Source organism: Anolis sagrei, chromosome 2 (genome assembly GCF_037176765.1).
Source record: "Anolis sagrei isolate rAnoSag1 chromosome 2, rAnoSag1.mat, whole genome shotgun sequence".
In the NCBI taxonomy this organism is placed as follows: Eukaryota; Metazoa; Chordata; class Lepidosauria; order Squamata; family Dactyloidae; genus Anolis; species Anolis sagrei.
Window position 1 is genome coordinate 119,585,533 of NC_090022.1, and position 139,359 is coordinate 119,724,891.

Below are 139,359 nucleotides of genomic sequence, written 5' to 3' on the forward strand. Positions count from 1 at the left end.
ATAGGAACGCCTTCAAGAGGGATGGAAAGTTGCAAAGATTCTGTCCTACAAAGTTTGCTGTGTTGCAATGACTCATGTTTTGTGTTGTGTTTAGGGAAACCAGAACTTGAGCCCTGGCCTGCATGTGACAGTGTGTTCAGAAGTGAATGAAAAAGCAATGATTAATGCTTGACATCATAGTGACATTGACAGATGGAAAATTCACAGCCTTTAAAAAATTCATATCCTGGTAAGTGTACCATAGGAAAATAAGGGGTTACTTCCAGATGGATAGACTTCCAGCACCATCCATCCATTGCTTTATTTATCTACCCATCACTTTGTTTGAATCTCCCAGGCTGGGGCTCAAGGTAGCTCACAAAGATAGAAAACTATAATAAAAAGACATATAGCTAAAACCTGAGATTAAAACAGCATTGAACTAATGGTACAATTAAAACCTTTATTTATTTATTTATTTATTTATTTATCTATCTATTTATTTATTTAACTTAAAGACAAGTTTAAAAATAGAAGAGCACTGTAAAAAGCCTTTCTCTTGTTATCTACCAATTCCAAAAACTTTCTGGGATAGAAAGGTCGTAACATGGTGCCACACAACAATGGGGGAGCCATCCAAACCTCCCGAATACAGTGTCACTGGGGTTGACTCCATTATATGTCACTAATAGGAGTCTAGCTTTTGTTACCTGTTTACCAAGGCCACATCTACACTAACAAGTCTGTTACAAATCAGTATTGACAAAAATGGTTTCACTGTGTAGATCAGTGGTTCCCAACACGTGGGCTACGGCCCATTGGTGGACCACAAGACCTAAAATCAGATCTGTGAGACATCCAAATAATAACACAGCCCAACCAATTTTTTTTCTTGGTGTCTTCATTTTTTGGCCTGTTCCTGGGTTATTTGGAGTGCTGATTCCGAAAATTGAATTGGATAGATCACATCAGCTCTAGATTATTAAATATGGTTTTCTATGGATGAGCAGATGGTGACTACTGGATAGCATATGTTCTGTATCAGAAACTGGAGCTGATGTGGTCCATCCAATGCAATTGTCTGAATGAGCACCCCACATAACCAAACCAAATCTAAAGTTGACCCAAAACTTATTCGTAACCCTTTTGGTACTGATGTTGTAGAGTGGTCCCTGGTCAAAGTGATCCCTGGTCAAAAAAAGATTGGGAACCACTGGTGTAGATTATTACATAGGCGATCCTGAAACCAGTTAGAAGCTGGGATGGTGAATGCACATACATCAGAGCACTGATGTTCATTAAACGCTTTCTTTCATGCACTTTCACGGGCATCTGTTGTCTAACCATCACAGTTTGACTTTAGCTTTGAATTGCATTAAGTAGTCAGTGTAAACGGGGCCCTTGGTTACCATCCTATATAAATGTACATGGTAATAAATTTTGCATAGAAATGCTTTTGTCCTATACAGTAGCAAGTGCATATACAAAATATATTGGTAGGCAGCTTTATATTTAGGGCAATACTTGCAACAAAGTTTTTAAAATACCAACCTTAATAATTATTAGATTTGCTTGCTAATATGTAATATTGCAAGTGACTGCTTGTGTCTGTTGTTATTTCACGGATCTGTATGTATAGACTTTCAGTGAGCTATAGCTATGCCAAATCCTGTGGAAAAAATTATTTTGGGCATATGTGTACACACAGTAATACCAGTTTCATGTGGCCTTTAGCAAGCTACATGATATCAGCCCAAGAGCAGTTGTATATTGAATAACACTATGTAATAACATTTGAAAAAATTCTGTTCCTGGTTTGAAAGTGTTATTTCCTGTTTAATTGCGCATTATTTACTTTGAAAGTGGCTGTTACACTCCAGAAACTTAGTTTTTCTGGCTGCCACAAACTATGTTGAATTGATTGAGACTCTATGAGATATTTATTGAAAAACTATAGCAAAATATGCTTCAGAGTGTCCTTCAAAAACAAAGTGTTGTAGTTTGATAAACTTCTTCCGTATTTTTATGCTGGAGCCAATTAGGAAATAACCCTGGAACAAAATCTTGTTACATAGTGAAATTCTTGGCGAGCAAATGCTATGATAACATCAACAAATCACATAAATTGCCTGTTGTGGCTCCATCTTAAGGAATCTTGAGACTTGTGGTTTGGTTGTGTACTTAAAGTTTTTGGGTCATGAGATGGGCTTCCTTGATATCCTGATATCGAGATTCCTTGGGATGAAGTCATGAGAATTAAAGTGATATGAAACTGGCTTAGCTTTGAGTACCTACTGTGTTTCATAGTGGATCTTCATAATCTCTTCATTTCCCTTTGTTTTTCAGGTTCACTAGATCACCTTCCTGTTCAGGTCAAAAGCACTGCTGATGCCAAAGCCTTAGTTTGCCTAAAGAATGATTGAACTTCATACTACTTACAGGAGCCATCCAGAAAAAAAATAATGAGGAGAAGGAAGGCAGCTAGTTGTGTTTTAATAATAACTCCTTATGCGGAAGACCACCTTTCCCAACATGGCCTTGGAAAGCAGAAGTGAGGTCAGGGCGCACTCAAGGTGCCAAAAACCTCTTTGCAGTTTTGAAAAGGCAAAGAGGAGAGGAGATGGCAAGCAGCCGGGCAGAGGTCACCTCCAAGATATCAATCAGAAACTGCCTGAAAGCCAATGCGTCCGCAAAGGAGTGAGACGAGGCACCCTGGAAGAGGAATTTTCCATCGAGTGCATTCAGGGAGCAACATGCTGTGTGGGTTTAATTTTCTTACAAAGATGTTAATACTAAATAAATAAATGTTAGTCCTATGAGCCCAGCAATGTGAGAAGGCTATCACTGTTGGGTTCTGATTGGAGCAACAGGACATGAGAGCTAGCTGATCAAACAGAGGATTTGACCAACGTGGGCTGAATTTTCTATTACTCCGCAGACAAATTGTGTGTCCTTGAGACAGTGAAGTGGGTCAGGGTTAACGCCAATGGATAGTTTAGAGTTACACCTTCCCTCTGCCCCCCTCCCTCCTGTTCTGGCACATGTAATCCTTTCATGCCTTTGAAGGCAAAACAGCAGGCTGTGGTTTGCACTAAAACAAAAACGAAAGGCAAGGGGAGAAGAATTGCTCCACAAGACAAGGAGGAGTAGAAAGGGAAGGACGTCTATAAGCCTGAAGCTCAGAGTACATCTATGCTGTAGAATTAATACAGTTCGACAACACTTCTGCCATGGCTCAATGATATGTAATCATACGAGTTGTAGTTTTACAGAGTCTTTGGTGCCTCACCAAACTACAACTCCCAGGATTCCATAGTATGGAGCCATGGTAATTAACATGGTGTCAAGCTGCATTAATTCTACAGTGTAGATGAGCTCTCAGACACTCAATCACTTAAGGCTCAAAGCAAACCATGGTGTTACATCCCATTTGGGGTAAGAAGGATGAGGTACAAATATGACAAATAAATAAATGTCTGAACCCTTCCAGTCACTTCTGTTTGCTCTGAGCCTCGGCTTCCAAACCTATGGGATAAAGTGGTCATGGCTTTAGGACATCATTTGGAAAGTGTAAGTATATATTCTGCTGGTGAAAAACTGCTACCGACAAGTTAAAACATGACTAAGGATGTGAAACAGAGCTGGTGCATTGAAAGAAGTATTCCAGCAACTCACGTGCTGTTTCAGCCATTACTCTTTTTTTTTTCTCTTCCTTTGAGTGAGCTGCCTGCTTTCTTTGATTTAGAAAACGAAAATGATGCATATTCATATGTAGAGTCTTCATTTTATGAAGAAATCCACACTGCCTCCACACACACATTTTAAAACTCACAATGCAATTAAAAGACTGCACTTGGCTTGAATATAGGGATATCAATGATGGTTCAAACTGAATTACATGGAGGGTATTTAAAAAGAGATTGCTCCAAGAGAAAAAGAGATTCACTTGTATGGAACTCAGTGAGGGCGCTGGTCTAAAAACATTACATCTGTCTTCACCCAAGCAGGAGGATAGTCTTGCTAGATAGGTTTCATTAACAGGAAAAGAGTTTCAGAGCCAAGACATCAGGAAGTTAATGGTGCATCCTCTCAGCATTGAAGAAGCAAGATCAGCTCTTTTTCAGGATCATCATCATCATATCAGTATCACAGCCAGAAATATAAAACAAAGGGAGGAACAGAATTTTCAAAAGTTAAGGGTTGAGAAAATGCTCACCATAACCTGCTGCAACTTGCTCTCTGTCCTAACACTGAGGCAATTATTGCTGGTGGTGGAAACCACCACAGAAGAAGAACTGTCACCTGCTATTGCATAATGTGATGCAGTACCCATTGACCTCCCGGCTTATGGTGAATCCAGGCACTTCTGTAGCAGCATCTTCTAGCCTCTCTTCACTGGAAAACTATATTCTGAAGATTGTTCTGAAGTGTCTTGAAAAAGTGGGGTGAGGGGAGAGCAGTGAAACAGTAAACACTGCTTTCAACAACCTAGGCATTGCAGTTGCGTGACGCCAGCAGCTGTGCAACTGGAGTTGGCATTATGCTGGTAAGTAGCCACTATCTTGCATCATGGGAACATGCAAAAGTGTCCTGATCCGCCATCCAGACAATAGAATGCCAATTGTATGCTGTGTGGGCAGAACAAGTGCTGAATCCAGCCTGAGGAAATGAGCCGTTACTGGAGACCGAGAAAGATTGAATTTAAAGTGATAAAGCTCTTCTAGAATTGAAATGTCCAAAGCTGTATTTGAATCTAAACTTGGAAAAGCTGCACCTCCAGTTCTGACACTTCTGGGAATTGTAGTCAAAGGGGTAACTTTTCTAAGCTCTCGCCTGTAGTTTTTTGGCCAGAGCCTAGGGAAAGTTTTAGAGTAGAGCTCCCCAGACAGTAACATTCCCTGAACTATGCTGCTTATATTGGCCCAAATAACGTGTAATGCTCTAACAAGAAAGACAAAGCTAAGGATCTTTGTTGCTTACCCATAATTTCCTATCTGCTGTGTCCTTTCCCATAACTGATGTTACATCGTGTTGCAGCAGCTTTGCCAAGCAGTATTCCCAGCACCTTTCCCTGCTCTCTTTATGATATTATGTTTTGACACAGCAGTTATGCTCTCCTTACCTCTCATTGGAGTGCAACATGGCTATGGCATTTTTCTAACAGGAAAAGTCGTCCCAGGAAATGAAGAATGGGCAAAAGCAACCTTGGCTGTTACTTCATAGCTCAAAATACCTTCTCAGCTTTTTTGTTGAGAAGTCAAATGATGCAGGTATGCAACAGTGACAGCTAGGAACTTCCTTGCAAATGAAAACAGTTCTCTAGCTCAAGGTTGTAATTGAAAATTCAAAGGAATTACCCAGATTGAATCTATTCCCCAAAACAGATTAATCAGAGTACTGCATAAAAACTGGACTGGATTTATTGCCCGCTGACATGAAAGATGCCAATTGCTATGCAAATCCTTCTTCTGACAGAAATACTGTCAAAGTGGGATAGGTGCACGATTTATTGTTTTCTCCTTCCAATCATGCCCTTCCCAAATGTGCTGTACAATGGACTGATTGTCACAAAGACAAGCCAGAAAAATAAGTCCATACATAGCAGAGTCCTTATCAGTTGTCAGCAGAGTATACCTGCACAGCCTGACATTATGCTGCTCACTATTTAAGAAAACTCTTCGATTCCGTTTTCATCCAAACTCACAGTGGAGGCTTTTAATTTTAACATGTTGCTCTATGTACAAATGTACACATCAGGATCCCATGATCTCCTATCAGTCAATGGCGTATACAGAGATATGCTCACGATGTAGGTAACAGATATCAGCAACAGGTGTATGGCGAGGAGCAAGAGAATAATGACAAGAATAAGAACACACACTTCCTACCCTGTTTTATACCCATTGCTTGCTCGTCATCAGACAGTGACAAAAGTGAATGATTCAACCTTCATCATGACTGTCACATGTTCATGACTCAACTTCTTCAGCATATCCCTTCAGTTACATATCACCACCTTCTTAACCCTTCAGCAGGTGTGTGACCATATGTCCATTAGAATGATATTTTCCACCAGTTGTATACAATACTGTAGAGTTAGAGCCAACGCATTACTGGCTAAATATGCATTATCTATCTAAGAAGTACACCTCCCTTTGCAAACATAGGACTTTATCACACCAGCATGTTATCTTATAGCAGTGATGTTATATAAGCAAATGGAAACATTATACTATTGGAATAATCACTTCATACCACACTACAGTGGTTCTTCAGTGATGTGAATACCTAGGATCAATCATTCGCAAGTCTCACTTCCTTTCCATGTTCGCTCTATCCAGTACGTTCATATTGTTGTATCTCTTATTTGGTTGTAACTGGGCAGTGTAGCAATTCTGCATTACTGCAAAACCCCTTTCTGCTTCACAACAAGAAATAATGGTGGAACAACAGTGACAATGAATCCACTTGTGATTCAAGTGTAATGCAACTACCAGACAGAGACAACATTGTGAAATAAGCCCCAGCGATGGGCACTTTTACCTTGCTGTAATTGTGCTTTATCAACCTCATGTGATAAAGTCCTCAGCCAAAGGATGAAAGCAACTGGCAAAGCCTGCAACCTCAAATATACAGTCTCCATAGTTTTCAGGGCACTCCCTATGTGTTTGTGGTCCTTGGCAAGAGTTATCAACGAAAAACTCTTCAGATTTGTACAAAATTGCTTCATTTTCCCAATTTATTCCCATTGCAAATATATAGATTCACTGTATTTCTTCAATTCACTCACTTCCCCACTATATAAACATCTCTTTTATATATATATATATAGAGAGAGAGAGACTTTTTCTGTTTGTGGCAGTGGAATTAGTGTGTATCTTACAATCAATGGCATTTTTAAAAGGAAGAAATACATGACTTATTTTTCTGCAGATCTTAGAGATTTTTCAGGTAGACGCAGGAAAATGCAGGAAGGGTTTGAGGAAGATAGTGGAGGAGCTTCAAAAAATAGTTGATAGAAGCTTGCCTTTGAACAGCTATGGCTTTCTAACTTCTTCCTTAACTGAGGACTTAGATTTGTTTTTCTTTAATGACTACCAAGTTCTTTTAATAAGGTTTTCTTGTTCCTTGCGGAGCATGTAATTAAGTCTTAACAACTCTCGCTCCATAGCCTTAATGATGTTTTTTGGCCTGGAAATAATGTCTCTCTCATTAAGAGAGAGCAAAGCCACTCTCTGTTGGGGCTTTCTTTTCCATTTTTGCAGATGATTACAAGCCAGAAAGAGAAAGAATGAAAGAAAGAGAAAGGAGGAAAAAAAGAATAGGAAGAAAAGGACACAGAAGGTGAACCTAATCATAGATAGACTGGAAAAAAGAAAATAGAAATGAAAAGGCATCATAAACTTTGAGGAAAGGCAGCCCGACGTAGTTGTTTGAGTGTTGGATTAGGAGACCAGCATTCAGTTCCTAGCTTGACCATGGATACCAACATAGGTTTGTGTGTGTATGTGTGTGTGTGTCAGGAATGACTTGAGAAATTGCAGGTAGCTCCTGGTGTGAGAGAATTGGCTGTCTGCAAGGACATTGCCCAGGGGATGCCCAGATGTTTTGATGTTTTAACATCCTTGTGGAGGCTTCTCTCATGTCCCTTCATGGGGAGCTGGAGCTGATAGAGGGAGCTCATCCGCGCTCTCCCCAGATTCGAACTTCCAACCTGTCGGTCTTCAGTCCTGCTGGCACAAGGGTTTAACCTTTATGAAGGTCCACCAACATAGTGATCTTGGGAGAGTCACACACTCTGAGCCCCAGAAAATCCTGCAATAGGTTTGCCATACGTCAGAAACAATTTGAAGTTACAACAACACTGTATACATAGTAGGGGGCTAAGTAGTGAAGACTGGATACTGCAATGAATTCTGGAAAGTCTTGTGGCCTAGTATTTTGTGACATCTCATTCTCATTTGATATTTGCAAGTTCCAATGTAAGTTGTAATTCTGTCACAGTGTTTCACTGATGTCACCTGTAACATTGTATACATTATTTGGACTATTAATATTAAAGAAATTGTGTTATTCTGCAAACTCGAGGCAAATTGAAAATTCAATTGTGGTGGTATATAAAAAAATAGTTAAAGTTACTGTCTTTTCTAGGGAAACATGTCGCCTAATATGTCCAAAGTACTACAGTCTCAGTTTAGTCATCTTGGCTTCTAGTGACAGTCCAGACCCAGTTTGTTCTCAGATCCATTGATGTGGTCTGGTAATCTGTGGAATCCATAGAACTCTCTTCTGGAACCACGTTTCAAATGGGTTGATTTTCTTCCTATTCATTTTCTCTGAAGTCCAGCTTTTAAAACTATGGCAGAGAGATGAGGAACTATGACTCAAGGGCTGAACCATTTTTTTCTGATACCCTCTTGAAGAATCCTGAAGGCTCTTTATTTTTAAAAAAATCAGTGTGATTTTCAGGTGATTTTTCTACCTGAAAGTCATACCAGGCCACTAAAAAGGCCCACAAATATGTTAGCTTTCCTCCCTCTCCTCCCAACCATCTCTAAGTATTTTCCCAATCCTAATTTGGTCAATGGGCCCCCTGGTGGGTTAAACCGCTGAGCTGCTGAACTTGCTGACTGAAAGGTTGGCAGTTTGAATCCAGGGAGTGGGGTGTGCTCCTGCTGTTAGGTCCAGCTTCTGCCAACCTAGCAGTTCAAAAACACGGAAATGTGAGTAGATCAATAGGAATTGCTGCAGTGCGAAGGTAATGGCACGCCATATAGTTATGCTGGCCACATGACCTTGGAGCTGTCTACGGAAAATGTCGGCTCTTCAGCTTTGAAATGAAAATGAGCACCATCCTCTAGAGTCGGATACAACTAGACTTAATGTCAGGGGAAACCTTTACCTTTAATTTGACCAATAAAAACAACTTTAAGTCACATGATGTCACTTCTGGTTTGTCACTATGTGCTAATATAATTCATGGAGTTTGAAGACAAAAATTGAACAGAGGAATATAGTGCATGATATTTGGCATGTGTTTAAAGTTCAGGGGAGGTGAATGCTGAATATCATAGATGAAAAGAATATATATAGGAGCTCCCCACTGCCATTGCCCCATAATAAATTATGCCAAACACTGCCTGTCATGATACTGTAATTCATTTCCCAGACTGCCAGTCCTAAATTGGGTAATGCTCCTTTAGAAATGAACTATCCTTTCAAATCTGGGAAAAGATGGCCCTGTGCTGCTCATAGATTTCCGTGGAAGCGAATCCTCTGGGAATTCCACCCTGAATTTGTTTGACCAGCTGGAGCCAGAGGCTGAGCTAATAGTGGGTGGATTTGCTGTTGAGAAATATGTGAACAAGGATTTCTGGCCCACCCTGGGCTCTTACTGTCTTGACCAAGATTTGTGTTTTACCCACAAGGGTTTTAATGGGTGGGAATGGGAAACGGCTTCAGTGTATTATCTTCTCTTCCACCACTGCTCCTACCCCATAAGCCAAAAATCACAGTTAGTTTAATGAGAGAGAAAAATGGTTGCTAATTATGCTAGGTTTATAGACCTCAGTCAAGGAACTATTGACATTCTTGTGCAGTCTTTTATTTTTATTTTTGTTTTAATCTGCAGACCCTGTATGAAATGTGGAGACATTATGCTATTTCCAAATTTCTAAGCATCCAACTCCTCAGGATAGGAACTCTAGAATGGATAGAGAAAACTAAGTAAAGTACCCCCCCTGCCCCCGCTCACAGGACTAGTATCTACATTAATCCATGCTTGACAAAAATGTCCTCTCTAGGCATTTTCTAGATCCTCCACCATAACTCTATAGTACTCTTGGGCCAAAAGTTCTTCAAAAAAAAAGGCTGCTATCCATGTTTTGATATATCTATGTATAGTTAGGTTATTTATTTATTTATTGTGTCAGGCAACCGAACAGTTGTATTACATTTTTGACAGAACAAACAAACATACATACATACAAAAGATACAGAGTTTGCAAGCTTGGTAGTTGATTAAATGTCCTTTGACCAGTATCTGGCCACTTGGAGTGCTTCTGGTGTTGCCGCAAGAAGGTCCTCCATTGTGCATGTGGCAGGGCTCAGGTTGCATTGCAGCAGGTGTAGTTTGTAGGCCTGGGTAACAACGGAAAAATTTGTTTCTAAAATCGATTTGTATTTGGGGGTTTTTTTTGTTTCGATATTTAAAATAATTACAAAATTTTCCTTTTAAAAAGTTCGATATTTACGAAATTTCGTAAATGGTAAAAAATTAACGAATCGATTTCCGAAACAATAACAAATCGATTCGTTAATGGCGGACGCGACCGCGAAATACGCTAAAAAACCTCCAAAAACTTCTGAAGCTTCCCTCTCCCTCTGTTCTTGACTGTTGGTGTGATATTATAATTTTTTTTCACTAATTAAACCATAAAACTGGCCCAGACATGCGGAAATAATAACGAAACGACCTCAGAACAATAACGAAACGAATACAATAACGAAATACGAAGCATTTACAAAACGTGTTTAAAAATTCGGTTTTTTTTAATAATTGCTCCAGAATGGTTCGTTATCGTTTTGTAATTGGAAAAATTAACGAATTATTAACGAATTACGAATTAATGAAACGAAACCGCCCAGGCCTAGTAGTTTGCTATTCTCCACACTTGCATGTTGTGGATTCCACTTTGTAGCCCCATTTCTTAAGGTTGGCTCTGCATCTCGTAGTGCCAGAGTGTAGTCTGTTCAGTGCCTTCCAAGTCGCCCAGTTTTCTGTGTGCCCAGGGGGGAGTCTCTCATTGAGTATCAGCCATTGATTGAGGCTCTGGGTTTAAGCCTGCCACTTTTGGACTCTCGCTTGCTGAGGTGTTTCAGCGAGTGTCTCTGTAGATCTTAGAAAACTATTTCTTGATTTAAGTCCGCATCACCTGGCTCCATCTGAGACCGATCTCGTGGGAGGAAGCATGGAGCAGTCATGGAACATGTGGCTTCCCTTCATTGATATGGCGACACAGGAAGCCTCCCATATTGCTGTGGTGGCGGTATGCACCGGCTTCGCCCTGCTTCACCCATGGAGCCCCACTGGTGTCATTTGATGTTAGCCGGAGGGCCCCGCGGGTAAAGCAGGGTGGAGCCGAGGCATACCATCAAAAAGTGCCCTTTGTGATGAGGCCACTAGTCAGGCCCAGTTTCTTCCTCCAGTAGTACAAACTGGCAACCACCCCACCATTCTGATGTTCATTCATCAGCAAGCACTGTTACCAATAGCATAAGCTATTATTGCTAATCCTATGATGAAAAACAGGAAGGCTACACGTCTGTGTAATTGAGGAAAAATATATGTGGGAAATACTGTTTAATCTCTTGTTTTGTATTAATATATATGGGAAACCCTTGTAGCTGATTTTAGACTAGGCTGAAATAAACCAACGTAATGAGCTGGTAGAAAAATCTCTGGTCATACTGAAAGCTGACAGAAAGTATTCTCGGATAAACAAAATTTATATGGCTCTCCAAAATGAGAGCGAGAGAGAGAGCTCTACAGTAAAGGCATTACATCTTTGAACTTTATTCTCACATTTAAGATGTTTGGCATAAACTGTCAAGTCTTGTCATATGTAGGGTACACATGCAAGTTCAAAATGTGTTTTCCAAGGATGCTGTTAGCCACTAAGGAGGGAGTATGTCTGAGCTGCCTATAAAACTATGTCCTAGCATTAGTAGAAATCTATGGAAATGTTCATTTGTTTTAAATGCAATACTTCTTGGTCCATACCCTACTTTCCAATCAACCATGTGTTTCACATCCAGTGTTGCTGTATAACAGATAAGTACTACTGATTTCTGAGGAAACACTGTCACTGATAGAGAATATAAGTAAAGAGCAAAACAGCATTTGTGTTTGGCTTTAAAAAAGAAGTTTGTGCAGTTAGGATATTTGTTTTTTGACAAGACTTGAAGCAGATAGATAAACTACACTTGCCCTTTCTATACAGCTACTACCCTCTCATTATAGTTCTCTCACCATGCCATACCCCTCCCTCAACTGTCCCAATGTGACAGAAACAGTCTTGGTAAGTGAGCTGTCATCCCACTTTTTCAGTTGCTTCTAAAATGTCCAGTTTCTCTCTCTTCTCCTACTTTCCTCCTTTGTCCTGGGTGTCCTTCAGCTGTGGGCTGCCTTCAAAGTACAAAAGCAGTTTACACTCAGTTAGCTGGGGGAGGAAGCAAAGAGAAAAGGGTGGAATCGTGCTCTTCCCAGTAGTTTCAGGCAAAAGCAAACTGCTGCAGCCTCTCCTGGCCTGTGTGTCCTTCCTCCTTTTTTCACCTTGACCACCCTGTGAGGTTTCATAGCCACATATGTCCTGGTTTTCATCTGTGAGATTTTGGAGGGTATGCTATCCATCTTTCTTCTGCCTGTTTTGAAGCAGAAAGTTTCCATGCAAAGGAGCTGTGGAAAGACACAGAGACTCAACTGATATCACATCTTCCTGTTTCCTTTTAGACAAGTTCCTCTCCTTCTACCTAAAAGTATCCTTCAGAAACCTTATTTGCTTACCATGCACCATGGCTAGGTACATGATGTAGAAAATAGGATACTCAGTGGAGGATTAAGGGAATTACTTTGCTTTTTGCATTAAATTAATGTATGGGTGGGTGGATGGGGATGAGCCACATCCTTTGGTCTGAGGGGAAGGTGTTAGGGATTTGTGAAGATTTTTAATTAGCCATGAAGTCTGGGTGTGGGTGGGAGGGAACAGAGTCTGGAGATGTTTTCAGCACATGTCTTACTTAATAAAGATATGTGTTTTCAAAAATTTCATGGGGAAACAGGATTATCCCTTTTAGTTCCAGTATGAAAACAGAGCTGCATTTCCACGCTATATTTTATGTCAAAAGAACATTCAACATCTATTCAAGGCACTCTCTGTGCATCTATACTCAGATATTACTTCCAGAAGTGAGTGGAAAACTCCCAGGTCAATGGCTGCATTTACTGCTGTCCAAGCTGCTTCCCTTTCCAAGTGCTGTATTGTTACACACTCCTTCTACTATGGCTTCCTTGTTTGGATTGTGCTGCAAGATCTGCTTTTCTCAAGGTCTTCTTCCTGTTTTCCATCACAACACATCATCATTGTGGAACACGGACACTGAGGGGATGAGAGTAGCATGGAAAGAGCAGCACGCCTCAACAACCAAATTCTGAGGCCTGAGAATATGCATTTGGACTGTGAACCAGACCTTCCTGATTTCTTGGTATAATGTTTTCACTGGGGCTTTCTTTAATCTAGTGTGCATAATCCAGAAGCAGTTAGATTCCAGTTCTCTGACCCAGCTCTGCTGATTTCTATAGCCTATGGTGTAAATGAGAGAGTGAAGAATGAAAGGAGAGATGGTTCATCAGCATGTTGCAATGTTCCCCAGCTCTGCTTCATAATGTATGCTTGAATGTATTCTTCAGACCAACTAGGTTACACATGTCACCTGTATACGAGTAACCTAGGACATCATCAGACAGGCAGGGGGGAAAGTGAGGGAAAGTGCGGGGAGACATCCTCCTTTGTTTCCTAACATCTTTCCTTGTCTTCTAGGATTCATCCCATGTCATTTCTCCATCTTCTGTCCATCTTTCCCCCATTTTAAGCCATTTTGAGTCGAGTAACACCTGGTTCCTTAAGGTAGCTTTAAGGCTCAATTTCCATGCACTTCTGGAGTCACAACGGAAGTACCTTTAGTTCATGAGATGGACACTGTGGGATTCCTGTGGGGCTCAGTTTCCATCGTGCATGTAAATGAAGCCCTAAAGTTGTTTGATGAGGTCCCTGGTTTTGTTAAGTAAATGCTGTGGGCCCTTCTAGGCCAGCCCTCATATTTCTACCATGATGTGCTTGTAAGCTTTCCAGACCAGATTTGGAGAGAGATGGATTACACCATCTCCAAGCATTTTGGGCTATAACTCCCATCCACTTTGGGCAGAATTGCTAATGATAAGGGATGCTTCTCCCTGATTCATCCATATCCCTCAACAAAAATGCAAATTGAAAACGAAATCTTGGAATGTAATGACCCTTTCACACCACATAATTATACCACTATGATTCCCCTTTATCTGTCATGGCTGTATCTAATGGAAAATTTTGTCAAAGGCACAGCGGTGGGAATGCTAAAGATCTTCCCGTGAATAACCTGTCCCAGGGATCAGTAGAATGGAGCTATATCAGTTAAAATGCTACATTTTTTGGTCCAAAGTCTCCTAAAATTATCAGGTGGAAAGTCAATATGATCATTACCATTGTTTCCTTTCTTTTCTTTTAAAATCGCTACTCAGAAGCAAGTGGTCCTCATTTTAAAAGGATGTGTTTAAAGGGAAGACATTTGCCTTTGGATAGTGAACCAGTAAGGTTTGGTGTTTAGCTCCCCTTGAAGATTTGATGCCAGCCAAAACACAAAGTTAGCTTTGAAGCAACCTTTCTGGATGATTTGCTAAGAGAAGTAACTGGCCAGTGGGATTGAGATATGCCTTAGCAACTTTCTCACAGTTACAGACATTGTGCTTGGAAACATCAGGTAGGTAGGATGAGATGCTTTTGCTGTTTCCTAGAAGGTGACTAATCCAGCATGTTTTCATGACAAGAGGTGGTGGCGTTTTTATTTAAATTCTCTCTCTCTCTCTCTCTGACACACACACACACACACACACAAATATAGCTGTGTTATAAAAAGGAACCTTGAGCCGAGCCTTCTTAATCACATCTCTGATCTGCAGGTATATAACTTGTTATGCAAAAGCAATGTGGACATCAGATTACTTTGGATCATTTACTCGGGATGCTAAATTATGAACATTTAAAAAACAAACACACTGAAGCAGGCCTTTGGAAAAAATGCAAGTAACAGAACACTGTTTATCAGGGCTGTGGGAATATTTTGGCCAATTCACAAATCCTCAAGTGAACCAAGCCAATTCAGACAAATTCAGATCAGCTCAAATGTTTAGTGCAGGAGTCCTCAAACTACGACCCGCAGGCAGCATAAGGCTCACCAAGTTTTTCATGGATTTTTGCACTACATATAATTAATAGATGGTGTGCATAGGAAATCATGTTTTTTTCCCCAAACTATAGGCTGGGCCCCCAACAGTCTGAGGGACCATGAATTGGCCCTAGGCTTAAAAGTTTGGGGAACCCTGGTGTAGTAGATTGGTCCAATTTGGATTCCAAGCTGAATATCTCCATCTAAAGTAATTGAATGCCATTTAAATTAATGGCAGGAGTGAAGAGAGGGAGAGAGAGACAGTGTACCTGCACCTGAATCATATGATGAAATACCATGGTTGGGAAATGTAAATGAGAGATGGAAAATTGGACTTCGCAAGTTCCACTTCTAGCTTGCTGGGCAAACAATCTTGCACCCACTCTCCAGTCCCTTCATACAACACAATTACAGTGCTACTTGGAATCTCTAGACAGGGAGTCGCGGTGCTTATGACTAAACTACAAATCCCAGGATCCTATGAGATACAGGTACAGCAGCTCAAATGGAGTCATAGTGCTGTAACTGTGTTTTGTGTGAGAGTCTCTACAGACAACAAAGAAATCTCAACATTCCAGGTTTTGCTCCTGTGCACAACAGTACTATTTTGGAGACCTGCACAATGTTTTTCCCAAGCCAGAATATTCCCAGGGAAGTCCCAGCATTATCAGGGACTTTTTGTTGCTACTCCCCAGGTCAGTTTAAATTAATGGATTTCTCCCATAATTGAATGTGTCTCTCATTGGCTGTCTGTTTGTATGATGCTGGAACAAGCCAAGGTGGTCAGCATCAGGAAACATGGCAATTCTTTTAGAACCCAGTGTGATATTGTTAAAGCACCTTAATGCTTTTATTACAGCACCTTAATGCTTTGATTATTATTAATTACTGAATTATAATTATTATTATAATAATAATTATTATTTTTATTTCTTTCAATATAATGAGAGGGAACAGCCTGGTGAGCTATGCTAACCATAATTAATAACCAAAGTTCCAGATTAAAAACTCACCAGTGAAGCAAAGACTAAGGACAGAGGCATTTTATTGGCCAAGATGTGATGCTTGCGAGCTTCTGCTCCAAAATTACAAGCATAAGAGTGCATGTGCTCTCTACAACACTTTTTAAATAACCAGGCCCATTGTTCCAGATTGAATCATCCCTCTTCTATTTCTGGTTGGCTGAGCTCTGATGATGTGGCTGGAAATCCCCTCCCAACCAGGTGGAGAGAGCACTGTGGGTGTAGAGGAGTCTCCGGGAAGTGCTGCCGTTCCAGGACAGGAGGGGTCCAGGGTGGGGATGATGAGATCATGAAATCCCGGAACAGTGAAGAACAATGGAAGCTGATCTCTGTGGTCTTGGCTTGGGCTAGGTAAAGAAAGATACCTATTGCTTTTTATATTCTTTGACTGAGGCTGAGAAAGCATTCCTGGCTTTGGCTTGAGTCAGGCAGTTTAGTTTCTTATATTTAGTACATATAAGAATAAGGAGAATAAAAGTACAGCTTATACATTTCAGACTTGGGAAATAGATACATTATATAAAAACATAAAAGTTACACAGAAAGGGATAAATATACATTTTGGCTTTGGATGTCTAAGGATGATTATGTCTTTTTCTAGGCCAGCCAGATGAAGGATGTTGCAATGACCCAAAGTCTCCTTTGTCTTGAGCCATGCCTGGGACCATTCCCAATGTGAAACAATAGCTGTATAATTTGCTTTCTGGCCAAGGTCAGGTAGGGGTTAATGTTTTTCTGTCCCAGAAGTAAAATAGAATGTGTTTAATAGATTTATAGGAATATAAGTGGGTTAAAATATAGTTTATAGAGGGGAGGGAGGGAGAGGCCTGGGTGGGGGTGATGGGGAGGCCTAGGAGCTTTATGCAAAAGAGAGGATGCTGCTTTATCTCATTCTGGCTTGTTGCCCCTGGAAAACTATAAATCCATAACTATAAATCCTTTTTATTAGGGGTGGGGGTAGTGGTGTTCGATAACAATTACATGTGTATGCACACAGGCATAGACACCAAAGCAACCAACAAAGTGTAGGAAACAGAAGCAACTGGCAGGATTAATGTATTTCTTTTTCTTTTCTGTCTTTCTTTCTTTTTTACAATAGCAAATTTAAATGTGGCCAATACAAAAACCTTTAGAACTGACTGCAGCCCAGCAGGGATTCACAAAAAACACTTTAATAATGATTTTAGATTGTCTGCACATTTTCTCCCCCTCCAAAACCTCTATCCCAATTACATGTTTCCTGTTCATGCCCAGCATTACTTTGAAAAATTTTAATTATTACATTTGGCCCAGCCATTGGTTTTTTAATGCGTCGTGTTATTGTTATTGGTTTTTTTTTTTGCTTATTTTACTATGAGTTTTTGTATTGTTTTGTATTATTGCTGTTATTGTTATTGTTCTATTGTGGGCTCGGCCTCATGTAAGCCACACCGAGTCACTCAGGAGATGGTAGCGGGTTACAAATGAAGTCGTATTATTATGCTTATTATTATTATTATTATTATTATCATCTTTGCTTTGAAGAGATATTGTGTCTCCATATTCATATATTTGTGTAAAACAGCTGAAACATTATAGCTGTTTGATTTCTGGAAGCAGCTTAGTGGGGGATTCAAAGATCTAGATTACTGAATATTGATCAGGATTCAGCATTGAAAATGGGTTGTCTGTATACCTTCAAGCTGCCTGCAGACTTACGGCAACCCCATGAATTTTATAGGGTTTTCTTAGGCAAAAAATACTCAGGGGTGGTATGCCATTTCCTTGAACAGGGTTCAAAGGAATCTGAATCAGCCCAGATTCACTGACTCAAGTTTGAATCAATGACTCAAGCTTCAAAGTCAACTGGGGAAACCTCTGTACGCCCCTTTTGCTCATAATTGTTGCCATTGGTCTGATAATTTCACCTTGATGAGAATCCTTGTGCTGCTCATTAAGCCACCCAGCTGGCAAGATGTAAAGGACAGAGGCAAACCCTCTGGCCCTTTGCACTTGACTCTTGAGTTAATGACAGCCACAAAGCTCAAAAGTTCATCTTTGTTTTTGCAGTTTTCACCACACATTGGACAAATAAAAGTCATCAATTGACTGGAGGTCTTGCAAATTGTCAGAGCAGATTCATCAGCTGCCTTTTGAACGAAATACAAAGTAAAAAAACAGACTGTAAAAGAACTGCTGCTGTGAAACAAGTCCTGATGTTTAACATCATTGGGGTTTGGGGGCATGGTAGCATGATTTTGATAGGCTATTAATTGCATGCATTAGATTTTTGTTGCTTGGAAATAGCCAGAGTACAGAGTACAAACAGCTTAAACTCATCCCTGATGAAAGTGGGTGAGGGAAAACACCCTGGAATGACAACAGAAACATGATTGGTTTTAAACATTTTAACTATCCCATTTAAAACTATTCATGCTCTAGTGAGAATGAAAAATGTTTATACTAAATGAGATATACTAAATGCTTGGAGACCATAATGGAGTTCAAGGTTTATATGTTATTTCATTTATGGGGATGGCTGGAGAAACATCATCATGGATTCCAGCAGCCATTAACATTTTCCCCTACCATTCTCATAAAAATAAAATGGCCTTGGTAGCATGAGTGGTCAGCAGTCGTCAGGCCCGTAGCCAGGATTTCGTTTCGGGGGGGGGGGGGGGGCTGAATTTTTTTTCAGGGGGGGTTTCGGGGGGGCTGAGTTTCGGGGGGGGGGGGGGCTGAGTCTGAGTGAAAGAGGGTCTAGCCTAGCAAACCTTTTGTATCATTACCCCAATACCCCCATGCATATGGGATATATTGAGTATGGTGATCAGATCATGATATGAATAAACATAACAGTTTAAATAATGCACCAATAAGGCCTTTTCGTGAACCACCATGAGAATTTCGGGGGGGGGGCTGAAGCCCCCCGAGGCCCCCCCCCCCCCCCCCGGCTACATGCCTGGCAGTCGTATTGAGTCCTTAAGGAATAAGTTGCTGACAAGGCCTAGCCAGGAAAGGAAATTGTTTTTGATAGTCAGAGGAAAGGATGCTGGCAGGGACACTTCAGAGATACTTGTAAACTAACAGCAGAAACAGAAAAACAGGACAGAATATGGTTGCAAGTTATGAGCCAGCAGCAAAGCAAAGATATGTATATATAGCCTGAGTTGAGAGAACACAGGTCAGATGGAGGATTGAGGATGAAAGAATACATGTATGTATGCATGCATGCATCATACTATCCAACTGTCCTGATTCAGCAGGGATAGCTTTGACTGATTCCCTGTCATCCCATTTTTCTGGTCTACAGAGATACTCGCACAAATATCTCAGCAAGCGAGAGTGGCTGGATAAAACCCGGAACCTCAAGCCATGGCTGATATTGAATGGGAGACTCCCCCCTGGGCACACAGAAGACTGGGTGACTTGGAAGGCGCTGAACATACTGCGCTCTGGCACCACAAGATAAAGAGCCAACCTTAAGAAACGGGGTCTCAAAGTGAAGTCCATGTCATGTGAGTATGGAGGAGAACAAACCACAGACCACCTATTATAGAATTGGAAAAGACCAAAAGGACCAACCAGTCCAGCCCCATTCTTTCATGCAGGAACACACAGGATTTTGCACCTCAGGCCTAGAGTCACCTATGGCCAAAGCACCATGCAAGAGTCCTGAGTATAAGCAAACCGTTTCTTGTAAAAACACATAAAATATATGGGGGGAAAGGAATAAAGAAGGAAGATGTATAAGCCAAAATGGTTTAGCAATGGGTGATAACCAAACTGGAATCCAAATGTCCCATATAAATCCAAGGGTAACACAGTCTAAGAATAGACAAAACCCACAACAACAGCTTAAGTCCACATACTTAAATCTAAAACTAAGGCTTGACTTGAAACAAGATCCAGAGAACTTTTCACTCACATGTTGCCTGAACTGAATTGGCTACTAATAAATAGACATGAAGTCATGGCATTTTACACAAACTTTCTCTATTGTTTCCCACAGAGACTTGTTAATCTATGGAGCTGACTATCTGCCCTAATCTGCAAATGTAAATCCTTGTTTAGCTTCATATTGACAGGTGTTCTCTCTTGAGAGTTTTCTGTCAATTAATCTTCACTCGACCCTTTATCTAAGGATGTTGTTTCTGACTCCTATGACTAACCTGGGAGCTCAGAAGCAATTTGCATTCTCTTGACCTGCATTACTACCTGAGGCAGTTTCATTTCCTTGGCCTGTATCATTCCCTTGGCTTGTGTTTTGAATCCCAGGAAAGCCCACAATCCTTTCTGAATTGGCATCATCAGTGAACCCAGCAGCCCCTGGATAGTGTGACTGCTGAAACTTCTGAGCTACAACACAGAAACTCTCCTGACAGATGGCTATCCGGCCTCCATTTAAAAACTTCCACCACACTCTGAAGCAGCGTATTCCACTGTCAAATCAATATTGCTATCAGGAAGTTCTTTCTAATGCTTAGGTGGAACCACTTTTCGTGCAATCCAAATTCATTGCTCTGTGTCCTAGTCCCTGCAGAGCAGCAGAAAACCTTGCCTGTCATTGGCATGTGCTCACACCTACAATAGGATTACCTATACAGGTGGATATATATTAGTATATGCAAATTATCTGTTTCCACTTTTTGAAAATGCAGAAGCAATTCTGAGAGTCAATTTGATGTGGTGGTTTGAGTGTTGGACTAGGATTCTGGAGATCAGGATTCAAAGCTCCACTTGGGCAAGTCACACTCTCTCAGCCACAGTAGAAGGCAGAAGCAAAAAAGTCTTCTGAGCAATTCTTGCAAAGAAAACCCTGTGATAGGTTCACCTCAGAGTTGCCCTAAATAAAAAATGACTTGAAAGCACTCAACAAGAACAATAGCAGTAATCCTAGCTGCAGATGAGCAACTCTGCCTGTCCTCTCTTATGCGAGTCAATGACACTAATTTAACTCTCCTAGAAAGCTGCTTTTGAAAAAGAAGGCCTAGATGTTTTTTGGGTCATTCAAAAGATCTTAAATTTTCAGTTGAGAAGTCTGGAACTTTTCACAATTTTACAACATGTTGTTCTCCCTCCTTGTAACCGAATATGAATGAGTGAGCAACCAGGCATTGTTATCACCATTCAAGCCAGAGCCTATCATTTGTCTTCATTAATTTTGAGACACCAAAAGGAACAGCCCATCCTCCTTAGGATTACGCAGAAATGTGGGATCACTGCCCTTGGAGACAATAGTTGTATGTAACTTGGCTCCCAAAGAGCCTAGGCTAAGACACACACCTTGGGTGTCCTGTCTGGCCTCAGTCCTCCCAGCTGTCATCCAGGGGTCATTTCTCTCACTAAAGAATCCTGCTTTTCAGGCCTTTGCCATTTGCAACCCCCCAGATACATTTCTAGGAACGTCTCCAGTTCAGTTCTTATCAAAGGGCATCACTCCCATCGCAGCAAATATCCCCAAGCCTGAGGATTGCTCAATCGGGTTGCTCAAAACTTATTTTCATTCCTCTGAGGTCAGGAACTGCTAGGGCCCTTCTACACAGCCCTATATCCCAGAACATCAAGGCAGAAAACCCCACAATATCTGCTTTAAACTGGGTGATCTGAGTCCAAAGTGACATATATTCCAGTCAATGGGATTTCATTCAACTGTGTGGAAGGGTCCCTAGTCATCCAGAGAGGGGACTCCTGCTGATCGACATAATGAAATGGTCACTGATACCATGGAAGATTTCCATAGCTTCCACCCCCCTGCAGCACTCTGCCCATTAAACCCAGTGCCTGCTGAATGTAAACTCCCATTATTCTCAGCCAACATGGCATAATTTTATATTGAATGCAATGTTTTAAAACATTTTAAATGCTTAATATGTATTAATTTTAATTTAATTTTAATGTTACTTGAATTGTATGTGTTTTAAGGCATTGAATAATTGCCTATATGTAAGCCGCCTTGAGTCCCCTTTGGGGTAGAGAAAGGTGGGGTATAAATAGGGTAAATGAAATAAATTAAGGATGATGGACATTGTAGTCCAGTGCATCTGGGAGCCTGCCTTGCGAAAATCAGCCCTGCAGAAGCACACTGTCCTACCCATTTTTCTGTCTGTGTCTAGTATGTTAGCAAGGTTCACTTTGTTTGTTTGTTTGTTTACCATATTTATATCCTGCCTTTCTCACCCCAGAGGGGACTCAAGGCGGCCTTACAACAGGCAGCAGTTTGATGCCATACACACACCTATCAAATAAACAATTACAATTAAAACCAAATCATAGAATCATAGAATCATAGAATCAAAGAGTTGGAAGAGACCTCATGGGCCATCCAGTCCAACCCCCTGCCAAGAAGCAGGAATATTGCATTCAAATCACCCCTGACAAATGGCCATCCAGCCTCTGCTTAAAAGCTTCCAAAGAAGGAGCCTCCACCACACTCCGGGGCAGAGAGTTCCACTGCTGAACGGCTCTCACAGTCAGGAAGTTCTTCCTAATGTTCAGATGGAATCTCCTCTCTTGTAGTTTGAAGCCATTGTTCCGCGTCCTAGTCTCCAAGGAAGCAGAAAACAAGCTTGCTCCCTCCTCCCTGTGGCTTCCTCTCACATATTTATACATGGCTATCATATCTCCTCTCAGCCTTCTCTTCTTCAGGCTAAACATGCCCAGTTCCCTAAGCCGCTCCTCATAGGGCTTGTTCTCCAGACCCTTGATCATTTTAGTCGCCCTCCTCTGGACACATTCCAGCTTGTCAATATCTCTCTTGAATTGCGGTGCTCAGAATTGGACACAATATTCCAGATGTGGTCTAACCAAAGCAGAATAGAGGGGTAGCATTACTTCCTTAGATCTAGACACTATGCTCCTATTGATGCAGGCCAAAATCCCATTGGCTTTTTTTGCTGCCACATCACATTGTTGGCTCATGTTTAACTTGTTGTCCACGAGGACTCCAAGATCTTTTTCACACGTACTGCTCTCGAGCCAGGCGTCCCCCATTCTGTATCTTTGCATTTCATTTTTTCTGCCAAAGTGGAGTATCTTGCATTTGTCACTGTTGAACTTCATTTTGTTAGTTTTGGCCCATCTCTCTAATCTGTCAAGATCGTTTTGAATTCTGCTCCTGTCCTCTGGACTATTGGCTATCCCTCCCAATTTGGTGTCATCTGCGAACTTGATGATCATGCCTTCTAGCCCTTCATCTAAGTCATTAATAAAGATGTTGAACAGGACCGGGCCCAGGACGGAACCCTGCGGCACTCCGCTCGTCACTTCTTTCCAAGATGAAGAGGAAGCATTAGTGAGCACTCTCTGTGTTCGTCCACTTAACCAATTACAGATCCACCTCACCGTAGTTTTGTCTAGCCCACATTGGACTAGTTTCCTTGCCAGAAGGTCATGGGGGACCTTGTCGAAGGCCTTACTGAAATCCAGGTACGCTACATCCACGGCATTCCCCGCATCTACCCAGCTTGTAGCTCTATCGAAGAAAGAGATCAGATTAGTCTGGCATGACTTGTTTTTGATAAATCCATGTTGACTATTAGCGATGACTGCATTTGTTTCTAAGTGTTTGCAGACCGCTTCCTTAACAATCTTTTCCAGAATCTTGCCCGGTATCGACGTGAGGCTGACCGGACGGTAGTTGTTTGGGTCGTCCTTTTTTCCCTTCTTGAAGATTGGGACCACATTGGCCCTCCTCTAATCTGCTGGAACTTCTCCCGTTCTCCAAGAACTCTCAAAGATGGTTGCCAATGGTTCCGAAATGACTTCCGCTAGTTCCTTCAGTACTCTTGGGTGTAGTTGATCTGGCCCTGGGGACTTGAACTCATTAAGAGCGGCCAGGTATTCCTGGACGACTTCTTTCCCAATTTGGGGTTGGATGTCCTCCAATCCCTCATCCACTCCATCTTGCTGAGGTTGAAGACTCTCTTTTTGTGAGAAGACCGAGGCAAAGAAGGCATTAAGTAGTTCTGCCTTTTCCCTGTCCCCTGTCAGCATTGCCCCATCTTCTCCTCGAAGAGGTCCTATCGCCTCCTTGTTTTTCCTTTTTCTACTGACATAAGAATAGAAGCCCTTTTTATTGTTTTTAATGTCCCTGGCAAGTCTGAGCTCGTTTTTTGCTTTAGCTTTGCGGACCTTTTCCCTACAGGTGTTGGCTATTTGTTTGAATTCTTCTTTGGTGATTTCTCCCTTTTTCCACTTCTTGTGCATGTCTCTTTTGTGTCTTAGCACAGTTAGAAGTTCTTTGGACATCCATTCTGGCTTCTTTGCACTTGTCCTATTTTTTCTCTTTGTTGGCACGGTTTGCAATTGCGCCTTGAGTATTTCACTCTTGAGAAATTCCCATCCATCCGTAGCTCCCTTGTCTTTTAGTATCTGTGTCCACGGAATGCTGCTCAGCGTTTCCTTCATTTTTTGGAAATCAGCTCTCCTAAAGTCCAAAATGCGGGTTTGACTTGTCTTAGTTTCGGCCTTCCTTTGTACCTCAAATTGCAGGAGCACATGGTCACTTGCCCCTAAGGATCCTACCACTTCGACCGCATCGATCAGGTCCTCCGCATTTGTTAGGATGAGATCAAGAGTAGCCAATCCCCTTGTTGCCTCTTCTACCTTCTGGACCATGAAATAATTAAAACCAGAAATATTGAAATCAATGATTAATTATTTCTTAATATACACTTTCTCATTTCTGTAACAGAAGCTACTGCTCACCAGTTTGTTGTTGTTAATTTGTACTACATTGGAAATATAGCTTGGCTTTAAAACAATTTTGCTCGGTTTAAGGAATACCACAAGAAAGCAGTTTGAACATGTTTGCAATGATATATTATGCCACTCTGAAGCCCCTAAGAGACTTTCCCAGTGAAATGATGAGAAATAGCTGTCAAAACTCCATTAATTTGTCCCAATTTCATTCCCTAGCGGAAATTCGGGGAGATTTATGATATATCTTCTGTGGCTCCACACCCTCCATAAGCCATAGCAAATGCTGACTTGTGCTTTTGGATGCAATCTTGAATGCCTCATTGTTTAATGTTGAGTGAAACATTATCATTTGTTCAGCCGTTTCAAATTCCTCGGAGGATTTTCCTGTCCGTTTCCTTTTAAAAAATGAAATAAAATTCCCAGACATTTCAAAGCAAGCTGCTCGTAACTGAAGCTGCCTTTAACTTGCTTCAGATTTTCAATCACTGATTCCTTCTGATGTTTGTGTAACCCTGCAATTAATTCCGTCACTTCTAATCTGCTAAACCTGGCAAAAGAGAGTTGTATAAATCCAGAGAGAGCAGTGGGCAGAAACTGGGAGCCCTAGATGCTGCTCTCCCTCTTTTGATGGATGATTTCCTGTAGGAAATATGACCTCTCGTGGTTGAAATGCGGCTGACTTCAAGAGGTTGCATGAAGGAAGTGGAAAGACCAGGGAGACCTAAACCCATCCTAAAGTGTAGACACTTTTTGTTAGGTACATGGGGGTTTTAGCAGAGGCGGCCCTAGGTAATTTTCAATGGTAAGCAAACAGTACTTTGGTGCCCCCCCCCCCAAACCAATCACTGATATATATTTTGGGAGTTCTGTGTGCCATATTTAGTTCAATTCCATCATTGGTGGAGTTCAGAATGCTCTTTGATTGTAGGTGAACTATACATCCCAGTAACTACAACTCACATATGTCAAGGTCTATTTTCCCCCAAGAGTGCCTCAAGAGCGCCACCGCGCAACATCAACTATACTGCAAATGCTTACTTTGCTTAATGGGTTGAGCCGCCCCTGGGTTTTAGGAAAGCTTTGACGACACAAAGAGATTGACAACACCCAGTTTTATTGTAATTTGTTTGAAAGGCTACTTCTTAGGCAAAATTCATTAGAAACAAAAGAGGTAAACATTCCAAGTCTGAAACATGTCATCTCCAAACCTTCATCAAGTTAGGCCTTGATTGACTACTATGGTGAGATCTCTGAAGGCAGAGGTGGGCAAATTGTGCCCCCAACATTTCACAATTGGATACAACTCCCAACAGACCTATACAGCATAGGCAATAGAAAAGAGGGAAATTTCAGTTCTCCTGGATGTAAAGTTGCCAAATGTTCAGGTGCTGGATGAAGTTTCATAATCCTCATGTTTTTCCTCAGTATTTAAGTGAGGATATTCATTCAAAAAGAAAAATGGGTTCCCCTGAAACTGTAGAGACCAAAATCCACTGATAGTGGTGATATGAAAATAACTAAATTAACTCAATGTATATATTACAAATATACATATCAAAAACTGCCACATACATATAAGTAGAAACAATAGGTTCTTCTCTTGAAGTATAAAGCAAAGTCTTCATTTGAGAAAATGTCCTTTCTTTATTACATGTGAGTAGACTCCAGTAGTCACATGAAATGACTCCAACCTGCTACTGGTTTCAACTCACAAGAGTCTTCGTCAGGCGGTTGGGTCTGCTTTATACTTCAAGAGAAGAACCTATTGTTTCTACTTATATGTATGTGGCAGTTTTTGATATGTATATTTGTAATATATACATTGAGTTAATTTAGTTATTTTCATATCACCACTATCAGTGGATTTTGGTCTCCACAGGATATTCATTCAACCATGTTGGCGAGGAGTTATGGCAATTATGTTCCAAAACATCTGAAACGGGCGAAGTTGCCCACTCCTTTCCTAGATACATGGTGTCTGTATATGTGTGTTGAAAGTGAGATAAAGATAAATTGTTTTCTGTACTTTCCTGACATTTTATGAAACTCTATTTCCCTTTGCTCCATCTGTAATGAAAGCATAACTTTGCTATGAAGTAAAGATGAAAAACCACCCAAGATCTCACCAATGTCTGTTTGTGGAGCAACAGGCCATGGCCTTGCTGGCAGCAGCTCTCTGGGATCCATTTATCACCTCCTCTAATATCCCACATCAATCATAGCGCCCTTCCCACCCTCTTTCCCCTGCTCTGCCTTGTCCTCCGGCCTTTTCCCCTCCGACTGCTGAGCGGCTGGAGTTTGGAATCCTCTGGCTTTCCATTAATAGTCCCGCTTTTCAAATAAACAACAATTGAGAACCATCTCTGCGTGGTAGCCCATAAATCAAAGCTGCCAGTTTTGATTTGGGAACAAGGAACAGATGATGCAAGTGAAAAAGGTTATGAGGGGAAAGCCAATTGAGAGACAAGAAAGCAAAAAAAAAAAAAAAAGGAGGGGCAGATACACATACAAAACAACCAGAGAAATTCATACAAGGATGAGCAGAATCTACAGAAGCAAGTAGGTAGCACCACATGGGTATCTTAATAATTTATTCTTAAGGTTAGTAACAAAGATTGTTGAGCCCTGCGGGGATTTGGCAAAATTACCACATGCTCTGGGATCTGAAACAGGAAGATTACAAAGTCATTTCCTATTTTTACTCCCTATTTATTTCCATTGTATTTTAGTCAACTTTTTTTTTTAAAAAAAAATAGAAGATGGGGCTGAAGAACCTAGGGTATTTTAAGGAATAACTACTCCTCCAAGAAATGGTTTGTGGCTTTTATGTATGTTTTTTTTTATCAGCAAAATATATAAATTCGGGGGGAGTCAGGAGGCCTGGGGACTGAGGGGACACACACATCCCAGGACTGTTTTTACTCATCCCAGTATAGAGTCCACTGAGGCAGAAAATTAATCCACCTTGCTCATTGTTGTCTGTGCTGTAGACAATATTTATTTTATTTATTTACAGTATTTATATATCACCTTTCACACCCCTGCGGGGACTCAGTCAATACTGAATATGTGACACATGGAGACTTTTTCCCAGGCCCTTCACAGCTGCTGGTGCTTATTGAAGCCTCTCCATCAGCTCTAAGGAAAGCCCTCTCCCACATCTTACACCTCTGCTGCCACAGATTGTACAACAAGAAGACTCCCGAGTCTGGGTCCAAATATCAAAATAAAGTAAAATACATGCCTGCTCATCCTTGCAGTTTCTCTTCAACCTCATCACATTGAAAGGGGAAAACCTGGGTGACCATCCTTTTGGCATAGAGAATCGCCCCTCTTATGTTGTCAGCAGTCCCATTTCTCATTCTGCCTTTCCATTACACTCATATGTAGAAACCTAAGAGATGGCAATGCACCCATCTTACATTCATTGCAAGGTCAGTATTACTTTTTTGTTCCTGGGTGCTGAATAGACTGCACTCTGGCACCACAAGATGCAGAGCTAACCTTAAGAAATGGGGCTTCAAAGCAGAGTCCACGACATACGAGTGTGGAGAAGAGCAAACCACAGACCAACTCCTACAATGCAGTTTGAGCCCTGCCACATGCACAATGGAGGAACTCCTTATAGCCACACCAGAGGCACTCCAAGTGGCCAGCTACTGGTCAAAGGACATTTAATATAATGGCAAGTTTTTAAACTTTGTGTTTTTCAAATACATTACAACTGTACTCTTGGTTCGCTCCTGATACAATAAATAAATTTTAAAAATACTTTTTATTTTCAGTCAGGAGAAACAACAACACCCAAAAACCAAGAGCCCATCCAGACAGCCCCTTTAACATGGAAGTTCCCACAATTAAAAGGGGCAGTTTGGATGACGTCCCAGAGAAACATAAATTAATTCACCATAAACCAGAAAAACCTTTGTTTGTGGTGAATTAATTTGTTAGTGGGTTTAATCCACGCCTTCTTGGAAAGCATGGGATAAACCCACTACTTCCACTGTCTGGACTGCTCCCTCAAAAGTGATGGGCATCTGAGGGGGCAGTCCAGATAGTAGTACTTCAGTTTTCTGGGCTAAATTAGCCCAGAAAACCACAAGGGCACCAACCCCCTCCCTCAAATCCCCAAAACCCCCTTTAAAAGTAAAAGAACTTACCTGCCCTGTATTAGAGTGGTGTCAGAACTCTCCTGGCACATATAAATAATGCACCAGGAGAGTGGGGGGAGGGGTGGAGTAATTTCCCCCCCCCCCTTTTTCCCCCCTGGCACATCATTTCAACCATGGCTATGCTTGACTGCCAGAAGTAGTTTAACTCATGTGATAAATTCAGTGCCTCTCAATATTTGAATAGAGGTTGAAGTGTCCTACGACTGGGAAATGTCTCAGTGTGATAAATGTCATGTATCATGTTCCGCAGTTGATGGTGGTTGGTGGTGGCAGGCCTAACAGTTGGTGGTGGAAGGGTTAGTGTAAGTCTTAATTCTAAAGGGCTGAGTAATCTGTAAGTAAGAGTTTAAAGGTGAAAGCAGTTAAGATTGGAAGCATGCAAGAGACAGGTTGCAGCTGAGTTTTACTGGTTATAATGAGGTAGTCTGGAAACCGATCTTTGAGAGAAAAGTATTTGTTCTATTTTGGTGGTGGAAGCTGCTGTTCCCCCCCCCCCCCCCAAGTTTGAGGATTTTCGGTATCCTGACCTGTCTCCTGAACTCTTGGAACCCTGGAACCTTGACTCTCTGGACTGGATATTGACTACGGTTGGACTTTACTCAATGAACTCTCAGTGTTTGACTACTGGGCTGGACCTTTTTGACTATGGTGTTTTCTTGAACCTGCATCAACATTTGCTATCAGTCTTTGTTTTATTATTCTGTGGCTGAGTGCCATTCTTATATTTTATATTTTGGACTATGAAAACAGCCAGACAGTAAGTGCTGCTTTAATTAAACAGTTTGACACAAGCTGGGTGTTTGTTTTTGTTCATCTCTGCTTTCGTACTGGCAGAGCCTTGGCAACGTGACAATAAGGTTTGATGCTATAAGAGATTAACTTCTTTGAAAACTGATTTTAATATTTATACTAGGAAGTTTGTATTGCTTGTCTTGATGTTTAAATATTGTTTATGTGTTATATTTAATGGATTTAATGGTTTAAATTTATAGTTTTATGTTAGAGTTTAGTTATTATGATTTTTTTTCCGTTCTACATATATGTAGGAATTTAATTTTGGCATTAATATGTTGTAAAGTATATATAGTAAATAAATAAATAAATACCTGACCAGACAGTGATGCAATTCAGATTTCAGGAATATGTGCAGGTTGCATAAGAGCAGGACAGGTTGCCTCAGGTTGATGAGTAATTTTAGCTAACCACAAAAGATGGAGCAGAACCTGGTGTGTTCACCTACTGCCATAAGCCAGATTCAAGATGTGAACCAGGTTTGAAGGCAACAGGAACAGAGGTTTATTCAATCTGGCCAGTTTAACTGGAAGGTTGGCAGAGACATGAGATTGTCCTTCTGCTCAGATAACAAAAAGGTCTTGGTTTAGCCTGGGATGCATTAGCTACAATTCTGTGTATTTGCTTCTCAGTGTTCACTCAGCTTGTACTTCTAGGATCCTCTGGCTAAACTATCACTGGTTGGTTAAGTAGCAAAAGAGAGAAACTAGTGCTGTGGGACTGCCATACTCCCTTTCAGAAAAGGTGAAGTCTGCTTTATTTACCAGCAGATGCATATCTTGAGGATAACCACCTGAGCCATCAAACCCAATATCTATTTGTCTGTCTCTCTGGTATTTTTATATCCCACCTTTCTTCTGATGTAAGACTTTGACAAGACAAAGCAAAACAAAAAAGCAAAACAAAAACAAAAAACACCAAAAACTACCACCTGATTACAAAAAAAGACAAAACATAATTTTAAAAGGCACCATAAACACCATTAATTTTATAAAGTACCAATTCATTTAAGAATATAGCATTGAAGATAAAGATACAACCCTGCATCCCTTGCTATATGTCAGGGCACACAACATACATACTGGCCAAAATTATCTTGCCTTTGGAAGTAGAAAACCTAACAGACCTTTCTCCCTCCCCTATGCTAAAAAAACGAAACAGCATTCAATTAAATGGGCAGGAAGTGGCAGCTTTTCCAAACACCCCAATCAGCAACCTGAGGCATTGGGCTCACCCTGACAAATGAGACGTCTCACCCTAGTGAGAAGCTCTTCTCAGTCACGTTCAGCAGAAAAACCAAACAATACAGAAATACAATAACAAGCAACAGAAGAATAACAAAGTATATTCTTTCTCTGGACTGGGAAAGGTTTTTAGATCAAGGTCAGGAGCAAGGGAACGTGATGAGCAATGACAGATTGGGGAAAACAAAAATGAAGGGAACATCCTGACATTGTCAAAAAAAACATGAAAGGCAAGTTCATGGTGGCAGCTCTGGGCTTTTGGCTCTTTCTGTTTATTTTTAATGTTGCTGATAGAAAAGAGAAGGAAGGAGAGAGAGAGAATGGATAGTTGGAGGAATTGTTATTTTAGAGAGAAGTTAATTTTTCAGCTGCTGATTTTTCAATTGTCACTTTGTAATTGAGGAGCATTAAAGAGGAGATAAGGCAAATTTTCCTTACATAGGAACTTCCATAGAAAAAGATGGGTTGTGGAAGGGTTAGATGCTTTAGCAGTCCAGAACCTCAAAAAGAAAACATTGCACCACATAACGGGTTCAGTGTTGAGCTAGACTCCCACAGAGCAAGGTTTGAATCCTTATCTATGAGACCCCACTAGGTAAGCTTTGGCCAGTCACATTTTCTCAGCCCCAGAGGAAGGCAATGTCAAACCCACTCAGAACAAATTTTTTGAAGGAAGCCTCATGAAAAGAGTTAGCTTAGTGTCTCATAGGCTGGGAATTGAAGGCACACAATAGCTGCTTCAAAAGAATTGTTAACAGGAAACTGCCAAAATCACCAAGATAACCCTAATCTAGTGCCACCTGTTGACTGAACTATACAATGATCCCCTTTCATATCCCAACAAATGCAAATAGTGGTTTGAGCCTTGAACTATGACTCTGGATACTAGAGTTTGAATCACCACTTGACTACAGAAACTTACTAGGTGACTTTGGGAAAGTCACACTTTCACAGCCTCAGAAGAAGGCAATGGCAAATCTTGCACACACACAAAAAAAAAACAAACCCTATGATACATTTGCCTTAGAATCACCGTAAGTCAGACGCAACTTGAAGGCATACAACAGTGATCTGGAGCAGGACAGATATTGAGGATCATGAGATAATTCATTTACTTGATACATGGAACTGTATCATATCCTTAGGTCTCAGCTTGTAAAATACATAATATAATGTTTTATTAGACACTTAGTATAATAATCTGGAGGGAATTAAGAACGCGTGGAGAAAAATCCTAACATCGTTATAGATCAAAAAAGTTGGAGCTCTGTATGGAAGAATGATCCCATGAAGTTGGTGTTGGGAAAGTGGGCTTATTAACAAAAGGTCTGCCTCATAAATGTACAGCAGAGTAACATTAGCAGCAGCGTGACCCAGCGCCAAAAGTGATAAAAAGAACAAAAACACACAGACCAATGTTATCTCTTCCATAGGAGGCTTTTCTTTATAGCAAAATATTTACAAAAACAAGATTTCCATGACACAAACAAAGTTCTTTATACTTCCTTCTTTGAACAGCTTCCACGGTGGGTTTCTTTCTCATGCAGATAAACAGCTTCACTCTCACAGAGTCTCCTCTCACACCAAAGTAACACAGGAGTTTCACACAGTAGCTTTATACATGAGACCTTCAACCTGGGCTTGTCTCACACTGAGGCCTTCTCATACCAAGGTCTACTAACACTGAGGCCTGCCTCACACTGAGAACTTTCTCCTACTGAGGACTCTCTTACACTGAGGCGAACTAACACTGAGGCCTACTAACACACTGAGGCCCTTCTTCCACAGAGATCGCTCACAGACTGAAGGCAATATAAGCACAATTTTCAGTGCTTGACTCACATTTTTGTAATTAAAAATACCTAGTTATTTTTTAATATTTCTGATACTTTTTCTATTTTTGATTACAAAAATCCCCAATTTAAATAATCATACATACATACATACATACATAAAGACAGTTTGCCATTACATTCACAGGATTTTACATTTGACTATTTCTTTTAAGTGCTACCTCTTGAACCATAAATCTTTCTGGTGGGACACTTTTATTAGCCCTTTCTGATCTTCTAGGGCAGGGGTCCTCAAACTAAGGCCCAGGGGCCGGATGCAGCCCCCCAAGGTCATTTACCCGGCCCTCGCTCAGGGTCAACCTAAGTCTGAAATGACTTGAAAGTACATAACAACAACAACAACAATCCTATCTCATCAGCCAAAAGCAGGTCCACATTTCCCATTGAAATACTAATAAGTTTATATTTGTTAACATTGTTCCTCATTTTAATTATTTTATTGGTTTAAAGTGTTTTTTACACTACAAATAAGATATGTGCAGCATGCACAGGAATTCATGTTTTATTTTTCAAATTATAATCCGGCCCTCCAAGAGTTTGAGGGACTGTGACCTGGCCCTCTGCTTAAAAAGTTTGTGGACCCCTGTTCTAGGGATTTCAATTATTTCCCTTACTTCCACCAACTCTTCATCTTCACTGTTTTTATCAGTTTCATTCTCTGTTTTTACACTAGGGCTACTTGTACTTGGAATTTCTAGTTTTTCTTCTTTTGTTTCTACTATTTCTGTCTTTGTATCAATTTCTTCATTTCCAGATATTTCTCTTGTAATTTCCCTTTCCTGAGGCTCAATTCTTAGAAATGGTAGAAATACTTCTTTGTTTTGATGCATATTTTTCCAGTTCTAATATTTTGAAAACTAACATGTCTGAATACTCTATGCAAATAATGTACATAATTGTCATGCATTGGAACATTTTCAGTATTGGTAACATTTAACATATTTTCTTTCTTTCCTTTATCCAACATAAAATATAAGTTTTCATGAACTACACCTTTTGTGCATTTAACCATTCAAAAACACTTTACACCCTAGTGCAGGGGTCCTCAAACTTTTTAAACAAAGGGCAGGGTCACAGTCCCTTAAACTGTTGGAGGGCCAGATTTTTTAAAAATGAATTAATTCCTATCATACTGCACATATCTTATTGGCAGTGCAAAAAAAACCCCACTTAAAAACAATACAATAATTAAAATGAAGAACAAATTTAACAAATATAAACTTATTAGTATTTCAATGGAAAGTATGGATCTGCTTTTGGCTGATGAGATAGGATTGTTGTTGTTGTTGTGTGCTTTCAAGTCGTTTGAGACTTGGGTTGACCCTGAGCGAGGGCCGGGTCAATGACCTTGAGGACCCCTGCCCTAGTGCATTTAACTCAATTTTGTACCCATCTTGAGTTAACCTGGCTGTGCTTAATAAACAAAACTTTAACATTGTCCATATTTTTCCCTTACATTTTTCCCTCCATTTCCTGCTGTCTTTTTACAAAGCTTTTGGGAGTTGTACCTTTCTGTGTTTTGGATGATAAGAAGCAAGTTAGCCAGCTAATTGCATTGATAGTTCTCCCATACTGAGCCCTTCGCATACTGAGGCCTACTAACACTGAGGCCTACCTCACACTGAGGTCTTCCTCCCACTGAGGGCTCTCTCATACTGAGGTGAACTAACGCTCACATTTTTGTAATAAAAATACCTAGTTAGTTTTTAATATTTTTAATTGTTGGTATCGGTTAAACAGGAAATTATTTCACAAGTGAGCTCTAACTCTCAATTTGTATTTTTTTAATAGATAATTCTATGAGCCCTTGTTGTTAGAGAGAATGTGGACCATTGGAAACGTATGTGATCTGGCAGTTATGAACAGAGGTTTTTCAAGAGTGGGATACATTACAATTACTCCAGAAACATATTTATTTTCAGATTTCATTTGTAAACAATAGTGGTATCCAATTTTGAACACTGCTTTCCTTTATTCTTCTCATGTTTTGCTTGCTTCTGTTTTGTTTTCCTAATCAAAATTGCATTTCAAATGAACAATGAAAGACATGTTCACCACAAAGTAAAGTGATAAGAAATCTGCAAAGCTACCACACTTGTGAAACAACATAGAATCTCTCTGTCACACTTGGTAAATGACAATGTAGATAGACAGAAATATAAATACAGATATATATTCAGCTTGACCTGGATTCCTATAGAATAATGTAGGATATTTGTGATAATATCTTTTATATGAGGGTCTGTCAACTCTTGTGATTGTTGCTTTTTTCCTAATTGGCATGATTTTTTAAAAACCTTAGCATAGAATGTACTGGTGCATAGTAGCCTTTAAAATAAAATTTACCAACAAAATGCAATGCTGGCTGGGGTTGAAATGGTAGCCATAGTCCAATGCATTTCGTGGGAAGGCTGCTGTAGCCGCTATACCACTAGATGGATTTTCAGGATGCTAAGAACCTCTGACTGGCAACAAAGATTCGCCTAGTCAAAGCCATGGTATTCCCTGTAGTCACCTACGGATGTGAGAGCTGGACCTTAGGGAAGGCTGAGCGAAGGAAGATCGATGCTTTTGAGCTGTGGTGTTGGAGGAAAGTGCTGAGAGTGCCTTGGACTGCGAGAAGATCCAACCAGTCCATTCTCCAGGAAATAAAGCCCGACTGCTCACTGGAGGGAAAGATACTAGAGACAAAGTTGAAGTACTTTGGCCACATCATGAGGAGACAGGAGAGCCTAGAGAAGACAATTATGCTTGGGAAAGTGGAAGGCAAAAGGAAGAGGGGCCGACCAAGGGCAAGATGGATGGATGGCATCCTTGAAGTGACTGGACTGACCTTGAGGGAGCTGGAGGTGGTAACGGCCGACAGGGAGCTCTGGCGTGGGCTGGTCCATGAGGTCACGAAGAGTCGAAGAGTCGGAGACGACTGAACGAATGAACAACAAGAACCTCTGAGGCCCCCAGGCAAGAGCTTTGGAGGATTTGTAATGCCTGTCTTTCACAGATTACCCAGCCCCGTTTTAAAGAATTAGGTACCAACTAGACAGGGAAAGGATTGTAACTGAATCCTCATGAGTGGGTTGTTAGCAGCACTCAGCTTATGTTTATACGGCCCGAAGTGCTTGCCCCTGCTGACCCTTTTATCCTCACTAAGCCTGGTTTCCAGAACACACACTGTGTATTTACAATCTCTCTTCTCCTCCTCCTCCTTCTCACTCCCCTTCCTGCAGGGTGCTCATGCCATGTTGTTGTTAACTGCTGCCAAGTACTGCTATCTTTTCAATCTTGCCTCTAGCTCAGTAGTTTATGATTGTTTTAAAATGGTATGGTATCGGACTGAAATTTCTCTCTGCTTTTTCTCACTTGCACTCCTGCCACATGTAAACATGCCGAATGGTAGGGAAAGATGCTTCCTCACAAAGCTATGGGGAAACCTCTTTGATTTCCCTATTTTAAATTGCCCTTCCTACAAGCAGCTTTCTATAATACAAGGTGCATCTGCAGTATAGACTTAATGCCATTTGACACCAATTTCACTGCCCTGGGTCATTTTATTTTATTTTAAAGAACAGCTTGTCTCCCATCTTTGGTGAAATGACCAACTGTCTGAGTACTGTGATGGATGGTAAAACAATCCTAGTCGAGGGAGTTTATTGGAAACTGATGTAAATAGCTAAATATTATTTAATATTATAGGTATACCTCCATTATCAAAGGTGATGTGTTTCTGGGCATTACTTCTTTAACAAAAAATTTGGTGCCAGAGGCAGAAATAATATGGAATATGGTAAGAAAAGCAGTTTAACATGTTTCAACATTTTTATTCATTCAAAATTAATTAATACAGACTTTTTTCGTGCCAGGAGCGACTTGAGAAACTGCAAGTTGCTTCTGGTGTGAGAGAATTGGCCATCTGCAAGGATGTTGCCCAGGGGACATCCGGATGTTTTGATGTGTTACCATCCTGTTCGTCTTGTGAAGAGATAAACAACATTGACTAAAGGACCACAGCTTTGTCCTGGCCAGAAAAAATGTGCCCGCCACACATTTTATGAAGTTTCTGGTACACAAACAAAAGTTTTTGCCTTCTACTCAAGTGTCACCTTCTTTTTAGGAACCAACCAATCAGGAACAAGCACCTTATACCCAGGAATAAATGTGATTTCCATTTGCAAGAACATAAAGACATTCGAAGATCTGGATATTTGGCTCAAAACCGCAATATTCCTGCACCTGGAAATCTCGCGGTTTTTGCCTTTTGTAGCTATTGCTTTTGGGTTTACAGGGAACCACCCTCCTGCTTGCTGCGGAAGCTCCTGGGATAAAGGTACTGTCTGGCTGGGCCCCTAGTCCAATTCTCACCTCTCCCTTGAGTCTGTAGCTGGGAATGCCCTCACTATCCTTCATGGGATGATTACAGTCCACTTGCAAGTTGTCAGTGCTAAATTTGACCTATCTTTTAGACAGACTATCCATGGAGTAACTAAACTGATCGCCTTAATTTTATTGATAGAGGGCAAACCAGTCAGTTCTTCAAATCTGAACACCAAGCCGGGAGCAGATTTCTTATTCAAATCTTTGAGAGCATTTCTTGTAACAAACAGCATGAATGAGCAGAGTCCTTATCCCAAATAGCTATGCTGAGTGATGGCTGTTAGGGCATTATCTCTGGAGTTGGAAGGGAGAGAGGAAGAGGAGGATATCACTTGTGAGTTGTTCCCCTTTCTTCACCACAAATAAACACAGATGCCAGAAAAGATCAGCCATCTCGAGACAAAGCTCGTCTTTCCCTCCTTCCCACTTGTCTTCGCCAAGCGAGACTGTTTTAGATGACAGCTGTGGAGGGGAAAATGCTTGAAAATGTGGAAGGACAGAAGCAGCTGAAGACATTTAGAACCCCTTAAGCTGCTCCTCCTTGGTGCTTTCTCTCGCTGGATTTGCTTTTGTTTAAAAGACAAGGCAGGGAAAGCACACAGCTGTTGCCAGGGGTGCTTGAAGTCGTGGTGTTTGCTACCATAAAAGCAAAATAAGCTTGGTATCATTTCCTAACCTAACAGCCCGTGGTTTCTGAGCTGTTGCTATTGAAATCACTGTTTGTTTATAGCTTTTTTTTTGCTTACTAGTGATAATGCCAAACATTCCAGTTTTTAAGGCCTATAGTATCTCATCCTTCCATGTTACCTAAATTAATAGCTTTAGTATCTGGTGGGAAAAACTCATTCAACTGACTTGTAATACTGGGAAAAACTCATTCAACTGACTTGTCAATTTCCATTCATCATTGGCATATTATGTCTAATAAGTAGACCAATTTTCAAATGCCAAAAGAAATGTCATTGAAGAAGATCTGAAAAACTAGAGAAATATCTCAAAACACTTAATGCTTTACTACTGTTTTTATTGATTAAAAAGCCTTGTGTGCATTGGTACGTAATTTTTTTATCCAGTACATGGTGTGAGAGTTTCAGCTTCTGAAGCTATATTTTCAAAAGCCCCTGAAGAAGGTCTTTGAGAACATAGGTAAAGTTAAAGGTTCCCCCTGACATTAAATCTAGTCATGTCCAACTCTGAAGGGTGTGCTCATCTCCGTTTCTAAGCCTGAGAGCTGGCATTGTCGGTAGACGCCTCCAAGGTCATGTGACCAGCATGACTGCATGAAGTGCCGTTACCTTCCCGCCAAAGCAGTACCTATTGATCTACTCACATTTGCATGTTTTCGAACTGCTAGATTGGCAGAAGCTAGGCCTAATAGTGTGAGCTCACCCCGCTCCCTGGATTCAAATCGCCAAGCTTGCAACACCACCAGGGGGCCCAAGTGTGTTGTGCCTTTTTTATCAATAAAAACATTGATCACTTGAACACCATGAGACAAATCTTGTTTCTTTGGTGCCTCCTAGGCCCCTTCTCCACAGCCATGTAAGATCCAGATTATCTGCTTTGAACTGGATTATATGGCAGCGTAGACTCATATAATCCAGTTCAAAGCATATCATGTGGATTATTTACTTTGACAGCATGGATTATATGGCAGCGTAGAAAGGGCCCTAGTTTTTGCTTCCATTGATAAAGAAGACACATGGGAGAGTCTGTGACTTTGCTAGCTCTCTGCTGCTATATTTTCCCCACTCTGAATATTATTTCTGACCTATAAATCAGTCTGTGCCACAGTTCTGCAAATCCAGGGCATAAATAAAACACACTTCATGCAGGTTTTGTCTGATTTCTCACCAGAAAATCCTGGGGAATGTATTTCTTTGACAGTGGTCAGATAACTAATGAAGAATTTTCAGTTGCCTCATAAAATTATGCTTCCCATGAATCTTGGATAAGGCATGAAGTGGGTATACAAAATCAACAATCTGTTGATAGTTTATTCAGAGCTCTGTAGTCTTAGGGCCCTTCCACATAGCCCTATATCCCAGAATATCAAGGCAGAAAATCCCACAATATCTGTTTTGAACTGGGTTATCTGAGCCCACAGTCAGATAATGTGTGATTTTCTGCCTTGATATTCTGGGATATAGGGCTGTGTGGAAGGGCCCTTGGTGAAAAATAAAATTATAATTAAATCATGTTGGCTGTGGGAGCTTTTTCCAAGATCTGGTTTTATTTCATGGGTCTTGGTTTTCCTTGCAAAATTTTGACTTCTAATATATTAGCTTTTTTTTTAAAAAAAGTTGTCCTGGAAAGACCTCTTGTATGCCCCTTAAGTTAATCTTACAAAACAAATAGTGTTTAATTAAGACTGAATCCACATCATTTTTTAAAAAGATTGCATGACTACACTAGACAAGATTTTGGATGGTTATATAGTCTTCAAGTCCAAATGGTTGTTTTCATAAACTTGCTAATTCTTTACTGATGAGTTCTGACGTATCCATTCATTCATCCTTCCCTTCCAGAATGCCTTGGGGACCTCTAGCAAATACTTGCTCTGCCTTTATCCACATGGCTAGCTACCCATTGGCAATACTCTGAGGCCTTATTCAGGAAATTCCTATTAGGCAGCATGTCAACACCAGAAGAATATGTTCTTGTAGCTACTCCAGGATAGTAGGAGGAGCGGAGGGGAAAGGGAGCAAAAAAGGCATTGCCACTTAAAGGGGCTCCACTATGCCATCTGTAACTGTTACCTTCTATGAAAATAGTATCATCCATGGTTTGGTTTTCAGTAACTTAACTGGTGCTGAGATCTGAGGTGACCCCCCTCCCCAGGACTCTGTAAAAGATAGTTCAAAATCAGGGAATTCATAGTTTTGCCAAGGACACCAGGCTGGAATGATCCCACAGTCCCTATCTTTCCCCCATGTAGGAACCTACGGCTTTTTCCATGGCCCCAAGACCCTACATGACAACATCCCTGTAACCCAAACTTTATGAACTTTTATGGACTTTGGGGGGCTGACGTGACTTTCCCTTAGACCCTGCATGATTCCCCCTCTCTTCCTATGAATTCCTTGTATGTTCCCTTGCCCCATCCCCCATCCCCTATGTGTATGTATGTTTATATGAAAACATGAAGGAAAAGCCACTGTTTCATAAGACCAGCAACTCTCATGGCTCAGGAAGTCCTTCCACAACCCTTGAGCTGGTAATCCCTTAACAAAAGGTTTCAGCAAGCCCAGTTGCATGGACAATAAATAAATGGCTCTTATCAAAATGAGACCTCAGAGGGCAAGGCCAGACCACCCGGAATGATAGGATCTATGGACATTTTAATCACCCAAAACAAAGGGTGTCTTCCTGTCTGCAAGGAATTAGGATTTCACCACAGCCTTTTTTCCTTGTGCCAACCCCACTGGCCAAAACTAGTCTCCAACTTCATCAATCAACTCCATATCTTAGGACTGTAAAAACAAAGGACATAGCCCCTAGGGGTTAGACCAAGACATAAATCCAAAGAATCAAACAATAACCTTGGCTAGGCTTGAGAGCCTAAAGGTCATTGCTCAGCCATTTAGCAAACACTGGTCATCTTAATCCAGTCAACTAGACACTTCTTGACTGTTTCCCTGTTGCCTGCCTCCCTTCCACCTCACTGACTGAGAGGCCAAAGCAGGGCTCGGACCACCATTGGCTCTCCTGCTGGCTTGCTGACATCACAGTCTATCATAACAAAGCCAGCTCGGAAGCGGGGGAGAGGGGTGGGCATGGAAACATTTTAATCTGAAGGCTATAAATATTGTATCTTTTTGCTCAGTGGGCATGTCAATTTTGTTGTCAGATCACTGCAATCATCATCCTTTCCAGTTGGAATAAAATAAAAAAAACCTTGATGGCTTTCTCTTCAACTTGGTGAGATTTATTCTGTAATATTGACTTCTCTTTCTCACCAGGCAACCCATAATGGCTTATCTGATTTAATAATCTGGAATATATAATCCACAGCCATTCTAAATTGCTCAACAACAGTTCCTGTAAATGTATGCTAGCTTCCAGCAATGGTTTGCAATGGCTATGTGTATAGTTTGGGCCATGTTGAAGTTTGTGGCCATGATCCAACAGAGGGGTTACATTGGGATAAAGTTGCACCATTGTGCTTATGCCTTGAATGTGTGTCTCCACTAATGAATTGTACTGTTGCACAAGTAATCATACACCCTGCATCACATCCCAATGTTTGTGCACAATGCACCATAGTCAGTAGGCCCCAGTCAACATGTGCTAGGGGACACACTTATGACAACAAAAAAGTACAGCTGCTTGGGTAACGGTTACAGTAATGTCTAATTGCACTGCCATAATCAAAATTAGCATGTATATGCCAGTGTAGATTGTGTGCAGGATTCTAGCCTGGATCCGTTCCTGCTGCTTTTCCAGCAGAAAAGATTTTTAGATTAAGGATCAAACTAACCAAATTAAAGGACATTTCAGGCTGGTTGCTAATTATTTATGAGTTGAATGCTTCACCAGTTGAGGGGCAACTTTATCATTGGCAAAGCCAGGGAGCAAACCAAGCTGAATGACCTGCTCCCTTGGGGAGAGCCTTTCAAGGGACTGGTCCAGCCTCCCTTCTGCCCCCCCCCTCCCCCACTTCTTTAAATGGGCAAAATTTCAGGAGGGTCTCTTCAGAAGCTTTTCTAAATCAATCAGGGAGGCCTAGTAGCCAGAAATTTCTCATCTTTGATACAGAAGCTAAAACTAGGAGGTTCACAAGCATACTAAAGCTGGATCTACACTGCCCTATATCCCAGTATCTGATCCCAGATAATCTGCTGTGGGTTATGTGAGTTTACACTGCCAGATAATCTGGAATCAGATCCTGGGATAGAGGGGCAGTGTAGAAAAGGCCTAGGATTAGGCTTGTCAAGCTCCCTGCTCTCTTTCTTCTTCACAGGAATGTTCCAAAATACCTGACACAAAGGGTAAAATGGCAATTCCATAAACAGAAGTGAGCTAGACTGGCAATTCAGTTTCAAAACTAAATATCTAGCTTTGAGGAGGCACACTATTGGGTCCTTCAACAAAAGAAAATGGATGATGGGCTGCCACTGCTGCCTCCCAACATCTGCTGCCTGAAATGCTTGCTTTAGAATGAATCTACACTGCCATATATTCCAGATTATTAAATCAGATAATCCACATTATCTGAGCCTCCGGGGGTGCAGTGGGTTAAACTGCTGAGCTGCTGAACTTGCTGACTGAAAGGTCACAGGTTCGAATCCAGGGAGCAGCGTGAGCGCCCGCTGTAAGCCCCAGCTTCTGCCAATCTAGCAGTTCGAAAACATGCAAATGTGAGTAGATCAATAGGTATTGCTCTGGCAGGAAGGTATTGGCGCTCCATGCCGGCCACATGACCTTGGCGGTGTCTATGGAAACACTGGCTCTTTGGCTTAGAAATGGAGATGAGCACTACCGCACAGAGTCGGACATGACTGGATTTTATGGGGAAAACCTTTACCTAACCTAATCCACATTATCTGCTTTGAGCTGGATTATATGAGTCTATGCTTTCATATAATCCAATTCAAAGCATATAATATTTTATATGAGAGTGTAAATGGGTACAAATTTGGGTTTTCTGATTTGATAGTCTGGGTTATATGTCAGTGTAGATCAAGCCTAACTACCTCATTACAAGGGCAGATTTCAGTGGCATATGCCAGTTCTGCCCTATATCACACACGGAGCCTGCCAGCTCCCATCAAATGATGCTGGCATGGCCCCATGGGTGATGTTGGGCAGAGCCAGAGTATGTCACTACTGCAGCAACACAGAAAGCTTCTTGTGTTGCCATAAGAAGTAATTGGGGGGGGGGGGGGTCGCAAGTCGCATGTCTATCTAAGGTCTATCTAAGGGTAGAATAGAAACCAAGGTCTATGAAGCGAGAACTACAGAGGCATTTATTCAGAATAATCTATTGTGCTGCCTTTTCCTTCTCTCTCTCTTTCTTTTTTGCATCTTACCCCCTTCCTTTCTTTGCATCCAGTCTGAGAAGAGGTCTGAGCAATGGAAGGAAAGGAAAGAGGAGGAGGGGAGTCACAAACATCTCCTCTTTTCACAAAAATAATTTCCTTGTTTTTCTTTGACGTGGCTGCCAAGAAAAACTTATTTCAGAACAAATTATCTAACTGGCTGCATGCACATAGCTATTAGTTTGCTTGTTTGTTTGTTTTGTGTGTTTGAAATATTTCCCAGCACCAGACATAAGAGCATTTCTGCACTGCTGAGATAAACAAGCTCCAGCAGCGGATAGACTTGACTGGGTCCAAGCAGGAATTGAGCCATTTGACATGCCAAAATGGAGCCACATGTTGTGGTTACTTTCAGTGTTCCCACACATGTGCTGTTCAGATTGCTAGCAACACATTTGACATATGTGTTGCTTTGGGGATGCTCACAAATCTCCAATACAGGAGTGGGGTATCTGCGACTAGCCAGAGGTTCTCAGACCCTTGCACCATCAGCCCTGGCTGGCCATGATGGCCAACAGTTGTAGTAACCAAAACATTTGGAGCAACATGGATCCTCTCACCTCCACTTTAATATGGTCTGTCCCACCTTTTCACAGAACTATAATACCCAGGAACCCAGGGGAAATACAGGTCCTGATTAAGCCTCTGAGGGCACATTTGTCCTTAAGCAATATTTATATGGCTTGTTTGTAGAACCCCAAAACCTGGAATCTCATAACATTATAAAATTCACAGAAAGAAAGGACAAGCGAGATTGAATAAGATAAGTAATTGTTCACATGTGTTTGCAGAGGGAAAGCTTTAGAATGCTGGATGAGTGTGACCAAGAAGCACATTTTGTCTAATTTGTTTGCATTTGCTGGACCAAACACCTACACTGCTCAGTTCTAGTGTGACAGTTCAGGTCAAGAAGACATCCCCAGGCCTTGAATGTTGCTGGTAAGCAGATATCACTATTTGGAAACTTCCAGGCTATACAAAAGAAGGATGCTCTGATACTTTGGTTCTTCCAGACCCCAAAATCTATTCTACCCTGTGGATTTCTGCCTGAAGTACAGGACTGCTGAGTTCTTCACAGCCCATTTAGCCCCTGGCCATATGTTTGAAGAAATGAACATCAATGGGGGGTTTAAAAAGAAAGCAGCAGAAGGAGGAGTGGGTGCCTGTTTGGAAACTCTGCTTTGAAGTTCTAGGACTTCAGCCAAGTGTCCTCTTTACTTGTGATATGACTGAAAGGCAGGGCTTCATGAAGGAAAAAGAGTGATATATTCTATCACTCATTGTGAGAAAGTTATTGTTTTGTTTAAGGACTTAGAAGAACTTTGGGTTTACAGACGGAGGGATTTGAGGAGTTATAGTCCAAAATATAACTTGGGTAGGAAGGAATCCATCATGCTGAATATCTGGAGTAATTATTTACATCTATTTCTTGATCAGGATGATGATGATGATGCCATTCTTACTAATGTAGTAAAATGGTTGGCACTACAGTAGTCATATAATAAGTGATGAATTGAGGCTGAAATAAAGTGGTTTATCTAATTCCACCCAGGAAGTTCTTGAGAGAGATAAATACTGAACCAAACACCAGACTGTTTAAAGTGCATCCCTGTTATCCACTGAGGTTTGGTTTCAGGACACCCATGGGTACCAAAATATGTGGACACTCAAGTCCCACTATATACAATGACATAATAAAAAATATGCCTCTGCATTTTGGATTTTCCAGAACATTTTCAACCCATAAATCGCTCAAGCTGGGGAAAGTTGAATCCAAGGATACAGAGGTTATGGTGAGCAAAGATCAGCTCTCAACATGTCACTGAGCTGCAGTCCCCAGCAAATCCCTCACCCCTGGCCGAGCTGGTGAAGACTGATGGGAATTACCATGTCTGGAAAGAAAAAGGTTATGGCCTTCTGAGCTATACAAAAAGGATCCTGGATCCAAAAGCAGATTGCATACTTTCTATACCAGAAAGACCCAGGATTCTGTCTCTTGCACTTCTATTTTAAATGGATCAGGTAGCAATGGTGGGATGCCTATGAGACTGGAGAGGTGCCCTGCAGCTAATCTAGATTGGGGAGTAAGGTACTTTCAATCAAGGGAGGTCCTGTGCAATCCCAGTATTTTAGAAAAGATTGGAACAAGAAAAGTACATATTATATTGGCAAGCTCACCATTGTCCTCACAGCTTCTTGCCTCTTTTCCCTTTCAACAGAAAATTAGTTGCACAGGCCTTTTGCTCCCCATCTAGAAGTATTCATGCAATCTCTTACCTGACATATAGAGTCTCTTGTATTTCACTTTTTAATCCCAGCTCCACTGAACCATCTTTGTCCTGTAACATGTGGTTTCTCTTGTCTGTCATTTTCTTCGTCCTTATACCGCAAACCAATCTGTTGACTTATTCCCCCCACTCCCAAGACTGGTGCCCCTGACCATCTTGCCACAGGTTAGGAACCAACATGTGTAAACCCTTCCAATATGTTGCAAACCTATGTCCAGATGTGAATCGGGCTCATGTGTTTCTCACTTGAGCAATGCACTGTACCGTGGGCCCTTGGTACTCACCATGCAACACAAAATCCATTAAATCCCAAGTCCTAATATATACAATGGAATAGTAAAATGGTGCTCCTCATATACAAAGGTACTCCTTTTATAAAAACCAAGATTTGCTTTTAAGAATTTATTTTGCGGGGAGAGATAGCAAATATTCACTTGAAAAGTTGTATCTATTCTCCTGCCACGGGAATATATTTTGTATTCCCCTTTTGCTTTTACGTTCTGCCCTTGTGTGCTCAATTTATTTCAATCCCTGTGCAAATATAAATTATCAATGACACCTTTAGGATTTATATTTCAGGATATGATGCCATTAACGTGGCAGAATAAATCAACTTTAAGAAGGAGAGGGCCTCTTCATTCTGCAAAAATAGCCTATTGCAGGGACTGAGCATACACAGCAGACATGATATGCAGACTGATGGGAGAGGACAGAAAAGAGAGAGACAGAATGGAGGAAATGAAAGAGGACTTGAAAACTGTAAGCCCTTGGATCCCTTAGCCAGCTGTATTGGATGTAAAGCTTTAGTCCAAAAAAAAAAAAAAAACCTGCTGTGACATCCTCAATTTTCCTCTCATGACTGGAACTGTTGGGTTTCATCCCTGACTGCACAAGTCTCCAGTCCTCAATGAGTAGCTAGACTAGAGAGAGAATTAGAGTGAGGGATTCCTTCCCCAAATTCCTATGCATGCTTATCCCAGAAGAGGCTTTGTCTTACTCTTCTTCCTTGCCACTATCTCCTCTCCCTTTGAGTATTTAGCAATGTGATCTCTGTGAGTGTTAAGGTAACTTTCCCTTTTTGATTGCCCCGGCTTATAGACCATGTGGTCATTCTCCATTTTGGCCCTTTCTCTTCCTGCCTTTGTCTTCCTTTGGGTAAGGAAGCATCTTGCCTTTCTCCAGGCAAGATGTAGCTGCATTGATATTTTCTTATTTTTATCCTTTTACCTTTCTTTGAAGATAGCTTAGTAAACTAGTTAGTTAATTGACTTTGATAAACATATATTTTTGGAACTTAAAGTTGTGGCTCCTGCAAGCCTATGCCATCCTATTGAATGCAAACTAATCCTGGCTCATTACACATATGTTTCTGCAGGTTATGAACTGTGCTTCTGGCACTCTGCTAGATTTTTGTGGAATCACCCCAAATGAGGGTTAATTTGAGTCTAACAGCTCTTATTGCCATCAGGAACCTGCAGCCCTCCTTCGGCATCTCCATCCCCCATCATGATTTGGAAGGCAGCAGGGAGCCTGTTCCATTCCCACTATAATTTTGAATCCCATGGTCCTTTCTAATTACATAGTTCCAGTGCTCCACTTTAATTGCCATAGCAATAACTTAGGGAATCCTGGGTTTTGTAGTTTGGTCAGAGAAACCAGAGGATTCTAGAGGTCCCTCCCTCAACTCAAATTCCAGGATCTCACTGGATGAAACCATAGCAATTAATTATACAGCTTGTTCCAAAGAATCATAGTGTTGGAAGAGACCTTGCGGGCCATCCAGTCCAACCCCCTGCCAAGAAGCAGGACAATCGCGTTCAAAGCAGCCCCAACAGATGGCCTCTGTTTAAAAGCCTCCATAGAAGGAGCTTCCACCAGACTCCAGGGCAGAGAGTTCCACTGCTGAACAGCTCTCATAGTTAGGAAGTTCTTCCTGATGTTCAGGTAGAATCTCCTTTCCTGTAATTTGAAGCCATCGTTCCACATCCTAGACTCCAGGGTAGCTTTCTTCCTCCTCACTACGACTTCTCCTCACATATTTCTACATGGCCCTCATCATGTCTCCTCTCAGCCTTCTCTTCTGCAGGCTAAACTTGCCCAGCTCTAAAGGCCACTCCCCATAGGGCTTGTTCTCCAAACTCTTGATCATTTTAGTCACCCTCCTCTGGACACATTCCAGCTTGTCAACATCTCTCTTCAACTGTGGTGTCCAGAATTGGACACAATATTCCAGGTGTGCTCTAACCAAGGCAGACTAGAGGGGTAGCTTGACTTCCCTGGATCTAGACACTAGCCACCAATTGATGCAGCCCAAAATCACATTGGCTTTTTTAGCTGCAGCATCATATTGTTGGCTCATGTATAACTTGTTGTCTACAAGGACTCCAAGATCTTATTCGCATGTAATGCTATCGAGCCAGGCGTTCCCCATTCTGTATCTTTGCATTTCATTTTTTCTGCCTAAGTGGAGTATCTTAAATTTGTCCTCATTGAACTTCATTTTGTTAGTTTTGGCCCCTCTCACTAATCTGTTAAGATCAACCCAATTTCAATTCAGTATATTTCAGGATGGCAACATGGTGCTGAAGCCGAAATTCAGCTATCCAAGAAGCAGGGAAGCCTTGCAACTTTGGCAGTCTGATGGAGTCATGCAGACCAGGTTTGAAGGCAACAAAGAGGTTTATTAACTTTCCGGCCTGAAAGAATGTTTGATACAGAGTCACCACTCAAAAGGAATTGGACCTGACCATGCAATACAAGACAAGGTATTTTATCCTCTCAAGGTCCTGCACCCTCCTCTGTTTGGCTTAGAAATGGTCAGGTTTGGGTTTGAGTTCTCATTGACTGGGGAATTCATTGACATCAGAGATCGATGAAGTCTTTCTTGTGGCAAGAAAAATGCATAGCTGTCATTTGCCCATTTGAAATTAGAGCCATTTGGAGAGTCCACCCAGGAGGATGGGACTAGACTGGCAAAATGATTTAAAGCAATATGTTAATTATTCTGAGATAAGATTATAGGCTGGGACCAGTCTACACAAAAGGGTGAGCCTTGAAGACACTTAGGTGGTTATGCAAATACAAACAGTTCAATAGAAAGCACACAGGTTTAATCAGTGAGATGTTTGTGTCTGGCAGTTCCCATCCTTCAAATCCCCTCAGGAGATGAGATCCTTTGTTGACAGTATTGGGTTCTTCTTGCCAGCATTGTCTCCTTGGGTGAGCTCACCTCACAGCGGGAAGCTGGAAAAGTTCCACAAGGAAACACATAATATTTCATTTAAGATTTTCCCCTATGCACTGGATTGTATCTAGGTATCAACACTTCAGTGCATTTCTAATATTATATATATATATACATGAGGCCCAAACAGAATATAACCATGTGTGTTTTAAAATGATATTCCACAAGAAACCAGTGATATACAGTTCCAAAGTGGGAACCAAAACTCCTTTATTAGGATATTAAGGTTGGGCTTTAAATACACATGTTCCTTCCACCTCCCCCAGTTCTGAGTTCTGTGAATGATTAATTTAATCTCCTCCTGAATGCCTGAGTTCTGACCGGTTGCTTTGGAAGATCTGATCTACTTTGGAATACTGGAACGGAGAGGTTTCGCTGTTGCAGAACTTATATGGAATAATAAAAAAATATATATAATTAATAATAATAATAATAATAATAATAATAATGCCTCACAATATGAGGACAACAGTGCAATGACACAAAAAGTTGTGGAAGGTTTAATGACTTATCAGGTTATCTTTTTATAACAATTTTGAGCAAAAACAAATTAAAAATAAGTTTGCAAATGAAAAATATCTCATTAGGCCTTCTGTTGCAGGGTTGCCATCTTGGGCATAACAGGGGCTAGGGTCTGTTTCAGCACTTGGGGAGGCATCTAGCAGTAATCCTTTAAACTCTATGCTTCAACCTTGCAAAGGCTAAGAGTGTCATTTATGGTGGTTTGTGGTTGCAGAGATATAGTGATTTCAAATCAGGTCCATCTTTTTGAAACACTCTGTAGAATCATAGCACTATCATCACATCCTGTAAGAGCTGAAGTAAACTCATCCTTAGCATCCTTTCTCCTCTCATGGAGGGTTTAGAAAACCTAAGTAGGATTTCTGTTGCTGCCACTTGAATTGGAAAGACAATATAAGTGTATTTCTTTCAGGATATATTTATATTGACATAATAGGGCAACCTGAGGAAAATGCTGATTGAAGCCAGTACTATGACTATGGGTCCTTCCATACAGCCCTATATCCCAAGATATCAAAGCAGAAAATCCCACATTATCTGAGTGTGGACTCAGATAACCCAGTTCAAAGCAGATATTGTGGGATTTTCTGCCTTGATATTCTGGGATATAGGGCTGTGTGGAAGGGCCCTATGTTTCTGGCCTGCAAGGGTTGCTGTGTTTTCTCAGACTTTAGAGAACATCCCCAAGGCAGACATGAGAATGTTTGGATGGCTCATTAAAAGCAATGTCTCAAGGCAAGTTATGAAACATAAAATAAATATTTGTTTCTTGAGTGGTCATTGTCTTCCAAGCCTGTCTTATTTTTAAACACAGAGGCCAATCATTCTTCTGTGTTAAAATGCTTAAGATAATGCTCCTCCGTTCATAAAGTTTGTAGAGTCTTAATAATGAATATACTGTACGCTCTCCACTGTCGTGGGGATTAGGGAGACAGGGCTCCCGGAAAGTGGGAAAACTGTGAATTTAAAAATGGCTAATTTTAACCTAATTTTTAACCTAACTCTTTGGCAATCTTCTACATCATTCAGTATGACTTTATGATCAACCTCTGCCAGAATTTGACCTAAAGAGAACCTATTAATTAAATCCACAAAAATCAAAATAAGGGCAGTTGTAAATAACTACAATATTCATTTATAATCAATAAAATGTGCCCTGTATACTATATTCTATAAACAATTGCAGCTCAAAATTCTTTCAGGCACAACAAAGCCCCTGTTTAATGCCAGAAAGGACCTTGGATTGCATTTGTTTAGACAAGAATCATATTTTGAATTTTTATTATTGTGCAAACCACTGAACATCTGGACTAGATAAATGTGTGTATTAAGTAGTAATAACCATAACTTACAGTAAACACAACAAAGGAAGTGACTGAACTGGACCATCAGAGTCCAATAAATGGGGCAATGGAGGAGGCATTTTTTCCAGGTTCTGAGCTGGAAGCCCACTGCCAAATGGGGAAGAATTTGCCTCCAGAAGGCAAATTCAGTGGTAGATCATATATCTTGGGTTCAGCCCTTGACGTTCCCAAATAGGGATGTCGTTGTGAAAGGAGGGAGTGTGTCCAAAAGCATAGAGAGCTAGATAATGTCTAACACACACTACTATTTTCACAGGGACAGTCCTGGTTAAACTTCTGTTGCCCCACGTTTTCAGCTGCTTTTAAAAGTTCTCTCTCTTCCTCCCACTGTCCTTCTCTGTCTTCATTTTACTTCAAAAGCGACAAACTTGTGTCCAATGTGCGAAAGATAGTTTGTACTCAATTAAGCAGGAAGAGAGAAGACGAGGGGGAACACTCTTGTCCTTCCCAATAGGCTCAAAAGTTAACTGCTGTAGCTTCTCCTGGCTTGTATGCACTTTCTCATTAATAATTTTGCCGTATTGACCACACTGATGTGTGCCTGACAAACATCCTGCGGCTCCTCCACGATGACATGATGGCAACGGTCTTGGATAGCAGTGGCTCCCAAAGTGAACCATTTAATGTGGAATCAGGTGTCAAACAGGGGTGTGCTATTGCTCCAACCTTATTTTCCATCTTCATCACTACTTCATCTTGTTGATGGGAAGCTTCCCACCGAAGTGGAAATCATTTATCGGACAGATGGCAAGCTATTTAACCTCAGCAGACTGAAAGCCAAAGCCAAAGCCAAAGCCAAAGTTACAACAACATCTGTTATAGAACTCCAATATGCTGATGACAGTGTCGTCTGTGCACATTCAGAAGAAGACCTACAAGCCACTCTAAACACCTTCACAAAAGCATACGAGAAGCTCAGCCTCTCATTGAACATTGAGAAAACCAAAGTTCTCTTCCAGCAGTCACCAGCCAATCCCTGTCCAGTGTCAGAAATACAGCTTAATGGTGTAACATTAGAAAATGTTGACCATTTCTGCTACCTTGATAGCCACCTCTCCACAAAAGTCAACATTGACACTGAAATACAACACCGCCTGAGCTCTGCGAGTGCAGCATTTTTCCGAATGAAGCAGAGAGTGTTTGAGGAATGGGACATCCATAGAGAGACCAAGGTGCTTGTTTATAAAGCTATTCTCCACCCAACCCTGCTATACGCCTGCGAAACATGGACTGTCACATGCAACTCCTGGAACGATTCCATCAGCACTGCCTCCGAAAAATCCTGCAAACCTCATAGGAAGACATGTGGACAAATGTCAGTGTGCTGGAAGAAGCAAAGACCACCAGCATTGAAGCGATGGTTCTCCGCCATCAACTCCACTGGACCAGCCACTTTGTCCGAATGCCCAATCACCGTCTCCCAAAGCAGTTGCTCTACTCCAAACTAAAGACAGAAAATAAAATGTTGGAGGACAGCAAAAGAGATTTAAAGATGGGCTCAAAGCCAACCTTTAAAACTGTGGCATAGGCACCAAGAACTGGGAAGCCCTGTCCTTTGAGCACTCTAGCTGGAGGTCGGCTGTGACCAATAGAACTGTAGAATTTGAAGAGGCACGAATGGAGGGCGAAAAAGAGAAACATGCCAAGAGGAAGGCGCGTCAAGACAACCCTGACTGTGACCGTCTTCCCCCTGGAAATCAATGCCCTCACGAATAGAGAAGATGCTCCACAGTCAAGAATAGGGCTCCACAGCCACCTACATACCTACCGCCAGGACAGCGCACTTGGAGGATAATCTTACTCGGGCAATGAGGGATCGTCTAAGTAAGTAAATAAGTAAGATGTTGCTGGGTCACACATGTTAACACTTTCACCTGTGAGATGTTGAAGGGTGCAGTCTAGAGAGTCCTAAAATAGATGGTTCAAAGATTGTGTCCATCAGTGGCCATCTCCATTAGGGATGGGAATTACACAACTGTCTAGATCAGTGGTTCTCAACCTGTGGGTCCCCAAGTGTTTTGGCCTACAACTCTCAGAAATCCCAGCCAGTTTACTAGCTGTTAGGATTTCTGGAAGGTGGAGGCCAAAACATCTGGGGATCCACAGATTGAGAACCACTGGTCTAGATGCTTATGGATCACCACTGCTGGCAATATTAGTCAGCACAAATAATGGGAAAAATAATAATCTCAGAGCTGCAATTCAATTGGAGAACCACATAATATTCACCTCTAAATTACAGATTTTCCTTGAGGATATTTGTGTATACTAATTTCCATGTATTTGTTCTTCCACTTTGCTGCAGTATAAATTCTCGCAGTGCATAAAAGCTTTGATGCACATCATTCATGTTTCAAAGCCCCCCTCCTTCTGATAATTCAGAGGTCAAATCCTTTAGCACTGCTTGTAATAAATGCTTTAACAGTTCCCAAGAAATATCTGAATAATTTCACAATGTTATGGACTATGCATTGCAATTGGATATATATTGTAATTCACATGGTGTGAAGTATCACTGAAACAATTTTATAGTTTCTTCTTCAAAGGTACACCTTTGAGGATATTGTTATGCTAAATCTATTTTCATGTATGGTGGAATAGAATTTATATTCTTATTCCATTCAGTTTAATATGGATGAGTTGGAAAAGAATCCTCCTTACAGGATTATATTTTAATACATCTCTATATTGATTTTCTTCATCTTGTCCTCAAGTATTTATAAAATTAGAAACCCTGTTCATTTCTATGGCCAATCTTAATAATTGAAATATCAGCAAAATGCGGATGCTAGAAATTTTGTGTACCAGGAGCACCACCTAGTGGTAATGTATATACAACATGCATGCAAAATTTGCAAGCAATTCATTAAGTTCTTGTGGGTTTTTTCCGGGCTATAGGGCCATGTTCTAGAGGCATTTCTCCTCTAGATGCCTCTAGAAATGCCTCTAGAACATGGCCCTATAGCCCGAAAAAACCCACAAGAACCTAGTGATTCCAGCCATGAAAGCCTTCGACAATAAATTCATGTTAAGGTTTACCCAAGAAGTTATCTAGAAGATGGAAAATTTGAGTTATATATTCACTTTCTATTTTTACCTTACCATTAAAATGAACCAAGTCATATTAGTACTATATTATTGCTATTTGTATACAAAAATACAATATAAAATCTATATAAATAAAAATGTAATGTTCATTTGTGGGATTAACATAACTCAAAAACCACTGGACAAATTGCCACCAAATTTAGCCACAAGACACCTACTAACCCACGGATTGACCATCACTCAAAAAAATGGATTTTGTCATTTGGGAGTTGGACAACCCATTTCAAGCCAATAACCCCCAGCATTCTGGGAACTCATTCAACTATACTGATCTACCTCCGGTTAGTGGCGACCTGTGGAGTTTCCAATGCCTTCAGCAAGGTGCCAAGCCTCAATTGGAGAGACCTGTTCTCTCAGCCTCCGGCCCATCCTCTGTTCGGATATCAGCCAGCATGCCAATGGTTTAAAACCAGAAAAACTTCCTAAGATCGAGAGCAAGCAACACCTCAGCAAGCAAGACTCCAAAAGTGGCAGGTTAAAACCCTGCATCTTAATCAGTGGCTGAGACCGAATGAGAAACTCCCTCCCAGGCACACAGAAGACTGGAAGGCGCTGAACAGGCTGTGCTAAGCTTAAGAAATGGGGCTTCAAAGTGGAGTCCACAACATGCAAGCGTGGAGAAGAGCAACACAGACCACCTATTTCAATGCAACCTGAGCCCTTCCACAAGCACAATGGAGGACCTTCTCACAGAGACACCAGAGGCACTCCAAGTGGCCAGCTACTGGTCAAAGGACATTTAGCAAAATGCCAAGTTTTAAAAACTTTGCGTTTTTAAATGCATTTTAACTGTACCCTGAACTCGCTTCTGACACAATAAATAAATAAATAGTCTCCAGCCTGATCAACTTGAGCATTGGGTGCCCCAGAGGTCCTTTTACCAGAGAAAGCGAGTAAGATAAACTTTAATCTGTCCTTCGTCTCCTTCGTTCTTGAAGTCATTAGCAGTGACTTCAAGAACAACCAGTTATCTTCAAATTTTAAGTATTGACTTTGTTGTGAGGAAATCAAGATAGTGCCTAGATGGAGATAAGCCCAAGACCAGTCAATAAATCATTACCGTTTCTCTAAAGCAGTAGTGTGGACATTGAATCTGTGGAATTCCTTGCTCAAACATGTAGGTAAACCAGCATCCCCCAAGCTGATAGAAAGCTAAGACACATTCTTACTAATGACATTTAAAGCAGCTTGGGTGTGACAGCACATACATATATACTCACACATACACACATGATCCCTACCTTTTTGCCACTATGGGACTCAAGGAGGCTTGCCGCATCTATATAAATAAAAATGTAATGTTCGTTTATGGGATTAACATAATTCAAAAACCACTGGGCAAATTGACATCAAATTTGGACTCACTACACTTGTCAGGCCAACGAATGACCATCACTCATAAAAACACTGAAAAACACAACAGAAGAGACTTAACAAGCAAAAATAAAAATAAAAATTACATTATAACGTATGCACAAAGCCACATATATGTACAAATATATACACACACATATATACACAGACTGGGGCCACAGCAACACGTGGCAGGGGACGGCTAGTAAGCTGTAACATAGTACAAACTTTAGAAAGAAATGAATAAATGGCCTCATTAAAAAATACTAGTTTATAAGTTGATAACAAAAATATCCTCAGTCTGTGTAATTGCTGGGAAAAGGGGGGAAATGGTAGGGATCATGGGAATGAGAAGTGAAAATGGATCTGCCTGTGCTCCAAAGCCAATTACACAAATCTGGGGTTGCCAACCATAGATTTGTAAAGCAAGGAAGTGTAAAGGAATACACATTAGAGCTAAATGGCAACTTAATGTTTATATTAATGGAGTGTGGCTGGCAGTGACTAATCTGTAAAAGGATTGTCAATGTGGATGGCTCCATGAAAACATTAATCCAGTAAATGGGGAAGAGAGGGAACATTCCATGTTAGGGATCATTAGGAAGAGAAATTAATTGAAAACTGATTACACTGCAATGCGTTGGGGCTTTTAAAAGTCACCTGTTGACTTACGGCAACCCCATGGATTTCATAGGGCTTTCTTAGGCAAAGGATACTCGAGGGTTAGTTTTAAAAGCCACTTCCTCCCTTTGAAATATTACACCTACAGAACATGGTATTCATCATCAGTCCTCCACCCAAGTCCTAAACTGGACTGGCCCTACTTAGCTTTCAAAGTCACACAGGATCAGAGGCCTTTAGGGTATTTAGGCAATGCCTCTAGTCTAGAGAATTCTGTGTTCAACCACCCTTGGAATATGATGTACAATTTTGGCATCTCTTGTAGACCTTTATCTTTTTAATGCTTGTGTATTAATAAGATTTTTTAAAGGTTTATGAAATGATTTTACTTGTTCTTAAATTTGATTGTTTTTCATTTACCATTTTGCGAAGCTGCCCTGAATGTTGCTACCCGGTGGAGCAATGGGTTAAACCGCTGAGCTGATGAACTTGCCAACCGAAAGGTTGGCGGTTCAAACCCGAGGAGAGGGGTGAGCTCCCACTGTTAGCCCCAACTTCTGCCAACCTAGCAGTTCGAAAACATGCAAATGTGAGTAGATCAATAGGTACCGCTTCAGCAGGAAGGTAACAGCTAGTCCAGCTAGTCCAGCGCGCGGCAGCCATGTTGTTAACAGGAGCAGGGCGTAGGGAGCACACAACGCCCCTACTGTCCCAGCTCCACTGGCTGCCGATCTGCTACCGGGCCCAATTTAAGGTGCTGGTATTATCCTACAAAGCCCTAAACGGTTCCGGCCCAAAATACCTTGCAGACCGCATCTTGGCCTACGAGCCCACGAGGACCTTGAGATCATCCGGGGAGGCCCTTCTCTCGGTCCCATCTGCCTCACAGGCACGCCTGGCGGGGACGAGAGAGCGGGCCTTCTCGGTGGTGGCCCCCCGGCTGTGGAACACCCTCCCTGCTGAAGTTAGACAGGCGCCCTCCCTTATGGCCTTTCGTAGGAGCCTGAAAACGTGGCTCTTCGAGTTGGCCTTCAACTGAGTACTATATCCTTGGCAATGACGACCGGAATGGACCACGACTATGAGACTGACTATGACCCATGATACGACGAAGCGGATTTTTAGTATTACTATAGTATAAGTATATGTCAAGTAGTAGTAGCATGTTATGTATTGTTCTGATGACTGTAAATTGTCTTTTCCATGTTGTTGTTCACCGCCACGAGTCGCCCCTTGGGCTGAGAGTGGCGGTAAATAAGTGCAAGTAATAAATAAATAAATAATAAATATCTGGGACAATATAGTTAAGGAAATCGGTAAAATTATAGAACTAAACATCACCCTGGATACTAGGTTGGCATTACTAATGGAGGCCCCAAAGCTGAACTTAGAAAGGGAAAAGAAAGAATTGGTGATTATTTTACTCACAGTAAAACAATCTTATTGCAAGGAATTGAAAGATAATAACCAATCTCACACTGCAAGTATGGTATGGCGAGGTACGGAACATAGCCTTAAATGATAAACTATTGACGGAAATGAGGGTGTTAAGGGGGAAAATTGAAAGATCGGATTTTGACTCACATTGGTTGGGTTTCATTGAGTATATTTTAGAGAGTGATAAGGGAAAACTAGACAATCATGTTGGTCAGTAATTTTGGATATGGCATTTGTTTAGTGGATGACTCATAAATATATAGCAGAGGAAACAATGCGTTCAGGCCTAGGTGGTGGGGGTTAAGTGCTTGTAAAATGTTCATTATTGTGGATTTTTTTCACACTATGTTGTTAATTATTTAATTATAAATAAATAAATAAATCCAGAAAACTAAAAAATGGAGACAAAGGTGGCTTAATGCAATGGAATCCTGGGAGTTGTAGTTTTAACAAGGTCTTCAGCCCTCCCTGCCAGAAGTGTTGGTGCCTAGCCAAACTACAAATCCCAGGACTCTCCAGCACTGAGCCATAGTAGTTAAGGTGGTGTCAAATTGCATGAATTCTACAGTGTGGATGCACCCTAAGGCTGTAGCCACACTGCATAATTATCTCGGTTTGACAGCACTTAAAGTGCCATGGCTAAACACAAATTCTGGGATTTGTAGTTTTGTGGGCTACTGAGCCTTCTCTGGCAGAGAGTTTTGCTACCACGGTGAAATATAAATCCCAGAATACTGCATCCTTGAGCCATGGCAGATACAGTGCTCTCAAAGGGCTATGATTCTACTAGTGTGGTTGACCCTTAACTGAGCTCAATTTCGAGTTGCACCTTTGGAGAGCCTGCGGTTGCTAAAGGAGAGCCTGTGTTGTCAAAGGCTTTTATGGCCAGAATCACTGGGTTCTTGTGAGTTTTTCGGGCTGTATGGCCATGTTACAGAAGCATTCTCTCCTGACGTTTCACCCACATCTGTGGCAGGTATCCTCAGAGGTTGTGAGGTCTGTTGGAAACTAGGCATGTGAGGTTTATATATCTGTGGAATGTCCAGGATGGGAGAAAGAACTCTTGTCTGTTGGAGGCAAGTGTGAATGTTGCAATTGGCCACCTTGATTAGTATGCAGTTTCAAGGTGTAGCTTCTTACTGCCTGGAGGAATCCTTTGTTGAGAGGTGATTAGCTGTCCCTGATTGTTTCTTGTCTGGAGTCCACTTGTTTTTTTTAATGTTGTTCTTCATTTACCGTCATGAATAGCCTGGCAGCTTCAAAGTCTGGCTGCTCTCAGCCTGGGGAAATCCTTTGTTGAGAGGTGATTAGCTGCCCCTGATTGTTTCTTGTCTGGAGTCCCCTTGTTTTTGAATGTTGTTCTTCATTTATTGTCATGAGTAGCCTAGCAGCTTCAAAGCTTGGCTGCTTCAAGCCTGGGGGAATCCTTTGTTGGAAGGAGAGACTGTTAGATTTGAAGTGACCGCGGGTTTTAAACTGTTTTGCCCATGAGGGGGAAATCCAGGCAGGAATAGCTGGAGCTAAGAAAACTACAACCCCCAGCAAGGCCTTTGTTTCTCGCGATACGTAGGACGCGATTTCCTGAGAAGCACGGCTTCCCGTTTTGCGCAGGCGCACTTCTCTTCCTCTTCCTTGGCCGCTTTCTTTCGCCCGAGATGTCGGCGCTGCGGCCTGGGAGGGGATCCCTTGCCATCCTCGGCAGGGCTGGCTTGGGAGGCGCCGTGGGGCCTCCACTCTTGTCCGCAAATGCCTTCCAGTCCCGTGGGCCGACGTGTCCCACTCCCTCTCCGGTTGGGAGAACCGTTTGCAGGCCCAGACTGGCTTCCTTGCTTCTTCGCAGGTTAGTGTAGGACAGGAAGAGGCGAGGAAACATGGCGCTGCTTCGTTCTGGCCTCGAGGAAGGCCTCGCGGTGAGTAAATACTCCTATTGGTGAGACGAATTCACCAGTATGTGGGCTTGGGGTGCATCTTCTACACCAGGCATGGGCAAACTTGGGCCCTCCAGGTGTTTTGGACTTTCAACTCCCACAATTCCTAACAGCCATGTTGAAGTCCAAAACACCTGGGGGGCCAAAGTTTGCCCATGTCTGTTCTACACTGTCAGAAGCAGGAAAATTGCATTCAAAGCATTCCCAACAGATGGCCATCCATCCTCTGTTTAAAAGCCTCCAAAGAAGGAGCCTCCACCACACTCCGGGGCAGGGAGTTCCACTGCTGAACAGCTCTCACAGTCAGGAAGTTCTTCCTAATGTTCAGGTGGAATCTCCTTTCTTGTAGTTTGAAGCCATTGTTCTGTGTCCTAGTCTCCAGGGAAGCAGAAAACAAGCTTGCTCCCTCCTCCCTTTGACGTCCTCTCATATTTATACATGGTCATCATGTCTCCTCTCAGCCTTCTCTTCAGGCTAAACATGCCCAGCTCTTTAAGTCGCTCCTCATAGGGCTTGTTCTGCAGAATTTTGATAGTTTTAGTCGCCCTCCTCTGGCGAGCTCCTGGTGGCACAGTCGGTTAAACCACTGAGCTGCTGAACTTGCTGACTGAAAGGTCACCAGTTGGAATCTGTGGAGTGGGGTGAGCTCCCGCTTTTAGGCCCAGCTTTTGCCAACCTAGCTACCTTCCTGCTCCGGCAGGAAGGTAGCGGTGTTCCATGCAGTCATGCCAGCCACGTAACATGTTTATGGACAACGCCTACTCTTCAGCTTAGAAATGGAGATGAGCACCAACCCCCCCCCCCCCCCGGAATCGGATATGAATGGGTTTAATGTCAGGGGAAAGTCTTTACCTTTACATAACATAATTATTAATTAACGTTATGACATATGGTTCCTAGGTATTGCATAGATTGATGGCATTATGTTACTATAAATCAAGCTCTTATTTCAAAGTTGAACCAGGTTGGTGATTTAAAAAAAAAAATTTTTAAGCATATTGTTATTTAAAGCAGAGTTCATACTATTCTTATAGCAGTTGGTCAAACATGCCATCATGAATTATGATTATACACATTGTAATTATGTCCCCTGTGTGCATCTTTTACATTGTAGAATTATTGCAGTTCGACATCACTTTTAACTTGCCGTATCCGAATGCTAGGGATAGACAGAGAAACACTTTGTAGAAAGAAGCTTCTTTGTCAGAGGATTTTACTGAAATCCGACTGCGAAATGAACTGCTGAAGAGTGAGTTGCATTGGAAGGCCACAAAATTGTATCTCAAATCACCCATGGAAGTGTTTTGCAGTTGTGGTTTTCCAAGGCCTTCTCTGCCAAAGAGTGCTGGTGCCTCACCAAAGTACAGCACCCATGATTCCATAGCATTGAGCCATTTATTTACCACATTTGTGCCCTGCCCTTCTCACCTTGATGGGAATGGCCTTACTTTGTAAAAAGAAGATTCTTTGTCAGAGGCTTTGTTAACAAGTACATTGATTGAAAGGCAAGAAAACAGCATCTTCACCATCTGCTGCCATGTTCCATAGTGCCCACTAGGTGTCACTGGTAGGGTGAAATCCAGTATTCAAAAGGCGCTCCATGCAGTCGTGCAGGCCACATGACCTTGGAGGCATCTACTGACAATGCCAGCTCTTCGGCTTAGAAATGGAGATGAGCACCACCCTCCAGAGTTGGACAAGACTGGACTTCATGTCAAGGGAAAAGCAGGGCTAGAACAAAATTCACTTTATTTATGTGCAGTTGATCCAGGTTGTATAAAGCTGAGCTGGTGATGATACAAAGTTATCCCTGTCTGAAAAGGAGACTATTTCTGCTTGTGGAGCTGTAGAATCTGAAAGCTCAGCTGTAGGGAAATTGGGCACACATGGCATAGTTTATTTGTACAGTTATTGCTAACAGCGTGCCTGTTTTTTTCTTAGGCTGCATGTGCCTCTGACAGTCATACTGATGCAGACATCATGGAGACGTAACTATTAAGATGCAAACACAGCAGAATCCTTTTACCATGAAGATGAAGTCTCTGTCAACCACATATTTCTGATTTTAATCAGTGGTAAGTGTGTTCTGTAGTCTTGTTGCACCTTTCAAAGGGTCTCAAACACATTCAGCATCCACTGAGCAGGAAACATTGGCTCAGTTCTACTTGCTTCTCTGTGAAGGCAGCATGGCAGCTGTGCGCCGTTGCTACTGTGAAGTAAAGCTGTGAAGTAAAGCAGTTGTTGCAGTTGATACTGTGAAGTAAAGTAAAGTTGCAGTTGATGACATTTTGCTTGAGACTGGCCTCCTCAGTTTTCTCGAGCTGTGAGATTTTTGCCAGAACTGGACATCAAATATTTTTGTTGTATTTTCTGCAATTTGTGCAAACACTTTTGTAAAGGTATTCCTTATCTGAAATGATCGGGACTAAAAGAGTTTGAGATTTTTGATTTTTTGGGATTTTTGAATATCTGTATTTGCATATAAATACATAATAAAATACCTTGGAAATGGGACCTAGGTCTTAACAGAAGATTCATTTCTGCTTCATATATACCTTATACACATAGGAGTATATCTACTCTGTTGGTGTAATGCAGTTTGACCACACTTTTAAGTGCTATGGCTCATTTCAGTTGATTCATGTGGAGTCGTCATTTTACAGGGTTTTCCAGCTTTTTTGCCAAATAGTGCTAGTACCACATCAAATCACAGTTCATGCGATTCCATAGCATTGATCTTTGATAATTAACGAGGTGTCAGGTTGTATTATTTATACAGTGTATATACATGCATAACCTGAAGGTAATGTTATACAGCACTTTGAATAATGTTGTTTATGAAACATAGCCGATGTCCCCTCAGAAGGCAAACCTACCACTATCTCAGTCACATATGTATAATTTGTGAGTTTTTTGTTTTTCAGAACTTAAGACAAAGGATCCTCAACCTATAGCTTTTTATTTTAAGCCAAAATTAAATTTTGCCATAATGTTTAAGGCAAGATTGGGAAAAGTCTGGATTTCCTGATCCTGGGATGTAGCAGTCTTAACAATAGATAGAAGGCCACATGTTCCTCACTTCTTTCTAAGGGTTGATTCTTAGTTTAAAGCAGAATAACTCTTTATCTGAAGTCACACAATACACCCAGCACAAGACCCACATATCATTTTTCAGTGAAACGCTTTTGTTTTTTGTTCAAAGTTTTCTGATTTGCTGATCTTACGGATGGTGTGCTCCCCAGATGTTGCATATGTTGATGTTTGCTATCAGTAACTGTTTGAAATTAATGGCATTCTGTTACCATAATCAAGCTTTTATTGTATGATATAATATAATCAAAGTAAGTGATTTTTTAAAAAATAGAATGATTTGTTAATCAAAACAGATGACATGATTTTCTTACAGCAGTTGGTATTTGCCTAGATCAAGGAAATTATAATTAATTCTCATGTTCTAATTTAACAATCTTTGAGATAACCAGTCATATTCTTTAGATATCTCTTAAGTACAAAACTAGAAGAGACAGTTTGGAGAGTTGTAGTAAATAAAAAGAAGGAAGACAGGCTGGGATAGAAGTGCAAGGGATCCTATTTTTTGATTAATAGTAAATTGGTCAGATAATAATTCTGCATAACTTGCTAGTTTGTACCTATTTTGTAAAGGTAAAGGTTTCCCTTGACATTAAGTCTAGTTGTGTCCAGCTCTAGGGGGGAGTGCTTCTCTCCATTCGTAAGCTGAAGAGCCGACATTGTCCGTAGACACCTCCAAGGCCATGTGGCCGGCATGACTGCATGGAACGCTGCTACCTTCCTGCTGGAGCAGTACCTATTGATCTACTCACATTTCCATGTTTTTGAACTGCTATGTTGACAAAAGCTGGGCCTAAAAGCAGGAGCTCATTCTGCTCCCCGGATTCGAACCGCCAACCTTTCGGTCAGCAAATTCAACAGTTCAGCAGTTTAACCAGCTGTGCTACCAGGGGGCCCTATTTTGTAGTGAAACCTATATATGCATTAAAGTTATGTTAAACAATAAGGCATTTCTGTTTAAAGGCTGATTAAACAGATTCTCATTAGTCTGTTACACTGATTTAGAGCATTAAAATTTAGTCCTTCAGAGAAGCAACATAAATAAGATCAATGCAAGAAGAACAATGTCCTGTAAATCGTACTTATGAGAAGGTTGTGATAAAGATATCTTGATACGTATTTTGTTCAGTGGGGCTGCAATTACAGTGTTGCTCTACCCCACTCCCAATACTAATGCTGTGTAAAATTTTTCAGCTAGACAAAGGAAAAGGAGGGCTATGGAGACAGGAAAAAAGCTGCTTTGTTCAAAGAGGTGTGCTCACGAATCTGATGAAATGACCACTAGGTGTCACTGGTAGGGTGAAAGATTAATATTTCGGTATTCAGAAGAGCTAGAACAAAGCTCCCTTAATTTTGATGCGTACAGTTTCTCCAGTTTTATAAAGCTGAGCTAGTGATGATACAAAGTTATCCCTGTCTGAAAAGAAGACTCCTTTCTCCTTGTGGAGTTGTGGAATCTGAAAGCTCGGCCGTAGGGAAATTGGCCACAGTTTATTTGTATAGTTATTGTTAACAATGTGCCTGTTCTCTTCCTAGGCTGCAAGCGCATCCGACAATCATACTGTCACAGGGAGACATGAAGATACAACTATTAAGATGCAAACACGGCATAATCCTTTTAACAGGAAGATGAAGTCTCTGGCAGCCAAATATTTGTTTACACAGTGGTGAGTAAGGCAAATCTAGATAATCATTTTGGTATATCTTAGCGAAGGGACTCGTGTCTAAACACTAAATTCATCACACACACACACACATATATCTATAGCCTAGAGATAATTTTATACACAATATTTTTAATAATTTTGTGTATGTGAAACTATCACAATGCAAATATGTCAATATCTCATCCATCCATTACAGATAAGATGCTCAACCTATCACAGCTTTTTCCTTTATAAAGCTAAACATGCACAGAAAGTACAAAAGAACAGGCTGATTGAGCAGAAAAATTACATCAACCCAACCCGTGAAATAAAGCAACATTTTTGGAATTTTAAAGTTTGTATTTATAGAAATTTGCAAAAATGCACAGAATCTCTTGAAACCAGTGAAACATGCCACCTTGTTATAAAGGAACACATTTTCTCGTTTGCTTTATGAGAACAAAACAAATAATTAAAAGGATTCTTGAAAGTGGATGAAATTCTTTGTTTCTGCCCTTCTGCCAGCAATCTTATCTCTCTGATCTTGAGGCTAGAAGCATAGCCCTAGTTCAGAATAAAGGTTAAAATGCAGGAAAGCTTCCATAGTGCATGTTGAAATGCCTTTAGGGTGGCCTACTTTCTAAACATTTGGTTTAGTAAAAGATGCATTCCTGTAACTTAAGCTATGTATTTTTTTCCCCTTGGGTTGCATTGCTCTGAAAAAAGGAATGATGGGTTGGCAATGTGAGTTCTCTTAGAAATAGTGTATATATTTTTAAATGCTCTTCCTCATAAGTCTCCTTCAGGGCTAAATGATCCAAATGACAAGCAGCAGTGCTTGTTGAGCAGAGCAGATTACCATCTAAACTCATTGTGAGGGTGTCTTAAGGTCCAAGGAAGATGTGACTGAAGTGCGTTTTTAATTATGTGCTTGCTTTTAGCTGTTGCTTTATTTAGAAAACGCAGCTACAAAGTTGTTGGGGGTGTTGGGCCATATTCCAAACAAAAACTCTCCCATTCCATTAGCTGTTATTTGCCCTAATTTTAATCATTGTAAAAGTGAGGCATGCAGGATGTTTTGGTTTGGTTTTTTTTTTTTCCAGTTTGGGGGTTGTAAGAGATGGGTGTTCCACTGGGATGGGGGTGTCATGGAGGATAGAGTAACCCCCCCCCCTTCTCTGGTCCTGCAGCTGCTCTTGATAAACAAAGACGTGGCCAGACACAAGCATACAATTCAGAAATGTGCTTGAAGTCACGTCTAATTTGATCTTAAGAAGAAAGCAAAACATGCCCATGATTTATCCAGATGGGGATGGCAGATGGTAAACTGATTTTAGAAGTAGCACTTTTTTTTTTCAAATACCCAAATTTCTTGTTCAAAATGAGCCAGAAACCTGGTTCAAATGTAATAGGCAATTGTTGTTTGTTGCTGCATGAACAAGCTGTAACTTTTTGCACAAATGCGTAGGAAACACATTTTAAAGAATTGATAGTTATCTTGATTTGGATATGATTTAAACTGGCTTGTTTAAAAACAAATGAGCAATTTTTTAGGACTGCAAAACCAAGTGGAAACAGGCTAATGTGAAACTTGTCAGCTCATTCAGGCAGTGAGAAACTATTGCTTCATGTTATGTCTACAACAAAACAATATGCATATTGTCATGAATGACTTTTCAATAACTTTGAAGCATAGGTTCTTTTTATTGCAATTTCCAGTGTGAGAAGGTATATCAGATTACAGAAAAAACATTTAGACAAAGAATGACATACAGACATACAGATTCAATGCATCTACATTTGATTTACAATTGCATTGGTTAACAAACAAAGGGGAATTACATTTTCACTCAACATTCACACACATGTACACGCATTCATCCTCAGGCATTCAAGTATTACCATATCATTTCCTCCCTCCTTGGAGAAGCACCTGTTAGGCCAGGCCCTGATTTCCTGCAGCCTGCCAGTGCATAGTTCCAAGATAATGCCAAAACTTCAAAACGCCGAAATGCCAAAATGTCTTTCCCTAAGGACAATGCCAAGGACCAGATCTCTGTTTTCCATACAACAGAACCTGACTCCCTGCACAAAATCTAAAACTCCAGAAGCGCACTTCTTTCTCTTCCCTGTAGAAAGAGGTCCCAAAGTGACCAGACTGCTCCCATGCAAATTTGCCACTATCCATAGGTACACTATCTTTCTCCTTCCCATGGAGCAGAGCATAGCAGGTGAACCAGAATCCTCAGGTCGGTCACACTTTGAGCATTATTAGACTGAGTCTTTTATATGAATATTCTGTTGATGTAGTCCCAAAGTTGTAAATTAATGATAGACGTCTTCCATCCTGGATCCATCTCAGTTTCCTGGGCAGATGTTGACTCTTCTTAATTGGTGTTGACAGACACAAGGCTTGTGTTGACTTCCTTCTTAACATAAGGAATGTTGCAAACATTTCCTTAACTTGAAAGAGACATTGTCACAGTTCTTACCCATTCTCATTAGCAGGTTTTGATCACAGTTCCAGCAAGCAGGTAGTTAGTCATTGCAGGCCTTAATATTATACTGGTGTTTCCAAAATTATTAACTCCATCCATATAACTTTCATTCCTCCAGTCATTCCCACACATCACATTAATTTTACATTTCTCAAATCTGCACATTGAATTTCTTATGACATATTTCAGACATAAAGATGGGTTCAGTAGATTCCATCAAGAATATATAATAGGTTTTTATTTTAATCATGTTAGGAGTTATTTTCTCCTTCGGATTGGGCTTTTCTTTCTTTCCCTATGCCATCCAAAGCTCTCTATCACATACACACACACTAGCTGTCCCCTGCCACACATTGCTGAGGCTTCCCACAATTCCTAACAGCTGGATCGGCAATTAGGAATTGTGAGAGTTGAAGTCCAAAATGCCTGGAGGGCCCAAGTAGGTCCAGGCCTGTAGTATTAGATCTGTTATTGAACCGTGTGTCAATATATGGAGCTATACTATCTATCTATCTACAGTGTTCCCTCACTTATCACGGATGTTATATTCCAGAACAACCTGCGAAAAGTGAAAATGCTTCTGACATGAAATAATAACAATAACTGAGATCATGGTGTATAGATTAGTATGTTTCACAAAAACTAGGAAGACCCAATACTAAATCCTTAGATCTCAGGTATTTTGAGTTACCTTGGATAAGTTAATATTTTTCAGATTTATTCGTCTCACAGAATTGTGGCGAGGACAAAAGTATGTGTATAAAATAGTCTATCCTGCTTTGAATAGAGAAAAACTTTCGCATGAATGTAATGCAAAAACTATGTGGCCACATCAAGGTTGAATATTGATCAGCTCAGGACTTTAAAAGTTGATTCTATTGTTCAGTTATTTTCTCAAGTCAAGTCTTCTAAAAGCCTGTGATGTGATGTTATCCCTGTCTGAAATGTCAATTATGAAGGGAAAATGAATATCAACTGAGGCTTTTCCATGTTTCTTTCTCACAATTATCTTGAATATCAAGTACTTGCAAGTCACTAAAATGTCTTGCAATTGTAAGACTATATAAATGTATAACTGCATTGCCTGGCATTGAAAGCCTCATGGGCCACATAAAATGACGTGGTGGTCCAGATTTGGCCCACAGACCTCGTGTTTGACCCATGTTCTAGCCATATGCCTATGGCCAGAGATTATTATTTCCTTGTTGGTGAGATGCCTTTTCTTGATCATCTTATTCTGTCTGGTCTGTTTTAGTCCTTCCTTAGAGGTGGAAAGAGACATGGACAGGAAGTAGACCAACATCGTGAGGCGTCACTTCCTACACAGCAGTGGAATACTGGAAGGATTTCTGTTTCTCCTGTCAAACAGCATCTCCAAGGAATTGGAAGATTGCTCATCCATTCTCTAGTAAGTGGAATATCCCAATATTTTAATTGGATTTAGACAGATTAATAAGCACCCATTTTCAGAATATAAGATTGATTTCTCCCCCCTTTCTCCATATATTACTTAAAAAGAGATCTGTTACTATAGACTAGGAAGCAAATGTCAATCACCCCACCCAGAATGCAAAACAGAGCAGCTAAACTTTCTGTCCAGCGATTTTGACACTCTAGATGAGTAGGTAGGAACTTGTTTGTGCATGTCCCTAGCAGTTATGTTCTACATATAATTGCTTTGATTGTACACTGTGTGGGTGTCTTAAGTTTCACATTATTGACACACTCTCAGGGATGTTTTGCTGAAGCGAGAGTGAAAGCCCAAGCAGATTACAAAAATGAAGGCCTTGAAAACTAAACTCAAGGCAACATATTGGGTGATTGTATACTTCCTTATATGTTGATTATGAAACTTCTTTAAAAAGGAGAGAAATTTAAAATCAAATACATGAAATAGCAGAAAAGGATTAATTTCATTCCAATCAAATCCATTTTGTAATCCAATTTTGAGGCTTCGATTAGATAAAGAGCCTAGGGGTAGGGGGTGCTTGGCCCTCCAGGTCCCATCTGTTTGCTATGGAGAGGCTTGGTTTTCTTCTAGTGATTCATAAGTGATAGCTCTATCCTCTGCTTGTTAAATCCACGGATAGTCAAGCAGTGGCCCTTCAGGTGATGGTGGGTTCCAGCTCCCACCAATCCTGGACAATCTGGCCAGTGATCTAGGATGACGAGCCATGTAGTCTGAAACCTGACCATTGTTTTTATCTGGAGGGGCCTATGTTGAGGAAGGCTGCCTTTGAGCCATCAGGACTGATGTTCTTCATTGTTGAGGTCTAGTAAGGAAGGAACATACAGCTAGTTGACTTTGAGTGCCCATTGTTTGTATTTTGGTTGGGAGGGAGCTCTTTTTTTCATGGGGGAAGTAGGCCTCTAGGTCCAACTGACTGACCACATGAGCCACCCCAATCTTGACAGCACATGAAACTAGGCTGCCAGTCAGAATTGTGAAACATGATTTGTAGTATAGCAGAGATACTGTCTGGTAACATTTTTATTTTGGAAACTATATTCCTGTTTCTTACACCACCGAGGTGCTAAGAAAAGAAAAGAAAAGACTGTTACTCCTGGGTTACTTTAGAAATGTTTATCGTTTCCTGAACAACCTAAATGGTATACTTTGAATTCATGGCTTCTTTAAAATGTTCAAATACTGTTTTTGAAATTTTGGTCACTCTTCAACTCCCTTTATTTGACATTCAACTCCCCCCCCCCATCTTTCTCCCTTTTTAGGTGTTCATTTTAACCAGAAGGACATGCAAGTATGGAGCAATTCCAAGTCAGTTTCTCAATTGGATTTAACAATAAAGCAAAGTAATAAAAATGTGCGGTCTTTTATTTCAGCAGGCAGGGTTTCTTTTAAAAAATATGATTTTTTAGGGTTTGTTTTCAATATGAGACACAGTAGAACCAATGAGATGTTGGTCTTCTACATCCATTTGCTTTCTTATGTATATAAGAACATTTTACAATTTAAAACAGTACAAATTTGGATTAAAATATCTTGACCAATGTCTCTGACTTGGTACCACAATTAAGCCAGTATTATATTATTTTATTTATACCCTGTGTTTGTCAACCCCGTAGGGGACTTAAGGTGGCTTACATATGTAGGCAACGATAAGGTGCCATGTAAACATACATACATATATTAAAACAATCATTAAAAACATATCAAACCTTAAAACGCTTACTAAAATCACATCACATGGTGTTGGTCGTGATCTAAGGGGACAGCACTCTCCAGCCCTCTCAGAGACCCTGAAATTGTATTGCTTCCATTGGTGGGGCATAAAGGAGGCTTGCCCCACAGACCACAGCCCCCTGCCATTTAGCACTTTGAATGTCATTGGATCACTTCCACTGGTTATTATCACCCCTTGCAGATAATGAATACTCTTACACTTGAAGGGTCAGACTAGTACAAGTGCCTTAGGCCTGTCATTAGACCTTATTAGAGGATTTTTAGCCATAAGTGCATAGGATTCCACTCATAATTACAGGTTGGCCCCTGAATTCATAGGACCAGTACCTACACGTTCGTTTACTTGCATCTGATGAAATGTCACCTGTAGGCATCTTCAAGGTCATCCAGTGTGGCTATGCTATGCTTCTACCAGAATACTCAGTAGGGTTAATTAAGTTTCATGGCTTTCACTACCATTGGTAAGTCTGGGAATATATCTCCTGCGTTCATGAGTAGTGAGTGACAAATAACATTTTCGAAAGTTATGGTTGAAATTGCAGGTGGCGCCAAGTGATTTGTGAATATAACTCCCACTAGCCCTAGTTGGTATTGAAAATGAGGAAAATTGGAAGTTATATTTGCTCAAACATGTTTTAATGAAAGGGCCCTGATAATTATCCTGGCAAAATAACTTGAAAATTCCCATTAAGCATAAGCCAGGTTTGTGTTGGGCTTGAAGTTTATTCATATTCCCAAGTAAAGCAGAATGCATTGATCAGTTGTTGAGATCACATTTAGATAAGTTGTGCTGATTCAGTTGGTCAGGAAGGTGCTGAATAGACTGCACTCTGGCACCATGAGATGCAGTACCAACCTTAAGAAATGGGGCTGCAAAGTGGAGTCCACAATATGCGAGTGTGGAGGAGAGCAAACCACAGACCACTATGATATGACAATGCAGCCTGAGCCCTGCCACATGCACAATGGAGGACTCTTAAAGCAAAACCAGAGGCACTCCCAAGTGGCCAGCTACTGGTCAAAGGACATTTAGCCTAATGCCAAGTTTTTAACTTTGTTTTAAATACATTTTAACTACCCTCAATTCACTTCTGACATGATAAATAAATTGGTCTACATTCAGTGGCAGCTGAACTTAAGATAAAGGCTACAAAGAGGAAGTTGAGAAATTACTCAGCCTTTGACTGAGGCTGTGAGACCTTTACACAAGGTAAACTAAAGTGGTATGATGTTAAAGAATAGCTTTGTTATTTATACAACATAATGTTATGCATAACTTCTAACCTATTACACAGTTTATTTCATCTTGTCAATCTTATTAATCTGCAACTACTAGTTATTTTATCCACTGTCCAGAGTCTTAACAGAACGTTGTGACAGGCTCGTTTTCAAAAAGTAAGAAAAGTCTATAACCTTGTAGTTTGGCTAGAAACACTTTGTAAGGTGGGAGGTGTTGCTCACAGCGTGAGGTGACATGGTGACGTGTCTGACAACCTTGCAATTGATTGAAACTTGTCTTAATGGAAAGAGGTTACAGCTTTTGCTTTCTCAAGAGTTTGGGGGCAACGTATTACAAGGCCATAATGTAGTGCCCTGTGATGTGTTGCATTTTCCAGGATAATAAGTCCTGTCATCTGAAACAAGGCAGTGCATTTTTTAGTGGGACATCTTGCTCCTGCAATGGAGTTTGTGTTGATAGATGTCCAGTCCCTCCCCCCCCCCCCCCCGGGTCCTTTTTGAAGATTGAGAAAACATTGGCACTCTTCTGGTTTGCAAGCACACCACTTGGTCTTTAGCCTCAGTGAATGCCAGGAAAATTAAAAGAGAAAGTTTAAGAGAAATGGTCATAGAAGGGGCTTGGGATTTGTGGGCTCGTTTGCCTGTGCTGAGAAGAGAAAAGGGCTGTGAGATGACTGATTTAAAGCATTTGCATAAGGAAATAAGGTATACTTCCTCATCCAAACTTAGAAAAATCACCACTGGGGCCCCCATTATATCAACTTAGTGTCATCTGTTGTGTTGGTTTGGAGGATACGCTTCTGGGAGCTACAATCCAAAAATGTAACTTTTCCAGCTTTGGGAGGTGGCTCTCATTTTCCTGTACTTATCAGAAGATTTGTGTTAGTGTGTTGGCAACAACATGGTGAAATTATGTGCCATCTGCTTAAAACTTTGGAAGACAATTCAGCGCAGGTATGGTATGTTGTGTTTTGCTAATCAGGACTATCCAAACATTCATCCCTTATACAGAGCTGACCATGTTCCCCTTGTCCTAGCTCTTGCTTACTAGCTGCGTTCTGGTCCTGCCTTCAAGCCTTCCTGTCACACCATTGAACATTTATGCAGAAGAAGCATAGTCTGTCCCTGCCACCTCACACTTCCCGTTCGGTTCCTTCTGCTCTCACCTCGGTTATTCTTTCCCAGTCATCTGTCATCAGCTTTTGTGCCTACTCTCAACTGTCAGCTGAGTTGCATTAGTCGGCACATCATACGTTAGAAGAACACATAAAAGGAGGACATGATTGCTGTCATTGCAAGTGTGATGTGGAATGTAATCTGTGGGCTGGGACTGGAACAATGCTGTATGCTGGGGTGTTTGTAATACAGACATATCTCAGTTTAAAAAGTCTGGTGATAGAGTTACTTTTGATAATGTGCTTTTATATCTTTCCAGCAACCCTTTTGCCTCCTCTGTCTAGCATAGGTGGAAGTTTTTTTTAGCAGTGGTGGCATGGGGAAATAGAGAATGAGGGCTGGAGAAACAGGCCTTTGTTATGGATTGCAGCTGTCTATCTGATGTAAAGAATTCAATAAAGCTTTATCTGGAGAAAACGGGACCTAATGTAGCTGATCTTATTGTAGCTGGGAGCTGGGTATGTTTACTTGCAACAGGGAAGATAAACAGCAGCCCCTTCAAGAATCCCTTCCTTACTGAGCGTGCAGGGACCAGAAGAACAGAGAAAAGATAAGAGTAGATAAGCATGCCTCACCAGTTGTGCCCAGCTCTTTAAGCCACTCCTCATAGGGTTTGTTCTCCAGACCCTCGATCATTTTAGTTGTCCTCTGGACACTTTTTAATTAAAAAAATGTCCTGAAATATGTTGAACTTATCTCAATTTGTGTCTTGGGTATAGGAACTTTATTCTTTCCATGTTATTTTTGTTATTTAAAGTAATGCATCTTTGCTTTGTTAACTGAAATGTATCTATATATGCCAATTCCTTAGATTCCAGTCTGGAGAGAAGGAACTGTGTTATTCTAACCTTAGATGACCAATACCTTCAGAACATGATAGCAATGGAGATACTGCAGGAGATTATTAGATGTTCTTACCTTAGATTGCACTATTATCACCATCACCACCTTTAACTGGATAGGCACAGTGCTGGTGCGCCACTAAAAGAATGCCTGCATATTAAGTAAACCCAGGTTTCTAAAAAATCAATAAAATTGCCACTGCTTTCACTATGGTATACATATATGAATTAGTAGAGGGCAGTAGGAGGGGAAAAGAGAGAAAATAACTTGGAGTAGAAACAATTATCCCCCCACATTGCAGTGCAGGGTTCCCAAGCCTTGTTTTTCCAGGTGTTTTAGACCTCTCCCAGAAACCATGCAGCTTAACCAGTGGTGAGGGTTTCTAAGAGCTAATATAAAAAACACTGAAACACTGTTCCAGTAGTTCTGTTGACACACAAAAGGAGAAACAATTTGCACAAGGGGTAGATTTTTGAAGTGTAGGCACTCATCAGAACAAATCCTGTAGGTGTGCCATCCCCACACAAGAACATCCCAGATGCAGACAGATCTATGTAGGTGTCCCTTCTGTTCACTCACCCACATTTGTACTCACGCGAGAACAAAAATGCTCATTTTATTAGCATTGCAGAAGAATTGGATGGCAAAGAATGTAGTAGTTGGATCTGTGAGCAGATAGACTGGTAATTTCATGAGAAAGGTAAAAAGGCTGCACAATGGTCAGGATATCATCAGACACATGCAGCCAATTCACTGGGGCACCTGGGCAGGTCTTCTGGGCAGGTAACAGCTGGCAGTGTAGAAAGAGCCCTCTCTGCACCATCTGACAACCAGAGAAAAATGTTGCACAAGGAGGCAATGGAGACCTCCATACATGGTGTCTGTAGAAGTGCTTACACTAATGTATATCAAGGATATGGTAAATTACTGAAGATGATTCCCCAGTAAGCATAAAGTGGAAACTTTAAATTTTCCATGGGTTTATCTCCCAAGTATCAGGGAGGAACCCTATATCCTAGACCTATCATATTATTTTTCCATCAGGACATCTATTTATGGTTAGTCAGACTAAGACTCCTCCTATACTGTTGATCCCAGATTATCAGGCAGTAGAGACTCATATAATCCAGTACAAAGCAGATAACCTAGGATCAGATCCTAAAATATAAAAACAGTGTTGGAGGGGCCTAATTGCCCACTCAAGACCTGCAAAATATTTTGCACTCCAACACAGAATCTTGTGGGAACTGGAGGCAAGCTCAAGCTTCAGGTTGTTTCACAGTACCCTAGAAATCCTTACCACTGGAGAAATTATCACCACCCTGTCAAGACTAGAGCCCCTTCTACACTGCCACATAAAATCCAGATTATCTGGATGCAATGCAAAGATACAGAATGGGTGATGCCTGGCTCGAGAGCAGTACGTGTGAAAAAGATCTTGGAGTCCTCGTGGACAACAAGTTAAACGAGCCAACAATGTGATGTGCCGGCAAAAAAAGCCAATGGGATTTTGGCCTGCATCAATAGGAGCATAGTGTCTAGATCTAGGGAAGTAATGCTACCCCTCTATTCTGCTTTGGTTAGACCACATCTGGAATATTGTGTCCAATTCTGGGCACCACAATTCAAGAGAGATATTGACAAGCTGGAATGTGTCCAGAGGAGGGCGACTAAAAGGATCAAGGGTCTGGAGAACAAGCCCTATGAGGAGCGGCTTAGGGAACTGGGCATGTTTAGCCTGAAGAAGAGAAGGCTGAGAGGAGATATGATAGCCATGTATAAATATGTGAGAGGAAGCCACAGGGAGGAGGGAGCGAGCTTGTTTTCTGCTTCCTTGGAGACTAGGACGCGGAACAATGGCTTCAAACTACAAGAGAGGAGATTCCATCTGAACATTAGGAAGAACTTCCTGACTGTGAGAGCCATTCAGCAGTGGAACTCTCTGCCCCGGAGTGTGGTGGAGGCTCCTTCTTTGGAAGCTTTTAAGCAGAGGCTGGATGGCCATTTGTCAGGGGTGATTTGAATGCAATATTCCTGCTTCTTGGCAGGGGGTTGGACTGAATGGCCCATGAGGTCTCTTCCAACTCTTTGATTCTATGATTATCTGCTTTGAACTGGATTAGATTGCAGTGTAGACACATTTAATCCCGTTCAAAGCAGATTATCAGCTTTGATATGGATCAGTGTTTCTCAATCTCCCTAATGCCGCGACCCCTTAATACAGTTCCTCATGTTGTGGTGATCCCCAACCATAACATTGTTTCCGTTGCTACTTCATAACTGTAATTTTGTTAGGAATCATAATGTACATATCCGATATGCAGGATGTATTTTCATTCACTGGACCAAATTTGGCACAAATACCCAATATGCCCAAATTTGAATACTAGTGGGGTTGGGGGGCGGGGAGGTTGGTTTTGTCATTTGGGAGATTTAGTTGCTGGGATTTACAGTTCACCTACAATCGAAAGAGCATTCTGAACTCCACCAACGATGGAATTGGGCCAAACTTGGGCCACCACCATGAGAAAATATTAGAAGAGTTTGGTGGGCATTGACATTGAGTTTTGGAGTTGTAGTTCACCTACATCCAGAGAGCACTGTGGACTCAAACAAAAATGGATCTGGATCAAACTTGGCACAATACTCAATGTGCCCAAATCTGAATACTGGTGGAGTTTGGGGAAGATAGACCTTGACATTTGGAGTTGCAATTGATAGGATTTATAGTTCACCTACAATCAGAGCATTTTGAACCTCACCAACGATAGAATTGGGCCAAACTTCCCACACCGAACTCCCATGACCAACAGAAAATACTGTGTTTTCTGATAGTCTTTGGCGACCCTTCTGACACTCACGACCCCCCCCCCCCAGGGGTCTTGACCCTCAGGTTGAGAAACTCTGATAGGGATTATATGGCAGCGTAGAAGGGGCCAAGGTGGAAAGGATGATAGACTGTGGTTTCCCTGTGGGATTAGTATATTTGTAGCAGAGATAAGCATTCTACCAGGAAATTCCTCTTTGCAGCTCAGCCTCTTAGCAGGTGTGCTCTTAAAAAGCATTTTGATGGCTTCTGAACACATTTAGGGAACACTTGCTCTTGCCTTTAACTGTTAAATGGAGGATGGAGGGGAGGGGGAAGCAACAGTGTTGGTCTAAGAGTGTACTGACACCTTACAGTTATAATGCTTTGATAGCATTTTAACAGCCATGACTTCATCCTCTGGAAACCTGGGATATGCAATTTCTGATGCATTTGAAGTTTTCTGTTAGAGCTGTACCATAGTGCTAAAAAGTTCAAAGGAGTTCATTGAACTGCAAATCTCAAGATGCCACCGAACAGAGTAATACCACTTATTGGAGTTTAAAGTGCTATGGATGTGAAATACAGGTACCCACTTCACTCTTGGGGAGCATGGTTATTTTTTAGAGGGAAAATATAGGGCATGATCTCATCATCTTTGGGTATACACATCATGCATCTTGATGTCACTTAACGGCAGGTTCCCATCCATTCCCACAAATGGTTCAGACCTCTTGGTACTCTCCTCACTGGCTGCTCCTTCCTTTACATGCACTATCTCGTCCTTTAATTTTAGCCATAGGGAAGAAAAGGGTGCATTTTCTCCCCCCTGCTGCCTCACACCCACACAACAAAAGGAACACACAAAGGAGAAGAGGTCATTCAACATTTATGCAATTATACAAAGTGGGAAAATGTTTCGGATTACACTCCCCATTTCCTCATTGTGCACCCGCAACTCTCCGTCTGTCAGTAGCCACTACCACTTTCCTGCAGAACAAAACTGACCTGCCACTGATCTCCGGGTTGCTGTTTACATTTAATTATCTTACCAACACCTGCCTTGAGGTCTGCAAGGTTATGTGTGTGGCTGCCTTTGCTTGTTGGTGGCCAATTGGGGTTTAATTAGCTTGAGAGGGAATTTTACCCGGTGCTTCAGGTACATGAGTCAAAAGGTCACACCACCTCTCCTCCACATTTTTCAAAACTCTTCTTGAGGCTTTGAGCACTTGTCACCTCTGACGCTTGCTTGTTGATTAAGTGATTCCATTTCCAAGGCCTGCAGTCCTTTTTTTGGATGCTAAGAGCCAGGCAGCCCTTCTGTTCTTGAATGACCTAATCACTTTTCCCCTATTAGCAAAATACTTGACATAAGAGTGGTGTTTACATAGTAAAAACTGTTAATCTGTTGGCAAATGGATAATCCATGTAAAGAAACTGGTGTCAATAATTCTGGAATAGTGTGTATTTCTTCGATTCTGAAATACACTTTTCCTATATAAACATCTCTAAAAATGGGGTGCATCTTAGAATCACAAGTATAGGTTGCTGTGAGTTTTCTGGGCTGTATGGCCATGTTCCAGAAGCATTCTCTCCTGACGTTTCACCCACTTCTATGGCAGACATCCTCAGAGGTGGAGGGATCGGAGTTGGAAACTAGGCAAGTGAGGTTTATATATCTGTGGAATAATGTACAGGATGGGAGAAAGAATTATTGTCTGCTTGAGGCAAGTGTCAATGTTGCAGTTGGCCAACTTGATTAGCATTTAATGGCCTTGCAGCTTCAAAACATGGCTGCTTCCTGCCTGGGGGAGTCCTTTGTTGGGAGTTGTTAGCTGACCCTGATTGTTTTTGTCTGGAATTCCCCCGTTTTTTAATGTTGCTCTTTATTTAGTGTCCTGATTTTTTAAATACTGGTAGCCAGATTTTGTTCATTTTCATGGTTTCCTCCTTTCTGTTGAAATTGTCCACATGCTTATAGACTTCAATGGCCTCTCTGTGTAGTCTGACATGGTGGTTCCCAGTGTTACCCAACGATTCCGGTCATGAAAGCATTCAGCAATCACAAGTATATCTTATGCACTTTTGTTGGTGGTGGTGCATCTTACAATCAATGGTGTCTAACAATTGAAGAAAAACAATATTGGTGGGAACAGCACTTAAATCTGCTGAAGTTACTAGATCCCATCTGATCTTGGAAGTTGTAGGCTGTATTTCAGAAGACAGCAAGCACTAGCAAGCCACCTCTTGAGTATTGAATGCCTAAGAAAATTATGAAATTCATAGGATTGTTGTAAATCAGCAGGTGACTTGAGGGCACAAGCACACAGTATGACTAAGGAAAATGTGTTGCTTGTGCACACATAGCTTTGTTAGGAGACATAGATGATTAACCTTGACAGAGAAAGTCATGTTATTGTTTTGATACTATATACACATAGGGTTGTTGAAGGGTTTTTCAGGCTATATGGCCATATACTAGAAGCATTCTCTCCTGATGTTTCGCCTGCATCTATGGCAGACATCCTCAGAGGTTGTGACCTCACAAGTTCTGAGGATGCCTACCATAGATGCAGGTGAAATGTCAGGAGAGAATGCTTCTAGAACATGGCCATACAGCCCAAAAAATCTATAACAACCCAGTAATTCCAGCCATGAAAGCCTTCGACAATATATATACACATAGTATTAAAGAGCCAAAGTAGTCAAGTTAGATTGCTGTAGAAAAAGTCCCAAGACCTCTGATTCCTTAAAGATTTAACACATTTGATTGGACTTATCCATAAAATAAAACCTGCACATTCAAATCCAACAAAAAATTCACACACTTTTTGAGAAGAAACACAATGATACAAAAGACAAGAAAAACTCTCATAGCCAAAACAATCAAAACTCTTGAAGTCTTAAAGAAAGGATGAGAACTGGCATGGCTGGAGCAAGTTGGTTTTCCCTTCTGAAGCAAATGGAAACATTTCAGACAGAGAGCTTTCTTTGGCATCTTGACTGAGCCTGAGCAATTAGGTTCAGTTCAGTGGGCAGTAAAAGGTTTCCTGGAGTTGTGTTTTGCATAGGCATGTAGTGTTGCCATATTCTTCTGCCACCTTTTATTACCTGATGCCTTTTGCCACCTTCCAAAAACGTCATGCTAGGACATCTTGACATTACCTGAGGAAATCTCAATCAGAAAGAAACTGATGGATGCATGAGCAGTGGGCTCATGAAGAGAAACTTACTACATTATGTACCATGCTTCATATCTTAATTTACATTTAAAAGGACTGGTTATTAGATGAGCCATTAGCCATTCTTTGTGAAGCAATGCTTCCAATGTGGTATTTGCAGTACGCTCCTGAGCTTGCCCCAAGATAAATGCAGACCATGGGAACATTACCAAACATACTGAATTCAACTTTTTGGGAGAATTTTCCATATTTAATGGTTGGGTATGTACACAGCCCTGCAGCAGCTAATCAGAAGTCCATCAGTATCTGCCTTATTCATGGAGGGGATCCCTTCTGCATATTAATGCAGTATCTTTCCTAAGGATCTGGGAGGAAGAGCATCCACACAGCACTGGTGGACTCTCCGTAGTTGAATAAAGATGGGAAACTGAACCATATTTGGTACATCAGGAAAAAGGCAAAACTAGGATTGGCAATGAATAAGCTACAGGTGGATTCTTCTTCCTGCAAGATGCAAAAGGTTGTTGGTCCATTGTTGGTGATCTTTTGCAAAATAAATCAATAGCTGTCCAACCCTAATCTTCAGTCAGCAAAAGAGGCATTTTCACATGTTGTAGCAAGAGCTTTATAATATCAAATTGGGGTAAAGAAAGGAGTCTGTACCAGTCTAGGCATCATGAAATTGATGCCAGAGGGGTATCTGGACATCATTAACATAGAAGTGGTATCATTACCTTTTAAAAGAGGTAAGGCACTCACATTTCCCATTGTTTCACTCCCATCCCAGGTCTGTGTCCCTGACCCTGTTGAATATATTGTGCAGTGGTGGTCACAGAGGAGAGTACCCTTTTCCCTTACTGATGAGTCATGTGCTCTCTGTGTACCTTGTTTACAAGGATAACTGCACTTCTGAGAGCATCCTGGAAATGCATTTCTCTTTGTGTGTACAGGGAGAGCAGGATTTGTTTAAAAAGGGAAAGAACCCACTTTTCCCCTTTTTTTCTTGCAGTGGCTATTGCTGCAAAAAATGGAGTGGCACTCCTATTTCAAAAAGTCATGGAAAATCTACCATTCCTGCTGGAAAACTCTATTCCTTCAAAAGTTAATTTTTCATTCCTCTTTCATAGTACCAGAACTTGTTCCTCTGCAATAACACTGTATTCCTTGGGGTCCTGCTATAGAGAACTGTTTTGAAAGAGAGTCATTATGAGTACAGTAGGTCTGAGCAGACAATTGCTCTAGTGTATTATTGCCTTTTCTGAGAACTGTTTTGTGGTCCTCAGTAGGGGTGCAATATCAAGATCATGGCAAATACAGTATGTTCCAAACTCTTTGTTCCTTTTTGCCAATGATCTCCATCAGAGAGGTGGCTAAAATGCAAAACAAAAAAAAACAAAAAAAAAACCCCTGTTACACTCATACTGCATGACACCTCAAAAACATAACTCCTTTTGTGTCCTGGCAAAACTGCAACTGAATACCCCACAAAGGCATCACTGAAAGTACGTGAATAGCAGAGCTGTTAGCAAATGTTTTTATCCATTTTCCTGCCAACCGACTCTTGTGGTAGCATCTTCTCTCTACCCCGGATACTCACACTGGATGGGTTCCCCATCTAGTATGGATTGATATGTGTATTGCCCTTGAGAATATTCTCTGTGGATTAACCAGCTGGTAGTCCCTCATGCCTAATTGGTACTTGCAGGTTATCAGCTCTGTCCTCCCTCCCCATGAAAGCAAAAGAAGGTCTCCTGTGGATCACCAAATTGGTCACACAGGGAGAACTGAGAGGAGCTGCTCAGCCCCTTCCTTGTCCATGGCACACACTGCCTTCACCGCTGATACAGCTTCATGATGCCGGCTTGGTGTAATTTCTTCCAAAGCTCAGCCTCTAAGAGCATATCATGGTTGGCATAGAAGACCAAGGGCTTCTTCTCAAGTTCATAGTAATGATCTGAAAATGTCCTGTAATTATCCGTGATGAAGCCAAAGGCACTAACCTAAGGAAATAAGAAAAAGAGTGGTAAAAGCAAGAGTGAAAGAGGGACATGGGTATGCACCCCACTGCATCATCTCATTCAAAATCCCTTTATGCTTAAAGAGATGGCAGAGTGGCTCAAGCTTCTGGGTGACAAATTTCTTTGAGAGCATACGTTCATCTCTCCATCCACAAGTTCTGTATGATCTGAACTTGAACATTTTACTTGCAAAATGCACACTTGTCACTTGATCTGAGAACTTCTGCTTATGTAATGGCCCAAGCTTCCCTGCTGCCTGAAGTGGGAGAAGACCAGCCCTCGTGCCCATGAGTGCTGTTGCCATTGTACTGCTCCCATCTCTGAAATCAAGATGGAGAATGTGTGGGCTCAATGGAGAGAAGCATTAGCCACAAAGAACCATCTTTTTTTCTGACAGGCCTTTCCTCAGAACTAGGAATTTCTGCACAGAAGAACATGCTCTGAGAGGCCACTTGTGTCAGCAGTGTCCTAGATCACACTCACTGATGCTTTGAGGAAAGACCCCACAGAACCTCTGAAGCAGCAGTGACAGGCAGGGCATGGTTACTCCTTCTGGTGCTCTAGTGTCAGGGGCAGAGTCTCACTATACCCAACAGGAGGGCCATGCTGGTCCTACACCTTGCTATGGGGGAAAATGGACACAGTGCTTTTTGAGCTTCATGACATGTTCTCTAGAAATTGACACACATGTAACCTACACTTATCTGGTATATAAGTCACTAGCAGGATACTAATGTACTGAGGGGGGGGGAGTGGGAGTCATTTTGCACCCTTTCAAATAGCTTTTGAAATATGCTGGGGAAAGTAGAAGGTAAAAGGAAGAGGGGCTGACCAAGGGCAAGATAGATGGATGGCATCCTTGAAGTGACTGGACTGACCTTGAAGGAGCTGGGGGTGGTGACGGCTGACAGGGAGCTCTGGCGTGGGCTGGTCCATGAGGTCACAAAGAGTCGGAGACGACTGAACGAATGAACAACAACAAACAAATAGCTTTAAATTTCTATCTTGTGTTACCAAATAATCAGGGAAAGATCAGAAGGAGTCTTACCTGATCACATGTATGCAGAGCTGTTAAAAGCATAATTGCTCCAGTGCTGGGCATGTAGAGATGCCCAAACTGAGAATTTATTATTTCTGATTTTAAGAACCTATAAATGGGAAAGAAATATTTTGTCAGAAATCAGGAAAAACAGACTACTACACCATCTGAGCCAGGTGTAAAAAATAAACCATAAAATTCAGCAAGCAAAAGATGTCTAACTTTTGGGCTACGCATAGGATATGCTAGCTCTCTACACTTCTGAGGTAGGTGGGCTTTGAAGCAGGTTCTTCTTTCATTGTGCTTGAAGGAAGTATGACAAGGCAGAATGGTATGACTACTGCCCATTTGTATGAGTTTTACAAAATCTCTCAGGATATGACTCTGGTGGGGAGACTTGGTTAATAGAACAGGTTTCCAGAATTCAAAGAATAGGATATGAATCCTTCCTCCTCATCCTCCCACTCCTGCCCACCAATATGAAAAATACAATTAGTACTTATGTGGCTACTGAGTCACATCTTCAACGGATGCCAACAACAGGCTTTGTTGCCATGTTCAAGGCTCAAAGCGTTACCTTTCTGTCAGATAATACATGAATTCTGGGTGAAGCAACTTGAACTTTTCTGCAGATGTATTAGATCCAAAGTATTTCTGTGGCCTGTGGAAAGAAAATAGAAACAGCTTCATAGAATATCAACCATTATACAGCTCTCAGCTGGCCTCACAACAGGGAAAAGAACTGAACAAGTCGAGTGAACAATGGCCCCATTTGTCATATATTGAGATGTGTGTGGTTTGCAGAGCACAGTCTAAACTTCCAGGGCAGAAAATCTTTCACATTCCAGGACAGAAAAACCACATGAGACTTTCTGGGGCAGTGCAACTCAAAGTGGCAGTCCATAAAGGAGTGCCAGTACCCTGGCTATCTGTTGCCAGACCTTGGAAAGTTTCCAGGAAAGAAAGAATAAAATTGTAGTCAATGGACACACGTAATTATATTAGTCTCTGGTACATTGGGGGAAGAAATTGCCCTGAACACTGGTAGAGCTCACACACAAGTGGGTGACTTCCATTTTTGGATGCCTGCGATTGAGCTACATGCAGGTACAAAACACCCTAATGGCGATGAATTTATTCCTCACCCTGTTAACTACATTTTTGCCATCCCATCAAGACTGTGATGTTGGTAGAGATGGCAAGTGGGGAGAACTACCTCCAAATGCAACACTTGCACAAGTGAATGTACACACACACACGTGCACGAAGTGGCCTCTTGCCAGCATTTTGGCAGATTTTGATTGCAATGAAAATGGTGATGAGCAGGTCTAGTTCCCTTCATGCGCAATGGTCCCCTTCGTGTACTATGTGCCACAGGTATCTGCAGATAAACTGTGTGAGCAAGATGATGATAAACTTATTTCTCTGTGTGTCTTTTCCATGAGCCTGTGTGTGTATGTGTGTGTGCATATTTCAATGGAAGAAAGAAATGAGAAATACAGCTCAGGTCCCATTTCATCACCTGCTCTTGTCCGCTGGCATACAAACTTCGTAAACCCAGCCACAATAGCCTTCCAGGGCAAAATAGCTGCCCCTGGCACTCTAGTTGTTAAAAATTGCACCAGAATGTAATTTAGTGTTTCCCTGTTGATTGAAGATTTTTTTTATAATATATAAACATTTCTTAGGGGTCTACAAGAAACTTTTGCTTCAGAAAGGGCTCCGCAGCTGAAAAAGTTTGAGAACCCCTAGTCTAAGGAATGATATTTGTTCATCTTTCTGAAATTTTGCTGGAGTGGTGTCATTCTTGAGGAACTTTGATTATTTTAGAATTTCAAAGCATATTTAAGGTAATAAAGTGCAACATATATTCTCATATGCAAGTCTAAAAAAATGGAAAAAATCAATCCAAAAAAACCTGTTAATTATCCACAGGTCAATATGAGTACATTAACAATAATGAAAAAGGCCAATAATGGTTACAGTAGTGGCAGGAAAGAGAAGCAAATGAAGGGGAACACTTACTTGTCACCTTTGTCATAGCCCTCTGGAACAGGGATGCCCAGGAGGGCAGATTTCAGCATTAGGTAATCTCGTTTATCTGACGGAATGAAAATGTATCGTATGTCCTGAAGCCAAGACAAAACAGAATGTAAAACACAAAAAAGAACAAGATTCATAACATAAGGCCTGCAACAAAAACATAGAATCACAGAATCATAGAGTTGGAAGAGACCTCATGGGCCATCCAGTCCAATTCCCTGCCAAGAAGCAGGAAAATTGCATTCAAGGCACTTATAACAAAGTGACATCTTGGTAACAAGCAGATACTCTATATGGTTTTCTGATCGACTCCAACCCAATAACAGTCTGTATGAAGTGGTTATTGAAGGTGCTGAGGCCTCATTTTCTGAGTGTCTTCTCGTGTAGGAAGCATTTTGTGCTCCTGAAAGCCTTTGGATCTCTTCCTCTTGGAAAACGTTTACCTCATGTATCCATGATGGGTGTTTACTAGCATTTATGACTATTAGATAACAATAAAGTAACAAGGGAAACAAGAATGTGAATGTATTCCTTAAGCATTGTCTGTATCAGGCTGCATTGCTACATATTTATTTCTATCACCTTTCTTCTCCTCCAATTTCTCAGGCAGATGTTTTCTCGAAGCCTACCACTATGAACTCAATTTCATAGAATCACAGAATCATAGAGTTGGAAGAGACCCCATGGGCCATTCAGTCCAACCCCCTGTCAAGAAGCAAGAAAATTGCACTCAAAGCACCCCCGACAGACCATCCAGCCTCTGTTTAAAAGCCTCCAAGGAAGGAGCCTCCACCACACTCCGGGGCAGAGAGTTCCACTACTGAACAGCTCTCACAGTCAGGAAGTTCTTCCTAATGTTCAAGTGGAATCTCCTTTTCAGATGGAATCTTCAATTTAGTGAAGATCAAAGAGCACTTGAGATATGGCCTCACATAAAGCTCTTGGTCTACTTACACTTCTTACAGACTGAAGCCGTATATGTTAACAAAGAGCAAAACCAAACAATATGTCTTGCAGTGATGCATTTACCTTAGCCTGTGGGATTTGGGTGAAGCCATACTCTGCGTAAGCAATGAGGGAATTCTTCATGGTGTTTACTGTGAAACCATAGAAGGAAGTCTTTGTTCCAACATCAGCCTCAAAGCCCTTGATCACTGCCCCATTAAGCCTGCATGGTGACAAAAAGTGAAAGGACAGGGGCTCTGAGAAACACGTGCCCATTAGCTCCAAGGAATAAGTAGATTGGTGGTTCAGAGCTTCTAAATCTGGAAAGCTTCAGACTGGAGGAATCCTTCAGCCCTCTCCCTGGGGAATCCTACACCACCACCACCACCCGCCCCATGACCATCCCAAATTGGGCCTGGTGCCCCTTCCAAGAGAGGGAGATTGCCAACCTCATTATACCTGAAGACAAAGTCATGAGCATCTATCTCCTTGCCTTGGTGGGATCCATTCAGAATTCCCCCATTCCCAACCACAGCACAGCGGACGCAGCCGTCTGGGGAGGTGGTCTCATTGAACAGCCTGCTGTTGGCAGCATTTTTGAGAAGCTCCAACGTGGAGGAAATGACTGCAGAACAAAACAAACGGTCGGTAGGAGACAGGCATGGAAAACAACACAAACATTCATATAAATGGCAGGAGAACCCACAGACCTGTGATTAAGAATGCCCTTTGCACTAAGGAACCCAGAAGAGGACAGAACGGGCAATGTTCAGGTTAATTATAATGATACGGTGCATTGTCCTGCAATCCTGCAATCCTAGCAGAGTTTCCAAGGAAACAGAAATTCCAAACTCATCTACTTGAAATAGCATCTTGTCTTCTTCACTTTAAGAAATCCAAGGACACCTGACAGGGTGGAAATAAACTGTGTGTTTGCCTAAGAAAATTCTACAAAATTCATGAAATTGCCATAAATCAACCGGCAATTTGAAGACACAAACAGTTTAGTACTTTATTAAATACTTTTTGCATTCTGAACAAACAGGAAATACAATAAAAATGGAAAGTGTACCGGCAGATGTGGCTAAGGCCCAGTCTGCTATTCTAGAAACAGTAGCCTATTATTTCCTTGGGTGGTGAAGAATGCATAGTTGTTATTATGTTTATTTATTTATATTCCACTTTTTCTCTCCAAAGGAGACTCAAAGCATAGTCATCCAGTTCTTGGGTCCCAGTCTTGGGTCTAAAGTTGTGGCCTTTACTACATTTTTGGGACAGGGCAATATTGTGGTTTGGAGAGGTTCCCTATCCAAGTATTGGAGATGTAAGAAATCTGTTGGTGAGTGTGTTAACTGAAAATGCAAGGCACAAAGCTGATTGGTTGGGAAACGCCCGGGGAGCAAGCCGAGTCTGGGAGTTTTGGCAACAGTTACATTTTTAGGCTTGAGCTGTGCAGGAGAAAGAGACAGTTCTTGCTTCATGAACTGCTGGAAGGAGATCTTCCACACGGACACTGAAAGATCATTTGAATCTCTCTCAGAGGACATCGTGTGAGTCAATGCAACTGTCCACATGATTGTATATATATATTGCTCTGCATTACAAAGACTAAACTACTTGTTCTTTACTGATCATCTGCGTGGCATATTTTCTTTCTTTGGCAAGACAGTGTGTGGACTGATAAAACCTGAACTATGCGTGATTTTCATTATGCCAACACCATGCCCTTGAACATCTTCAGCAACATCCTCACTTTCTTTCTCCAGCACTATGTGCATCCCTAATGAATTATCAGTGACAACCACTGGGATATAGTAACTGGAGATAAAAAGAAATTAAAAGCATTTAAGTCTAAATAATTGAAAGACACCAGGCTCTGTCTGGAAACAAGTAAGGTCTATCCTGTTTAGTACATGGATGGGAGAGTGCCAGTGAATACCAGGTGATATAGATGTATTTCAGAGGAAAGTCCAACCCTATTATCCATGGATTTAATATCCATGGTTTCACTTACCTACGCTCCAAAATAGTCTCCCCTGCCCCCAGAAGTGTTTATGGGCTTCTCTAGGCCTTCCAGTGTCATGCTATGGCATGCTTCTAGATCAAATACAGTCTAAACATGGTTTCTGCTGTGCATGGGGAAAGCGTATTTTTGGACACGTTCCCCACAAATACAGGGATGGTACCACATTTCCAAATTAAATTTTGCTGCTGGGCCAAAACACATTGCCCGCCTCTGCTTTAGATGAGTGAAGGAGATTGTGAAAAATAAAAAAGGTGTTGGTGTAGGCACAGACATATGCAAAGAACACGGAATACATTACACACAGGCATAGGCCAGAGCGGTATCCCATATATAGATATGAATAATAAAAAATGGCAAGTGCACTGACAACTAGACTCATGTGATAACTGTATATGTACATATGACACAGAGCTGTTGCATGTGTGTTGAGAAGACTGAACAATGCACTTAGCACTTTACTTAATTATCTGAATTTGATAATCTGATAGTATCATCTGCTTCTGTGGGAGAGGGAGTCCTAGATCATTGCCTCTGACACAGCTAACGAAGTTTGCGAGTGTAGGTGGGCAGGATGAGGGGAGGCTGTAGGAAGGATCCTTCATTCCCACACTGTCCCAGGGAACCGAGTCTCTACTCCCTTTCTGTTCTAGAGAGCTATGAAATATGCATGAATCCATGAACGGTATACTGGAAAACTTAAAGAAAAATAACATATAATCAAGTTTAGTAATATTTCTGCTTAATGAAGCAAAGGAACTTCTAATTTCTTTTTTCAGCACCAATTTGGAGCAGCCTTTCACTGGAAGAGTGGAGCTTCTTTTGTTTGAAACCTGAATCATAACCTCTGATGAATCAGTCAAAATGTTCAGAACATTGAGTAATGGTTTCAGGCTTGTTTCTAATATGTTTACCATAAGCCTTACTTCGTTTGATCATCCCTTTTGTACTACAGTACTGCAAACAGAGAAAAAAAAATCTGCCAGGTTTCCATACGTTTGTTCTCTCTTTCACACATGCTTTCCTTTTCTCTCTTTGTACTGGACTTCCCTTGCCTTTATTATGTTGGAAACTGCTTTGAGTTTCTTCAGGGGGAGAAAAGTGGTATATAAATGTAGTGCATAATAATAATATTTTTTTTTTCGTGTCAGGAGCTACTTGAAAAACTGCAAGTCGCTTCTGGTGTGAGCGTATTGGCTGTCTAAAAGGATGTTGCCCAGGGGATGCCCAGATGAGTGATCTTCTTTACTATCCTTGTGGGAGGCTTCTCTCATGTCCCCGCATGGGGAGCTAGAGCTTACAGAGGGAGCTCGGCCTGCTCTCCCCAGTTTCAAACCGTTGACCTATTGGTCAGTAATCCTGCCAACACAAGGGTTTAACCCATTGTGCAGCCAGGGCTAATAATAATAATAATAATAATAATAATAATAATAATAGGAACTGGCAACTGTCTCAAGGGTCCTTTGGCAACTCACAACGAACTGCCGCAAACGAAAACTCTCCGGAGCCAGTTCCCCCCCCCCCCCCCCCCCCACTGCCTCACTCTCTTTCTATCTGAAGATGGATCCTCCTCCCATCACACTACAGAGATTCAGGGCAGACAGTGCGCTTGTCAAGCTAAGGCGAGTGGGCATGGAGAAGCAAGAGAGATAACTCCTAGAAGCCAAAGACCGGCAGCAACAATGGAGCAGGCTGTTCCTTTCACTCAGGCAAATGTCACAAGATGTTCATGCTAGCCTTCTAAAGACTTCCTGTCCCCCCAGGTCTATGTCTTCAAAAGGACAGTACAGATTATGGGGAAACCACTTGAAACATAGTGACACCAAAAACCATTAAGATATTCGTTTTTTAAAACATAAAAATTAGAAAATAAATGAAAGAAGCTTTCTTGTCTTTTTCTTCTCCCTCAGTACACATTTTTCAAGATACCGAACCACTTTTGCTTCACAGAAATCAGCCACTTTTAATTAATTAATTTTTTAGCTATGCACGCAGCAGTTGAGTGCGCATAACTAAGCCCTGTAACATAATGGACACACTGCAAGCACCAATAAGAAAGGGCATTTCCTTTAGTCACATAAACATCAGCATTTCCACTTTTAGTCCTTTCCCCATATCTGAAAGGGTAAGGTATTCCTCCCTATGAAGATTAGCCACTTGATAGGGACAGCTAATCAGGTCAAATAAAATGAATGAGGTTGTTGTAGGTTTTTTGGGCTATATGGCCATGTTCTAGAAGCATTCTCTCCTGGTGTTTCGCCTCCATCTGTGGCAGGCATCATCAGAGGTTGTGTCACTTTGTTTCCATGTGCCTCTTTTAACTTTTAATATACATGACAGCTTATCATTTATTCCCAATTTCCATACTTCCTTGTACCACTCTTCTATTTATATATTTACTAGCTTGGGGACCCGGCGCTGCGCGGGTTATTAGAGAAAGTGGGTAATGGTGGTTCTCTATGCCAAGTTTGGTCTTTATTGGTCATTGGATGATGGTTGCATTGTTTTCAGGAAGTGAGTCAAGGTACTTGAAGTCCCATCATCCATGGTCAACCCTTCTCCAAACAGCAGCAGTATATAGAGTGGGTCATGGGGGTTCTGTGTGCCAAGTTTGGTCTTTATCAGTCATTGGATGAGGGTGGCAGTGGTTTCAGTAAGTGAGTGAAAGTACTGCAAGTCCCATCATCCAAAGTCCATCCTCCTTCAAACTGCAGCAGGATGCAGAGTGGGTCATGGGGGCTCTGTGTGCTAGGTTTGGTCTTGATTGGTCATTAGATGACTGTTGCAGAAGTCTTGGGATGTGAGTGGAGGTACTTGAAGTCCCATCATCCATAGTCTGTTCTCCCCCAAACCTCACCAGAATGTTGAGTTGGCCAAGGGGGCTCTCTGTGCCAAGTTTGGTCTTTCTTGGTATTTGGATAAGTGTCACTGTGGTTTCAGGAAGTGAGTGAAGTCCCATCATCCATCGTCCGTCCTCCTCCAAACAGCATCGGGATGTAGAGTTGTTCATGGGGGCTCTGTGTGCCAAGTTTGGTCTTGATCGGACATTAGATGAGGGTTGCAGCAGTCTTTGGAAGGGAGTGGAGGTACTTGAAGTCCCATCATCCATGGTCTGTCCTCCTAGAAAGTGCACCAGGATGTAGAGTGGGTCATGGGGATTCTGTGTGCCAAGTTTGGCCTTGATCTGTCATTGGCGATGGTTTCAGTGGTCTTAGGAAGTGAGTGAAGTGACTGCAAGTCCCATCATCCATTTCCAAATTTTTCCAAACTGCACCAGGATGTAGAGTGGATCATGTGGGCTCTCTGTGCGAATTGTGATCCTGACCCATCACTGTTGGCAGTTGTAATGGTCTCAGCAAGGGAGTGCAGGTATTGCAAGTCCCATCGTCCATGGTGCATTCTCCCCCAAACTGCACCAGGATGTAGAGTGCATCATAGAGACTCAAGTGTGTCAAATTTGGTCTTTATCGATGACTGGATGAGGGTTGCAGTGGTCTCAGGAACTGAGCAAAGATACTGCAAGTCCCATAATCCATGGTCCATCCCCAGCCAAAACACACCAGGACATAAAATGGGTCATGTGAGGTCTATGTGCCAAGTTTGGTCCCGATCAGTCATTGGATGAGGTTAACTGCGGTCTCAGAATGTGACTGATGGCACTGCAAGTCCCATCATCCATGGTTGCAGTAGGATGTCGAGTGGGTCATGGGGGCTCTGTGTGCCAAGTGTGGTCTGTATTGATAATTGTCTGACTCAGCCCCCTCTGGTCTTTTCCTTTCCTCTCTTTGCCATCTCGGAATCTTGGAATTGAGGCTGGCCAATCAGAGACCATATGCAAATCTCCTTCTGTCATGTCCCCGTTTCTGTCATGAACCCTTTTCTCCACCAGGGGCTCCTGTTAAAGCAGGCCAATCAGGGACCATATGCAAACTTTCAGGCTGGCCAATCAGAAAGCCGGCACATACACTGCCACACATCCGCCGCATACAAGTTTTGACTTTTATTATATATATAGATATAGATAGCTTGGGGACCCGGCGCTGCCCAGGTTATTAGAGAAAGTGGATAATGGCGCTTCTGTATGCCAAGTTTGGTCTTTATTGGTCATTGGATGACGGTGGCATTGTTTTCAGGAAGTGAGTGAAGGTACTTGAAGTCCCATCATCCATGGGGGCTCTGTGTGCTAAGTTTGGTCTTTATCAGTCATTGGATTAGGGTCGCAGTGGTTTCAGTAAATGAGTAAAGGTACTGCAAGTCCCATAATCCATGGTCAACCCTCCTCCAAACAGCATCAAGATGTAGAGTGGGTCATGGGGGCTCTGTGTGCCAAGTTTGGTCTTGATCGGACATTAAATGAGGGTTGCAGCAGTCTTGGGAAGGGAGTGGAGGTACTTGAAGTCCCATCATCCATGGTCTGTCCTCCTTGAAAGTGCACCAGGATGTAGAGTGGGTCATGGGAACTCTGTGTGCCAAGTTTGGTCTTGATCGGTCATTGGTGAGGGTCTTGGTGGTCTCAGGAAGTGAGTGAAGTGACTGCAAGTCCCATCATCCATTTCCAAATTTTTCCAAACCGCACCAGGATGTAGAGTGTGTCATGCGGGCTCTCTGTGCGAATTGTGATCCTGATCCATCACTGTTGACAGTTTTAATGGTCTCAGGAAGGGAGTGGAGGTATTGCAAGTCCCATCGCCCATGGTGCATCCTCCCCCAAACCGCACCAGGATGTAGAGTGCATCATGGAGACTCAGTGTGCCAAGTTTGGTCTTTATTGGTAATTGGATGAGGGTTGCAGGAATTGAGCAAAGGTACTGCAAGTCCCATAATCCATGGTCCATCCCTGGCCAAAACACACCAGGACGTAAAGTGGGTCATGAGAGGTCTGTGTGCCAAGTCTGGTCCTGATCAGTCATTGGATGAGGTTAACAGCAGTCTCAGAATGTGAGTGATGGGACTGTAAGTCCCATCATCCATGGTTCATCCTCCTCCAAACTGCAGTAGGATGTCGAGTGGGTCTTGTGGGCTCTGTATTGGTAATTTTCTGACCCAGCCTCCCCTGGCCTTTTCCTTTCCTCTTTGTCATCTCGGAACCTTGGAATTGAGGTTGGCCAATCAGAGACCAAATGCAAATTTCCTTCTGTCATGTCCTTGTTTCTGTCATGAACCCTTTTCTCCACCAGGGGCTCCTGTTGAAGCAGGCCAATCAGGGAGCATATGCAAATAGCACCACAGCGGCAGCCATTCAGAATCTTGGAACTGAGGCTGGCCAATCAGAGACCAAATGCAAATTTCCTTCTGTCATGTCCCCATTCCTGTCATGAACCCTTTTCTCCACCAGGGGCTCCTGTTGAAGCAGGCCAATCAGGGACCATATGCAAATAGCACCACAGCAGCAGCCAATCAGAATCGTGGAACTTTCAGGCTGGCCAATCAGAAAGCCGGCACATACACCGCCACACATCCGCCGCATACAAGTTTTGACTTTTATTGTATACTAGCTTGGGTACCCGGCGCTGCCCGGGTTATTTTAAAAGGGTATTGTTTGTTTTTGGATTAGAGAAAGGAATTGTATATCAAGGTTGGTCTTTATCAGTTATTTATATGGCTCGCAGTGGTCTCAGGAAGTTAGTGAAGGTACTGTGAGTCCTATCGTCTGTGGTCCATCATCCTCCAAACTGCACCAGGATGGAGAGAGGGTCATGGAGGCTCTGTGTGCTAAGTTTGGTCTTGATCAGTCATTGGATGAGGGTCACAGCAGTCTCAGGAAATGAGTTAAGGTACTGCAAGTCCCATCATCCATAGTCTCCCTCTACATCACCAGAATGTTGAGTTGGCCATGGGGGCTCTCTGTGCCAAGTTTGGTCTTTATTGGTATTTGGATGAATGTCACGGTGGTTTCAGGAAGTGAGTGAAGGTACTGCAAGTCCCATCATCCATTGTCCATCCTCCTCCAAACAGCACCAGGATGTAGAGTCTCTCATGGGGGCTCTGTGTGCCAAGTTTGGTCTTGATTGGTCATTAGACGAGGGTTGCAGCAGTCTTGGGAAGTGAGTGGAGGTACTTGAAATCCCATCATCCATAGTCTGTTCTCCCCCAAACCTCACCAGAATGTTGAGTTGGCCATGGGGGTTCTGTGTGCCAAGTTTGGTCTTCATCAGTCATTGGATGAGGGTCTCAGTAGTTTCACTAAGTGAGTGAAGGAACTGCAAGTCCCACCGTACATGGTGCATCATCCTCCAAACCACACCAGGATGTAGAGTGCATCATGGAGACCCGGTGTGCCAAGTTTGGTCCTTATCGGAAATTGGATGATGGTTGCAGTGGTCTCAGGAATTGAGCGAAGAGACTGCAAGTCCCATAATCCATGCTCGATCCACAGTCAAACCACACCATGGCGTAAAGTGGGTCATGAGAGGTCTATGTGCCAAGTTTGGTGTTGTTCAGTCATTGTTGAGGGTCACAGCAGTCTCGGAAAGCGAGTAGAGGTACTTCAAGTCCCATCATCCATGGTATGCCCTACTCCAAACCGCAGTAGGATGTAGAGTGGGTCTTGGGGGCTCTGTGTGCCAAGTTTGGTTTTGTTCGGACATTAGATGAGGGTTGCAGCAGTCTTGGGAAGAGAGTGGAGGTACTTGAAGTCCTATCATCCATGGTCTGTCCTCCTCGAAAGTACACCAGGATGTAGAGTGGGTCATGGGGACTCTGTGTGCCAAGTTTGGTCTTGATCAGTCATTGGCAAGGGTCTCAGTGGTCTCAGGAAGTGAGTGAAGTGACTGCAAGTCCCATCATCCATTGCCAAATTCTTCCAAACCACACCAGGATGTAGAGTGGGTTATGTGGGCTCTCTATGTGGGCTCTCTGTGTAAATTGTGGTCCTGATCCATCATTGTTGGCAGTTATAATGGTTTTAGGAAGGGAGTGCAGGTATTGCAAGTCCCATCGTCCATGGTGCATCTTCCTCCAAGTCGCACCAGGACGTAAAGTGGGTCATGAGAGGTCTATGTGCCAAGTTTGGTCCTGATCAGTCATTGGATGAGGTTAACAGCGGTCTCAGAATGTGAGTGATGGTACTGCAAGTCCCATCATCCATGGTTGCAGTAGGATGTCGAGTCGGTCTTGCAGGCTCTGTGTGCCAAGTGTGGTCTGTATTGGTAATTGCCTGACTCAGCCCCCTCTGGCCTTTTCCTTTCCTCTCTTTGTCATCTCGGAATCTTGGAATTGAGGCTGGCCAATCAGAGACCATATGCAAATTTCCTTCTCATGTCCCCGTTTCTGTCATGAACTCTTTTCTCCACCAGGGGCTCCTATTGAAGCTGGCCAATCAGAGACCATATGCAAATAGCACCGCTGCCCAGCCAATCGAAATCTTGGAATTTTCTCATGTCCCCGTTTCTGTCATGAACTCTTTTCTCCACCAGGGGCTCCTCTTGAAGCTGGCCAATCAGAGACCATATGCAAATAGCACCGCTGCCCAGCCAATCGGAATCTTTGAACTTTCAGGCTGGCCAATCAGAGACCACAGTGGCAGCCAATCAGAAAGCGAGCACATACACCGCCACACTTTTGTCCTCTGCATACAAGTTTTGACTTTTATTATAGATATAGATAGATATAGATATAGATATAGATTTCTCTTTTCCAATTCCTTGCTATAAGCAGTCTTGCTATTGTTAATAAGTTTTTTATCGCATCTTTATCCTCTTTTTTCAATTGTTTATTATTATATAATGATAATAAAGCTATACTAGGACTTCTTTCTATTTCAATGTTCATTATATCTTCTATTTCTCTAAAAACTTTCCGCTAAAAAACATTTACATATTTACATTGCCACCATATATGTATATATTTTCCTGATTCTTGCCATCCCCTCCATCAATTTTTGAGTAGTTTTTAATTTATATTTGCTATTCTTACTGGTGTAAGGTACCATTTCCATATTAACTTATAGTAATTTTCTTTAACCCGTATTGATAAATCTTTTAAATGTCTTTGTCTCCATAATTGTTGCCACTCTGTTTCATTTATTTTTATCCCTAAATCTTCTTCCCAGACCTCCTTGAGGATGTTATTTTTTTGTTTTTCCTTCCTTTATTTCAATTATTATCTTATATACTTCACTAGTTATTCCTTTCAAATTTTCATGCTCCTCTATAGCCCTTCCATTTTGTATTATTTGTTCGAATTGGTTAAGCTTACTTCCATTCTTATTATTTTTAACCCAGTTTTTAAATCATTGTTCTAATTGTATACAATGGAAGCATGTCAATTTTATTTCTCTAAATTCTTCCGTAATCATTTCCTTCTTCATTCCAACCTTTATCCAATACCCTATTTTGTCTATTTTTTTCGTCTCAACTTTTTATCCATTACTATATATCAGAAATAAACTCTCCCAAAACCTGCCTAATAGTTTGCTTTCCTTTTTCTCTGTCACATTTGTCACCTGCAGACCAAAGTGAGATGGATCCGTGCAATAACTATGAGGTCAAGCATCCAACATAAACCCCTGTTCACTACACCTTTCTGTTGACAACCCATACTGCCCTCTCCCAGCCAGTTACCTGCTTGTGGCAAGCCACGCCATCCATAGGGGACACCGCGTTCCTTCAACTTCTTCCACATCTCTGAGGTGAAGTGACGGTTCCACATCAGCACTGGGCCATCAAAATCGAATTGCTTTCCAAACGTCGGGTCATTCTTCACTTTGGATTTTAATGACCGGGGGCACAAACTGGACTGAGAGAGGCTGAGAGTGAGTACATTCTACTGGTGCCTTTTCCTCTCTGCAGAATGACCCTCGACTTATCCACGGGTCAACGTATCAGAATCCATAGTGCTATCCCCCAAACCAATCTCCAACTTATATATAAGCTTGATTTATACAAGACTACCTGTCCAAACATATCTCCTGTTATGAACCATCATGAAGTTTAAGATCACTTAAGACTTGACTATGGGACCAAGCATTCGAACAGTGAATAACAGCAAGTGAAAAGAAGACTTAGGCAACTCGTGACAATGAATTGACCCAGACTTGGATTTGGTTTTTAACTTGCATGTTTAATCAATTGTTTTTAATTAACTGTTTTAATGTTTGAATATATTTGTTGAATGTTTTATGATGGTGATGGCATCGTATGGTGCTTGTTGTGAGGCTGCCCTGAGCCCTCCCTCAGGGGTGAGAAGGGCGGGGTACAAATAAAGGAAATAATAATAAATAAATAATACAGTATATACAGATCTGAAGATGCCAGACATGAAAGGACTTGTCAACATCTCTCCTTACTACCAGATTACACCACCCAGGATCAGTAGGAACAACAGAACACAGTGAAAGGGGCAGGAAAAGGTGCTACAGAAGAAAGATGGAGAACAAGTCTATACAGGATTTGGTGCTACTGGTTCTTATTTGGTATGTGTACCTGCACTAATTCTTCTGTATGATCAAGAGTTTGCTGTAACTTATGTTTTTGTATCTCTATATGGTTTGATAATTGACCACTTATTCTTAATTTAGCTCTTTGTTTTGAATAAATGGTGCCTACCACTCTCTTAAATTGTTGACCAACTCCATAGTTCTCTAGTACCTTTCCCATAAATTTCCAGCAGACATTATCAAAGGCTTTCTCTGCAACCAAAAATAGTAGAGCAATATCTCTATTATGATCTTGTTCTGCCATCTCTATTATTTAAAACTGTCCTCACATTCTGTTTAACTGTCTACCTAGAAAAAAGCCAACTTGAACTTCGTGTAGTACTTTTAATAAAAATTGTTTCAATCTATTTGCTTGAATTTCTGCGAATGGTTTATAGTCACAATTTACTAATGAGATTGGTCTTGTCTATTCTGCTTAATAACAAGAACTGCAGTGGCCTCGCCCATGAATCTGGGATTACTCCTTTCTGCATAACATGATTTATTACGGAGAATAGTAGTGGGGCCAGTTCTTCCTTGTATGACTTAATACTACCAAGCAGAAAATCCATCTGGATCTGGGGCTTTATTTATTTTGGTTTTGTTGATACCCTTAAACAGCTCCTCCTGTTTAATTATATGCCCTTGCCCCTCGTGGAAGAGGGTAGACAAGTTACAATACTAATCTGCCAGAGACATCAAAATGTCAGCACTTTGCCCTGCCTGGAATGAAGGATGTGAGAAGGAACTTGGGTTTGGAAGATCTATGTCTTCCAAGCTAGTCATCAGAAGGTGAGGCAAGAAGGCTAGCATTCCTCCTTCTATGAATTATAGAAGGAATAAGCAGTTCTTCCATAAAGTAGCATCCTCTACCATGCTGTAAATGGGAGATTTCAATGAATTAACAAAATGAAAGGTTCAAAATTGGTTTCTATGAACACCAAGAGTTTTAAGTGGTATACTGAGTATAGCCTGGGTATACCGTATTGGAAATGCTTGTGATCAGAAGTATTTTGGATTTTAGGACCAGTGTGGGAGTTGTTATTTTTGTTTGTTTGTTTGTGTTTATTTTGAAATATTTGCATACACATAATGAGATATCTTGGCTATGGGACCCAAGACAAATCAAGAAATTAATTTATGTATCATATAACCTTATACATATAGCCTGAAGACAATTTTATCCAAATTTCCAAAGAATTTTGAGCATTAAACAATGTTTGTGCAAACTGAACTATCAGAAAGCAAAGATGGCACTACCTCAGTCACTCATATGGCCAATTTTGGAATATATGAAAATTTCAAATTCTGCTCAACCTGCACAAAATCAAATGCCAAGTTTCCATCACTGCTGCAATTTTGCTAACATATCCTGCCTGTTACTAAATGACTGCCAGGTTGACGTCAAAAACAGAGTCACACAGAGTGAACAGATAACATCTGTCATTTGACTGATGAGTTGAATGCCAATTGTTAAAATCCAATTTTGGAAGCCAAACATCTATTTATAAAGTCTAATTTGGGTAGCATTTGAATTTGGACATTGGCAATCAATACATCAGGATCTAAATGCCTAATAGCAGAGTCCAACTAGGCAGATTCAGATGTAAGTTTTAAACATTATGTTCATTTGAGCCATATCTAACAATTTGAGGCAACAAAGATCAAACTTTTTAAACCTATTTTACTTAACTTTTAAAAAGCTGTTTTATTGCTATTGGAATCCACAAAGTAGTTTAAAATAAACAATGATTCTATGTTATTGGGACTCCCTTCCAAATGAAGAGTGTTTGGTTCTATAATTGCTAATCTTTAAAACAGGGGTCCCCAAACTGTGGGCGAGATGTGGCCCTCCAAGGTCAGGTAACCCACCCCCACCCCCAACTTAGGGTCGCCCTAAGTCTGAAACAACTTGGAAGGCTCACAACAACAACAACATCAACAATCCTAATAACTGGACTATCTCATCAGCCAAAAACAGGCCCACATTTCCCATTGGAGTACTAGTAAGTTTATGTTGGTTAAAATTGTTCATCATTTTAAATACTGTATTGTTCTGGCATACTTTCTTGTACTATAAATTAGATATGTGCAGTATGCATAGGAATTTGTTCATGGTTTTTTTCAAAATATAGTCCAGACCCCTAATAGTCTGGGGGACATGAACTGGCCCTTGGCTTAGAGGGTTTGAGGGCTCCTGCTTTTAAAGGATCTCAAAGACTCCTCACCACCACCCTTTTTTTTGTTTCACTCAGCATTTTACTCACATTGGAAGACTGTGATTTCAGCAGAATGTTCCTGTTAATCTGATTTGTTTTGTATCCACTGCAATATATATCTTTATATATATCAAAAGTACACGTTGCTTTGAGAGAGCTTGGTTCTGACAAGGAAATGTACAGATTTCTTAAATGATATAAAATAAACGTTCCACCAGCTTGTCCATCATTGTCTTGGCAATTCCATTTTCCTTGCAGATTCCCAGAACTTATAAGAGAAACCAAAGATCTAAGTTCCAATTCTATGGAAACTACAGGTGCACTAGGTTGATTTGGAACGTGGACCTATCACTGCCTCATCGTTTCTGATCTTCTGCTGTTGGGAGGAATAATGATCACCCTTGTGTTTTGCTTGTTCTGCTAGCCAAGTTCTCAAACAAGGGGGGGGGGGGACAAAAGCACCCTGAAACATTTTGTGCACAAAATAATCTGCATCATGGGCAGGCAACTCTTTACACCCTCACCAATTGTACAGCCCTCCTGATGTTTTTGGACTGTAACAGACTTCTGCACCACCTGCTATGCTGATTAAGGTGGTTGGGACTTGCAGTTAAACTGCACAACCCCCTCCCCTGGTCTAATCCAATTTGATAGCCTCCAACAGAATTGAATTAATGGCATTTGTGCTAACATTGATTTATGTACCACTTTTTCATTGGGTCTACTTGAATTGGGAAGAACAACAGAAATGAGGTCCAGGTTAGAAATGGTGTGGTTCTCCCATTATTGTAGTACTGCAACTTCCACCTAGCACAACCAGCAGGGAGAGCTGATGGAAGATGTAGTCCAGCAATATGGAGGGGGCAGGTAATGCCCATTCTTGGCTTGTTGTGCTAGACTGATTTTAGAAAGAGACAAAATAAAACAAAAACAAATGAAGGATGTGCATATTACCTTCTCCTTATGATGATAAGCACTTTCTTCCTTGGACGAGTCTTTAGTTTGGTTTCCTCTGGAACAACAACAACAACAAATGATACAAGACAATTAGGATTCAGTCCTAAAGATTTGCATATTGTGACCCGGATACTTCAGTTGCCCCCCACATGCTTTTCTGAAAAGGTCCTGATAAATTTCCAGACACCATTTCAGGAAAGGAGATCTAGGTCTGAAAATGTGAAGTCTTCTAGAGCCACATGGTAGTTACAGATGGTTATCCAAATCTGTCATGCTGGTTCAGTCACACTGCCATTTAGCTTACAAGGGTTTGTTATTTAAGTAGAGTGCCAAGTAACACTAGTACATATCAAAACACATGATTGCATTGCACTTGTCAAGTCTGTGAAAATGACTGGAACTGGTGTGATGGATCGAATGTTCAGTTGTTGAGGGAAGAAAATATTTTGCAGACCTGCTTCTATAAGGAAAAGGAAAGTTGTCAATTTGGATTGGATTGGATTTTGATATGGGGCAGGCTATTGTATCAAAAGGAATCCCAGAACAATAGGATACTAAGGGACATCAGATGCCAGAAGTATGAAATGAAAGAAGAAAGAATAATGAATTAAGTAGCAGAAATAGGCAGAAACGGAAAAGGAAGGACCAAAGAAAATGCCAGTTTAATAATATACAAAAAGGACAACCACAGAGTAGGGCCTGAAAAACATCTCCAAGAAACCAGGAGACAATTATATGGTGAGGTTGAATGAAATATGAGCCAACAATGGGATTTTGGCCTGCATCACTAGGAGTATAGTGTCTAGATCCAGGGAAGTCATGTTCCCTCTCTATTCTGCTTTGGTCAGACCACACCTGGAATCACATTGTGTCCAATTTTGGGCACCACAATTAAAGGGAGATGCTGACAAGCTGGAAGATTTCCAGAGGAGGGCGACTAAAATGATCAAGGCTCTGGAGAACAAACCCTATGAGAAGTGGCTTAAAGAGCTGGGCATGTTTCGCCTGCAGAAGAGAAGGCTGGAAAGACATGATGGCCATGTATAATTATGTGAGGGGAAGTCATAGGGAGGAGGGAGCAAGCTTGTTTTCTGCTGCCCTGGAGACTAGGACACGGAGCAATACCTTCAAACTACAGGAAAGGAGATTCCACCTGAACATGAGGAAGAACTTCCTAACTGTGAGAGCTGTTCAACAGTGGAACTCTCTGGCCCGGAGTATGATAAGGCTCCTTCTTTGGAGGCTTCTAAACAGGGGGTGCTTTGAATACAATTTTCCTGCTTCTTGGCAGGGGGTTGGACTGGATGGCCCACAAGATCTCTTCCAACTCTATGATTCTATGAAATATAAAACTTGGACAAGGCGTCTGAAATACTGCATTTGCCAAAAGAGAAGTGGGCTCAGATGGAGGGTAGGCCAGGGACAGTACAAGCAGGCCTCAAATAAAGATGGGAATTATGCAGTTTTTTAGTTGATAATCTGATAAGCATGCCTTCTATTCCATCACCTAGGTCATTGATAAAGGTGTTGAACAACACTGGGCCAAGAACAGATCCCCTTTTTGGAGGGGGCTTTTGGGAGGGAGGAAGGCTCCAAGCATTGCATGGGAGCGGGGGGGGGGGGGGGGGGCTCTTGATACCTGGATTAGAAACCCTAGCAGGTTAAACCTGGAATTCTGCCTCATAGGACACCAGCTGGCCACGACAACCCTATAGAGACACTTAGGATTTTTCTTAACAAAAATGGTTGGCTGACTTTAATACTGATTTGAACTTGGCAGCCAAATCTTGGGTTGCGGATTGATACCATTTCAGCATTTCCCTTTTCTTTGGTGAAAACCACTGCTTCAATAAGGAATTTGATAGAAGCGAAACCATGTTTTAATAAAGAAGAATCTAATCTAATTCCCAATCTCACCTCTTACTGGCACTCTCTCCAACCAGGTGATGGCTCCTGGTATCCTGGGGCAATTCTGCTTGTGGCAGCTGTAGTGTCTCTTGTTGTGGCCGCCTGCAACACAGGAAGCAAGCAGAAGTTAACACACCACGTCACCATTTCACTTCAGGCTGAAGCCCCTGAGTGCATTGCACAGGGGGCATTAAGAAGCTTCTGTAAAACAGAGATATTGAAATCCCAGTGCTTAACAGCTTTTCCACTTTTGACTGCAAAGATCAAATGCTTAGCATTTCCAGAAAAATACCCATGTTGGACTGAGGCTGCATTTCATTTCCATTTGACCTCACTGTTTGCAAGCCTCTTGCTCCCAAGTCACATAATGCAGGGGAATATTTTACTGAGTGTGATGAAGTGGACTTTAGCTACGAAAATATATGCCATAATAAATTTGCCATTCTTTATGGTGCTCCAAAGCTCTTTATTGATAACAATGAAGAGTAAAACTCTTCTCTAGCTTCGGAAACAGTCATTTTATAGCTTGGTCAATTTAACATTCGCTGTGGCATCTTCATTGCCTGTGAATTAGGCCTTTGGATAATAGCAGCTCAACTTGCAGATCAAACCAAAGCGCAACAAAGTTCACCTGAAAACTAAGTTGTAGCAGCCTATTCGCCCATTAATTAAAATACTGTAACTAAATCTGTCCATCTATATAGCTTAGCTCCAAGGCCTTACACAGCAGGACTTCAGATCTGAGCTGCTTGGCTCTCAGCCTCAGCAAATTTTCTTAACTGATAATTAGATACTATGATGGCAAACTGAAGAAATGCTAAATAATTTACAGCAGCTGTGAAATAATGTTTAAATTCTGAAAGAATGTGAATCTGCTGCTCAACCACAGAACAACAGTATGGATAAATACTTCCAATTTTAGCATAACCACCTTTCTGTTATGATTGCAATGAACACCAATATTACAATAACAACTCAAGTTTTCTTGTTATCATAACTGGAAAATGTTAGTTTTCCCAACTACAACTTAGAATCATAGAATTCTTGATTTGGAAGAAACCTCATGGGCCATCCAGTCCAACCCCTGCCAAGAAGCAGGAAAATTGCATTCAAAGCACTCCCGATAGATGGCCACCCGCCCTGTTTAAAAGCCTCCAAAAATGAGCCTTCATTTCCTACATGTTCTGATAAGATCTGCAATATAATAAGAGTTTCTGCTATTTGGAGTACAAACAAGTCATGGGATTTGTAGCCGGGAAAAAAATAACTTTGTCCCATAGACTGCTGGATGTTGCTGATCCTTGATCTCCAGCCACAGCTTGTACTGAGTCCGACGTTATAGGAAAGATACGTGTAAAACATGTGCCTTGTCAAACCACATCTCATCCAATCTCTCTATCCTGCCCAAATTGCCTGATATTATTAGGAAGTGCAGGGAAACTGTTGACTTGGATGATAAGCCTGTCTTTCCTCTGTTCACAGAATGCTGAACAGACCAGAAACAAACAGAAATGGGGGTGCTGGCCCTGATTCAGGGACATTCTCACACAACAGCAGGGCTGTCTGCCTGCGGCTCCGCTTACGATCCCACTCCTTCTCCCCATCAAAGAGATGATTAATGCCGTCAGCTCAGACAGCACTGGTTGCCCACTGGAGAAAAAACAGACCTTAAATTCAGCCACACGCAGGAGATCAGAGCTGGCAACATTGGTACTACTTGTTATATTTTTTGTGATGATTGTTTGTGTAGCAGGCGTCTAAGTGCGCCTTGCAGCTGTAAGCCGCCCTGGGTCCCCTTCGGGGTGAGAAGGGCGGGGTACAAGAACCCCAAATAAATAAAAATAAATTGTGTCTGGCAGTGAATTCCCAATACACAAATGGGACACATGCACACCCCCGGGCCAGTTATCATATTTACGGATTTTACATGCAGATGCTCATCTGTGGATCTGAGTTAGCATACTTTGTACTCAGCAGCATACCAAATTCCAATGGATATGAACAGAATTCTTATGTGCAGGTGCCTGGCAAATCTGTTTCAAATAATGTTGGAACATAGGCAGCCCTCTTGCTCAACAGTTTTGGTCAGACTTGATCAGTAACTATGGAATTGGAGTCAATTTTGATCTAATCAATACAAGAGACCACCAGGGTGAGAAGCAGAGTTTTGTGGGTGGTGAGAAGCAGAGTCACAGCAAGTTGAAAGAAAGAAATTTTTTGAATTATGAGCCACTTGTCAAAGTGGCTCAGATGTTTCTACAGAGGCAGTGTTTTGCCTTTCAACCTGCTCACACCAGAAACAGCTTGCAGTTTCCCAAGTCACTCCTGACACACACAAACAAAACAAAAACCTGCTGCTGTTTGTTAAGGACCAAAGGGGCAACAAATCTAATGCAGTGTGACTACCTTTTACTTCTTCACCCTATAATTACTGCTTAACCTTACAACTGTACATGAAAATAAGAATAAACAAAGTCTCTATTCATCCCTCCTTAGAAAGCAGTCTGAGTCTACAGAAGAGGAGGCAAAGTGGGGTCCATGGTGCACATGCAGCCCTATCACTGAAGTCCCCCAGTTACACCCCTTCCTTGAAATTGTCAATATTTCCCACCAATTTTGTTGAGAATTCAATACATGCACTCAAACCAGTCAAACAAATTAAACACCAGATTTTTTGTGTGTCAGGAGCGACTTGAGAAACTGCAAGTCGTTTCTGGTGTGAGAAAATTGTCCGTCTGCAAGGACGTTGCCCAGGGTACACCCGGATGTTTGATGTTTTAACATTCTGTGGGAGGCCTCTCTCATGTCCCTGCATGAGAGCTGGAGCTGACAGATTGGAGCTCACCCCACTCTCCGGATTTGAACCGCTGACTTTTCAGTCAGCAGTCCTGCCAGCACAAGGGTTTTTACCATTGCGCCACCTGGGGCTCCTTAAACACCAGCTACAAACATGTTAGTTTACTTCCCTTGCCCAATAGTCCCGCAAAACCATACAACAAAAAACAATGAAGATCCGCTAAAACGTTGCTCAGAAGTGCCATTACTTGTAGCATGTCAGAACACAGGGGTCCAGGGGTGGAAACTGCCCCCCTCAGCCACATAACTAAAGTGTGTATGAAATAATCTAAAGTAGCTGGTTCCTCCACACTGCATGCAAACCTTGGAGGTGTTTGGTGTATTTTGTGGATGGTGACCAACATTTCCACTTGTAGCTGAGTTCAGGTGCCTGGCTTGGAAATGAAACGTCAGCTTCCGCACCATCAAATGGCTGGAATGAGGATGGCAGCCATTTAATGGACAGTTTTGGCCTCCAAATCAGTAGGGAAGTTAGTTTTCCATGAATCTTAGACAAAACTTTAAAGGGGCTGTCCAAGGTGCTCTACAAATTCAACATCTTGGGCACCTCCTTTAACCTGCAGGCTAAAAATTAGAACAGATTCCCTGCTCCAGTGGCATGGAAACTCCCAAGAAAAGACATTTGTATGTGTCATTCTTCCCAATTAATTCCTACTTCTGCCATCTGTCAAGCAGATGCTGGATAGGTTGACAACAGTATGATTTACGCGGGGCTAACAGCGCTGGGAGAGAAAAGGGTTAGCCTACCCAAACATTCCCTGTGTGTATCTGTATGAGAGATGGGATGCACAAGATTATGCATGAGTGCTAGTATCTGAGGATGAAAGGAGGAGGGATACAGCTCCAAAGATAACATGCCCAGCTAACTACAGTTCCTGCCAGGTTAACTGACATAAACTTCCCACCTTCTAACCCTTTTTTTTCACTTTGCTTTTCCTTTCTTCGGCTTTTTAAAGATTATTGTAATAACTATATCACGGGAGTGGAATTTTTTAAAATGCTTTTTAAATTGCAAATATTAACAGCAATCAAAAATGGGTTTTGAGAAAGATTTAAAAACTTGAGGCACAGAAGTGAATTCTCCTTTCCTAGGTTACCAGGTCCTATCATGTCAACTAGTAAGGATAGAGCTCATGGTAAGATGCAACCACACAGAAAGTACTATGCTCCTCCTCAAAATGGACAAGTCATTGGCAAGACCATGTGCAGGTTACTGGAGAATCAGTCATATCACATGATTGAATTGGTAAGGTAAAGGTTTTCCCATGACATTAAGTCCAGTCATGTCCGACTCTGGGAAGTGGTGCTCATCTCCATTTCTAAGCCGAAGAGCTGGCGTTGTCTGTAGACACCTCCAAGGTCATGTGGCCAGCATGACTGTATGGAGCGCCATTACCTTCCTGCTGGAGAGGTACCTATTGATCTACTCACATTTGCATGTTTTCAAACTGCTAGGTTGGCAGAAGCTGGGGCTAACAGCAAGAGCTTATGCCACTCCCTGGATTCAAACCTGTGACCTTTTGATCAGCAAATTCAGTGGTTTAACCCACTGCACCACCAGGAAATTGGACATATATAGCCCCCGGTGGCGCAGTGGGTTAAAGCACTGAGCTGCTGAGCTTGTTGATCAAAAGGTCGCAGGTTCGATTCTGGGGAGCGGCGTGAGCTTCCGCTGTCAGCCCTAGCTTCTGCCAACCTAGCAGTTCGAAAACATGCAAATGTGAGTATATCAATAGGTACCGCTCTGGCGGGAAGGAAACGGCGCTCCATGCAGTCATGCCGGCCACATGACCTTGGAAGAGTCTTCGGACAACGCTGGCTCTTCGGCTTAGAAATGGAGATGAGCATCACTTCCCAGAGTCGGACATGACTGGACTTAATGTCATGGGACTACCTTTACCTTTATAATAATGAAACTGTAAGCCATTTGTCTCATAACATTGCTAGTTTTAAATGTGCTGGATTCCCATCAGCCCAAGCTAGTACACCATTTGCCATGCGGGCTGTGGGTAACAAAAGCTGCAATCTAATCAATGCATTCCAGGGACACCCAGTTACAAGGAAAGTAAGTCTAAGGCACTATGTTTTTTTTCTTCCTGAAATTACCTTGAAGGAGCACAAGTCTTCTTTTCTGTCAACAACATCTTTGCAAAACTAGGAACACAGCCGAAGCCAAGCGACACTCAGAGTACAGTCCTACTCAGAACCAAGTAAATCCTACTAATTTCCATAAGGCTAGCTTGCAAGAGACAGTGTGGCACAGTGGTTTCAATGTTAGACTCCAGATACCTGGGTTCAAATATCCACTTAACCATGAAAACCCACTGGGTGACCTTGGGAAAGTCACACCCATTCAGCCCACCAAAACAGTGTGTGATCCGCCTTGAGGTCTCCATGACTCAAAAGTATATTGAAGGCACACAATAACAATAATAACAATGCTCACAAGGATTGGAACCACACCCTTCAGCTATTTTCCCACCTACATTGTAAAGTGGATTTTTGAGGTCTTAATTTTTTAATGATAGTCAACATTATCATGTTTATAATCTATTCAAATTGTTGTCCTTCAAGGAGCTGACATTCTAGCAACCGCCCTCTGGCCAGGCACTGAGTCGGCAGAAACAGAGACAGAGACAAGGAAGTCTTTGTAAGGCCAAAGGGCAATTTCAACACCATGGAACAAGTGGATCCCATTTGTTCACTCCTGAATGCACTTAACCCGTCTTGAACCAAAGCCTGCAATAGAAGGATAAATTACAAACAGGATTCACAGAGCTGCCTCCATAGAAGTATGTACTTCTTGTTACTGTGTATCTTCATGTTGTTTCCAATTTATGGGACTCTAATATGAACCTGTCATTGGGTTTCCTGGCAAGATTTAATCAATGCAGGTTTGACATTACCTTCCTCTGAGGCTGAGAGAGTGTGTTTTTTTGTGGCTGAGTGGAGATTCAAACCCAGGCATCCTAACCAAACACTGAAAACGCACTCTCATGCTGGCTTAGAGAAGTGACCTTCCTCCTGGGGAAGTGTGTGCTTGATGGAGGCCATTCTAGAAGAGACATTCATACCTTTAAGGCAAAGGAACCAACCAGTTAAACAGGACAGACTGAGCTGTGAACCATTTGGGCCCCACAGATTTCAGCCTAGGGTAAATGCAATTGAGTTGACATTTAGATAGACAGGGGGGAGAAAGAAAAGCATTCATTGCCACAAAACGGAAAATTCACATGGAACATGGAAGTGTGCACGCGCGCGCACACACACACACCCCAGAAGGCTAATCCATTCATTGCACCAAAGGGAAGGGAATTATTGCACCTGTTCTTGGCATTCGTGGGTTAGGCTGTCTCTTGTTGCAGATGAACAGGGCTCTCTCACATTGGGTGGGAGCCTGGGCTCGTGTTTATCTTCTAAAAGTTGCCAATATTTGGTTGTGATGGGAATTGTACAGGTGGGACTGGAGCATACACCACTAATCCCTGGCCTTTGTTAAACAAGGAGTGAGTGGCAGGTATTGCGTAGGTAGAATCAATACTACAAGTTCAGGTGGATACACTGAGATTTGCTGAAAGCTGGATCCTTCTGGGAATGGCTCCCATAGAATAAAAGAGGACTGGATAGATTGTTTTGATTTCTGAAAAGATTTGCAAGAATATTGTGTCCTCTTATCCATCCAAACTAGGGCAGGCTACTGTCAGAGTGACAATTTAAAGAAATTCCAGATTAAAACAATACAACACCTTAAATGAGACAAAACTTATTAAACACAAAAAAATAATTATGTCATTTTCATGGTTTCCTGGACACAGCATATTATTTGAGAACTCAGAAATGCTGGACCACTCTCACAACCACCATGTCAGACTACACAGAGAAGCCATTGAAATCCACAAGCATGTGGACAATTTCAACAGAAAGGAGGAAACCATGAAAATGAACAAAATCTGGGTACCAGTATTAAAAAACTCTAAAATTAAAACAGCAAAACAACAGAGGGAAAACAATCAGGAACATCTAATCACCTCTCAACAAAAGATTGCTCCAGGCACTGCCAGGCTATCAAATGCAAATCAAGGTCGTCAGTTGAAACATTCACACCTAGCTCCAGCAGACAAGAGTCCTTTGTCCCATCCTGGTCTTTCCACAGATATATAATATGCCTAGTTCCAACAGACCTCACTACCTCTGAGGATGCTTGCCATAGATGCAGGCAAAACGTCAGGAGAGAATGCCTCTAGAACATGTCCATATAGCCCGGAAAAAAACCTACAACAACCCAGTGATTCTGGCCATGAAAGCCTTCGACAATACATCTTTATTATTATTTGTTTACAGTAGCTGTATACCGCTTTTCTCACCCTGAGGGGGACTCAAAGCGGTTAAGAAAGATTTAAGCTCTAAAGGCTTTGGTAAAAGGCAATATTTTATTTATTTATTTATTTATTTATTTGCTCTATTTATATCCAACCCTTCTCTACTCCAAAGGGGACTCAAGGTGGCTGTACAAATGGCAATTATCTGATGCCTTTAGAAAACAAACAATTAAATATGTTTAAATTAAAAAAATTAAAAAATAGAGTTAAAATGCACGTTAAAACATATAAACATTATCATCACTATTTAAAAATGCACAGGAGTGTGTGGGGAAGGAATCCCTGAGCTTGGCCTGTCTCTAGCCTAGCTACTGATGACTAGAAACTTGATGGGAAAAAAGACCTGGGCAGTCCAGGGATGAAACCCAACACCTATGAAACATTTCCAAGTCACAGTGTCCATACATTTTTTGTCATGACTTGGTGCTAAAAGGAAACCATCATTGGTCCAACATTAGTGCCTATCAGGCCCCCTCTCACCCCCTTCTCCTGGTTTCTAAGTAGGTGGGACTGTGAGCTCGTTATTCTGTCTGTCTCAGAACAGTCAAACCTTAAGGTGTGTGCTATAGGGGTTTTCCCACTCTTTCCACACACTGGAGTTTTTACTGAAAGGAAAGGATATGCTGAACAGATTTATAAACTGAAAATTCCTAGCTTGTTTTTTCCTTCTAGGATATAAGATTCAAAGAGAAAACAGTACTCCTTGTGAATGTGCACACTCAGCAGTCTGTAAATACCACTTGCCCTACACCCTTGTATTACCTTGAAGCATTTACTATGTGCATCTATCCCAAGAATGGGAAAACTTTGCCCCCCCCCAGGTGTTTTGGACTTCAACTCCCACAATTCCTAACAGCCATAGCTTGATCTATACTGATAATATGTGTATGCTGCTAGGCCATCAAAACCTTTACCGCTGATGCAAACAATGGCAGCCAAGAAAGCTGGGACCAGAAAGGAAAAGTTTAAGAGGGGACTTAAGTGTGTGGGCAGAGACACTGTCTATTTGAATGGCACATAGAATTAAAATATTCTTATGTGTCGGACTAATTTCTAAATAGTGGGTTAGCACTAAGATCTAACAATTGATTAGCCCTTCTTTCCAACAAAGCTACTACAACCATAGTGACAACCTGTAACCTACCATGTTATCTACTGGTAATGTTGACTATGGCTGATGGGAGTCACAATGTTAGCTGGATGGTCACAGACTGCCTAGCCCAGTAACACCTGCCTGTAAAAAGCTGGCTGGCAGAGATGTGCCAGGACTTTTATAGACGCTTGCACAACCCAGAGCATTGATTGTATAAGGAGGTTTCAGAGATCCTCTTTGGCCTATTCTTGCCATTGTATTTAGGTTTTATGTAAACGTAAAGAATAGTGTAAATAGAAAGCCATCCAAAATACACAAGGAAGTGGTCAGTAATTTAAATCAGCCTAATTACTAATTCCAGAAAAGCTCAAAGTTACCTGCACTAAATAAAAGGACCGAGAATGAATGTTTACATAGGACACCACTGGTTCATAAGGGTTGGATGTCCATGCCTTTGAAGAGTTCTTAAAACAGTGGTTCCCAACCTTTTTTGACCAGGAACCATTTGACCAGGGACCACTCTCCAACATTAGTACCAAAACAGTTACAAATCAGTTTTTGGACAACTTCAGATTCTGTTTGGTTATTTGTGGTGCTGATTCAGAAAACTGCATTGGATAGACCACATCAGCTCTAGTTTCTAATACAGAATATATGCCATCCAGCAGTTGCCATGCGCTTGCCCACAGAAAACCATATTTAATAATCTAGAGCTGATGTAGTAGTAGTAATCTGTCATGAGTCGTCAGCCTCTCCCCTCCCGACATCCCCGTTGCCTTGGCACTATAAGAGTTTCACAAAAATCAGTCGTTCTTGTTGCCGCATGGTTTTGAGGCAATGGTGTAGTAATGATGAGGCCATGGACCAGGTTGGAAACCACTGTCTTATAACAATGAGATGTGTCACGCAGAGTTATTACCAGTGCCATCTATGGAGACTTTCACATGTGGGGTTAATAATTTCAGATATCACAAAAATAAATGCAGTATACCCATCTGTTACAACTTGGCATGCACCATCTTTATGCAAATGAATGTTAATTACCAGTATTTCAAACACACAAATTAGGTGCCAGCACCTGGTTATCATATGTTGCCAAAGCAGTTCTTAGTTCCAATCTAGCTGCCCATCCCCGGTCCAAGAGGACATGGAAATAATGATGTGAAATGGAAATCTGTCGAGCTTATGGAAACAAATGTCTGCATTTGGCCTTGAGAAATGATTTAAAACCAATCTGACTGGCTCAAACACATCTTCCTCATCATCTCTATTAAAAATTCTCTTTGGGATCAAATCAGATAGAGACGAAAACATCCGTCAAGGTTTTTGCTGGAGTCTTCACCACGCAGGCATGAATGTTCATTGCTGTCAGTATCAATATTCCTAATTTAATCTCGACCAATTTTATTGTCTTGAGACCCATTTCACATTGATTTCACCAAAAAGACACTGAGTTACATACCTATGACCTTAGTAGTAAGAGTAACATCTACTACTACAATCATCATCATCATCTCTATGTGTTTACTACTACTACTACTACTACTACTACTACTACAAAAACAACAACAACAACAACAACAAACTATGTGTTACCCACCTCTCTTCATGGGTCAAGGAGGGGCACAAGAAAGTAAAAATATATCACTATAAAATGCATCCAATAAAATAAATATATCAAAATACACTGTACAAAGATTAAAATACAATAGTTTTAGAATGCAAATGTAAATTCATGGTTCAAAATTGGGTAATACACCTCTACATTCCACTGTTTGCTATCACTCAATGAACTGGTTCAAAGCACACTCCACTAGATCAGCCACAAGCCTGTGAATAAATCACCACTCTTCCAAGTTTACAATCAGTTCAAGACAGAACGTCTAAAGACAGCATAAGTGTGTGCGACCAGCAGCGTTTTTGTTGTGGTTAGCAGTTAGTTTACTCATTGTTACCACAATGCCTCAAAAAACAAAGCAATAGGTGCAGTTTGATGCTGAGGTCATTACAGGGATACATTTGGAAGAAAAGTCATTGTGTGCGTGTGTGCCCATTTGCCTGTGAAAGGATTTGCAAGCAGCTTGGTATTGCTAAGGTAAGCTAGGAATATGAAATCTAATTAGACATCAACTTTTGTGCATTTGACAACCTGTTTTCCAGGAACTGCTTGTCAATATACAAAAGTTTCCTTATTCTAAGCTGGAAAATCATGCAAAAGTCAGAATTAATAGGAAGGCAGAAGAATAAAGAAAAATAAATTAGGTGTCTTCAGACCCTGTTGTAGAAACCTTAAGATTCATCGGTGAATGTTCAAATGACAGCACACAAACTTTCTTTAAAGTTGGAGTGGGCAAATTCCAGCCCTCCAGATGTTGCTAAACTTAAGTCCTCAATATCCTTTACTACTGACCATCATGAATGATGGATGTTACCATACCAAACAACTGGAAAGCCACAAACTGTTTACTCCTGCTCTAAAGATTGCCATCCATCATGTCTCTTGCCTAGCAATAGGACACTGCCATAGTGAAGAGTTATATGGGTTTCCCTGTGAAATAAGAGGTACATCAGAGAAGTCCAGTGTGTAGTGTCAGTGCTTTGTACAGTCTATGTATGTGCTCCAAACAGCACGCTCTATACCCTTCTGTAATGTGCAGAAGCTTTGGCAGTCCATGTGGTAGTTTTTTAGTGTATGTGCCAGTATTAAAAGGGTTACTGTTAATATAGAAACTCTGAACTCTACCATTATGAATAAAAGGCTGGTTTCAACTCTGGATTGAGTAAAATGAACCCAGTCCTTAATGATGTCAGGTAAAATAAGAGACACCGCTCCTCTTCTTTAAAGGTTGCATAGAAGAGGAAGCTCCAGCAGCTGAAGCATATCACAAAAGCAGCACCTACTGGAATCACCTATCCTACAGTTTTTAAGGAAACAGGAACCCTGTCCCTTATTTCACATTGCAACCCTACAGACCGACGCAGTCTGGTTATCAGGCACCACCTGATATCAGAAACTGTTTCTTTTCCTGCCAAAAAAAAAAAAAAGAGGAGGTGAATTACCTCTCTGATGCAGCTGAGATATATAAAAAGAAACTTTCAGGACACCAAACATTTTTGCTGTTATTCTGAGAGCTGGTGGAATATAGTGGTTAAAGAGCTAGATTGAGTCCCACAACATTCAACCGATAATCTAGGGTCTGCCATTGCTTCTTAGGATGGCTTTGGAGTCAATACAATGCATAAGCCATGCACACCATCCCCACTGAGAAAACACACCCTATAGACCACCTGAATCCTAAACCCTTTGTTAAGTTCCACTGAATTTGTTTTTAAATTAATTTGACATCACAGTTTGCTGCCAATATTTATAAGTAATCTGTTTAAACTGCTATATATGGGATTTTGCCCTGCATAAATAGGAGCGTAGTTTCTAGATCCAGAGAAGTCATGTTACCCCTCTATTCTGCCTTGGTCAGACCATACCTGGAATCACACTGTGTCCAGTTCTGGGCACCGCAATTGAAGGGAGATGTTGACAAGCTGGAATGTGTCCAGAGGAGGGTGACTAAAACGATCAAGGGTCTGGAGAACAAGCCCTATGAGGAGCAGCTTAATGAGTTGGGCATGTTTAGCCTACAGAAGAGAAGGCTGAGAGGAGACATGATGAGGGTCAGGTATAAATATGTAAGGAGAAGTCATTGGGAGGAGGGAGCAAGCGTGTTTTCTGCTGCCCTGGACACTAGGACATGGAACAGTAGCTCCAAAGTACAGGAAAGGAGATTCCACCTGAACATGAGGAAGAACTTCCTCATTGTGAGAGCAGTGAAACTCCTTGACCCAGGGTGTGGTGGAGGCTCCTTCTTTGGAAGTTTTAAAACAGAGGCTGGTTGACCATCTGTCAGGGGTGCGTTGAATGCAATTTTCCTGCTTTTTGGCAGGGGTTGGACTAGATGGCCCATGAGGTCTCTTCCAACTCTATGATTCTAGTCAAAGGGGAAAGGAATGATATGGACTATAATATCTGCTGTCTGTGAAGTTTTCTAGCCTTAAAAGAAAAGGATGGAAACAGGTTGGACCATGCTCTCTTCCTATTCCGAAGTCCGAGGATAAATAAACATCAGGCTTGCAAATTCTAATTTCTTCCTGATGTTTGGCAAACAGAGCCAAGCACGAAATGATTCATCAGACAGATTGGCAAGTACTAAGAATCAAGGACCAGGCTGCAGCATGTCAGAATCAGGCTCACAAGTCCTTTCACAAAATCCACTTCAGGTTTGCACAGAAGCAGCCTAATTAAAGAATGGAGGCAGCAGTTTAATTATTGCTTCTGGGAAGACAACTGTGAAGTCAGAATCCCTTGCTGATTTACTGCAAATTGCACACCATACAACTAGTAGAGCCCAGTTTACTTACTGCACAACCCTGCTCAACAATATACCAACAGTAAAGAGAGCTCTCCAAACTCTTAGCCAGAATTTTTTTTGTACTACAGCCTATCAATGCTTAAGACAAACATTTGCATGTTGTTTTGATGCCAAGAAGGCTAGATATATCAGAAAAAGTGATTAGGGGACACTGCTGAATCGGGTGTGACATTATTATTACTATTACTATATTGGAGACCCCGGTGTTGCAATGGGTTAAACACTTGTGCCGGCAGGAGCGTTCACCGACAGGTCAGTGATTCGAATCCGGGGAGAGTGCAGATGTTTTGCCATCCTTGTGAGAGGCTTCTCTCATGCCCCTGCATGGGGAGCTGGAGCTGACAAAAGGAGCTCATCCACACTCTCATCTGGGCATCCCATGGGCAATGTCCTTGCAGATGGCCAATTCTCTCACACCAGGAGCGAATTGCAGTTTCTCAAGTTGCTCCTGACACACACACACACACAGATATTATACTTAACCTGCCTCTCCTTACAGATTGAGGCAAGAAACAATACACTTAAAATACATAGTCATAATAAAACACATTGAATAAAATCATAAACAGTATTATATATGAATGCCCTTCTACTCCCTGAGTATTCAAAGCAGGAATATTCATCATTACCATACAGCATGTCTACAAAGTCTCGTATCACATGGGAGTAGAGACAAGACAAAAGATTTGAGGGAAGAGTTACAACATATTATGTTTTATGTCCCCCTTATTCTGGAGGTATCATTTTGGATTCTTTGCAACTATACTGCAACTATCTGGAAAGCTAGCAGCTCCTATTGCCATTGTCCGCTTTCCATTAAATGTTGAAAAATAAAGGTTAGCAGCTTATAAAATGAAGAATGGAGACAGAAAAGACAAGTTTTCAAGCTAATTATGGTTCTCTGTGAGAGTTGCAAGTCCAAAATTTAAAAAAATGAATAATAACATGGAACTTTTATTATGTTAAGAATAGTTTTGCTTCAAAGATGCTCTGGAGAAAAAATAACTTTATCATCATTCTCAAGGCTTGTTTGAAATATTGCAAGTACTTCTTCAGAGAGCTTTCTCCTAAAGATAGTTGGCAAGGGCAGGCTGAAAAAATAAGCAATTTCATTATTGGTCTTCACTCTGCAATAGCTTTACATGTGCTAGAATACCTAGGGAATAAAAGAGGCATAAGTACCTCTGGATGGGTTTAGAAGAACCAATAAAAGGTAAAGATTTCCCCTTGACATTAAGTCTAGTCATGTCTGACTCTGGGGGGTGGTGCTCATCTCTATTTCTAAGCCAAAGGGGTCATGTGGCCAGAAGTAGTACCTATCGATCTACTCACATTTGCATGTTTTCAAACTGCTAGGTTGGCAGAAGCTGGGGCTAACAGTGGGAGCTCACCCTGCTCCCCAGATTTGAATTGCCAACCTTTTGGTCAGCAAGGTCAGCAGCTTAACCCGCTGTGCCACCAGGGGCTCCTCAATAGGATAAACAACATGACGATTTGTAGCTTACAGAAATGCAAAACAATTAAAGGATTTTTTTAAGGAGCCAACTTAAGTTTGCATTTTAAAATATGCAAACAAGGTCAAACAGATACATAAAGAGTAATTTTGTAGCTATCTTGATTGTAAAGTAGTCTCCACAGGTGAAGCTTGCCTGGGATCAAAGTCTTCCCCTCAGGGCCATAAAAAGCTTTGTTCTGTCATGTACAATGAAATGTTATGTTAACACCTGTCCTCTGCCTTTAGTTTTAAACTCCAACGAGCCATTTCCTGTGGCTTTCCTGAATCATGTTTTTTCCAGGAAATAAAAAAAAACATTCCCTTTGTGCCAACAAGACGCAGTACTCTTCTCATTACTCAGTCTGAGCATGTAAGGGAAAAAAGCTTAATTTTACATCAGAAAAGATCGTTGGGACCCTATACCAACTTACCTTGGAGGCAGGCAAACTGAAATGAGATATATACCTTTGAGGCAGGCAGGTACATAAAAGTTTACATCAAACCCTTTTTTCTCTAGTTCTTAGTGTTAGGTGTCTGTTATTCAGCTGGGGAATGAGCCAATTCTGATCTTGGTGGCTACTTTGACACCCACTACATAACTAAACATGATCATACATGCAGTTCAAGCATATGCATGTTTACAAAAAAAATTATAATTCTATGTACAATTCCAGCCTGCTCCCAAGTAAGTATGCAAAAGACAGCTGTCATGGGCTGCATCTACTCAGCAAAATTAATGCAATTTGACAGCACATAAACTGCCATGGCTCAACTACTATGGAATTGTGGGAATTGTAGTTTGGTGAGGAACTCGCACTCTTTGGCAGAGAAGGCCTAAAACTGTGCAAAACTACAACTCCCAGGATTCCACAGTATTGAGCCATGGCAGCTAAAATGGTGTCAAACTGAGTTAATTCTACAGTGTAGATACACCCACATTTATATGACGTGAGGCCACTAGTTGCAAATGTACTATGGTAAGAATAAAACCAAATGACAAACAGCTAAGATGAAGCTGTAAACTACATGTTAAGGGGCCACATTTAGCACAATGGGTTAAACTGCCAGCTACAGAAAATCTTGCCGACTGGAAAATTAGCCATTCAAGCTGTGGGTTGGGGTAAGCTCCCACCATCAGCCCTAGCTTCTGCTTACCTAGCAGTTCAGAAACAGCAATGTGAGTAGATAAATAGGTACCACTAGATAAAAGCCATCCCTGAAGACATGCTGGCAATTCGATCAGGAAGGTGTCTATGGACAACAGGTTCCTTGGCATTAAAAAAATGGAGCAAGAGCACCTCCTCATGGCTGAGTCAAGCACAGCTTCCAGATTCTGGACATGAAAAAGAGGGAAGCCTTGCCTCTGTCTATGTACTGTCTGTCTTTGTTAATTGTATAACAGCATTGAATGTTTTCCATATATGTATTCTGTAATCTGCTCTGAGTCCCCTCGGGGAGATAGAGCGGAATATAAATAAAGTATATTATTATTATTATTATTATTATTATTATTATTATTATTTTACTGACACAAAAACACAGTATGATACAGCAAATGAGATATATATGCTGGATTTTGTATCACAAAATCACAAGTTGAACACTTCCCAAGTGTTTAGGACTGTGTGGTGTATTTTCGAATGATGCACGCACATCCAAATAAGGTGGCCTTTTGCAGTTGACAGATCGTGATTTTGTCTATTATTATTATTATTATTATTATTATTATTATTAATGCAATTATTATCATTCACCCAGATAAATCTGGAGGAGAAGTGGTAAAGTGCCTAATAAAGTGGTCAACTGATAACCAGTTTTACATATCGTTGCCTGAGGACAGTTCCCTTTAGCCCAGCCTTCCCATTCTCCTCCCAGTTACGAACTGGGAAGAGCCATCTCTATCTCCGAGAGTGTTATACACATGACAGCCTAATAAGGATCCACCCACATGGCAATGCCACATGCAGGGAAAAACTGTCTAATTATAAACGTGAAATATGATTGTAGCACATGATTGTAAACAAGCATAGTGGCTATTTAAAACACTTTTTAAAAGCCTCGGTCTGTTATTAACTTCACAGCAGGAGCATTGCTATGCAAAATGCTTAACAACTGCTCTCTCTTTCCTCACAACAATGCTGTTACTTATGCATTATCACTTTCTTTTTATGCGTGGGAGGCTGAGGCAACATTTGCACATGGCTGTTTGGTAAACTACCAGACACTCCAATGGGTGCCTTACACCAAAGAGCAAAACAAACCTCACTGGATTCAGTGGGATTTACTCCAAGGTGAACATATATATTAGAAGTGGATAACCATGGATGGGTCTGGTTGCCAACATACTGGGCTCAGAACCATCCAGGGGACTGCACAGACTGCCAAAAAGGCAAAAGCAAAATCCCAGAAGTCTCTGAGAGCAGTACTTTTTAAAAAAAGTAGTACACAGGGTTTCTGCCACCTATATAAAAGGTGACTCACTGCTCTTAGGAGGTCGGCAAGAGGAGTAATTAATCTTTTTTGTTGTTGGGACTGAAGAAAATGAGTGGTCTGGGGGATTCAGAGCAATAGAGAGGCACAAAAGCAGCTGTCAGGGGAGACATACGCAGCCCCATGGTGGCCCCTCACCCATGGCTAATGTACAGGATTGCAACCTCCATCATGCATCCACCCAGTGCTTTGAGCTAGAAGATTATATGGCAGTATAGACTCATATAATCCAGTTCAAAAAAGATAATCTGGATTTATCTTTGAGACTTTGATAATCTGTATTATATGTCAGTGTAGATCCAGCCTACAACCGGGGTTCAAGTCCCCATTCAGCCATGATATGGCAAGTCACATTCTCTCAACTTTGGGGCAAGACAAAGGGCAAGCCCCTTGTGAATAACATTTGCCAAAAAACCCCTGTGACAAAACTGCCTTATGGCCACCATAAGCTGGAAACAACTTGAAAGCACTGGGTTGCTGTGAGTTTTTTGGGCTGTATGGCCATGTTCCAGCAGCATTCTCTCCTGACATTTTGCCTGAATCTATGACAAAGGTTGTGAGGTCTGCTGGAAACTAGGCAAGTGGGGTTTATATATCTGTGGAATGTCCAGGGAGGGAGAAAGAACTCTTTGTTTGTTGGAGGTAGTAGCGAATGTTGCAATTGGCCATCTTGATTAGCATTGAATAGCCTGGCAGCTTCAAAGCCTGGCTGCTTCCTGCCTGGGAGGATCCTCTGTTGGAAGGTGTTAACAGGCCCTGATAGTTTTCTGTCTGGAATTCCTGTTTTCAGATTGTTGCTCTTTATTTACTGTCCTGATTTTGGAAGGTTTTTTTTAAATACTAGTAGCCTGATTTTGGTCATTTTCATAGTTCCCTTCTTTCTGTTGAAATTGTCAATTTGCTTGTGGCTTTCAATGCCTTCTCTGTGTAGATGTGGATGAAACATCAGGAAATAATGCTTCTGGAACATAGCCATACGGCCCAGAAAACTCACAGCAACCCAGTGATTCTGACCCTAAAAGCCTTTGACAACACAACCTGAAAGCACACAATAGAGGAGGCAAACTGACTCATTCATAGCTGGCATCCACCAATTGTACCACTCATGAGTACTGATGCTCAGATATCAGCCCTATGTTACAACATGTGAATGTACCATCTCATGCGCATGAGTCATGCCTTTGGTCTCAGGGCACACTGTGGACACATATCATTGGGTGCCTTCAACTCGTGTGTTACAGAGGGGTGAGGAATGAGAAGATGATGGCCAATGTGCTATTTACATATCACACCAGTCCCTGTAACAAGTCTGAAGAGGGAGCTGAGATATCAGCGTTTGCATGCCTGTTTGCAATGGCGGCCACAGAGGGCTGGGTTAATATGAAACCAACTAAGTGGGACAAGGGTGATGCAGGAAACTTTTTCTTAGGAACCTTTGCTTCCATGATAAGCTTGAGTGAACCTCAAAGGTTGTGATGCTGCTCACTGATGCCTTGAGGAGGGTGTGGGTAGCGGCGCAGGCTCCCATGCCTAACACACCCTCAGCACCAAGACTGGAAATTCTGACTGGCTAGAAACAAAGTCCCCTGGTGATGCTTTCCTGGCTTCTTCTGCCTTCAGCTTGGAAGTGTGCCACTGCCTTCGCCTGGCACCGGGGAGGCATTTGGGAGCCCCTCTGCCCTGCCTTAGTCACTTCCCGGCTGAGTCGCAAGCCCTGCCTGCTTTGTTTGATCTCCAGCCTTTTGGGAAGGGGGACAATGCCCTGCTTCCCTCTTCTTGGCTGTTCTCAGGGGCACCACGGTTGCACTGCTTTGCTGCCTGAGTTGCACACTCCTTCTTGTGCGGAGTGCCAGAAGTGTTCTCTCCTCAAAGCAACATGTGCAGAAACCAGCCTGCCTCTCCTTCCTGCCTCCCTCTTCTTTTGTGTCTGTCTTTCTTTTTGTTACATGGAACAAGTGGGTTGGGGGCGGATCTTCAAGAGATCAAAAGGGAGATCATACAGAAGACAAAAGAGAATCAGGCAAAGCGAGATGTCTGTGATGCCCATTGGGGTGCTACAGTGGCATCCCTGTGCGTGCCTGTGTACATGCATGGTTTTAACAGGACTCTATCTTGTATCTTAAAAGCACCAGATCTTGCCTAATCTTAGTAAAGGTAAAGGTTTCCCTGTGACATTAAGTCTAGTCGTGTCTGGCTCTGGGGGGTCGTGCTCATCTTCATTTACACATTTTTTAAAAAATCTGCAATAATGATGCCATTACTGATTCCTGTTGTACCAACCACTCACTTTATGATTGGTTTGTCTGTTTTTTAAATGTAGATGTAAAAGTGTTACAACAGCAAAATGGTATGATAAGGGATGTGTTATAATAGGATGTTATAATAGGAAGGTTTCACTTGACATGAAGTCTAGTCGCAGGGGTGCTGCTCATCTCCATTTCTAAGCTGAACAGCCGGCTTTGTCTGTAGACACCTCCAAGGTCATGTGGCCAGCATGACTGGTACCTATTGATCTAATCACATTTCTGCAACTGCTAAACAGACTGTGCTCTGGCACCATGAGATGCAGAGCCGACCTTAAGAAGTGGAGTCCACGACATGTGAGTGTGGAGAAGAGCAGACCACAGACCACCTATTGCAATGCAGCCTGAGCCCTGCCACTTGCACAATGGAGGACCTCCTTACACCAGAAGCACTCCAAGTGGCCAGCTACTGATGGAAGGGCATTTAATACAGTGCCAAGTTTTCAAACTTTGTGGGGGTTTTTTGTTGTTGATTATTTTTTAAATACTTTATAACTGTACCCCTGGTTCGCTCCTGATACAATAAATAAATAACTGCTAGGTTGGCAGAAGCTGGAGCTAACAGCAGGAGCTCACCCATTCCATGGATTCAAACCAGCCACCTTTTGGTCAGCAAATTCAACAACTCAACTGTTTAACCTGCTGGGCTAACATGGGCTCCTACCTAATCCTAGAAGAGACCCCAAGGGCCATCTCGTCCAATCAATCAAGCTAGTTAGTCATTAGATAGGAAACAGCCAACACATGCCAGGTGTTGTATATTTCAGAGAAAAGAGTTGGCCAAGGAATACCAAGTGCTGCAGGCTATAGTAAAGGAAAAGGTTTCTGCCTGGCATTAAGTCTAGTCGTGTCGGACTCTGGGGAGGTGGGGGTCATCTCCATTTCTAAGCCGAAGAGCAGGCGTTGTCCGGAGACACCCCCTAGGCCATGTGGCCGGCATGACTGCCTGGAGCGCCGACCCGAGGAAAGAACTGTCCCAACCCTCTCTGAGTATTCCTCGACTAAGGGAACCCTCTGAAATGCCCAAGGAGCTCCGAAGGAGTCCCAAGGAGAAGGCTCACCTTCTGGCTGAGGGTGAGAATTGGGGCGGCGCCCCCTCCCCTGGCCCTCCCGCTCCCGCCAAGCCCCGCGAGGCTCACCTGGGGCTGGTGGGCGACTCCGCGCCGTAGTAGTGCCCATAGAAGAGGAGCGAGAAGGCCAAGCCCAGCAGGACCAGAAGGCAGAGCCTCTTCCACCGAGGAGACCCCATCCGGGAAAGTTTGACGAGGAGAAAGAAGGAGGGCAGGAGAGCGGGCTTCCTCGCTGGACTCCGCCAGGCGCTGCTGCTGCTGCTGCTGCCAAGGAGCTGGAGAAGAGAGAGGCAGAGCGAGCCCGGGGCAAAGAGAGAGAGAGAGCGAGAGAGAGCGGGTCTCCGTGCTCTTTCCTGCGCCTTTGCAAAGTTCCTGCGCGCGTGTGAGCGCGGCTGGGAAGCGCTCCCTCGGGGCTGGGTTCCAACCAAAGCCCTCCTCCTCCTTCGCTCCTCCTCCTCCTCCTCCTCCTCCGCTTCGCTTCCATTTGTTGATAGCGGCCAAGGCGCCTCCGAGTTGCGGGAGGGAAGGCTTCCCCAGCTGCCTTCCGAGCGTGGCGAGGTCCAGGTCGGGAAAGGGACGGGTCTCGCCTCCTCCTTCGAGCCTGGTGGGCTTCTTTCCAAAGGCGCCCGGAGCAAGAGGCAGCGACACCGAAGCGCAGGCAATTCCCTCCTGATCGGGTCTCGGAGCAGAAAAGGAGGCAGGAAGGAGGGTCACGCCTGGTTTGTGGCGCGGGGGAGTCGGAGTGACCCGCTCTGGTTCAAGGATGACACCGGAATTGGGGGAGACAAGCAAGGCACCCGTCAATTCCCTCCCCGGGTCTAACTTGTCGCTGGAAGAAGCCAAGTTGGGGCTCCCCTTTCATGCCCTTTTTTTCTACCTATTCGGCTTCCCTTCCCAGTCTCTTTTGGGTCTCTTTCGGCAGGGCGGGGTGGTCTTCGTGGGGAAGGGGGTGCAGGGGGCGGAGGCGCCCCCCTTGGGGCCCCGGGCCACGCCGAAAAGGGGGCAGGTCTCTTCCGCCCAGCCAAGGCGCCCCAGTTCGGGTTGCGGCCTGAGCCGCTGAAGTCACAATCCGAGGGACAAGCGGGAAGGCGAGGGAGCCCCTGGCCCAGGCATGGGCAGCCCTTGCCCACCTCTCTGCCCCTCCAACAGCCTCCTCAAGACCCACCTGGCTGGGTTTGGAAGCAAGGGTGCTTGCAAAGGCTCCTTCTTGGGAAGCTTTTAAAGAGAAGCTGGATGGCCATCTGTCGGGGGTGCTTTGAATGCGATTTTCCTGCTTCTTGGCAAGGGGTTGGACTGGATGGCCCATGAAGTCTCTTCCAACTCTAGGATTCTATGATTCTAGCCAAATTGGGCCCTCCAGGTGTTTTGGACTCCAACTCAGCAAACTACAACTCCCGGAATTCCTTACCACGGAGCTAAGAAGGCAGTTAAAGCGGCATCTAATTGCATTCATTCCACAGTGTAGACCAAGCTTGGGTCCTCCAGGTGTTTTGGACTCCAACTCCCACCATTCCTAACAGCCTCAGCCCCCTTCCTTTTCCTCCTCAACCGCTTAAGGGGAGATGATGAACCTGAGAGAGTTGAGCAGTCATGGCTGAAGAAAGGGAACTGTTGGGTTTCATCCCTGGACTGCACAAGTGTCTTGTGCCTTCAAGTCTCCAGTCCTCAATGAGTAACTAGACTAGAGTGAGGGATTCTTTCCCCACATTCCTTTGCATGTTTATCCCAGAAGGGGCCTTTGTCTTTACTCTTCTTCCTTGCCACTGTCTCCTCGCCCTTTGAAGATGTAGCAATGGAATCTCTGTGAGGGATGAGGAAGCGTCCTCTTTAAAGGTGCTTTCATTGCCCTGAATGGCCAGGTGCTCATTTGCCATTGCCTTCCTTATAGCAACACCAGACGCACTCCCAAGTGGCTAGCTACTGATCAAAAGGCATTTAATGCAATGCCATTTTTTTTAAAAAAAATTGTGTTTACTAAATACATTACAACTATAACCTTGGTTTGTTTCTGACACAAAGGATAAATAAATCATTGACCTTTCTCTTCTGCCTTTGTCTTCCTTCCAGTGAGGATGCATTTTGTCAGTCTCCAGACAAAATGTAACTGAATGGATACTTTTGATATTTTATCCTTTTACCTGCGTTAGAAGATGGCTTAGTAATCTAGTTAGCTCTAAGACCCTTTTCTGTCTGGAATGGATTTCCTTTTTACTTCCATAAATATATTTTTGAACCTAAAATTGTGACTCTGCAATCCTGTACTATCCTATTGGATGGAAGATTATCCTGACTCACTATGCCTAGGTTTCTGCTGGTTATGAAGTTTGCTTTTAGCACATTTATGGTAGACTCACCCCAACCGAGGGTTATTTTTGAGCCTGACAGCTCAGATTCCCAACAAGCGGAAAGGGAAGGGAAGGAAAGAAAGGGGCCTGATGCTCTTAGGAATTGTGGGAGGTGAAGTCCAAAACACCTGGTGGGCCCAAGTTTCCCCAGGCCTGGCCTACACTTTGGAATGAATGCAGTTTGACGCTGCTTTAACTGCCTTCTTAGCCCAATGCTAAGGAATCCCGAGAGTTGTAGTTTTACAAGGACTTCAGCCTTCTCTGACAAAGAGTGCTGGCGCATTGCAAAATTCAATTCCCAGGATTCCATAGCCCTCCTTTGCACTTGCCATATCAAATCCAGATTATCTGCTTTGAACTGGATTATATGGCAGTGTAGACTCATATAATCCACTTCAAAGCAGTTTTTTTTGTCGTGTCAGGAGCGACTTGAGAAACTGCAAGCTGCTTCTGGTGTGAGAGAATTGGCCGTCTGCAAGGACGTTGCCCAGGGGACGCCTGGATGATTTGATGTTTTTATATCCTTGTGGGAGGTTTCTCTCACGTCTCCGCATGAGTAGCTGGAGTTGATAGAGGGAGCTCATCCGCCTCTCCTCGGATTCGAACCTGATGATGTGGATTATCTGCCTGGATAATCTGGATGATATGGCAGTGTAGAAGGGGCCTAGGACTCTGGAGAGCAAGACTGGACTGCTCCTCCACCATGAAATCCACTGGGTGACTTTGGGCAAGTCACACTCTTTCGACCTCAGAGGAAGGCAAAGGCAAACCTCTTCCAAACAAATCTTTCCAAGAAAGCCCTGTGATGGGGCCATCTTAGTTCAGAAAGCATTTGGAAGCAAGGGAGTTGCTTGGTCACATGGCAGCCATGTCTTTTCTCTCTACTTACATAATTGTGTCAGCCAACTGAGCCCCAGGTTGGTGGGTTCTGAATGGATCCCATTTCAAAGGTGTTTTCTCAGTAGCTTGAAGATGCTTGAATCATCACTAGTTGGGCAGGATGACTGGCAATGCCTGCCATCTGATTTAATACCGGCGTAGTCAAGGTCTGGAGCTATTCCCCTGTAGCTTTCCTGTTCATATTCCCAATCTGCATGACACACACGAGCTCAAATTCACACCTCAAAGGCCTACTCATGGGGCTGAAAATGAAAACCCTGGCAGCCTCTCAAATTCCTGTCAACCATGTTACTTGAGCAACATTATTCCACCTCTCAGCCCCCTACATTCACCATCCCCGATAGCCTCCTTCACATGTACTCCCACTTGGATAAAACCTGACACTTGCAGACGTGATGCAGAATCACATTTTATTCCTGTCACTTTAATGTTATCACACCAATTGCTCCACAAATCTGTAGATATGAATTAAGCTAAACTGGGCAACAGAAGAGACAAACATGCTCGGTTAAGATAACAGAATTGCAATCCAGACCACCAACTACCAATGGATGGAAAGCGGAGAAGGAGACCTATTTTGGGGTGTGTGTAGAGGGCAGAGTACAGTTCATAACCTCACTGGACTCCTGACCAAAAGAGAAAGGGGACAAAAAGGGGAAAACATGATTCTAGATCAGGCATGGGCAAACTTCGGCCCTCGAGGTGTTTTGGACTACAACTCCCACAATTCCTATGCCTTCTCTAGAGGATAATAGGAGTTTTAGTCCAATGCATTTGGAAGGTACAATGTTAGGGAAGGCTGAACTTCTGTGTAGTTGTCCATAAGCAGACATGAATTACATAAGTGGAAGAAACCATCCAGTCAAATCTCATGACTGGATTTCACTGAAAGCTCATCAGAGTCTCTTGATGAGCAATCATCAAGTCAGGCTTCCCTGAAGGACAGTTGTCTTATCACAATCAATTTTCTTTCATGGTAAGCTGCATCGAATCTGGAAAAGTTTCCACTATTTGCATTTGATCAGAGTAGGGCTTGTCTTAGAGCTAGTGTGCTGTAGTAGTTTGAGTGTTGGACTATACTTGGAGATACTTTGGTGATGGAAACCATAAAATAGTAAAGGGAACCAATACTGAGTAATCCCTGTAAGGCTGTGGAAACATGGGCAAGGCACACTCAGCTGCAGAACAATGTCCCCTCCCTGATCTTGACCCATGATAGAGTCACCATGGACCATAAATTCCTTGAGGGCAAACAAGAACAACAAATAATATTAAACACATCAGATAGGAGACTGGGAACCGAAAGTGACTTGCTAGTACTCTGCTTCTAAACATTTTGAAGGAGTCTTCCTTAGCCTGGTCCCTTCCAGATGTTTTTGATTATGACTCCCATTAGTCTCACTTAGCATGGCCAAAATGCCCCCTCCAAAATGTCGGAGGCCCCGGTGATGCAGCAGGTTAAACCGCTGAGCTGCTGACTGAATTAACTATAGACATGCACTAGGATTCACAATAGTGTGAGTGGGATTCCCTTTTGATGTGGGGGGGGGGTGGGATTTTTTTTTGTCGTGTCAGGAGCAACTTGAGAAACTGCAAATCGCTTCTGGTGTGAGATAATTGGCCATCTGCAAGGACGTTGCCCAGGGGACACCCGGATGATTTGATGTTTTTATCATCCTTGTGGGAGGCTTCTCTCATGTCCCCGTATGAGAAGCTGGAGCTGATAGAGGGAGCTCATCCGCCTCTCCCCGGATTCAATCCTGCGAACTGTCCTGCCGGCACAGGGGTTTAACCCACGACGCCACCGGCGGCTCCATGGGGGGGGGGGGGGGGGATGAAAGTGTTATAGTCCAAGTTAGTAAAGGCTGCTTCCTATGCTACACAGGAAATTATCTCCAGTAGTTGATCAGATTCTGAGTTTGCACAATACCTTAAACTCTTTAGAAGGTGAAGGTGGTTAGATTACTTTCACTACAAATGAGTCCACAGCTCCTAGTTTGTTGGCCTGGGGTGATTTAATATAGCACACTATGCATTGTTCCCCCCTCCATCCCAACGTATTACAGGCTGTGTAAATGCTTGTAGGAATTGTCAGTGTTTGAAGTAAATGTCAGAACTGTAAAATGGAAAAGAAACATATGTATGGATTTGGTTACCATGCTGGTTCACAAAGTAAGGGCTTCAGCTTTTGGAAGAGATACTTCTCCCCTATTGCTTCACTGTGTGATAAGCACCAAGAGCAGTTCTGATGAAACACCGTGAACTCTACTACACACCAGTGGAAAGGGTGATGGAAATTGTCAGAAATACATGTATGTACGAGTGTGGGGGAAGGGATGGGGGAGCCGAGAATAGGGGCTCTATTGTTCAGCATGCCATACAGCCTCTGTTGACATTTTCCAGAGCCAGCCCAGCTTTTTGCAAGTCTGGCTATTACAAATATCTGTAAAGCCACTCTTTCATGTTGGTTTAAAGCTGACTGAAGAGTCTGAATAGGCTTGAAATAGTTTATGAAGGGTGCTGAGAATCAGCTGATGAACAAGAGGCATTCCCTTCTTTTTAAGGTTATAGAGCCTGGTGTCTCTCCAAGGGTTACGATTCTTCTCTTCTTCCTCCCAACACTGGACCTATACATAACAAAACCCACAGTGTTTAAAAAACTGATCAAAGTGATCAGAAGCCCAGTTTGGTTAAGATATCTAACACTAGGCTGAACAGTGTGCGTTTGTGTGTGTTTTGAAATTGTGTGTCAACTTATGGCAACCCCATCATAGGGTTTTCTTAGGCAATAATAATAATAATAATAATAATAATAATACTTTATTTATATTTCGCCCTCTCTCCCCAAGAGGACTTGGGGCAGATTACAACAAATGATGGCAAACATTCAAAATAAGAAACATAAAGCATTCACTTAATCTACATCTAACATAGCAAACATTAAGCATACATTATGTTGTTTGTTGTTTATTCGTTCAGTCACTTCTGACTCTTCATGACCTCATGGACCAGCCCACGCCAGAGGTCCCTGTCGGCCGTCTCCACCCCCAGCTCCTTCAAGATTGAGTCAGTTACTCCAAAGATTCCATCCATCTATTTTGCCCTTGGTCGGCCCCTCTTCCTTTTTCCTTCCCTTTCCCCCAGCATTATTATCTTCTCCAAGCTTTCCTGTCTTCTCATTACGTGGCCAAAGTATATAAACGACACTTAACATTCATTTAAAATAATTATTAAAATATAATACAGCCAATGAAGATAGCGAGGAATCTACAAGGCCAAAACCAACTGAGTCAGAGTATGATAACAAGTTTGGAACTACTCAGAGATGGCTTTGCCATTACATCTCCAAATGGGAATCCTGCTTTCCAAATTAAATATCTTTTAGTCTTCAAATTGCAGTTCTCATTTGATGCTTAAGGAAAACTTGATGTAGACCCACTTCACATATTCCCGAGCAGTTTCGAGATGGCAACCAACTAAGAAGGGTGTTGTTAAACTGAGCCTGAGGACTGGGCTTCTCTCTTGCCCCTTTGCACTGCTTCATATTTTTCTAGTGCTGTTAAGAAAGCCTGGCAACCCTACCAAGACTCAAACAAGGAAGACTCACTTAAGATGAAAAGAGAATTAAGTAATGGTGTTAGCTTAGCATATAGCACAGAGGTCAAGGCTGCCAGACAGCAAATCACTTAACATTGGTAAATAGATATAAAAAAAAGAAAGAATGCCAGCAATGTTGTAGAGACTGAAACTATTTTTATTGTCCGAATTGAAGTGATGGGTGTATCATTGGAGCCCTCAGCTCTGTCTCTAAGGAAACAGATCTGCGCGCTCTCTCTCTGGAGGAGGCCATGGCAGTTGACATGGAGACGCTAAGAGAGGGAATCATAGAATCATAGAATCATAGAGTTGGAAGAGACCTCATGGGCCATCCAGTCCAACCCCCTGCCAAGAAGCAGGAATATTGCATTCAAATCACCCCTGACAAATGGCCATCCAGCCTCTGCTTAAAAGCTTCCAAAGAAGGAGCCTCCACCACACTCCGGGGCAGAGAGTTCCACTGCTGAACGGCTCTCACAGTGAGGAAGTTCTTCCTAATGTTCAGATGGAATCTCCTCTCTTGTAGTTTGAAGCCATTGTTCCGCGTCCTAGTCTCCAAGGAAGCAGAAAACAAGCTTGCTCCCTCCTCCCTGTGGCTTCCTCTCACATATTTATACATGGCTATCATATCTCCTCTCAGCCTTCTCTTCTTCAGGCTAAACATGCCCAGTTCCCTAAGCCGCTCCTCATAGGGCTTGTTCTCCAGACCCTTGATCATTTTAGTCGCCCTCCTCTGGACACTTTCCAGCTTGTCAACATCTCTCTTGAATTGTGGTGCCCAGAATTGGACACAATATTCCAGATGTGGTCTAACCAAAGCAGAATAGAGGGGCAGCATTACTTCCTTAGATCTAGACACTATGCTTCTATTGATGCAGGCCAAAATCCCATTGGCTTTTTTTGCCGCCACATCACATTGTTGGCTCATGTTTAACTTGTTGTCCACGAGGACTCCAAGATCTTTTTCACACGTACTGCTCTCGAGCCAGGCGTCCCCCATTCTGTATCTTTGCATTTCATTTTTTCTGCCAAAGTGGAGTATCTTGCATTTGTCACTGTTGAACTTCATTTTGTTAGTTTTGGCCCATCTCTCTAATCTGTCAAGATCGTTTTGAATTCTGCTCCTGTCCTCTGGACTATTGGCTATCCCTCCCAATTTGGTGTCGTCTGCAAACTTGATGATCATGCCTTCTAGCCCTTCATCTAAGTCATTAATAAAGATGTTGAACAGGACCGGGCCCAGGACGGAACCCTGAGGCACTCCACTTGTCACTTCTTTCCAAGATGAAGAGGAAGCATTAGTGAGCACTCTCTGTGTTCGTCCACTTAACCAATTACAGATCCACCTCACCGTAGTTTTGCCTAGCCCACATTGGACTAGTTTCCTTGCCAGAAGGTCATGGGGGACCTTGTCGAAGGCCTTACTGAAATCCAGGTACGCTACATCCACGGCATTCCCCGCATCTACCCAGCTTGTAGCTCTATCGAAGAAAGAGATCAGATTAGTCTGGCATGACTTGTTTTTGATAAATCCATGTTGACTATTAGCAATGACTGCATTTGTTTCTAAGTGTTTGCAGACCACTTCCTTAACAATCTTTTCCAGAATCTTGCCCGGTATCGACGTGAGGCTGACCGGACGGTAGTTGTTTGGGTCGTCCTTTTTTCCCTTCTTGAAGATTGGGACCACATTGGCCCTCCTCCAATCTGCTGGAACTTCTCCCGTTCTCCAAGAACTCTCAAAGATGGATGCCAATGGTTCCGAAATGACTTCCGCTAGTTCCTTCAATACTCTGGGGTGTAGTTGATCTGGCCCTGGGGACTTGAACTCATTAAGAGCGGCCAGGTATTCCTGGACGACTTCTTTCCCAATTTGGGGTTGGATGTCCTCCAATCCCTCATCCACTCCATCTTGCTGAGGTTGAAGACTCTCTTTTTGTGAGAAGACCGAGGCAAAGAAGGCATTAAGTAGTTCTGCCTTTTCCCTATCCCCTGTCAGCATTGCCCCATCTTCTCCTCGAAGAGGTCCTATCGCCTCCTTGTTTTTCCTTTTTCTACTGACATAAGAATAGAAGCCCTTTTTATTGTTTTTAATGTCCCTGGCAAGTCTGAGCTCGTTTTTTGCTTTAGCCTTGCGGACTTTTTCCCTACAGGTGTTGGCTATTTGTTTGAATTCTTCTTTGGTGATTTCTCCCTTTTTCCACTTCTTGTGCATGTCTCTTTTGTGTCTCAGCACAGTTAGAAGTTCTTTGGACATCCATTCTGGCTTCTTTGCACTTGTCCTATTTTTTCTCTTTGTTGGCACGGTTTGCAATTGCGCCTTGAGTATTTCACTCTTGAGAAATTCCCATCCATCCGTAGCTCCCTTGTCTTTTAGTATCTGTGTCCACGGAATGTTGCTCAGCATTTCCTTCATTTTTTGGAAATCAGCTCTCCTAAAGTCCAAAATGCGGGTTTGACTTGTCTTAGTTTCGGCCTTCCTTTGTACCTCAAATTGCAGGAGCACATGGTCACTTGCCCCTAAGGATCCTACCACTTCGACCGCATCGATCAGGTCCTCCGCATTTGTTAGGATGAGATCAAGAGTAGCCAATCCCCTTGTTGCCTCTTCTACCTTCTGGACCATGAAATTGTCTGCAAGGCAAGCGAGGAATTTGTTGGACCTTGTACTCTTGGCCGAGTTTGTTTTCCAGCAAATATCGGGATAGTTGAAATCGCCCATGACTACTACATCTCTTTTCTGTGCCTGTTTGGTCAACTGTTGGCAGAAGACTTCATCACGATCTTCCTCCTGGCTTGGGGGTCTGTAGTAGACGCCTACAACGACATCTTTTTGAGTCCCAGTTCCCTTGATTCTTATCCAGATGATTTCAAGCTGGTTTCCCAGATTGCTGTCTTGAATTTCTTGTGCAGCATAAGAGTTTTTGACATATAAGGCTACTCCGCCTCCTCTCCCCTTTGTTCGGTTTCTGTGAAAGAGGTTATACCCCTCGATATCTACATTCCAGCGATAGGAGTCATCCCACCAGGTTTCAGTGATGGCTATGATATCATATTTGTGGTGTAGTGCTAGAAGTTGGAGTTCGTCTTGTTTATTTCCCATGCTCTGTGCATTAGTGTAAAGACATGTGAGCCCCTGGGATCTTCCCTTGAGCTGTTTAATTGGTATTATTGTGCTTTTGGTACGTGGTCCTTGTTGTGTTTGTGCAGCCCTCCGTTTAGCCTTCTGGCGATTCCCAGACATTATGGGTAAAGTAGTGTTCGCAAGGCTGTTGTCCCCCTCCCCCGGTGGACCTAGTTTAAAGTGCGTCTAATGAGGTTTGCGAGTCTGTGAGCAAAAAAGTGTTTTCCTACTTGTGTGAGATGCACCCCATCCCTTGCCAGTAGGCCATCCTCCTGGAAAAGCAGGCCATGGTCGAGGAAGCCAAAGCGTTCCTCCTGACACCATTTTCTAAGCCAGTCATTGACCTGTACTATTTTTCTGGCTCTTGTGGGTCCGTGTCTTACAACAGGGAGGAGGGATGAAAAGACCACCTGTACATTACATTCTTTTAGCATTGCTCCTAGAGCTCGAAAATCATTTGTGATCTTTTGAAACGTATGCCTTGCAGTATCATTGGTTCCTACATGAATCAACATGAGGGGAGGACGGTGATAGGGCTTGAGGAGCCTGGTGAGCCTCTGAGTGATATGGTGTATTTTTGCCCCCGGTAGGCAGCATATTTCTCGAGCCATCCCATCCGGTCTGGAAATGACAGCTTCCGTTCCTCTAAGGAGGGAGTCGCCTACTACCAAGACCTGTTTACTTTCAGGAATGACAGCGCCCCTTTTGTGCAATGTAGTGTGTAGGTCTCCAGAAAAGTGATCCTGTTGGTGTGAATTGTGTAGGTGAAAAGTGTTGTCCTCCTCCTCGACATCCCCGGTGCATTCGTCAAGGACAATCCATTGAGATTCGTCTGAGAGCCTATGGTTCTCCTGTATGTGTTCCTGTTGCTCCTGGTCTATGGTTGGGGATGGTACACCTGCAGGATTGTGCAAGTGTGAATGTTGTAAAGTGTTGTCCCAGTCAGGGCTGTCCCCCGCACACTGATCAAGGATGAGCCACTGATCAGTATCTAAGCCATTCTGGTCTTCCCCAATATGTTGTGTTTCTTGGTCAGGTGCTAGTTGTGTGAGAATTTGGAATCTATTGTGTAACTGCAGCTGAGCAGAGGTATTCTGAGGAGGCTTCTGGGTCCTATGTGTCCTTCTAAGGGTGACATTTCTCCAAGCCTGAGGGTTGTCCACATCTGAGGTGCTGTTCTGTTGAGCCTCCCCGTAATGTTGGTGTGATATGGGCTGCGTGTCTAGGCCAGTGTGGTGTGTGGTATCTAAGAAGAGCTCAAGTTCCTGAATGTCCTTAAGGGTCTTAATACGGTCCTCGAGTTGTCGTATCCTGTGTTCCATGCGAGTGATCTGTGTACACTTGGGGCAGATGTAATTGAGTAATTGTAGTGTGAAAAAGCTGAACATGCCACAGCTAGTGCATGAGATGGGAAGTTTTCGTGTTTGTTCCATCTGGAGGTTGCTAATGCTCTTGGTGTGTGTTTGATGTTGTTGTCTGTATGCAGGGGTGAAAGTATAGGTTACTGAGTGGGTTCCTGCTTCCTCAACTTCTGTGGAAAGCCCAGCTGCCCCTTGGGTTCAGACACTGGTTTATATAGGATAACCAGGAAGCCCCGCCTCTCAGCAGTTATTTTTTAAACTCAGGAAGCCCCGCCTCTCAAAGAGAGCAGCCCTGAAAGCTGTTAAATTCAAACAAAGCTTACCCTGAAGCAGAAGGAAACAAAATGGGTTCCTGCTTCCTCAACTTCTGTGGAAAGCCCAGCTGCCCCTTGGGTTCAGACACTGGTTTATATAGGATAACCAGGAAGCCCCGCCTCTCAGCAGTTATTTTTTAAACTCAGGAAGCCCCGCCTCTCAAAGAGAGCAGCCCTGAAAGCTGTTAAATTCAAACAAAGCTTACCCTGAAGCAGAAGGAAACAAAATGGGTTCCTGCTTCCTCAACTTCTGTGGAAAGCCCAGCTGCCCCTTGGGTTCAGACACTGGTTTATATAGGATAACCAGGAAGCCCCGCCTCTCAGCAGTTATTTTTTAAACTCAGGAAGCCCCGCCTCTCAAAGAGAGCAGCCCTGAAAGCTGTTAAATTCAAACAAAGCTTACCCTGAAGCAGAAGGAAACAAAATGGGTTCCTGCTTCCTCAACTTCTGTGGAAAGCCCAGCTGCCCCTTGGGTTCAGACACTGGTTTATATAGGATAACCAGGAAGCCCCGCCTCTCAGCAGTTATTTTTTAAACTCAGGAAGCTCCGCCTCTCAAAGAGAGCAGCCCTGAAAGCTGTTAAATTCAAACAAAGCTTACCCTGAAGCAGAAGGAAACAAAATGGGTTCCTGCTTCCTCAACTTCTGTGGAAAGCCCAGCTGCCCCTTGGGTTCAGACACTGGTTTATATAGGATAACCAGGAAGCCCCGCCTCTCAGCAGTTATTTTTTAAACTCAGGAAGCCCCGCCTCTCAAAGAGAGCAGCCCTGAAAGCTGTTAAATTCAAACAAAGCTTACCCTGAAGCAGAAGGAAACAAAATGGGTTCCTGCTTCCTCAACTTCTGTGGAAAGCCCAGCTGCCCCTTGGGTTCAGACACTGGTTTATATAGGATAACCAGGAAGCCCCGCCTCTCAGCAGTTATTTTTTAAACTCAGGAAGCCCCGCCTCTCAAAGAGAGCAGCCCTGAAAGCTGTTAAATTCAAACAAAGCTTACCCTGAAGCAGAAGGAAACAAAATGGGTTCCTGCTTCCTCAACTTCTGTGGAAAGCCCAGCTGCCCCTTGGGTTCAGACACTGGTTTATATAGGATAACCAGGAAGCCCCGCCTCTCAGCAGTTATTTTTTAAACTCAGGAAGCCCCGCCTCTCAAAGAGAGCAGCCCTGAAAGCTGTTAAATTCAAACAAAGCTTACCCTGAAGCAGAAGGAAACAAAATGGGTTCCTGCTTCCTCAACTTCTGTGGAAAGCCCAGCTGCCCCTTGGGTTCAGACACTGGTTTATATAGGATAACCAGGAAGCCCCGCCTCTCAGCAGTTATTTTTTAAACTCAGGAAGCCCCGCCTCTCAAAGAGAGCAGCCCTGAAAGCTGTTAAATTCAAACAAAGCTTACCCTGAAGCAGAAGGAAACAAAATGGGTTCCTGCTTCCTCAACTTCTGTGGAAAGCCCAGCTGCCCCTTGGGTTCAGACACTGGTTTATATAGGATAACCAGGAAGCCCCGCCTCTCAGCAGTTATTTTTTAAACTCAGGAAGCCCCGCCTCTCAAAGAGAGCAGCCCTGAAAGCTGTTAAATTCAAACAAAGCTTACCCTGAAGCAGAAGGAAACAAAATGGGTTCCTGCTTCCTCAACTTCTGTGGAAAGCCCAGCTGCCCCTTGGGTTCAGACACTGGTTTATATAGGATAACCAGGAAGCCCTGCCTCTCAGCAGTTATTTTTTAAACTCAGGAAGCCCCGCCTCTCAAAGAGAGCAGCCCTGAAAGCTGTTAAATTCAAACAAAGCTTACCCTGAAGCAGAAGGAAACAAAATGGGTTCCTGCTTCCTCAACTTCTGTGGAAAGCCCAGCTGCCCCTTGGGTTCAGACACTGGTTTATATAGGATAACCAGGAAGCCCCGCCTCTCAGCAGTTATTTTTTAAACTCAGGAAGCCCCGCCTCTCAAAGAGAGCAGCCCTGAAAGCTGTTAAATTCAAACAAAGCTTACCCTGAAGCAGAAGGAAACAAAATGGGTTCCTGCTTCCTCAACTTCTGTGGAAAGCCCAGCTGCCCCTTGGGTTCAGACACTGGTTTATATAGGATAACCAGGAAGCCCCGCCTCTCAGCAGTTATTTTTTAAACTCAGGAAGCCCCGCCTCTCAAAGAGAGCAGCCCTGAAAGCTGTTAAATTCAAACAAAGCTTACCCTGAAGCAGAAGGAAACAAAATGGGTTCCTGCTTCCTCAACTTCTGTGGAAAGCCCAGCTGCCCCTTGGGTTCAGACACTGGTTTATATAGGATAACCAGGAAGCCCCGCCTCTCAGCAGTTATTTTTTAAACTCAGGAAGCCCCGCCTCTCAAAGAGAGCAGCCCTGAAAGCTGTTAAATTCAAACAAAGCTTACCCTGAAGCAGAAGGAAACAAAATGGGTTCCTGCTTCCTCAACTTCTGTGGAAAGCCCAGCTGCCCCTTGGGTTCAGACACTGGTTTATATAGGATAACCAGGAAGCCCCGCCTCTCAGCAGTTATTTTTTAAACTCAGGAAGCCCCGCCTCTCAAAGAGAGCAGCCCTGAAAGCTGTTAAATTCAAACAAAGCTTACCCTGAAGCAGAAGGAAACAAAATGGGTTCCTGCTTCCTCAACTTCTGTGGAAAGCCCAGCTGCCCCTTGGGTTCAGACACTGGTTTATATAGGATAACCAGGAAGCCCCGCCTCTCAGCAGTTATTTTTTAAACTCAGGAAGCCCCGCCTCTCAAAGAGAGCAGCCCTGAAAGCTGTTAAATTCAAACAAAGCTTACCCTGAAGCAGAAGGAAACAAAATGGGTTCCTGCTTCCTCAACTTCTGTGGAAAGCCCAGCTGCCCCTTGGGTTCAGACACTGGTTTATATAGGATAACCAGGAAGCCCTGCCTCTCAGCAGTTATTTTTTAAACTCAGGAAGCCCCGCCTCTCAAAGAGAGCAGCCCTGAAAGCTGTTAAATTCAAACAAAGCTTACCCTGAAGCAGAAGGAAACAAAATGGGTTCCTGCTTCCTCAACTTCTGTGGAAAGCCCAGCTGCCCCTTGGGTTCAGACACTGGTTTATATAGGATAACCAGGAAGCCCCGCCTCTCAGCAGTTATTTTTTAAACTCAGGAAGCCCCGCCTCTCAAAGAGAGCAGCCCTGAAAGCTGTTAAATTCAAACAAAGCTTACCCTGAAGCAGAAGGAAACAAAATGGGTTCCTGCTTCCTCAACTTCTGTGGAAAGCCCAGCTGCCCCTTGGGTTCAGACACTGGTTTATATAGGATAACCAGGAAGCCCCGCCTCTCAGCAGTTATTTTTTAAACTCAGGAAGCCCCGCCTCTCAAAGAGAGCAGCCCTGAAAGCTGTTAAATTCAAACAAAGCTTACCCTGAAGCAGAAGGAAACAAAATGGGTTCCTGCTTCCTCAACTTCTGTGGAAAGCCCAGCTGCCCCTTGGGTTCAGACACTGGTTTATATAGGATAACCAGGAAGCCCCGCCTCTCAGCAGTTATTTTTTAAACTCAGGAAGCCCCGCCTCTCAAAGAGAGCAGCCCTGAAAGCTGTTAAATTCAAACAAAGCTTACCCTGAAGCAGAAGGAAACAAAATGGGTTCCTGCTTCCTCAACTTCTGTGGAAAGCCCAGCTGCCCCTTGGGTTCAGACACTGGTTTATATAGGATAACCAGGAAGCCCCGCCTCTCAGCAGTTATTTTTTAAACTCAGGAAGCCCCGCCTCTCAAAGAGAGCAGCCCTGAAAGCTGTTAAATTCAAACAAAGCTTACCCTGAAGCAGAAGGAAACAAAATGGGTTCCTGCTTCCTCAACTTCTGTGGAAAGCCCAGCTGCCCCTTGGGTTCAGACACTGGTTTATATAGGATAACCAGGAAGCCCCGCCTCTCAGCAGTTATTTTTTAAACTCAGGAAGCCCCGCCTCTCAAAGAGAGCAGCCCTGAAAGCTGTTAAATTCAAACAAAGCTTACCCTGAAGCAGAAGGAAACAAAATGGGTTCCTGCTTCCTCAACTTCTGTGGAAAGCCCAGCTGCCCCTTGGGTTCAGACACTGGTTTATATAGGATAACCAGGAAGCCCCGCCTCTCAGCAGTTATTTTTTAAACTCAGGAAGCCCCGCCTCTCAAAGAGAGCAGCCCTGAAAGCTGTTAAATTCAAACAAAGCTTACCCTGAAGCAGAAGGAAACAAAATGGGTTCCTGCTTCCTCAACTTCTGTGGAAAGCCCAGCTGCCCCTTGGGTTCAGACACTGGTTTATATAGGATAACCAGGAAGCCCCGCCTCTCAGCAGTTATTTTTTAAACTCAGGAAGCCCCGCCTCTCAAAGAGAGCAGCCCTGAAAGCTGTTAAATTCAAACAAAGCTTACCCTGAAGCAGAAGGAAACAAAATGGGTTCCTGCTTCCTCAACTTCTGTGGAAAGCCCAGCTGCCCCTTGGGTTCAGACACTGGTTTATATAGGATAACCAGGAAGCCCCGCCTCTCAGCAGTTATTTTTTAAACTCAGGAAGCCCCGCCTCTCAAAGAGAGCAGCCCTGAAAGCTGTTAAATTCAAACAAAGCTTACCCTGAAGCAGAAGGAAACAAAATGGGTTCCTGCTTCCTCAACTTCTGTGGAAAGCCCAGCTGCCCCTTGGGTTCAGACACTGGTTTATATAGGATAACCAGGAAGCCCCGCCTCTCAGCAGTTATTTTTTAAACTCAGGAAGCCCCGCCTCTCAAAGAGAGCAGCCCTGAAAGCTGTTAAATTCAAACAAAGCTTACCCTGAAGCAGAAGGAAACAAAATGGGTTCCTGCTTCCTCAACTTCTGTGGAAAGCCCAGCTGCCCCTTGGGTTCAGACACTGGTTTATATAGGATAACCAGGAAGCCCCGCCTCTCAGCAGTTATTTTTTAAACTCAGGAAGCCCCGCCTCTCAAAGAGAGCAGCCCTGAAAGCTGTTAAATTCAAACAAAGCTTACCCTGAAGCAGAAGGAAACAAAATGGGTTCCTGCTTCCTCAACTTCTGTGGAAAGCCCAGCTGCCCCTTGGGTTCAGACACTGGTTTATATAGGATAACCAGGAAGCCCCGCCTCTCAGCAGTTATTTTTTAAACTCAGGAAGCCCCGCCTCTCAAAGAGAGCAGCCCTGAAAGCTGTTAAATTCAAACAAAGCTTACCCTGAAGCAGAAGGAAACAAAATGGGTTCCTGCTTCCTCAACTTCTGTGGAAAGCCCAGCTGCCCCTTGGGTTCAGACACTGGTTTATATAGGATAACCAGGAAGCCCCGCCTCTCAGCAGTTATTTTTTAAACTCAGGAAGCCCCGCCTCTCAAAGAGAGCAGCCCTGAAAGCTGTTAAATTCAAACAAAGCTTACCCTGAAGCAGAAGGAAACAAAATGGGTTCCTGCTTCCTCAACTTCTGTGGAAAGCCCAGCTGCCCCTTGGGTTCAGACACTGGTTTATATAGGATAACCAGGAAGCCCCGCCTCTCAGCAGTTATTTTTTAAACTCAGGAAGCCCCGCCTCTCAAAGAGAGCAGCCCTGAAAGCTGTTAAATTCAAACAAAGCTTACCCTGAAGCAGAAGGAAACAAAATGGGTTCCTGCTTCCTCAACTTCTGTGGAAAGCCCAGCTGCCCCTTGGGTTCAGACACTGGTTTATATAGGATAACCAGGAAGCCCCGCCTCTCAGCAGTTATTTTTTAAACTCAGGAAGCCCCGCCTCTCAAAGAGAGCAGCCCTGAAAGCTGTTAAATTCAAACAAAGCTTACCCTGAAGCAGAAGGAAACAAAATGGGTTCCTGCTTCCTCAACTTCTGTGGAAAGCCCAGCTGCCCCTTGGGTTCAGACACTGGTTTATATAGGATAACCAGGAAGCCCGCCTCTCAGCAGTTATTTTTTAAACTCAGGAAGCCCCGCCTCTCAAAGAGAGCAGCCCTGAAAGCTGTTAAATTCAAACAAAGCTTACCCTGAAGCAGAAGGAAACAAAATGGGTTCCTGCTTCCTCAACTTCTGTGGAAAGCCCAGCTGCCCCTTGGGTTCAGACACTGGTTTATATAGGATAACCAGGAAGCCCCGCCTCTCAGCAGTTATTTTTTAAACTCAGGAAGCCCCGCCTCTCAAAGAGAGCAGCCCTGAAAGCTGTTAAATTCACACAGCTTAGCACGTGAAGCAGAAGGAAACAAATGGGTTCCTGCTTCCTCAACTTCTGTGGAAAGCCCAGCTGCCCCTTGGGTTCAGACACTGGTTTATATAGGATAACCAGGAAGCCCCGCTCTCAGCAGTTATTTTTTAAACTCAGGAAGCCCCCGCCTCTCAAAGAGAGCAGCCCTGAAAGCTGTTAAATTCA

General features: G+C 42.4%; 1 protein-coding gene, 4 long non-coding RNA genes and 2 other non-coding genes across 8 annotated transcripts in view; 6 read left to right on the forward strand and 1 right to left on the reverse strand.

Moving 5' to 3' along the window:
* Positions 1–2,803, forward strand: part of LOC132768578 (uncharacterized) — a 17,842-nt gene extending 15,039 nt beyond the window's left edge. The window contains exons 3-4 of the long non-coding RNA XR_009630730.2: positions 95–229; positions 2,326–2,803. This is a non-coding gene — a long non-coding RNA (uncharacterized lncRNA). The remainder of the gene's footprint in view (positions 1–94; positions 230–2,325) is intronic.
* Positions 2,804–16,290: 13,487 nt separating this feature from the next.
* LOC132766634 (uncharacterized) lies at positions 16,291–22,287 on the forward strand. 2 transcript variants are annotated; one of them, XR_010909220.1, is made up of 4 exons: positions 16,291–16,391; positions 16,642–16,757; positions 19,333–19,537; positions 20,298–22,287. It is a non-coding gene; the product is annotated as an uncharacterized lncRNA (long non-coding RNA). The 2 variants fall into 2 exon arrangements; XR_009630524.2 differs by having other exon boundaries at positions 19,333–22,287.
* Positions 22,288–58,747: 36,460 nt separating this feature from the next.
* On the forward strand, positions 58,748–69,115 carry LOC132768577 (uncharacterized). The gene is made up of 5 exons (XR_009630729.2): positions 58,748–59,042; positions 61,002–61,135; positions 63,687–63,817; positions 67,550–67,702; positions 69,025–69,115. It is a non-coding gene; the product is annotated as an uncharacterized lncRNA (long non-coding RNA).
* Positions 60,843–60,925, forward strand: LOC132769551 (small nucleolar RNA R38). Its single transcript, XR_009630876.1, has one exon. It is a non-coding gene; the product is annotated as a small nucleolar RNA R38 (small nucleolar RNA).
* LOC137096485 (small nucleolar RNA R38) lies at positions 67,205–67,280 on the forward strand. The gene has a single exon (XR_010909485.1). It is a non-coding gene; the product is annotated as a small nucleolar RNA R38 (small nucleolar RNA).
* A 7,316-nt stretch (positions 69,116–76,431) lies between the features above and the next one.
* Positions 76,432–121,679, reverse strand: ST6GALNAC2 (ST6 N-acetylgalactosaminide alpha-2,6-sialyltransferase 2). Its single transcript, XM_060764602.2, has 10 exons — positions 121,489–121,679; positions 101,319–101,411; positions 99,399–99,456; positions 95,372–95,546; positions 85,247–85,412; positions 84,872–85,010; positions 83,825–83,928; positions 82,377–82,460; positions 81,809–81,908; positions 76,432–80,742 (listed from the first exon to the last, which is right to left on the reverse strand). The coding sequence occupies exons 1-10, from the start codon at positions 121,596–121,598 to the stop codon at positions 80,575–80,577; spliced, it is 1,197 nt and encodes a 398-aa protein (XP_060620585.2). The 5' UTR covers positions 121,599–121,679; the 3' UTR covers positions 76,432–80,574.
* On the forward strand, positions 94,597–98,673 carry LOC137096070 (uncharacterized). The gene is made up of 2 exons (XR_010909223.1): positions 94,597–95,562; positions 96,103–98,673. It is a non-coding gene; the product is annotated as an uncharacterized lncRNA (long non-coding RNA).
* Positions 121,680–139,359: the final 17,680 nt, after the last annotated feature.

What these genes read in the sequence shown, in the direction of transcription:
- ST6GALNAC2 (XM_060764602.2), bottom strand. Translation starts at nt 121,598, where the DNA reads ATGGGGTCTCCTCGGTGGAAGAGGCTCTGCCTTCTGGTCCTGCTGGGC. An exon ending in GCGTGGCTTGCCACAAGCAG is followed by an intron (nt 85,413 to 95,371) that starts GTAACTGGCTGG and finishes TTTGTTCTGCAG; the next exon opens with TCATTTCCTCCACGTTGGAG. An exon ending in GGCTATGACAAAGGTGACAA is followed by an intron (nt 82,461 to 83,824) that starts GTAAGTGTTCCC and finishes TTCTTTCCACAG; the next exon opens with GCCACAGAAATACTTTGGAT.